This window comes from Marmota monax, unplaced genomic scaffold, assembly GCF_021218885.2.
Source record: "Marmota monax isolate L192 unplaced genomic scaffold, Marmota_monax_Labrador192_F-V1.1 WCK01_AAM20220418_F8-fsc00002, whole genome shotgun sequence".
In the NCBI taxonomy this organism is placed as follows: Eukaryota; Metazoa; Chordata; class Mammalia; order Rodentia; family Sciuridae; genus Marmota; species Marmota monax.
Window position 1 is genome coordinate 32,936,842 of NW_026693571.1, and position 144,179 is coordinate 33,081,020.

Genomic DNA, 144,179 nt, shown 5'->3' on the forward strand with positions numbered 1-144,179 from the left:
CTGAAAACACAGGTGAACTGAGCCTGACAGATGACTAACTAGTGGCTCTAGACCTTAAAAAAATCCAAAACTAAGGTCCTAACTCTGCTCTAAAACTATTCTACTCTGGCAATGATCCATCTCAATTAATTCACTGAGAACTTGCACAAGTCATTTTAAGCAACCTGTGTATCGACTTTCTCATCTGTAAAAAGGACATGTTGATAGTCTCTATCTCACGGGGCTGTGTTGAGGATTAAATGCATTGTGAATGGTAAAGTGCTTAGAATAATGCCAGACACAATAATGCTTTCCTGAAATATTATGTGTTTAAATAATTGCTGAGACCCAAACCATTACAGTCAGCCTTTCCTCCATCCCTTCTCTTACACATCATCCCTAATCTACCAGGAAATCTTTTTCCTTTGACATTCAAAATATGTATCTGAATCTGACCTCACTTTACCACTTCTATCATGACCTTCCTGGATCAAGACTCTATAATGTCAATCTGAATTAACGTGATGGCTCAAAGATGCTTTCCTTACTTTTACTCTTGTCTATCCACAATCTTTTCCTAAAATAATAAATAAAAGTGATCCTTTCTGATCCCTTTTAGACTACGTCTACTCCTTAGCCAAAAACTCTCCAGTGGTTCCCCATTTCCCTAAGGGCAAAAGTCAAAATTCTTACAACGACCTTGTTTTAGTTAGCTTTGCTTTTCTGCTATGACCAAAAGATATGACAAGAACAATTTTAGAAGAGAAAAAGTTTATCTTGAGACTCACAGTTTCAGAGGTCTCAGTCCATGGACAGCCAACTCTATCCTCAGAGCCTGAGGTGAGGCAGAACATCATGGTGCAAGAGTGTGGCAGAGGAAAGCAGGTCTGGACATGGCCACCAGGAAGCAGAGAAACAGAGCTCCACTCAATAAGGATAAAATATACGCCCCTAAACATACCTCCAGGTACTTACCTTCTCTGGCTATACCCTACCTCCCTATGGTTAGCATCCAGTTAATCCCTATCAGGGGATTAATGCACTGATTAGGATAAGGTTCTCATAACCCAATCATTTCACCTCTATACTCTCATGCATTGTCTCCCATATGAGTTTTTAGGGGACACCTAATATCTAAACTGTAACAGACTTAACAAAACCTGGACTCAACTCTGAGCTCTCCTCTGACATCATCTATGATATTCCTTCACTCAAGCTAGTGTGGTTCTCCTACCCTTTCTGGAATGAATGGGTGAGGGTGTATCATAGGATCGTTACAACAAGAATATACAAGAAAACAAGAACAGGCATGGGGAAAGCCACGAGGACAGGGGTGGAGGTTATGGTGTAAGTAATAAAGATCAAAAAGTAAGAGTCAAGAGACAGCGGGAACAGTTTAGGAATTTTGTTCAAATTATAACAGGTAAGAACAAGATCTGTACCCAGCCTTTTGGAAATAGTCCTAGTATGAATAAGACAATAAAACAGCTCCAACAAGAGCCCTACAGAGAATCTGGCAACCTTTAGCAACCTTCAGTCCTAGGGATGTGCCAAATGTGGTCTGGCTTTGTTGCAGAGGTATTCAGTGGTAGGAAGCTTGAGAATGTTTACATAGAAAAAAGGTTATTTCCAAATTTGGTGGTATGTGAAAGCGCCTCTATTAATAATATAGATCTGCTTCTCTTCTAGAAAAACAATGAGATGGCTTAAGATAATTGAAAATTTCTTAGGAACAGCTGGGATGTGGTTAGGACAAAGAGCAAAACTGTGGCAGCTAAGAAAAGTGGGAGCATTAACCTTGATTTGGCTCATGGATAGCCTTCGTTTTCACTCAGAGACAGAGAAGGCAGGGACCAAGAGCAGACATATAGAGTGTCATTTTTAAAATATAGCCTTGCGCTAGGGGTGGAGCTCAGTAGTAGAGCACTTGCCTAGCATGTGTGAAGTCCTAGGTTTGACCCTCAGCATTGGGAAAAAAAAGAGTATAGGGATAGAAATGCAAAACAAAGAAGCAGATAATAAAAAATGAAACAAAACCCAAAACAAGTATGTTGATCACTCAGTTTAAAACATTGGACTAAAAAATCCCATAAAAATTCCACGACAATCTATGGGGTGGAATCCCAACTATTCATTCTGTAGCCTGTCTCATCTCCTGCCTCTTCCTTTTTTTCTGGTACTGATCTCAGTTTATTGACCCTGTTCCAGTCTGTACATGTACCTGTCCAGTTTTGTTTCTCATCTGCTCATTGTTTCCTTCCTGTTCCTAAGATTCAATACTCCATTTAGGATTACTTGGCAGTGGCTCTTCTACTCACTACATCTGCTTTGCTTAGGTCCATGTGCTTTAGGTTCTGGTTGACAAAGTTGACTCTAAGATTATAATCTTCCCTTTTCCCATCCACTGGCCCCTGTGTAACATGTATCTGCCTCATCCTGGTTTCTTCTAGATCACATCCTTGGGTTAGTTCAGGTTACTCTCAGAGATCTACAGAGTATTCTGTGCAAGCATCTCATGATGTGATAGAAAATGCTGTCATAACATATCCAGTCACCAAATAAAATATCCTGTTGTGCTGAAAAGGCCAAACCTTAGTCTTACTATGAAAATTTGTTCTACTTGAGATTTAAAACCAACTCCACTTAGAACTAAATTCCATGAATTTAGAACCAATTATTGACCCTCGATGAATCAGTTCTAAAACATCTCAATAAAGGTGATAAAAAGTTTGGTGATGGATAATTTCTACTATGTGTGTCTGTTGCTTCCCTGCAGAATGCCAGTGTAGCCCCTGTACAGCTGTTGAAAGAGCAGAAGCTAAGAATATAGCAACTGCAACTGTCTCCAGAGAAAATCCCTTGGGTGACAGGAGCTGCCTCATCCAGTGTTGATTGGTAAACTACTTTGTTTTTCCCTCATTAGTCCACCTGGATAAGATTTGAAGTCCCAATTTTTGTGCATGGTAAAACTGGAGGAAAAGATACTTCCTTCCACAAAATCACCATACATGGTTCTGGGAGAAGGGCTCCTAGTCTGTGGCTTTGTGCTTTTGAGTGGTACCAAATAAAATTATTCTCCCTCCAACCTTTCAATAACATCTACCTTGTGACTTTGCATTTTTAGTCAATTCAAGCATTAAAATGTTTCTCCCCCTCTGATTAAAGCATTATTTCCAGATGGGAGCTCTGATACATTTTCTTAGACAAGCTGTCAAACCTATGCTTCATCAAGTATGCCTTCCTCCAGTAATGACTTGCATCTTTTTTGAGTAACATATCTGCAGACTTGTGAAGTACAGGTAGGAGGTAATATGTTAGTTCCTCTCATCAAACTGCATTGATGTGAGGCTCTAGAGAGGCATTGGATTCTGTTTCCATGGCAACTGCTTCACTGCTCAAGGGGAAAACAGGACAGCAATTGAAGTCTGTGTTAATGGCAGCTCTAAAAATAATCAGTAATGTGTTGAAATCAAGTGAAAGACCTAGGAAGCAATAGGTAAAAATTATAACCATGCAAGGTGGGATTGAACAATAAGGTATTGTACAAATATTATTACAAGTATACTATGCTTCAGGAATTACAGGAATGGTTGGTGACAAATATATTTTCAAAGAGAATCAAGTATTCTTCTATTTTTTCATTCATTCAGATGACTGTTGAATATGGATTACATGCCATATTGTAATGAAGAAGGACCTGAGAATGTAGAGCTGAGTCAGTACTGTCTCAGTCTTCCAGAATCTCATGGTTTATTGGTGCACTATGCGAGAAAATCCACCGTGATTACTATAGACATTTTGTTTGCCTATCCAAGAGACATTCTAGCCATTCTCCATTGTTTAGCAAGTAGGAAACTAAGGATTTGTGTGGGATTGATCACACAGTAAGCTCCAGGGATGCTTAAAAATCATTTATAGCAGGTAAGTCGTATAGCAGTGAGAATGTAGACCAAGGTACAAACCTGGATGACACTCTTATCTGTAGAACTGACTTTGGCACAAAGCTCATAAACCTTTGGGGCTTGTGAAATATTTATCATCTCCTTTGCCTGAACATGAAAGAAGGAGACTACAGTGTCTGCTGCTTCAGGAAGTCACTGTGTGATCAAGATGTAAATCAGTCTAGGGATGAAGCCAGAACTTGGACAAGGGCAAAGCCAAGAAAATCACAGAAAAACATAGCAAGACTTAACTGCATGGAAACTTACTGTGCTTCTGGATGGTCTTGTGACATTAAACCAGTAAAATTGCTTTTGGTGGAGACTTGAGTTGAGATTCGGATGTTTTCTGTTGCCTGAAACAAGCAAAACAAAAAACTTTCAACTAATAACCTTAGAATAGCTTCCTGTGTTGTGAAACTGAGAATTCAGCTTAGCTGTCTAGCATAGCTCCTGATTGTCCAACTCTATATAATTGTCAGGCTGCTGGTAAAATGGGCCTCTTTTAATCCAAGCTCTTTGCATAAGTAGATTTATTATGAATCTAAGAAAGGTTAAGTCCAAATGCTCCTTGGTCACTCTGCATCTTTTGGTTTGGTGTGGGAGTAGCAGCTATAGTTGCAAAGTAGCTTCTGGGCTGTGCCAGCTTAAAGGTCAGTCTTAAAGGTGCAGTGGTGTCCCTAGGTTGTGAGTTGAGTGAGAGTGTATCTTTAGCACTATTTCTATATTTGACTGACCTCCAGTAACAGGTCCTGGTATACCCAACTGAGTATTTGTGCCTCGTCTTTAACCCCAAAAAGAAGGATATGAAATCCTCCTTGCTCTCCTCTTTGGGAACTAATAACAAGGTCTCATAACTAATATAACATCACAAATCCCAAACCTAAAAGAGTGAAGAAAATAGGTGAAACCTTGATGAGCTGGAGGAGCCATTTATGTGTGTTGTGTGTGTGTATATGTGTGTGTGTGTGTGTGTGTGTGTGTGTATGTTGGGTATAAGCATACTGAGTTATATTATAGAGCTACAATTTTCTGGGGGCTTAATCTCTGACAAAAAAGTCACCTGGTTGAGAAACTGGAGGAATTTAGAAGAAGCAAAATTCTATAATTAGTTGTGAAAGTGAAAGGAAAATTTCTAAACCTCAAAAAATAGTAAAAAAACAGATTTCAATAAGCTATATTAAAGACTAGATTATTTTTCTATCCTCTTTAGAGGTATTAAAAATCATTGCCATATTAAGAACTTATCAAAGAATATCTGCCAAAAAATATAGGATAGATATTAGCTGTATCAGGGAGTTATTTGATAATATTAATAACAATAATTTTAAAAGTTTTTGAATTGATGTTGTTCATAGCATTTGTCAACTTCTAAAAATGTGTAATTGATTTTTATGTCTTTTCTAGTATTCATTTTAAGATACAATTTTGTATTCTTTTAAATTTAAATATAATCTCCTAACTTGTGTAACTGTCAGACCCACAAAATCTGAATATGCCCCTTGTTTGTATGATTAGGTTATCTTTAGTCTTCTTCAGATGAGTAGGTTTGAACTAAAACTTCTCTTTCTAGCATTTTCCTGCAGTCTTTAGGAAGTAGGAACATGGTCAAGTACTTGCACATGTTTTCTTTCAAAACCATCTGCCTTGTTAGGTACATGGTATGACTCCTAAAATGCAATAGGCAATGTTTTTACCCACAGCTTTATTACTGTATGCATTAGTTTCCTGGAGCTGCTATAACAACTTACCACAAGGTAAGCAGCTAACAACATTCTGTCACGTTTCAGATGTCAAAAATCAAGGTGTCAGCAAGACTATGCTCCTGATGAAGGCTCTAGGAAAGAATCCTTACTTGCCTCTTCATAGATTTTGGTGGCTCTAGCAATCCTTTGCATTCCTTGGCTTTTAGTTGCACTACTTTGATTTTACATTGCCTTCTTTCTTGTGTCTCTGTACGGTCTCTTTTCATAAGGATATCAGTCATTGGATTTTGGACCATTCCAATCCAGTATGACCTTAATTTGCAAAGGCCCTCTTTGCTAATATGGTCACATTCTGAGATTCCAGGTGGACAAGAGTTTTTAGGAGACATTATTTAAACCAATACAGTACATAACAGGGATGTTAAATACCCAGACGGAGATGGAGGATTCTCACTGTTCCTATTCCATCTTGGACTCAGCCAGTTCCACATAGTAGGGCCTACACTCCACCGGGTTTCAGTTTTAAGTACAAATCTTTGCATCAGATGAAAATTTCTGAATTTCAAGGGATTGAAACTCAATTTGAGCTTATCAGGCAAAAGTGTATATTTATAGGCTTACCTTAAGAGTGGAAAAGGCAGGGAAGATGGAACATAGAACTAAGGCCTTTAATCTGTGTCATTTATTCTCTTCCTTTTCCTTTACTTATTTTTGAAAACTGGCTTCAATTTCCTAAACTGGCTGAGACAATGGCCATTATCAGTTTCTGGCTTCATGATTAGAAACTCATGGCTTCATGACTAGAGAGTGAACATTTTGAACTTAAGGCCATAATGAGAAGCCTAATATTACAAGCTTGAATGAGGTTCCCAACCCTGGACCAATGGTTGAATAAGAGTGAGGTCTATGGTTTTTGTCATAGCTGAGTCATATCATCTTTCTCACATCCAGGGGTGCAGTGACATCTGTTTCCAAAATAAAGGAGGAAAAGTGTTAGGTCAACAAAAGTTAGACGGCTGCTATCAATAAATTACAGTTCCTTTCTCCATTCTCTCCTTAGTCCTTCCTCTTTCAGAGCATAGGGACTGGATTAGAAATTGCATGGATCTCAAAACAAGTAATTGTTAAAGCTAACAAAAAGTGAAAGAACGGTGGTTTTGCAGTGCTCAAAAGCCTTTTGTAAACAAAAACAACAAAAAAAACAAAACAAAACTGAAAAAGCTGAATAAGACAAACATTGTCACTTGAAAGTTGAGTGACCTACATTTTAATCCTTGTTATATCTCTAAAATTATGTGATCTTGAACAAGTGACTCACCTAATACTACTTTTTCTCACTGTCAACATGTTAGGCAATATATAAAAGTCAGCAGGAAAGCTTTAAAAACAGTTTAGGAAAATCTCTCTTTGAAATGGTAGAATGATCTATATCATCTGATAATGATTCTGACATAATAAAATCAAATGAGAGAAAATTTTGAAGTGAAAAGGTCATTTAATTTGAATTCAAGGTTTCTGATTCTGGCTGTGCCTGGTCTGACTTTCCTTAGGTAATTTACCTGTATAACTCTCAAGCTGTTCCCTCTATAAAAATCACTGAATTTTATTAGTTCATTTCCCAGAACTCATCCAGTTCTAAGATCTTTTTTTTTTTAAACTACAATTATACCTCAATTGTTCAAATTTTATTTTGTTTCCATTTTACAAAATGTTTGCTTGTGGCATTTTTTGAACATGAAATATTCTTGGCCATTTTCTTTTCAAATATTATTGTTGTTCCACTTTTTCCTCTCCTTTCTTTCTGTGTCACATATAGATCTTTTCACCATGTATGATGTCTCTAATGCTCCTTTCTCTTAACATACTCTTAACTGTTCATGTGTCAATTTGGTCGTTTTTCTTTTGGGCAACTTTTCAGATTACAATTCTTGTTCTAGCCGTATCTATTTTGGTTTTTAGAAAGTTAAAAATATGAGGTGTTTAGTGGTAGTGTTCTTTGTAGTTAATCTTACATTGACTTTGATGATTGTCTTGCATCATTGATATCTTTTAATGTTGGAAAATTTTTTGTCATTGTCTTTTCAAATGTTTCTGCCATATTGTTTTTCTTGTTTCTTTTGGACATCTAATCACACATACCATTGATCTTTCAACTATATCCAGTGCTTTTCTGCAACAACCAGTTCTATTTTTTTCTCACACTGAGTGCTATTTATTTTTATCTTTGATATTTAACTTTTATATTTTCTAGGTCTTGTTTCTGATATCACAAACCTTGTATTCTGCTTTGTCAACTCTGCCGAATTTTTAATTTCAGATTTTAAACAATTTTTCAGATTTAGAATGTCCATTTGATGATGTTTCACAAGTTCAATATTCTGTTGAAATTCTTTCACTCCTCATTTTTTGTCCATACTTTCATAATTTTTATATATTAAACACATTATTTTAAAGTCTGAGTTACCTGAGCATCTCTAGCTCTCTGTTTAAGCTATTATTTCTATTTTATAGAATGTGAAAACTAAGAAATTTCATGAAAAATTAAATCCTTTGTAGAATACATAGTATAGTTTAAAATCTTGAAAAAGAACTCCTATTTCAACCACCATATCTCACATATAGTCAATGAGCATTATTTCTCATTTTTGTTGAAGAAAATTACCTGTATTAAATGTACTGAAAAGAAACATCATTAAGCACCATTAAATGAAGAATAACTCTAAATCTCTTCAATCTATTTGCATTCATTAACTAGCACTCTAGGGTAAAAATAATTATGGCTTTTGTTATGGCTTTATATTCCTTTAAAATACTGACTAAAGTAAATTTCCAATTTGGGGACAGATAAGAACTAATGCCATTTAGTTTTAACAGGATTTTAATCATAAAGCTAAAGACATAAATGACATTATCACTTAAAAGTTACTACACTTTACTTCCTGTTCACCATTGAATCAGACTCTCTTACATTAATTCCAACAGAAAATCTAAGAAATTCTTGGATCCACTTCCAAAACATATTAGGTAATACCCTGAAAAGTCAGAATAATGGCAGAAGAACATCTTATTTTAACTTTTGAGATAATAACACAAAAATATTCTTTTTGCTAAGTAGATCATTACTACTTTTAACTGTGGCATACTATAATATTTGAAAATTAAAACAAGCAAGAGAAAACCATAATACGCTCGAAATAAGACTGTATTGAATTTTCACAGGCACAGTTTCAAGCAAGACTAATTAACCCTCATTATTCACTGGGACTACTTCATGTAGGGCAGCTTACAAATAAGGAAGACTTTACAAACAGCTCTCACTTCAATAGGTCTTAAGATAAACATTCTATTTTTTCAATAGTTATATGGGTACCACAAAGATACATCTTATCACTACTACTTGAAATTTCTTGCTGTTCTTCATGATTTCTTCAACTTTTTTTTTAATAGTGGATACACAATTTTCTAAAAAGTCTGAATATTCTCAGTATAGCTCATCTCTCTTTTTTTTTTTACTATTACTTTAACTACAAAATAATTTATTACAACACAGCTTCAGCACGAGAGACATATGTACAAGCATAGCACTCCTGACTACCCTACTGAAGGACCCTTATTTCCCCTTTGCCTTGCGGACCTCTTCTGTCAAATCTTTCAGATATTGGATCTCCTTGGCCAGAGAATCTGCCTTCTCTTTCAGAGCCTCATTCTTCTTTTCTAGCTCTTTACACTTACCAGTAAGAGTTTCCTGTTCTGCCCTCTTCTTCTGGTGGTACCTGGTGGCTACTGTCTTGTTTTGCTCCATTTTTTTCAACTTTTTATCCATCTTCTTACCTTTTACTTTTGCTATAACCATTTTATCTCCAGGAAGGTCATAAGCTTTGGGGCAGTTAGACCCACAAGGGCTACCTGGAGATGGCAGGCTGACATTAGCAGAGCCTCTGGAGGTGGAAGGGCTATGCTGAGGAGAGCCCAGGTAGGATTCTGGGTTCATACAGATGCCACTAATATTATCTGAGGGGGCATCTTCCTCCTTGATACATTGAGGGATCATAGTACCATAAGCAGCAGAGTCAGGCTTCCTCTCTCCTTCAGAAATTTCCACTTTGCTGCCTAGCTCTAAGCTAAAGGAATGATCTTGAGTAGAAGAAAGAACCCCAGGGGGAAGGGAAAGAGGTTGAAAGAATGTGAAAGGGGCAACCTGGTCTGTTTTTGTTAAACTTTCTGGGAGGTGGCCAATTAGGTTCACTATCTGGGGTGGGGGGCGTTCCATATTAGTCTCTTGGAGTAGAGGGGCAAAGAGATCACTGAGCTTCCTGAGCAATGAGGTGTTGGCGGGAGACTTGATGTCCCCCTTTGACCAGTCAGGTTTGGGGGCTCAAGAAAGCCTAGGTCTCCTAGATGACTACCTGGAGGTGACCAAGCACTTCAAACCTCATGGATTCTCCGGTGACAAGGTGAGCTCCTCCGAATGGCTGGCTGTGGATGGGTTGCTCAATGCCTTAGTACTGCTCATCTCTACATAAAAATTGGAGTTCTCCACAAATTAATAATATGCTTGGCAATCATCCTTTCCTTTCTAGTGTACAATCAAGTAAAGTTGTGCAAGTCAGAAGGGGGGGGGATGTTTTCATATTTCACATAACTTTAAAAAAGTTTATTTCATAGAACTGTAGGGGTGCCAGCAAGATAACTTTTGAATGATACTTTCAGTTGATCACTGGCGTCCCACCACCTCTGCCACATCCTGGGAGATGTCAGCAACTTTCACAGGCAGCACAAAAATGAGAGTCTTTCAATAGAGGTGGCCTATGGTGCTGATAAATGGCAGGATCCCGGGAGTCCAGTAGCTCAGTGCTGGAAGTTGGCCTGGAAGTCAAGGTGCATGCACAGGAACAGGAAGTGATGCAACAGGAAGTGACACAAATCTCTGTGGAGGCTGATGCACAAGATTCATGTGCAGGCTGAAGGGCAGTATGCTGACCTCCTGGAAGACATGGCAGATGACACATTGGTGTTTATTTTATTTATTTATTTTTTAATTTAAAATATCTTTTCCTTTCTGTTTATTTTGGTTATTTGCTTTTGTTATTTTAAGCTTGTTTTATAATCAGTTTTCAGATAAAAACTCTGATATTCCCACAAAAAAATGTTAATTTTTGTTTTTTAGTAATAAAGGGTTTCAGTGGATGACCTGATCCAGTCAAGACTTGATTTTTAAGCTTTGTTATGTCTGACCTATTTCATTTTTGCTAATTATAGGATGTGATCATTTCTAGGACATGTCTTTTCCCAAGTCTCTGGGTTTAGCAAGTCTTCTCCACCTTGATTTCTATTCTTGAATTTCCCCAGTGTCCTTCAGCTGCGGAAATCATGGCATTAGCGTTTTCTGTCTGCTGTTTTCTATATATTTCTTAGAGGCTTGCTTTGTCATAGCTCAGATGTTGATTAACAATTTGAGGGTAAGCTGAGTGCAGAGATTTGGGTGCTTTCCCATATTCCTTTCACTTCAACAGTTTGTTCCTTAAATCTCAGCTCTGTTAGAATCCTTAACTCCAGTCCCTTTCCTTAGATGTATGGGACTGCTGCTTTCTTCTTGGGTTTTCCTCACTTTCACTACAATTTGGAAAATGCCCTGAGGAAAATTCCAAGGTCAAGGTTAATACATCTTGTATGCTTTCCTTTCTCAAGGATTCTAGCTGCTCAGTGTTACTTGGCACAAGTCTCTAATGCCTTCAGAGGATTGTTTATATGTTTTTCCAACTTTTAAAGTTATTTTTGGTAGAAGAGTTAATTCAGTATATGTTACACTCATGGATCCAGAACCCAGCATTTTATTCACTGAATTTTAATTTCAAAAGTTACTTTTATCATTTCTAAATGTTATTTTTACTGAAGGAAGACAAAGTGAACATGCGAAGAGAATTAAAAAAGGACTTGGTACATGTTGCAAGCATCCTTTGTCTTCCTTTAAATATTGTATATGTGCATCTATAGTCGAATTCTGTTTCTCTTTTTCTTTGTACAGTTTTTTATAGTAATTTTTATGTTCATCTCATATAAACTGATGCCAATTTGTGGAAGTTTTAAATTTGAGAATCATTTTTAGGAACTTGCAAATGATTTATTAGATGCATTTTTCCTTATTCATTATGAGTCTAGGCTTAAAATAACAGAGCTTTTGAGAATTTCAAGACTGGCACACTGAAGCAAAATTTATACATTTTAATTTTGAATTGTTTTCTCCATGGTAAACTTGAAAAGTAATAAAAATGTTTAATAACCTTAGATTCACCAAGTTTCTCCCTTATAAGCTGTACCTACAGAAATTCCAAGCCCATCTTATTAAACATTTTTGTTTATTTTATAAAACATGGATTTTAGAAGGAAAGCTGTTAGCTCAAGTTCAACCAAATTTAAAGATTTTTTTTCTCCCCCCGCTTTTTTTTTTTGTACCAGGAATTGAACCCAGGAGTGTTTAACCACTGAGCCAAGTCCCCAGACACCCCCTTCTTTTTTTGCATTTTATTTAAAAACAGGTCCTCTCTAAGTTGCCTAGGGTGGCTTTGAACTCATAATCCTCCTGCCTCAGTATCCTGAGCTGCTGGGATTACATGCATGCCCCCCATGTCTGACTAGGATTTTTTTTTCCTTTTTGAGGAAAAGGAGAATGTCTTTTTCCCCCTAAGATCCAGTGAGCAATATGTGAAAATAAGCTTTGGTTCATTTAAAACTTATGACAGATTGATGAATGAATTATTTATCAACTAAAGTGAATTATCTACACAACTGTTTAAACCATTCCAGTACTGTCCCTTGGTAGATGACAAATTGGTTATGATTAAAATTATTGTATTTGAGGCTGTATATAGGTATGATATACTGAATTATAATTAAATAAAAGGAATTGAGACCTGAAATGGGATGTTTCTGTGAGGTATGGGCTCATTCTAAGGGTGGTAGATGGGGGAGAAGTTGGGGAATAAAATAGAGTAGAAAGTGTTAGCAGAAAGAGACCACAAATCCCTTGACTGCTAGGCCATTGTTTATCTCTTTTACTGCTATATCCAAAGTAACTTGACAGTCTATCACACAGTAGTTGCTCCAAAAATATTTTTAAAATACTTTTTTAGCTGTAGATGGACACAATACCTTTATTTTATTTATTTTTATGTGGTTCTGAGGGTTAAACCCAGTGCCTCATACATGTGAGAGGAGCACTCTACCATTGAGCTACAACTCCAGTCCCACTCCAAAAATATTTGAACTGAAAATATTAAAGATGGACTTCAAGACATAACAACAAATACCTCTGTCTGTGATAGACTGCCACATGTTTCTCCATAATAGGAAGAGATACTTCTAGGAGAACTGGCTAACTAAAAAGATCTAATAATTGGTTGACCTCTCCCCTTATCAATGGACTTGAACAACTGTCGATCTCTTATTTTTGGGTCATAATAAATGAATATTTATGAATCCTATTTTCCCTTCACAGTGTTCTTTCTGATAATAACAAAGTTAACTTCTTTTCTGTATGATGAGGGCTTTCAAGTATTCATGAATTTCATGTATTCATAATAAGGGCTTTTATATATTAATTTATACAACATTCATATAAACCCTATGAGATAGGTGCTACTTAAGAATAGTAAAGAATAGTAAAATTAGTATTAATCAATCTAATTTACTACTGTTGTACTAAATATTTTTTGTTTTGGTAATATTGTCAGAGGCCTAGGTAAGTGTGTATAATCAGCCTGAAGAAGTCAAACCACCCCAGAGGAAATTGTCTAATTTCTGATCTACACTTAATATCTTTTTAAACAAATTCCCTGGCTTTCCCTTACATTGCCAAGGATCCACTTTACTATAGTTTCATGTACATTACCATATACCAGTTCTAAATTTCAAAAGCAAATAACCAAAGATTTGCATTCAAATTAGCATGCAAGATACACTTCTGATTATCTTTTAAGTCTTTTAAGTATAAAAGAAGATGGTGAAGCAAATTCTGGATAATTTGCTGCACAAGTAATTTAGTAAGTTGACAACTATTTCATGAACCTGAAATTGTGTGCCGATCAATTAGTTTTATCTGTCAATGCCTTCTTGTGGTTTCCTTATAGAGTACTTAGGTATCAGCAGCATCTTTGCAAGAAAATGAGGACAAGTGAATGAGCAATTTCTTACAGACTATCAAACACTGCAGAAAGTGTTTGATATGTAATGAGTAATTTAATTATTAGAATCACTCTGTGAACTACATATAATCCTAATTTTTCAGATGAGAAAACTGAGCAGAACGTAGCATATTGTGACAAGCACCAAGCTAAGATTTTTTTTGTTTACAGATTCTCAATTGAATTGAATTGAATGCAAATTTTTGGTCATAAAGACTACATTGTCTGGCTATTTCTATGTGGTAAGCAATTAGTGCCAAAATAAAACAAGGAGTTGCCTCTGAGCTGGTGATTACCTTAGTCACGAATGGCTTCATTCCCTAAAGAACTGAAATCCAATGTGCATTCTTTACTAAAGCATTGGTCATTTCCTGTGGAAAACTAATTGGGGTGTGTTCTATTTAGAAAAATGATATATTCATTCTTACAAAAATATTTAATTTTCTTCTGTTGTACTCTTTTGTATATTTTCTTCTTTTTCATTTTAGAACCTACTCTAGGCTTCTAACCAAAAGCTTTTAGGCTTATAATTTTTGGCTATGCTACAGGCTTCATGACCATGGGAACCTGATGACTGCCCTTTGGAAAACAGTGTGATTTTACTATAAAAGGCATCTTTATGGATGCATAACTGGTGATGGCCTGTAGAGGTTTGATTTCTTCTGGCAGTTTTCCTGAGGTAGTTCTTCCACCCAGCCACAGTGCGCCAGGTTTTTATTCCACAAGCTGTGAATTGTAGTCTATCTTAAATTTCTTCTTTCCCAAGTATCTATACACCATGAACTTGTTCTGAGAAAGGGGCTTGAGTCTGTAGGGCTGGGTATGTGAGGGTGGGTGGCTGGACAGAGTATGTGATATTGACACATTGCATTTTTGTCAATCCAATGGCTGAAATGTCAGCAAAGAAACGAAACTCTCACAAAGAGGGTTAGGTTTAGAACAACAATAGATAAATTGCACATGCGACTTTAAATCTTCTTCTTCTTCTTCTTTTTTTTTACTTTTTCTATCCTTCCTCTTTTGGCATCTTCCTGTTTTCCTTTTGGCTGGCCCCATTCTTCTTGGGTTTTCTCATTTAGGTAGTTGTTTTCACACTTTTGATCACCTGTAGGGCTTGAGACAATACAGGTTATGGAGTGTTTCCTCCAGAGTTTCTAATTTAGTAGATCCGAGGTGGTGATGGAAGATTTGCACATTTTACAAATATCTAGGTGCTTGGACCCAAAGCATCAGCACTACTGATGCCTTGAGAACCACTGGTCTAGGGATTAGGCTTTATCTCTTAAAATTTTCATTCATTCATTCAGTATTTATTGGGATACTACTGAGCTAAGCAGTGCCTTAGACATTGAATACCTTTCATGGAACCCACCTTTAGTGATTGGCATTTAATAAAATTTTAATAAATGTTAAATGTCTTTTCCATCTATATTTCCCCAAATCTGACTAGCTTATGGATTCCAAGCACTGTTTAGCAGGAATGATTCAAATTGTGCTGACTCTTTCTCTTGCATGAAATGAGACCTCTAGCATCTCAATGAAACATTCAATTTTATCTCAGGGATGCCAGAGCTTGTCACTCATGTGTTTATAACCCTAGTTCTAGTTCCCATGCATAAGCCTCCCTCACGGCATGTTTTCTGTCAGTGCACCTACTTCAGGGCAACTTACTACTGAACCTGCTGTTGCTGCTGCTGCCTTCTGTGGGACCATGACTTTCATGTTAGAGTGCTACCCAGCATGCTCCCAAAGTAGCAAACATAGCAGTGCCTGGTTAGCGATGGAGGGAATAAGATGCTGCCAGACACTGCATTCCATTTCCTCACCTGAAAATAAAAGTATGCTGCTGTTTCCTCGGTATCTCACAGAATAATATATGAAAGTATCTTTCTCACTGTCTTTCTATATTTTGTGGTACTTGAACCTGTTAGTTCTGGGTAGGTGGGAATGGGTGGTTGGAATGGGTATGTGATATTAACCCATTCTCTCTTTTCTAACCAGTTTCCCTGTTGATTCATAAAATATGTGCGTGGTTAACATACTCCCAAAAGTTATCTGATATGCCATGTAGTTTGAATCATACAGGGTGACACAAAGGAGTCTCAAAACTACTATACACAAATGAATAAAAGATACAAACTTCTCTCTACCTTCTTCTCTTCACTTTTATGGTATTTATTTATAACTCCAAGGTATTTCTAATGTGCCAGATTTAAGCTGGTACAACCAGGGGTCTGTTTTAGTAAGTTTTTTCACTTCTGTGACTAAAAGGACTCAACCAGAACAACAGAGGAGGTAAGTTTATTTAGGGACTCATGATTTCAGAGGTCTCAGTTCATAAGTGGCTAGCTCTCTTCCTTGGGGCTCAAGATGAGGAAGGACATCATGGTGGAAGAGTGTGGCAAAGGGAAGCAGCTGACATGATGATCAGACAGCAGAGAGAGAAATTTCCACTTGTCAGATACAAATGTATACCCCAAAGCCATGACCCCAATGTCCCATCTCCTCCAGCCACACCCCACCTGCCTTCAGTTACCACTCAGTTAATCCCACCAGGGGATTAATTCACTGATTGGGTTAAGTCTTTCACAGCTCAATCACTTCTCCTCTGAACCTTCTTGCATTGTCTCACATATGAACTTCTGGGGGACACCTCACATCTAAACCATAACAGGGGCCTCCTTTCCTTGAAATGTAACACTACAGCTTATTTTGTTTTGTATAAACTGTACCTTAAGTGAGGAGAAAAGAGAGAATTTGCTGCTTGGTGCTAGTAAAGATCCCAAGGACTGAGACAGATTTGTCTACTACAATACAAAGGCACAAAACACTGCTGTATGTGTTATTCTCTCTAGACCAAAAATGACCAGGGACCAGCATGTCCTCTGTGTGCAGCTTGGTGGCAAGAATGGCAGGCAGGGGATTGAGGACTCAGTGCCCTCTTCTGCCCACTTGCTTAGTTGTCTAGATTGTTTGGGGGCGCTGAGTGGAAGCTCAGGCCAACCACCAATCTACCTATTTTACTTTTAACTCTGTGATGGCTGTATGAATTATTCTTAGAACTATGAGAAAATGCTAATAATTCTCATGTGAATAAATTGTGTAATTATTAAGAGATGATTAATAACCTTAAAATACTTGTCATTTCAAATATAAGTCAAATTGTTTGTTACACTTTCTGTCTATTTATTGTTTTACCCTCTGTTCAGTTTCTGGTCATGTGGCAGAATCATCCTAGCACACATTTTTAAGGAAATTGAACAGACATTCCTAGGGAGATGAGGCTAACTGGTTTATTGCAGGAGATTTCCATACTGGTAAAAGACAAGGAGCCTCAGTATTCTTTTAACCGGGTTTAAGAGTAGAGAGGAAAGAGCACCCACACAAGCAAATGCAGGCTCTCATCCCCTGGAGTCATTCCTACTTGTTGCTTTCTTGGTCACATATCAGAGATTAAGCTATGGCCCTCAGTGTTGCTTCATGGATTTATAGTTCTGAAATAGGTGAACTTCTAAAGTGCTTCTCCTACTGCAAATGTATGTATAGATCAACAGGAAAGATGTCCTTAGGGTGAGCAATCATGAGTCATATGAATATGCACATATTTTAATAAAACAATGCTATATGAATTCTTTTACATACAGTTTAAATACATAAACCAGGGAGTATTATTTGAAGCATTGAAAACTCCTTGGTATCATTTAAACACCTTTATGACAAAAGATTATTAGGAGAAGGGCTTTTCAGTGGCAGGACAGGGCAGTTTGGTGCTATCCAGGCCATATGTTAGAATGGATAGTAGAAGTATTAGCAAATTTCATATGGCACACAGGACAGAGGTTATATTAGGCTAAAGCTGGGATTATTGTTCTAGAAAGGGGTGTGGGTTTAGAGGTCAGTAGGGTGGTGAACTAGGGTCAGGGACACAGTGGAAGTTTCTGATCAGCATAGAACCAGGTTTCCATCTGCAGGTTTGTAATATGCATAACAAGCATGGTCCACAACAACAGGGGAAAACTTAGTACTCAGCTTTCCAACAATTGGAGAACTTATATATTTTTCTCACTTTCTGAATGGCTTTCAGCAGGTGGGCAAAGTTGAGCCACACAGCAAGTGATACAGTGGGTGGGGAATATGAAGGCTTACTGTCTACTAGTCTAGGACTTTTCCCAGGCTGAAGGCAAAACAGCCTTTACCACACTTGGGTCTTAAAATTGGAAGTCTTGAAAGATTTACAGATTTCATTGCCAGTGAAACCTAAGACTTATCATTTTACTGTAAAAAGAGGCTAATTCACTTTGGGAACAAGCTATTTTAGCTCTTAGAATAGTGAACCATCACCCTGAACATTGTAAGTTTTTAAAACTATGAATTCCTGGGGTCCACTCAGATCAATTTAATTTGAATCTCTGGGAAAGTATGTGGCCTAGGCAACCATATATTTTAAAAGTTTTCAGTGATTTTATCGTTCTTTATCTCTAAAATTTAATTTTAAAACAATCAAACTAATATGGAATATCCATTGCAAATAAAAGATGTAGAAGACTTTACTCTCTTCTCCTCTTATAAACATGAATACAATTCACAGAGTATAAATAATATAATATGAATACTGGTTTATTCACCAAATCTTTAAATTTTATTGAATGACAAGATATATATGAAAATATGCAAATGTGAAGAAATAGCCTATTACCACAACCCCCAGTCCTCACTCATATTGCTTCTTTGTGACTATTCATTCCTTCCTCTTAAGATGTATTAGAAACTCCCCAGGTAAGTATAATGAGCTGTACCCTTGTCTTATTATATTTATTTATTTATTTTTGTATGGGGGATTGAACCCAGGGGCACTTAGCCACTGAGCCACATCCCTAGCCCTTTTCATTTTTGATTTTGAGACAGATGTGTTAAGTTGCTTAGGGTCTTGCTAAGTTAATTGTCTACTTTTTGACCTTTTTTTTTTGTAGATGATTTTTATGGAAAGTTAAACTAATAATTTCACCTCTGAACATTCCTCTATTAGTACAGGAGCTTTTGGGAGACACCTCATATCTAAAACATAATATGGGTATACATATATGTATATGCCTATAACAATGACTGAAGAACCTAGAAGAAATCTAAGTGTAACTAGAAAAGTCAGGGAACCTGCCTGAGATTGCATCCAAGGGTACTAAAAGAGCTACTAGGGACTGGGGACTTAGCTCAGTAGCACAGCATTTGGTAATCACTTGTGAGGCTTTGGGTTCAATTCCCAGTAACACACACTCCAGATCAGGTTTGGGCAGTGGGAGGAGTGATAAAATTGGATAAATTCCATTCTTGTTCTCAATTCTACCAAAATACCTTGGTGTAGGGAGAGTCTTTGAGAAGTTCGATAAGGTGTGTGGATTGTGGGGGAGATAAACACTTTGCTGACTATTCCAAATGACCACTCCCTTGCCATTATCTTATTTTAATCATTACGAGAAATCCATGGGCTGAGTGCTATTATTCTTCTTCCCTTAAAGATATGGAGACAAAAGCTCAGACACATATAATTACATATCCCAGGGCACCACCTATAGCAAGTGAAGGAGGAAGGAGAACGTGAAGCTGGGCTTTCTCCTCTGCAGCCCATTTTCCAATCATCATATGCTTTAGCCTCCTCTGTAAGAGGAGTCAATGTATTTCTTTTTTTCTAATAGAGACATTTCTGAGGGGATTCAATCCAATTTACCAACTCAGACAAATCTACCTGCTTTCTAGTCATTTCTCTACTTAAAAAGTTGCTTTAAAAATAGTTGGAGGAGACTTCTGCTTATCATCATCTGGACTTTACCAAAGACTTTTTATTTTTTATCTTTTGTGGCAGTAGGAGTGGAACCAGGACCCCCACCTACCAGGTAAGTGCTTCACCACTGTGCTATAACCCCAGCCCCCCCTTTTTTAGTTATAGATGGAAACAATGTCTTTATTTTATATTTATGTGGTGCTGAGGATTGAACCTAGTGCCTCACACATGCTAGGCGAGCGCTCTCTCTCTGAGCCACAATTCCAGCCCAACCCCCAGCCCTTTTAATTTTAAAAGATTCAGGTCATTTCTTCTTCTAAATATGTGAAAATTATAAGCTAGTTATGAGAAGCAGCTGTACCATGGTTTCTTTTCAAGAAATTCATATTTACTCTCTAGAAAATAATTCTGTGCTTATGGAAGTGTGTGCTTTAAAAGTTTGGGCTCATACGGAAAATGGCTCTGATACCTGCCTTCTCTTGAAGTTAGTAAAAACCTCCAGGTACTTCTAGGCTACTGTCAATATTGGAATTGTTCTTTCCCTTTTCAGTAGGAGAAATTTTAAAAAGGAAAAAGGTCTGAGTTTAAAAAAGCTGAAATAACAGTCCTGTTATAATTTGTGGGGTTTTTTTTTAACCACTTTGACATTTTCTCTTTCCTTCTCTACCTATTCCAATTCCTAGCACTTCTTCTTCTTCTTCTTTATTTTTTCATTGTAAAATATAGAACTTTTAAGACCTTACACCATGCTGTAATCTTTTTCTCACTTTACTTCCCAGTGTCACAACCTTTATTTTAGTTTTCCTTTGTGCCTTTTTGACTTCTGATTCCCTTTGCCATACAAGCAAATAGAATAAGCCAAAGTGAGAGCCCAAGGTCATCAGCTCCCCCGCCTTTGTACCAAGACATGCAAACAACCTAGGCCAATCCCTAACCTGTTTTTTTAAAAAAGCCTCCAATCAGAGAGGCCCCATGACTGCTTTTTGTGAACTGCTGCACCGTGTAACTGCTCACTATAAATGTCTCTCCCTATCTCTGCACTCTTATCTCACTGTTCTATTTCTCTCTCATTCATAGTAACCCTTTCTTAGCTTTTCTGATCTTCTAGACCTTCTCTTCCCTGAACTGGGAGACAAGTGCTATTCTGCAAATGGCCAGGATGGTGAGGTAAGTGCTAGGTCCTGGAACACTGGTGCTCCACTCTCCAGATACGTGGGATGGACAGAGGGGCAACGGCATTCTTCATTTTACAAGGTATTTATTCAGTATGGGCTGCTCCACCAAACTAAACAAACACTCCAGATACTTTTTAACCTCACAAGACTGACATTTCTGAGTCTGTTTGCAAACAGGACACTAGAGGGCTCCCAGAGGTTAAAAATAAGCGGAAAGTTGTTTGAATGAAAACTGATTCTGTACGGCATTTTTTTTTTTAGAATATAAAATTAAAGTTTATTTTTTCAAATCTTCTTTACCAAATCCCTGGATGTCTGAAAACGTCAGTAGCTAGTTTACAAGTATCCATTTTGCTTTGCCATCGGTGATTTTTGAGGGAGTTTTAAAGCTGAGCTGAAATGTTTGAACTGTGGAACACTCTTGACCATGAAATATGTTCTACTTACATGCCTCAGCCTTTAGAAGTTCTTTGCATTAGAGTCAGGGATTACATTCTTCCTGGAGCCAAGCTTGAGTCCAGCTGTGTAAGTAAGATTGCTTACGAGTTTCTTCTTTTCTAATAATGTGAAGAGATTGTACTAGAGATTCTTTTGTTTTCTTTCAGCTGACTTTGGTGGAAAGAAAATAAATGAAAAGTAGTTGGATTTGTGTCTGGTGTGTTTGTGTGTGACTGAATAAATGTAAGTGCTCCCGTGCTGTATAGACATTTATGGCTTTATATTATAGTAACATTTAAAATAAGATAATGGAACACATTGTGAAGAAAAATCTGTATAACATTAGATTAAGATAATATGTTCCTGAGTTTGAATGTTAATACTTTGTGCTCCTGCCTAATTAGTTAATGCATGATTTTTGAAAATAATGTAGGATAGCTATAAAATTTTAAAAGCCATCTGTCTTAAGTTATTTCTGCTGTGCAAAAAGGAAAAGCCCAGGTTGGTCAAATTTTACTGCTTTGCTTCAGAATCAAATTAAAAAACTCTAGCTACAAGTCATAAAATATACTTGGATTTTTCGTGGTTTGTTTTCACAGCTTTAAACTGAATATAAACCTACACATCTATTTTGCTTTCATTTTTTAAACTTTACGTATTTAGTGGTAAAACTTATGGAAGGAAAGGGTTACTTTTTTCTTTCCTCTTGTAGAGGAACTGAAACGGTTTGAGATGTGACTCAGTTAACTCTGTTTCCATTCATTCCCAGAATCAACTCTCATTTCTCCTTGGGGAGGTTGATAGAAGTTTAAAAGATTTGTTGTGGCGAGTGTCAAAAACATTCTCAGCTCTATCACCAAGACTTCCCTTCCACTTCAACCCACTGGAGACCACTTAGATAACCAACCGGACACGACAGCTGAATTCAGGAAACCATGCATCGTATCAGCAGGAGCCAACTGCAGACCTTAAACTCTGTTCAACATGTGGATACAGCAGAGAAATGACCTGTCCAGACAAGCCAGGGCAACTCATAAACTGGTTCATCTGCTCCTTGTGCGTCCCGAGGGCGCGGAAACTCTGGAGCAGCCGGCGTCCCAGGACCCGGAGGAACCTTCTGCTGGGCACTGCCTGTGCCATCTACCTGGGCTTTCTGGTTAGCCAGGTGGGGCGGGCCTCAATCCAGCACGGACAAGCAGCCGACAAGAGGCCACCTCGCAGCCGCGACTCTGCAGAGGCATCCTTTCCTGAGATCCCCCTGGATGGCACCCTGGCTCCTCCTGAGTCCCAGGGCAATGGGACCACCTTGCAGCCTAATGTGGTGTACATTACCCTACGCTCCAAGCGCAGCAAGCCTGCTAATATCCGTGGCACTGTGAAACCCAAGCGCAGGAAGAAATATGCAGTTGCATCTGGTATCCCTGGTCAGGAAGCATTGGTTGGACCATCCTTTCAGACACAGGACGCTGCAAGGGCAGCTGATGCTGAAGTGCTTGGGTATGCTCAGGGAGGAAACCTGGCCAAGATTGGAGAACCATCCTGGAGGCTGGTGCGGGGCCCTGGAGTCCGAGCTGGGGTCTTAGACTTCCAGTTGCCCAAGGCCCAAGAGAGCAACATCAGGATCTACAGCGAGAGCGCCCCCTCGTGGCTGAGCAGAGAAGACATCCGCAGAATGCGCCTGTTGGCAGATGGTGCGGTGGCGGGAGTCCAGCCTGTGTCCTCAAGGAGTGGTGCCCGCCTGCTGGTGCTGGAAGGGAGCACAGCTGGCTCACTGCCTCAATGTGGCCCTAGCCCCTGTGGCTTGCTCAAGCAGCCATTAGACTTGAGTGAGGTGTTTGCCTTCCACCTGGATAGGATCTTGGGGCTCAACAGGACCCTGCCATCTGTGAGCAGGAAATCAGAGTTCATCCGAGGTAACAGATTCACATGTTTCGTTATTTGCAGCTGTTGGGGATTCGGGTTCCTTTTCCCTTTTCCCTTACTTTTTTTTTTTTTAATGATTTCTCTCCACCCACGTTTCACATTTGGACAGCAGCAGCAGCAACAGCATGTCTTTCCATACGCTTGGCATTCATTATTTTCCCAGCCTGGGAGGATATGAGAGTTCCAGAGAAATGCTGTGCTGGACATGCAAGAGTAAGCCCACACTGTGTAATCTTTGGTCTCCATTTCCCTGCTGCACTTCCCAGTGGCTTATTAAATCTAATTAAAGCCAATGGCAATTTGCATGATGAGGAGAGGAAGCCAGGGTGGAGCGGTGGAGGCACAAAACTTGCTGACAGTCAGGCATGTTATTATAAGATACTGTGAAAGTAGAATTTTTTTTCCTTTGGAAGTTTTTAAAAGTAAGAAGGAAATGAGTTATCTTTCTTCAGTAGACAGAATCTTTTCAAGAGGTCCAGAGCCGGACCATGTTAGACTCAATGGCTTGATTTTTTTTCTCCAATGGATTTAAACACTTTTATTTAACAAATAAAGAAAAAGAAGCAAAGACATTTGATGTTGTTCAGCATGGATACTAACTAGCCATTGGTTTCTTCAAGCTTCATGATGTGGTTTATTGAGTCTGATTTACCAGATTATCTCTACCTGGGAGACACATGTTTTGATACATTATAGGATAGGTAGCCGATTAACTACAGTTGTAGATGAAAGTATTGATCTGTGGTCATGCCACACCACATAAAGGATATTCTCTGAATGTTGAGGTTATTCCACGATTTGAATCCAAAATACAGCAAATCAGTGGCTTGTGTTTGAATGCAGAATCATCTCAGAAGTTCTACCTGTGAATCCAGGTTGACCTAAGAGGCTGAGAAGGGCCCCAAAGAGATTGTAAACTTGAAGGATGCTCCCTTTCTTCCTGTTAGCATCACCTTTAGCTTTTCAGGAAGGTTCCCAGGGAGCTTGGAATGGAACAAATTAAAGTTATTGGGGGTAGCTGAAAACCAAACCACTATTCCTTTGGCTTTGGGATTATAATTTAGTTTTAGAATGGATATTTCTTGACGTACTAATGATTTGCTTACTGGCCTTCCTTACACTGCTTCATGGCTAAATGTTCAGGATTTACAGGTACATTTTGATATCTCAAGTTCATAAAGTGGTTTCCATAATTATGTCAATGTTGTTCATATCAAATATTTAATTTAATGTTGGTAAAAGCTAAATTTTGTTGAGTGCACCATTTACTATGCTCTATGCAAATTGATTCATGTAATTCATACAATCATGGATCCCTATAATTCTCATAATGATTCTATGAGGTAAGTGTTCTTGTTATTCCGCTTTATTGAAAAGAAAATTGAGACTTATTCAGGCAAAATAGTTGGCCTTAATTTACACACCTAGTACAGGCTTCACTGCAATTCAAACAAGGTCAACAAACTTCAGAACATAACCTCTTAACCAGTAGACTTAGGTGATTGTATAATTTGTTTATCAGAGAAAACATTTGGCATTTGGTTTTTAGGGATTGGCTAACTTCACCTAGTATTATATTCTTCAGCTCCATTCATTTACCTGCAAATGCCATGATTTTATTATCTTTTAATGCTGAATAGTATTATATTGTGTATATATACCACATATTTTTATCCATTCATCTACTGAAGGGGATCTAGGTTGGTTCCACAGTTTAGGTGTTGTGAATTGTGCTGCTATAAACATTGATGTGGCTGTGTCCCTGTAGTATGCTGTTTTAAGTCCTTTGGGTATAGACCGAGGAGTGAGATAGCTGGGTCAAATGGTGGTTCTATTCCAACTTTTCCAAGGAATCTTCATACTGCTTTCCATATTGGCTGCACCAATTTGCAGTTCCACCAGCAATATGAGGGTGCCTTTTCCCCCACATCCTCACCAACATTTATTGTTATTTGTATTCTTTATAGCTACCATTCTGATTGGAGTGAGATGAAATCTTAGAGTATTTTGGTTTGTATTTCTCTAATTGCTAGAGATGTTGAACATTTCTTTCATATACTTGTTGATTTTTTATTGATTTTATTTTTTAAATACACGACAGCAGAATGCATTACAATTCTTATTAAACATATAGAGTACAATTTTTCATATCTTTGTATATAAAGTATGTTCACACCAATTCATGCCTTTATACATGTACTTTGGGTTTTTTGCGTTACAATTCCTTTTATACATCTATACCACCATTTTTCATATTGCTGTTTGTATATAAAGTATGTAGACACCCAATTTGAGTGTTCATACATGAACTTTGGATAATGATGTCCATCACATTCCACCATCCTTGCTAATCCCCTGCCCCCTCCCTTTGCCTCCCACTCCTCTTCCCTATCTAGAATTCATCTAATCCTCCCATCCTCCCCCTCCATACCCCATTATGAGTCAGTCACCTTATATCAGAGAAAACATTCAGCATTTGTTTTTTTGGGATTGGCTAACTTCACTTAGAATTATCTTCTCCAGTGCCATCCATTTACCTGCAAATGCCATGATTTTATTCTCTTTTATTGCTGAGTAAAATTCCATTGTGTATATAGGCAACTTTTCTTTTATCCATTCATCCACTGAAGGGCATCTAGGTTGACTCCACAGTTTAGCTATTGTGAATTGTGCTGCTATAAATATAATGTGGCTGTGCCCCTGTAGTATCTTGTTTTTAAGTCCTTTGGGTATAGTCTGAGGAGAGGGATAGCTGGGTCAAATGGTGGTTCATTCCCAGATTTACAAGGAATCTCCATACTGCTTTCCGTATTGGCTGCACCAATTTGCAGTCCCACCAGCTATATGAGTGTACCTTTTTCCCCACACATCTTCTCCAACACTTATTGTTGTTTGTCTTCATAATACCTGCCATTCTGACTGGAGTGAGATGACATCTTAGAGTACTTTTGATTTGCATTTCTCTGTTGCTAGAGATAATGAGCATTTTTTCATATATTTGTTGATTGATTGTATATTATCTTCTGAGAAATGTCTGTTCAGGTCCTTGGCCCATTTATTGATTGGATTATTTGTTTTTTCAATGTTTAACTTTTTGAGTTCTTTATATACCCTAGAGATTTCTATCTGATGTGTGCGGGGTAAATATTTGCTCCCAGGATGCAGGCTCTCTGTTCACCTCACAGATTGTTTCTTTTGCTGAGAAGAAACTTTTTAGTTTGATTCCATCCCATTTATTGATTCTTGGTTTTAATTCTTGTGCTATAGGAGCCTTATTAAGGAAGTTGGGGCCTAATCCCACATGATGAAGATTAGGGCCTACTTTTCTTCTGTTAGACTCAGAGTCTCTGGTTTAATTCCTATGTCCTTGATCTATTTTAAGTTAAGTTTTGTGCATGGTGAGAGATAGAGGTTTAATTTCATTTTGTTGCATGTGGATTTCCAGTTTTCCCAACACCATTTGTTGAAGATGCTATCCTTTCTCCAGTGCATGGTTTTGGCACCTTTGTCAAACATAAGATAATTTTAATTTTGTGGGTTAGTCTCTGTGTCCTTCATTCTGTACCATTGGTCTACCAGTCTGTTTCAGTGCCAATACCATGTTGTTTATTTAACTGTTGTTCTGTAGTGTAGTTTAAAATCTGGTATAGTGATGCCACCTGCTTCACTCTTCCTGCAAAGGATTGTTTTAGCTATTCTGAGTGTCTTATTTTTCCAGATGAATTTCACTCTTGCTTTTACTATTTCAATGAGTAATGCCATTGGGATTTTGATTGGAATTGCATTAAATCTGTGTAGTGCTTTTGGTAGTATGGTCATTTTGATAATATTAATTCTGCCTATTCAAGAGCAGAATCTTTCCATTTCTAAGGTCTTCTTTGATTTCTCTCTTTAGAGTTCTGTAGTTTTCATTGTATAGATCTTTTACCTCTTTCATTAAGTTGATTCCCAAGTATCTTATTTTGTTTTGAGGTTATTGTGAATGGGGTCATTTTCCTTTTTGCCTTCTCAGAAGATTTGTCACTGATATACAGAAATTTTGATTGATTGTATATCTTCTTCTGAGAAGTGTCTGTTCAGTTCCTTAGCCCATTTATTGATTGGGTTATTTTTTTTTTTTGGTGTTTATCTTTTTGAGTTCTTTATATACCCTAGAGATTAGAGCTCTGTCTGATTTGTGAGTGGTGAAAATTTGCTCCCAAAATGTAAGCTCTCTATTCACCTCATGTATTGTTTCTTTTGCTGAACAGAAGCTTTTTAGTTTGAATCCATTCCATTTATTGATTCTTGATTTTTATCTTGTGCTAAAGGAGTCTTATTAAGGAAGTTGGTGCCTAATTTGACACGATGGAGATTTGGGCCTACTTTTTCTTCTAATAGGTGCAGTGTCTCTGGTTTAATTCCTAGGTCTTTGATCCACTTTGAATTGAATTTTGTGCATGGTGAGAGATAGGGGTTTAATTTCATTTTTTTTGCATATGGATTTCCAGTTTTCCCAGCACCATTGTTGAAGAGGCTGTCTTTTCTCCAATGCATGTTTTGGTGCCTTTGCTTAATATAAGATAACTGTAATTACATGGGTTAGTCTCTGTGTCCTCTGTTCTGTACCATTGGTCTACCAGTGTATTTTGGTGACAATACCATGCTGTTTTTGTTACTATTGCTCTTTAGTATAGTTTAAGGTCTGATATTGTGATGCCACCTGCTTCACTCTTCTTGCTAAGGATTGCTTTAGCTATTCTGTGTCTCTTACTTTTCCAGATGAATTTCATGATTGATTTTTCTATTTCTATGAGGAATGTCATTGGGATTTTGATTGGAATGGCATTAAATCTGTATGGTGCTTATGGTACTATGGTCATTTTGATAATATTAAATCTGGTTATCCAAGAGCAAGGGGGATCTTTCTATCTTCTAATGTCTTCTTTAATTTCTTTGTTTAGTGTTCTGTATTTTTAGTTGTAGAGGTTTTTTGTTAGGTTGATTCCCAAGTATTTTATTGTTTTTGAGGCTATTGTAAATGGTGTAGTTTTCCTTGTTTCCCTTTCAGAGGATTTGTCACTGAGGATATACAGAAATGCCATTGCTCTATGGGTATTGATTTCATATTCTAGTTCTTTACTGAATTCATTTCTTAATCTAGAAGTTTTCTGGTGAAATTTTTTGGATCTTCTAGGTATAGAATTATATTATTGGCAAATAGTGCTAACTTGAATTGGTCTGTCTAATTGCTCTAGCCAGTGTTTCAAGAACTATGTTTAATAGAAGAGGTGAAAGAGGACATTCCTTCTTGTTCTAGTTTTTAGAGGGCATGATTTCAATTTTTCTCCATTTAGAATGATGGTGGCCTGGGGTTTAGCATCGATAGCTTTAACCATGTTGAGATATGTTCCTATTATTCCTAGTTTTTCTAGTGTTTTGAACATGAAGAGGTGCTGTATTTTGTTGAATGCTTTTTCTGCATCTATTGAGATGATCATGTGATTCTCATCTTTAAGTCTGTTGATGTGATGAATTACATTTTTTGATTTCCATATATTAAATGAACCTTGCATCCCTGGGAAGAACCAGCTTATGGTGCACTATCGTTTTGATATGTTTTTGTATCTGATTTGCCAGAATTTTGTTGAGAATTTTTGCATCTATGTTCATTAGAGGTATTGGTCTGAAGTTTTCATGTGTCTTTGCATGGTTTTGGAATCAGGGTGATACTGGCCTCATAGAATGAGTTTAGAAGTGCTTCTCTTTTTCTATTTCACAAAATAATTTGAGGAGTATTGGTATTAGTTCTTCACTAAAGGTCTTGTAGAACTCAGCTATGTATCCATCTGGGCCAGGGCTTTTCTTGGTTGGTAGGCTTCTGATGGCATCTTCTATTTCATTGCTTGAAATTTATCTGTTTAAATTGTGATTATCATCTTGATTCAATTTGGGCAAATCATATGACTCTAGGAATTTTTTGATGTCTTCAATATTTTCTATTTTATTGGAATATAAGTTTTCAAAATAATTTCTAATTATCTTCTGTATTTTTGTAGTGTCTGCTGTGATATTTCCTTTTTTATCAATTATGTTAGTAATTTGAGTTTTCTCTTTCCTTCTCTTCATTAGCATGGCTAAGGCCTGCCAATTTTATTTATCTTTTTCAAAGAACCAAGTTTTTTTTTATCAATTTTTTTCTTTTGATTCAATTTCATTGATTCAGCTCTGATTTTAATTATTTCCTGTCTTCTATTAATTTTGGTGTTGGTTTATTCTTCTTTTTCTTGGGTTGAGATGTAATGTTAGGTAATTTATTTGTTGACTTTTTCTTCTTTTAAGGAATGAGCTCCATGCAATGAACTTTCCTCTTAGTACTGCCTGAGATTTTGATATGTTATCAGTGTTCTCATTTACCTCTAAGAATTTTGTAATCTTTTGCAACCCATTGTTCATTCAGTAGAACATTATTGAGTCTCCAGGTGTTGGAGTACCTTCTATTTTTAATTTTTATTTTATCATTGATTTCTAATTTCATTCCATTATGACCTGATAGAATGCAGGGTAGTATCTCTACATTTTTATATTTTCTAAGAGTTGCTTTGTGGTATAATATATAATCTATTTTAGAGAATGATCCATGTGCTGCTGAGAAGAAGGTATATTCATTCATTGAAGGATGAAATATTCTATATATGTCAGTTACATCTAAGTTATTGATTGTATGTTGAGTTCTAGGTTGTATATTGAGTCTCTTTGTTCAGCTTTTGTTTGGATGATCTATCCATTAGTGAAAGAGATGTGTTAAAGTCACCCAGAATTATTTTGTTGTGTTCTATTTGATTCTTGAACTTGAGAAGAGTTTGTTTGATGAATGTAGATGCTCCATTGTTTGGGGAATATATATTTATAATTGTTATGTCTTGTTGGTGTATGGTTCCCTTGAGCAGTATGTAGTGTCCTTCTTTATCCCTTTTGATTAACTTTAGCTTGAAGTCTACTTTATTTGGTATGAGGATGGAAAACCCTCCTTGCTTCAGCAATCCAAGTAAATGCTGTGATTTTTCCCAACCTTTCACCTTCAATCTGTGGATGTCTTTTCCTATGAGATGAGTCTCTTGGAGGCAGCATTTTGTTGGGTCTTTTTTTTTTTTTAAATCCAATATGCTGGTCTATGTCTTTTGATTGGTGAGTTTAGGCCATTAACATTTAGGGTTATTATTGAGACATGATTTGTATTCCCAGCCATTTTTGTTTATTTTTGGTATTTAACATGACTTGGTTTCTCCTCTGATTAGGTTTTTCTTTAGTGCAGTCCCTCCCTCTGCTGATTTTCATCATTGTTTTTCATTTCCTCTTCATGGAATATTTTGCAGAGGATGTTCGGTAGTGTAGGCTTTCTAGTTGTAACTTCTTTTAACTTTGTTTATCATGAAGGTTTTTATTTCTTCATCAAATCTAAAGCTTAATTTTGATAGATTTAAGATTCTTGGTTTGCATTTATTTTCTTTAAGAGCTTGGTATATGTTGTTCCATGATATCCTGGCTTTGGGGGTCTGAGTTGAAAAATCTGCTGAGATACAAATTGGTCTCCCCCTATATGTGATTTGATTCTTCTGTATTGCATCCTTTAAGATTCTAACCTTATTCTGTATGCTAGGTATTTTCATTATAATATGCCTAGGCATAGATCTGTTGTAATTTTGTACATGGTGTCTTGTAAGCCTCATTTGATTTTCCAATTCATTTTTAATGTTTGGGAAATTTTCTGATATTATCTCATGAAGAGATTGTGCATTCTTTGGTTTGAAACTTGTGCCTTCCTCTATCTCAATAACTCTTAGATTTTGTCTTTTAATGCTGTACCATAATTCTTGGATGTTCTGTTCATAGTTTTTTACTATCTTCACTGTGTGGTCAACTTTATTTTCCAGATTGTATTCTTTGTCTTCATTATCTGACATTCTTTCTTCCAAGTGATCTAGTCTGTTGGTAATGCTTTCTGTTGAGTTTTTTTTTTTTTAATTTGGTTTATTGTTTCTCTTATTTCAAGGAATTCTGATTTTATTTTTGGAGTGTGTATCTCTTTCTTGAAGTAATCTATTGCTACCTGTATTTGCTCTCTTATTTCTTTGTTGGAGTGATCAATTTTTGCCTGTATTTGTTCATTTAGGTCATTCTTTGATTCAGAGATCATTTTAATTATGAACATTCTGAACTCCTTTCCTGACATTTCATCATCTTCACTGTCCATAGGTTCTGTTATTATAGTGTCCTGGTTTATTTGGGGCATTTTCCTCCTTTGTTTTTTCATGTTGCTTATGTGTCTTCCTTTCTTGCAGTGTGTATCTGAGATATAGTTTCTACCCTGTAATCTTGTAGTTATCCATGCAGATTATCTGTACCACACCTTGATGCTGGGCTTCCAGACCCTGCAGGTGTCCCATGATGGATGTGACTGTAACTGAAGGTGGTGGTGGCAATAGGGGAGGTAACATGAGATAGCAGTGGAGGTGTCCCAAGATGGATGCAACATCTTTCAGAGATGGGGTTAAAAGGGTAGGAATTACACTGGTTTTGGGATGCAGCTCCAAGATGCAGTTGCTTCTAGGCCCAGTCTGTTGTCCAAAGGTAGAGGATATTATGTGGGAAAGTCTATGGCAATGTCTGCAGTGGCCTAAGATGGAAGTGGGTTAGGCCTAGGCTCCCAGGTTTGGGAGTGGTGATGAACCTGGACCTACCCTGGGTCTGGGTCACACACAGGTAGGCAGAGACAGATCTGGGCTGGGCCTGAGCTCCAGCAGGTGTCTACTGGTCAGAAAAGGTGGTCCTGTGCCGGAGCCTGAGCTCCAGCAGGTGTATGACTGTGATGGGATGGACCTGGGCTTGCCATTCATTTTTATATTATAAAATTTTCAAAGAAGAAAAAGTGAACTTTTGGATATATCTCAAGGCTAGATAAACTGATATATCCTTTGAGCTTCCTGAGGACCCATTTCTTGGATGGAAATTGGGAGAATAAAGTAGTAGCTAGGAGCCTGACTCTGGACTTGGATTGCCTGGACTTGCATTTTACAGCTGTATTACCTGGAAATGTCAGTTTCTCTCTTTGCCTCAGTTTCCTCAGCTTGACAAAACTGCCTACCCTGTGAGGTTGTTATTTAGCTCAGACATGGACAACACTTGGTTCTTGGCACAGAGTTAACCTTCAATAACTCTTGGTTAGGGTTGTTACTATACTAAGCACAAAAAGGACCAAGTTAATTAAATTTCTCACATAGCCTTCAAACCTCAAAGACTATTTCTTTATGTTAAAAAAAAGACTGAAGCCTTTGTTTCTTGACTGCTTAATTAAGATTTTTGTTACCAATATTCCTTTTAGATTTCAGATATTTAATTCTGTGCTCTTAATTTCCAGCATCTTAGAGAATAAAAATTCAATTTGAAGAAGGGGTTTATAAATGGAGTGTTCCTCTTTCCATTCATAAAGTAATGGAAATGATGGAAATAAATCAATAAAGTCACAGTGATGTGACTCAATTTGAGTTAAATCTCCAAGATTACACGTCAAACAATATCAGACCTTCCTTTGTTTTCTTTTTGGCATCTTCTCCCATTTAGTTATTTAGAGTCATGAACTCAGGCCAGTTTCCTCAAGAACCTATGATGATTTACAGACAGTTTTAAACACTCTGCACAATATAATTCTATTCATTTAGACTGCTACTGTTAGGCAAAGTACACAAATAGACCATTTCTGGTCACTATGTAGACAATCATAGGTTCTCAGTACCTCTCTCTACCCACTTTTTCCTGGACTCTTCTTGATTTGTGTCTTTTTTTCTCCTAATTTGCATGAAAGTATGATTTTTTTCCAGAGCCCTCCTACTTTTCTCTTAGTCCAAGCTTAGCTTCACGTAAGCCTCTCTGTCCACCCAAACAGGAGATCAATCTTATCTATCACCTATTTGTGGCTCATTCTGTATCATCATATTGCATAATACACATTTTTATCATAATTGCTTGTTTAATCATCTTTTCCTTACCACTAGTCTCCAGGTACAGAGATATTACCTGTATTCTTTATTGTTGTAATTCTGGATCCTCATGGAGAATCTGGTACATAGTAGGTGAGATATATATATATATATATATATATATATATATATATATATATATATATATATTTTTTTTTTTTTTGGGGGGGGGGTTACCAGGGATTGAACTCAGGGACACTCAACCAGAGCCACACACCAGCCCTGGGTTTGAACTTGCAATCTTTCTGTCTCAGCCTCCCTAACTTCTGGGATTACAGGTGTGTGCCACCGTGACAGGTTCAATAAATATTTCAAAGAAATGCAGAAATGGATTCCAGCTCCCAATACTCAGAACAAGTACTATCATTTTTAGTCTGAAATCCAGGCTGGGATTTCTCCTAGAAGACTCATTAAAATCATTCAACATTGTGGAGGTAATGACAAATGTCCTTGGCTGCCTCCTTATAATGCTATGGTCTGTTGGCATTGTACTGTAGTATAGTTTGATAATGGGCTTTCTGTAGAAGGAACAGTAGGATTTAATTTAGTATATATTTATTTGATGATCTGGCTTGATGTAAAAGTATATCTTTTCATATCAGGGAGAACAGGGAGCCAGCAAATTCTATAAGTAACATGGACTAAATGTTGTTTCTGTTCTTTGGCTTTTAATGTTTATGAAAATCAATTCATGACCATTACAAAAAAGGTAGCTGGTCTAAATTGCAAAATGAACATTAACTGTTTGAGATACCTCAGTTTATCTTTCCAAAATCCTATGCAGTAGACATGTAAAATCATGTCATTTAGAGATAAGAGAATGGCAAGCAGACTGCTCACATTCACACAATAAGTTCAAATTCTTGAGTCCACCAAACACTCATTTTCTAAGTTCCAAGTCTTTCCTCTTTTTTTTTTTAAATCAATTTTCTTCTCACAAAACATCTTTTAAGGGGCCATGGAGTGTGTCTTCTTTCTCCATGATCACAGCCTGTTTGTATATCTGGTTATTAATATAGTGATCCAGATAACTAATAATGATGTACAGACATAGAATATGGGCACCTCTCTTCTCAAGGAGACAACAACCTTGGTCATAACTGAGAACTACTGAATGCTATTATGTACAGGCACCATTCTATTCTAAGATCTTTGTTTCTGTTATCTTGTTAAATCTTCATAAAATTCTGGAAGGTGTACCTAGGTATCCTAGAGCCTGGAGGCTCTATGACAGGCATTTTGTGGAAATAGAAATTGAGGCCTGGAAGAATTAGGCACCTTGCTCAAGATCTTACAAATTGCCTGGATATTAAAGGGATGTATGTGATATAAATGGAGATATGGGAGAGAATCAAATGCTACGATCTGAGTGTCTGGTTTGACCTCTGCTTCTCAGGTTAAACTTTTCTCCATTGATTCAGTCTAAATGTACAAATAGACCAAGAATCCCTATTTCAGATGCTTCCTTACTTATCTTGGGTTATGACTTGATAAGTTTTGGAAGTTGAAAATGCACTTTATGTACCTAATGTTTTAGTCAGCTTTTTTTTTTTTCTGTCACCAAAAGACCTGACAAAAACAACTTTAGAGGAGGAAAAGTTTTTTTGTGGGGGCTCATGGTTTTAGAAGTCTTAGTCCATAGATGGTCAACTCCATTCCTTGGGGCCTGAGGTAAGGCAGAATGTCATGGAGGAAGGGTGTGACAGAGGAAAGCAGCTAGGATCATGGCACCAGGAAGCAGAGAGAGCTCCTCTCACCATAGACAAAATATATATTCCAAAGGCACACCCTAAGGGGCCCACCTCCTCCAGTCATCTCCTCCCTGTTTTGCAGTTACCACCCAGTTAATCCCTATTAACAGATTATTTCACTGATTGGCTTAAGACTTTCATAACCTAATAATTTCACTGATAAACTTTCTTTCATTTTCTCATACATGAGCTTTTGGGGGACACCTTATATCTAAACCATAACACCTAACTTACTGAATAGTGTAGCTTAGCCTATCTGATCTTAAAAATGATCAGGCAGCCCACATGAGCGTAGATGGGCAAAATCATCTAACACAAAGCCTGTTTTATAATACAGGCTTAGGTACACACAGAGATGGGCATTTTGTGTGCATTATGGGATATGGAAATCAACACACAGTATGCAGAAATGCTAGCAATGCAGAACACTGTGGAGTATCTGCTGTCTGTCTTGGTGATTGTGTGGCAGAATGGGGTTCATTGCCACTGACCAGAATCACAGTGGAATATACATGATGTATCATCATCCCAGGGAAAGATCAACATTCAAAATTCAAAGCACACTCTTACTGAAATTTGTAAGTTGGATCATGGTAAGTTGGAACTGTCAGTATACAGTCCATCTTCAGGGTTTTTATTTTCTTAATTGATAAAACTGATATAGGTGATCCAGTTATCACAGTGTCTCTAGCTAAGGTTAGTCTGGGGCAAGTTCTTGGTTTTATGATGATGAATTCTAGATGATTCTTCTGGATATACAAATAGACATTTGAAATTGGTGGTCTAACCAGTTTCATACTGTGTACCAGATCATTTTCTAACAGGTGTTACTCCAAAGATATCCTGGAAAAGAAATGTATACTTGGGGAAGGACAAGGTTGTAATTAGGTAGGGAGTGACAGCAGTGTACCACAGTATGAAAGCCAGCAATCACTGGTGCAGATTCTCAAGCTCTGTGTATCTGTAAGGCACATGCAAAACTGAAATAAAGCATCAAGTGTCCTTTGTTTAAAAACAATTCCATATTTTTTTGCAATTGGATTCAATTGTGAATCTATAAAGAATATAGTGTTATGCATCAGATAGTGACTATACTATATTTGATGTCTTTTGTCTATTATGCTCTAATAAATCTGTATAGCAGATGTTACTATTATTTTAAATACTGGAATGCTAAGGCTCAACAAAACCATGAAAATATCCCCATAACCTAGCTAACCAGCAGAGGAATGGCAATTTGTATCCTACTCTTTCATATACTAACATCTCAACCTATTGCTTCTATTAGCCCACACCATTTCTTAAATATAATGTGGTGTAATTATGGGATACTGACAAAAATGGCCACATTTTAGCATGGTGGATTTTGATTTTACCAGTATGCCAAGATTTATTTTTAATTTCTTTTTTCAACTCAACAATATAACTTTGCTAATTTTCTTACTCAAGGGACTCTGAACACTGCTACAAGTAATTTTTTTTTAATGCAAGCCAATGCTCCAATACTTAACAGATTTATTTGTTTACCATAAACAACCATATGTATGCAAATGTGACTGAATATATCAGTTTGTTTTCTGCCTTTCTGTACTTGTACGAGTCTCAAATCATTGCAAAAGCCACCAGACATTGTGTGGTGCTGATACATTTGGATAATCTTTTTGAACAAAATAGATGAAAGTATTTGTTTAGGAGAAGACAAAGCAGACTATGTCCATGTAAAAGTCAAGAGCATGAGAAAAGAAAATCCAGTACCCTTCTGTGATCCTTGATTTAGTATCTTTGCCAAAGCTTCCTTTATCGTTTTCATAGTCACAGTAATGTGAATGAATCTCGGGGGACACCATTTGGGTAGCATTTAAGCATTGTACTATTTTTCATGCCCAGCATGGAAGATGCATTATGTATGCTTTATTTTTAGGAGACTGCTTTATTGCCACAGAACTGTCATACTGAATTAAGGTAGCCTAGTTCCAGGAATTCTGTATGGCAGGCTGCTTTGATGACAAACTACAGGCACCCCACAAACTTCCATTTAAATTCATTGTAGATCCCAAGTTGCTCACTGTTTTCCAAGTTGCATTGCCTCTTCTTATTATAGAGTAGGAAAAAGACACTGTGTATTTTTCACCGTTTTTTCAAGTCCATTTGAGCAGCATTGTGAATTCTGGATGGAGCAGTTGCCAAGGCCGAGGGATGGGATGGCAGCTTGGCAGTTTATAGTTTCTGTCTTTCAGGTAAGGAGAGAGTCCAAAAGGGAGCAGGGAATTTTGAGAATAACTCAGATGCCCCTACTACTTAGAAACATGCTGGCTTCCAAATCTTAGAAATCTTTGATGCATCTGCAAACTTTCTTAAAATATTTGTTTGGGGGTATAAAAACATGCTTAATTTTGAAAATTGGGATTGAAAGCATATTGTATTCTTTATCAGAGAGGCCCCAAGGCTATTTCTTTAGCAATAAAATTGAGCTGGTCTGCTTAATACTTGCATTCATCAGTGAACAAAAGTCTACTGAGCATCCATTCTCAGCAGCCTCTGCCACAGTGAAATCTTGTTTGCTCACTACATACCTTTATGGACAAACTGCGGGAGCCAAGCAACCTTCTCTGCTGTGCTTCTGGAATTTGTCCCTTGATCTCACTCATGGCTGGGAGAGAAGGGGCAATGAATGGTTGTCACAGTACCCACAGTGTAGAGAATGTTTGTGCCTTAACTCCACACAATCTGTTTTTTTTTTTCTATACATCACATTTATCTTTATTACTTTAACATATATTTATTGAGCACCTGCTATGTCTCAGACACTCTTCTAGTCACCAGGATTGCATAAATGAACAGAATAGTCAAGAATCCCCACCCTCATGGAATTGACGGTAATGGGTGCTTAGTGAGTTCAATGGCCTGAGGGGAATCTTACTGTCACTGATTTCAGAATTTACTCAGTACATCTTGAGCTCAAGGACATGACCTCTATCAAAGAGGACTGACTCTGCTGCAGATCTGGCTTAGTCTAAAGACCAGGAGACTGCTTTATTGCCACAGAACTGTCATACTGTACAGTAGGACTTCCTTTCTAAGTTAATGGGCAAATATTACAATTTTAATCCAATTCAGTTGCAATCAGTTCAGGAATAATGGCATTTACTTTTATGTGTTAGTAGAAACCACTGTAGTTTCTAATTTGTATAGTTATGTAGTTAAAGGTGTGAACTGGCAATGTAGGCTCCCTGAGTTTGAATCCTGATTCTCTCACTTCTGCTTTGTGACCAGAAGCAAGTTACTTAACTTTGTACTTTTGTTTTCTTCATTGGTATAATAGGGATGGTGATAATAACCTTACTTAGATGTGTTGTGAGAATTGAGTTAGTATGTATAAAATATTTGTAACAGGGCCTAACACATATTCATAAGAGTTACCTTTTATTTTCATTCAGTTTGAAGCTGATTTAGCTCTTTGTGATATGTTTCTTTAGATTTTATTAGTTTATTTATCTAAATTGATGTTTACTTGCACTAAATAAATGGGCACCAAAATGTTTTATTTAAACAAAGTTCTTGGAATAATGAATAGCAACCTCTCAGTTGTTGAGTGCTAAGCACTTTACATTCATTATCTCATTTAATTTCACAACAGTCCCATACATCAGATATTCTTGTATAGATTTCTGGTAGGAAACCTGAGGCTTGAAAATTTACATATGTCCTCCAAAGGCTCACAGGTAGTGCACAGTGGGGCTGCGCTACAGACCTGAGTTGGGAGGAGTCAGTAGTCTTACTCTTTCTCACTGTGCCTTACTACCTCCCATTGTCCCTCACATCCAAGAATTGTGCCTGTGGCCTTTCCCTGTTAATCAGACACCCAGATTACAACCTGCTTTCCCTCATTTCTGTAGTCTAATTCCTGAATATGTCTCTGATGTCTTTAACTCTTTTCTGTCTCATGATAGTGACCTTGGGTCAGGAGGTGAGAGGCAGGAGGGATGCTCCCACCACTTTGATTTTCCTTGTTCTAAGTCTTATAGAATTATGGATACATAGGAATGAATAGTTGAGCACAAGATGGACTGAATGAGGACACGGAAACATCTCTACATTCCTGGATAAGTTTTTCAATTTTTTCCTCTAATCCTTCTCAATTTATTTACAGTAAGACCATTGAAATCACAGATTTCCAGGATGTCACAACAACAAAATTTTTATTCTGGGTCAACTGGTCATTGCCAAGAACATTGTGGGGTTCTGAAAATTTTATTCATTCATTTATCAAATATTTTGAATGTTCACTCTGGTTTAGATATTGCTCAGGACTTAGAGATGCAAAGATGACTAAGCAGTGGTGTCTGTTTTTACAAGGCTCCCAGCTTGGAAGACAAGAGACAGCTAAGCAAACCCACCATCCTAGAAGGGTATGATAAACTCCTCAATGGAGATATTTTTAGGAAGGCCTGCATGCCCAGAGAGCAAGCAAGCTAATTTAACCTAGATTGTATAAATAGAGTTTTGGAAGGGGTAATTGGCTCTTAAACATCAATGTGGGTGGAGCATGAGAGGTGACAGTGTAGGCAGAGGAGAGAGAATAGATTGGAAAACTTGTGAAGGAAGCATGTGTTCAAAACTGCAAATATTTCTGAAAAACTGGAAATTGAGGTTTGTGGGGATGAAGTGAGATAAATCTATGGTAAGTAGAGAGTGAGTTATGTTTTATCTTTATGTAAGGAGCACGAACTTCATCTTGCAGATGATGAGGAATCACTGGAGGGTTTGAAGAGGGGAGTGATGTAATTGGGCTTTGCATTGTAGAAGGTTGCTCTGGTCAGGAATTCATGGCTCCTTGAACTACAGTAATACGTACTAAATCCTGAAGGAATAAATCATTCTAATATACCCATGACTTTGTCTGCAAAGATTGCTTGTTTCTGTATTCTGGCATAGTCATCACATCGTCACCACCCGAAGTCAAATTTGATTCCTGTTTTTTATTTTAAATGGAACATTGAGACCAGAAGAGTCTGGAAGTTTCCATTTATATAGCAGAAGTCTTTTGTAGCGGATGTCCAGGTCAGGCCTAGAAAGTAGAAGTTCTGCCCATTAGTCAAAAGTTCAGAACAAAGAAGGATACTCTTGTTCAGGCGTGGTGGTGCAAGCCTGTAATCCCAGTGAGCTGGGGAGGCTGACACAGGAGAATTGCAAGTTCAAAGCCAAAGGAGAATCGCAAGTTCAATGCCAGCCTCAGCAAAGGCAAGGTACTAAGCAACTAAATGAGACCCTGTCTCTAAATAAAATACAAAATAGGGGTGGCTCAGTAGTCGAGTGCCCCTGAATTCAATCCCTGGTACTAAAATAAACAAATAAGTAAATAAATAGAAGGGCACTCTGTTTTTAAGGTAGAGCTGATGGTTTAAGCATTTCACTGTTTCACTGGGTTGTCAAAAGAGCCTGCCCAGGTGGATTTAAAAGATACTTTTGTTTCATCTTGGGGAAATTAGTGCCTTTGTGGAGACCAGTAATAATACCAGAAATAGAATCAATGACTTGTGACTCCTTTCTTAACTCTACTCACCCCAAACCAACTCTCAGTTCTCTTTCAGCAAATGTTCTTCCCCTTATGAACCCTGGCGTCTGACCACATCTTGAGACACGGCATTTCTGGATCTCTTGGTTTAAACACAAGAGCTCCATCTTTAGTTCTTCACATGTTTCCTTCAAAACATTTGTTCACCTGGTGGACATCTGTGTGTACCTGTCTATTCCTACTCAACTCAAAGGCTTTGAACTTGACTGAGAGTAGGACCTTATAAGGCCACATTTTTAACACAGCTGTCTGAATTTTTTCTATCCCAAACCTGAGAATCAAGCAGGCCCAGATAGGTAGCAAGGAATGCTTGTAGATCCTTATAAGTCTATAATACCTAATGAATAAATGAATAATACCTAATAAATAAATGAATTAACAACAATACATAAAATACTGAGAATATATAAAATTTTATCTAATTTTCAAACTCACTCCTCATATACCTTGCATTAGTCTTCTGCTCTCCCTCATACTTACTAATTTGCTTGTGTTCACCAACCTCATGCCAAGAGATCTTACTCTGCTTTTTCATACTTCAGTCTAATACTTCTTTAATTGCCAAAATCCTATCATGGTAAATGTTTTAGTTAGATTTTTTTTTTTTTTTTTTTTTTTTTTTTTTGCCACAGTGACTGAAAGACCTAATAAGAATAATAAAGAGGAGAAAAAGCTTACTTTGGCTCAGGTTTTAGAGTTCAGTCCATAGATGTTTGACTCCATAGCTCTGGGCCTGCCATGAGGCCATGAACAGAAGGTTATGGTGAAGGAGAGCACCTAAAGATGGGGCTACAGGAAGCAGAAAGAGAGAGCTCCCCTCACCAGGGACAAAATATATACTCCCAAGGCATGCCCTAGTGACCTATTTCCTGTAGACACACCCTTCTTGTCTGCAGTTATCATCTTGTTAATCCATGTCAGTGGATTAATCTACTAATGAGGTTACAGCTATTGTAATCTAATCATTTTTTACCTCTGAAATTTCTTGCATTGTTTCAAAAATGAGCTTTTGGGGGACATAACATATTCAAACCATAATATAATAAACATAGTAGAAAAGGAGAGCTGATATTACTTAAGGGATCCCTTAACACTTAGATGCCTGCCACAGTATCGTGAGGGTTGATTCAATGTTAATAATTGTCTTTTCCAAAAGGAGACCTGTAGCATGAAAAATTTCCCTCAAAGCATTGTTGATAGTTGTGATGGAGCCCAACAGAATTTGTTTCCTATAGCAAAGATGCTCCTCATTTTGTCTAGTCTTTGTTTTCTTTAATGAGTTTTAGAAAGTTGTTTTCAAAGAAGGTGAACCATCTGAGCTGGAACGTCACTTCCTTTATATCTTGGTCAGGGGAAGTCTTGGAAATTGGTCCATACAATAAAAAGGACTTTTGATTTCAGAACTTGGTAAATTTTTACTTATTTTTGCAAAGTAACAAATACTGACAGACATTTAGCCCTCTGCCCAACATGCTTAGCATTCACTTATAGTGCAACAAAACCAGTCAGCCAATGTTCAAAGTGAAGGGCATTTAATAAATTTAGACAAAGAAGATTGTGCAAAGCCTTTATTTTTGGTTAATTTTCATGTTCATCTTTTCAGAAGGATGTCTTCTTTGTGCTTTTGAATAAAAACATGACTTGAGAGAACATCAAAATTCAAGGGAAATATTCAGATATCGGATAAAAGTTTTACTGGCAAGTCTCATTTTTTAAGACAGCTGTGTAACCTTTAATTCACATGAACACTCACATATCTTTTAAAACCTGCTTTCTCACCAAACTGACAGTTAGAATTTTATCTCTTCACTGTTAAAATTTCTCCAGAGAGTACAGTACTGCATCATTTTGACAAACCTGAATGTGAAGAGATGAATGGTCCGCATCCCCCAAACACTTCAGGGCAAGTTGCTTTAACCAGATACCTGTTTTCAGAGGTGATTTTTCTGTCATCAGTTTAAATCTATCAAAGTTCATTTAATTCTTTTAAAAGCCATATTTCATATAAAGTGGAGTTCTCTTCATAGTAGTGAGTACTTCTCTGTGATCCTGAGCCATTCTAACTACTACTATTCCCTGCAAGGGCTGCACATACTCACATGTAGCAAGAATACCTGGGAAGGAATGTCTGCACATTGCTGTTCTCCCCATGTTCTTCATATGCTTTGGAAATCCCTTTCCTGAGGTGCACAGATTCCTGCCAGGCCAGGAAAGAATGTCTTTATGTGGTAGTCAGCATTCAAAATATTTTGCTGAGGGGACATGGATGGTTATAGAGAAAAACCACAGGATATTAATTGAAAAGCAATTATTCTTTCAGTTGAACATCAGCTTTGGCAGTTTGAGAACAATTTTTAATTGCTAGTACAAAAACTGTACCACTCAAAGAATCTAATGAGGGCTGGATGTGTAGCTTAGAAATAGAATGCTTGCCTATGTGCATAAGGCCCTGGGTTTGATCTCCAGCACCCACTTTTCCCCCCAAAGAAATTTGCTGTTCTAAAGTAGAGAAATGGTAAAGGAACCACAGTAAACTCACATTTAGTAGGGAATGTAGGCTAAAGATGGCCTAGTCCTTATTTTTATTTTATGAATTAAGAGTGGTTTCTGTAATTTTAAATGATTGAAACATATCAAGAAAGTAATATTACTATTACACTTGAAAACCATATGAACTTTCAGTTTCAGTGTTCATAATAAAATTTTATAAGATAATTCCAAGTGGTATTTTTTCTTTGCATGTATTTTGTTTCTTTTCCTTGGTAGAAATGTACACTCCATGAAAGCAAAAATGTATTGACATTTATCTTATTTATGTGTTTAAATCCGGGTTCTAGAACACTAATGGAGAAAATGCTCAAGAAGCAATAAAGATCAGTTGAAGACTGATGCATTATGTGACTGTATAATGTATGTATGTGGTAATAACCACCACAGAATATATCTGGGGATGCATTTATGTTAGGCACCAGGTTAAAAGCTTTATGTATTCTTTTTTATGTTTTTCTTCTTATTTGATACATAAAACATAAAAAATATACATATTAATAATAACCATGTAGTGTTTTGATATATTTGTACATGGCATAATGTTCAAATCAGGTAAAATGTATCTATCATATCTGTCATTGCACAGCTGGTTGACTATAGGTAACAATTATATACTTCAACAAGTTAGAAGAAAGAATTCTGAATGTTTCCACCATGAAGAAATGAAAAAAGTTAGAGGAGAGGATTTTAAATGCATGAACTCATTTAATTTCAACAAGTCAGTTATCAGCCCCATTTTACAAAAGAAAGGAGCAAGGGTTAGAGGGATTATATAACTCATCTGATGTGACAAATCTAAGTGACCATAATTCAAAAAGTCTGTTGGTTTCCAGAATTTGAGCTCCAATCATAAGCTATTCCTTTTTCTTAAATTTCTAAAAGCTTTTTACATATTCAGGTGAAAAAGAAAGGGATAGGAAAATACTGGAGGTAAATATACACATAACAGAACCAATTACTGGGTTGTAGATAGTTTTGGTTTTCTTAGCTGTACATTTTTATGTTTTTCCACATTTCCTAAAATGAGGGTATTTATGTTTAGTTACTTTTACAATAAAAACTGGATATTTCTAAAGGGAGAAAGAGCCAAGGCTTAAACTGTTTATGCAGAGCATTTCCTGTTCAGCTGAGGGTCTTGTGTGAATTGCTAAGGAAACTCTGTGGTCCTGTTTGTCCTGTGTATTGATCTGTGTTGTTGAAGTTCAGTATTGGGTTTCAATTCCTTTTGAGTACTTCCAAGCCCCTAGAATAGAAAGTACTTTTTGAGTATAACTTTGGCGGAAAGACACTGATGGAGCTTCTTGGTGTTTATTTATTTATCTATCAGTGCTGGGGATCACAGTAGGGTTAGAGAAGCATTTATTTTTTCATTTCTAAACTGTATAAAGAATGAGAAGCCTTATTGAAGTCATCATAAACAAGAAAGACCATCATGGGGCACACTGAATAAATACTTTAGGCTTCAAACCAGTAGTGTCATTCCCAAGGCCCTGTTTTAGCCAAATAAAGTCACAGAGATGGAGTTGAGAGGGCAGGGCTCTACCACTGTGTCCCAGCCCCCACCCTCACTCACTGGTTCTCATCTTCAGATACCCCAAGCACAAGTCTTGGAAAGCTGAGTTGTATTTTCTATTCATATTTAGTTACAGTGATACAGACCTGTCTGCAACCACACGCTGGGCTGATTTCACCTGGAATTTATTCTTTCTCCCTTTTCACTGGCACAGTATTTGAGGTCCATGTATTTAACATGATTTTATATAAGAAAACAATTAGGTCCCAGAAGCTCTGAATCACTTAATAAGGTACAAAGACATAGAAAGGAGAAAAAGAATCTTATAAGTGAAATTCCCTAGTGATGGCTCATGTTTCTTTCTCTGTTTTCTCTTAATTGTGTGTCAGTGACTGTTGGCATATTTTGTGCAATTCAAGGGATGTTTCACATGCCCTGGCCTCAATTGCAAAGTGAAGGGAGAGCAAACTTCCTTTTAAATAAAGCTGGAATGTAGGTGATTAGAACGATTAAGTGAATGCAATTAAAATTATGGAGGGTAGTATGGCACCTAATGCAAGAATGGTTAGTGAACAAGACTGTTTCTTGTAGATAAGAATGTCAGAATAAGGCCAAAAGGTGGTGAATTAAAAGTTTCCAGCAAACAATGAATGAAGTTATAGGTTGAGAACATCTGAGGCTATTTAAAAGGGCTTTTAAAAATTCCTGGGGCATGTCTGGACATTCCAGCCACAATTTCAGACACCTCCCTTGTTCAGACCTGTTAAGTATGCTTTTTCAGTTCTTTGTAACTCAGTTTTTTTTTCTTCCAAGAGCATCACACTGATTTTTGAGTTATAAGCAGAGCTGTTCAACTCCATCTCTTTGTGACTTTATTTAGCAGAAATGGGGCCTTGGGAATGATGTTATTGGCTTTAAGACTGAAGTGTTTGTTCAGTCTGCCCCATCATAGTCTTTCTTGTTTATGATGACTTCACTGGGGCTTATCATTCTTTATACAGTTTAGCCGTGAAAGAGATTGCATCTCTTCTATGAGGAGTGAGTGAGCCTGACACAATTTGACACATTTGAGAAAAAATCGTGTGTGGTTATATACATGAAGAAATGACATTTTAAAAAATATACTTTATGAGATTATGTGTGGATAAATGATCCATTACCCAGAGCACCGTCGGGCTACACTATTTCTATCAGAAAAGAAAAGAAATAAATAAATAAACCTCTTGCTTCTTTTTTTTTTTTCCTTCTCTGGAGATTATAGTGATTGGTGTGGACCATACAATTTCATTTGGAAATTTTTGACTTCTAAAAATTCTTTTTCTTCCTGACATCATAATGTGGCCTCAGAAAAATCAGACAGTTGTTATTACAAATAGAGAACAGCTCCACTCAGACATTGAATAGACAATTATAAATGTCTGGATTCTTTCCTTTTCTGTGGTGGCTGCTTTTAGATGTGGAATAAAACCACATTAGCCAGAGGACGTTGTTATTGGTGGTTAGTGACCTATTCCTGCCACATCTATAAAATATCTTGTTTAAAAAAATTTTTTTTCGTTGTCTAACAATAATTTTCCACTTTGTAAGATTTGTAACAGGAAGCATCATTGCGGTATAAAAATATTGAAATTTTAGAAGACAAAGGGACCATAAAATATGATGAATCAATCTCTTGCATTGGCCAGGTGAGAGAGTGAGGCAGTGTGAGTGAATATCCTGCCCTAAGGGCAACCACAGGGTCAATAACAGGATTCTGAAAGTTTATTTGTCCATCTGATTCCACAGATGGCCGTCCATGTCCTATCACTCTCTGGGACTCATCTTTATCTCCAGCAAGTAATGATACCCATTCTTCAGTCAAGCTCACCTGGGGAACTTATCAGCAGTTGCTGAAACAGAAATGCTGGCTGAATGGCCGGATACCCAAACCTGAATGGGGCTGCACTGAAATCCATCACCATGAGTGGTCTAAGATGGCGCTCTTTGATTTTTTGCTACAGGTAAGTTTATCAAGCCAGCAATTGGTTATCTAAGACTGACACTTAGTTATATAAGCCTGACCCTAAGAAATTTTCAGTGCCTGGAGATTTTATGAAGCCAGAGCTTAAGTTCTATAATGCTGTATTTGGCGAGTGTAGTATGCCCATTATGAAATCTTACATTCTTTTGGGACCTAATCATAAATGTGCTTTGGTCTTTTCATGAGTTTGTGAAGAGGCAATTTACTGATCATCCTGCAATAGTCGTGCTCATCATAGCTACAATTTATAAGACTATAGGGAGTAGTCTTATCCATTTGGAAGGTGAGTAAACTGATGTTTGGTGCCATTCATTACCTCATCCAAGTTCTCTCAAGTACAGAAAGCTAGAGCTGGGATTCCCTGGGACCTGTTGGTGGTATCAGTTTATCTGCTTTCCATCATCCCACACTGTGTTTCAGCAGCCATCTAGCTTACAACCACCAATTCCCTTATTTTCTTTTCAGTATTATTTTTTGGAAATATTTTATTAGTATTTGACATTGGAAAATGATAAATGTTGACCATCTATGTAACTGGGTGACTCTTCACATATAATATGTTACTTGTAACTATTCTCTGTTTCAATGAAGATTTCATGACTCTCTCTCTACTCCCTCATTTTGATTACTGTCTTTCCATTCTCCCAGTTTTTAAAAACTGGTTTTTCTGTTGTTGTTCTGTTAATGAGTATCTCTGGAAATTTAGGACTGTAGGACATTTGCAAAACATTCTCCTTCTGATAGTTCCGTGTGTGTGTGTGTGTGTGTGTAAAAGGAAGGGATACAGAGGCCAAAACTTAGGAGAAAGCTAGCATAGTGTAGAGTCTAGGAAATAGGAACTGTGATGAAGGAGAGAAGGACCTCTGGAGTCAGTGTTGCAGAGTGACCCATGAGAAGTGAGCTGGGAAGCAGGTGAGGAGGCAGCCAGTGGTCACCAAATACTTCCCCCTTTAAGATCAATTGGAGACCAGGTGTGAGGCTTAGACTGGTTTTAAATATTTCACATGAATTATCTCATTTTTCTATTTTATTAACATATTAGCTCTGTGATCCAGTATCTTCTCTCCATTTACATGTAGAGAAACTGAGGCATAAGTTATTATCAAGAACTATGAAGAGTGGGGTTTTACTTGGTTTGCAGGTTAACAGCCTACCATAGCCTACCACAATTTAATAGATAGTATCCTGTGTTGGAAATGCATGATTTATTACTCATGACACAGTGAGTGGTATGTGCCTTATGCTTTCCTTGCTCTTCTAGTTCCATGGGGGTGATGCAGAATGGTTGTGGTGAATGTTTCATATAACGTGTTTGTGTCAGTGATGAGGAATCTGAAGCAGAAATGCCACAGAGAGAAATACCTTTCAGTAGTTACCTAACTTGTTCTGTGTTATATAACCAGGAATTTCCTAAATAAGATCTCAGCAAGTCTAGATAACTCTAGATTATGTATTCTTCACCTTCATTGCATAATAATTACTAAATTATCCTTGGGTTAATGAAACAAATTGGTATGATAAAATATAATAACAATAAAATGTGGTACAAATGAAGAGACTGAGGGTTAAGAAGGTAAACAAACTTACTTTGAGGTCAGATATTTGGGGAAGAAGTTAGCATAAATGTTACAGTTCCTGAAAATGATGACTGGAGGTATAAAGGAGAAGAAGTCTATGAATCAAGTAGCAAAGTCTATGGAAAGTAATGGCCTTGAAGTTTGAAACTGATGAACTAACCTATAATGAATAGATAGCAAACTCTGGTTGAAATACTTTAATGACATATGTTTTTATTCTGGGACCCTCAATTAAATCTACCCTACTGCCTTCATAATTCTCCTTTCTATCAGAGGAAATTATTACTAAACCAATAAAATATATTTATGCAATATTTACTATGCATAATAAGGGCCAGGGGTGTAGAACACCAAAGTCGAATATGATGATTATTCTCTCTACCACACTCCAGGTTTTTAAAAAAAGTATTTAGTTGGGAAAATATAATATATCAAACAAATGATAGCTCCATTTAAGAATGATTGGCTGAATATAAGTTTTAATTGTCCTGAGGTCAAAAGGGGAAGAATACTTTGCCATCAAATAGCTAGTGAAGGAAGAGGAATTAGAGTAGGATCATAGGGCTCTCATAGATAGAATAGGGAAAGCAAGAGGGAGAATATAGGATTGGTGATGCCCATTTAGTATTTAAGACATTCTATATATAACATTTGAAGTGGAGAGTTGCTTTAGGGAGCAACAGTGCTTCCTGCCTCAAAAGCTTATGATGGAACATGAAGGAAGAGACCTATTTTCACAAGATGGGTGTTTACCTGGTCATTCTTCTGTTCATTACACGGCCTGTGCAGGAATAAATTCCAGGTAATCTCATGGATGGATATGGGCATGTGAAATCACTATGATGAACTTTTAACAAAGAAAAATATTTCAAATCCCTTGAAATAATACTTTTAATAATCTAATATTCATAGAAAGTTTGCTATGTGCCAGGCACTCTCATAGGCACTTAGATTCTAAACACTAAAATGATAACATATATGATCCTTCTATCCACCCTATGATATTAGTACTATCATTGTTAATATTGTAAAGTTGTAGAACCTGAGGCAAAAAAGAAATAGGTAATCTGATCAGGGTTACACAAGTAATATGCAGTAGTGGTAGAACTTTGGCTTAAGAAACAAACTCCCTTGTGCATGTATGAATATGTAAAAATGAATCCTACTATTATGTGTAATTATAATGCACCAGTAAAAAAAAATTAAAAGAAAAACTAAAACAAAACAAGAATCAAGCTCCCAAGCAATGCTGCCCTCTGTTCATTACATGGGGGAATAATAACTTCATAACTGAATTTTCCAAGTCAAAAAATTTGGAATCATATAGGTAGTCCTGTAATACCCCCTCATCTATTTGGTGACCAAAATCTTGATATCTCTTACCTCCACCTTCTTTTGTTGTGGGGCAGGTCACTCAGAAAACACACCAAGTCCCAGTCTTTATTTAGCCTGCCAGCTGGTGACTGCCCCCTACAGGACCCATAACTGTCTCTGCAAGGAATGGCCCAGAGCCTGAGCATTTTAGGATATTTACAGGCAAAAACCACACCTGGGTTGATGTAGCTGCAAGCAAACAGGTACAGAAACTGAATTGGGCAGTTAGCGAGACAATACAGTGGGTACATTGGTATTTCCCATGGGACTTTCCAGGTTGGCATAGCAGCAAGCAAGCAGAAGAGAAGTGGGTTAAAATGACCCTAGTTCAGTACAAGTTAGAGAATGATTACTAACATCTAGACAATCAATCTCTGACAAGGTACATTGCCCGAGAAAAATGGAAACCAAAGAGAACAATTTTACATTGTATAAGAATTGCTATTTTGTGTTGCCAAGTATGTTATGCTAGGTAACTATTAAGGGATACAGAGGTGGGGCTTTCCCAAGGGAGAAACATTTCTTACATGATATGGAGTCTCAGGGTAAAATGGAGTCTGTTTGGTCATTGCCCATATAGCCTGGCCCATAAAACTTTTAGGAATAGATATGCTCCTGTCTTATTTTATGTGTTGCCCTTTCTTACCTGGATGACTCCCTACAATTCACTCAAACTGGGAGCATTTTCTAATTCCATGAGTAAGGTATGAAAGTGCCTGTTTCCTTCTTTTTTTTTTTGCCAACTCAGGGAAGTGGAAGGAAAATTAATGTTTTTGTTAATCTTATGGACCAGGGGTTTGAGGCTTGTTTATAAACTTTTAGTTTTTCATGTTGAGTGAGATTGAGAATATCATTTTTCAAATACGTATTTTGTTTTCAGTGAACTGTTTGTTCAAACCATTGCCATTTTTATTTCATTTTGTAACTTTTTCTTATTGTTTAACAAAAAGGTTTTATATCTTATGAAAATCAGCCTTGATCAGTCCTATAGGTCTGCAGTAGTCTGCTTTTTGTCACTATAACAAATACTTGAAAAAAATCAACTTATGAAGAGATAAAGTTGATTTTGGCTGTTTTACAGATTCCAGTCTACGACTGATGGGCCCTGTTGCGTTGGGCCTTTAGTGAGGCAGCACATTATGAGAGAAATGAGTGGTAGAACTTGTCTCATGGCTAAGAAGTTAAAGAGAAAGAGGAAGAGCCTGGGATACCATAATCCCTTTGGGTTCACATACCCAGTGACTTGAAGACCTCCCACTAGGCCCCACTTTTTAAAGGTTCTACCATCTCCAAGTAGCACTACCCTGGGGACCAAGACTTTAAAAATATGGGCCTTTAGCTGGTATTCCAGATCCAAACTCTAGTGATTCCCCAGAATAATTTTTCTTAATTTGTTGTTTATCTTTTGACTCATAGATTTTACTCCAAGGTGTTGCACTATTATATAAGATCACATCTTATTTGTATTTGTTTTGCCTCTGTATTTAGCATTATAAAATGTTCATAGAAATATACTAATTGAAAAACTTTATTGGACAAATGAGTGCATCAACAAATAGGTCATTTTTCATGGTTTCATGGTACATAGTTATTATTTTTTTACAAAATACTCCTGTCTCATCACTGACACTGAAAAATTTTATTTGAATGTCAAAATATATGCTTTTTTCAATGATATTCAGGAATGTATTGGATGGATTTTGTGAACAATCTTAGACAAATTATCCCCAAAGCAAAGTAAAATCACTTCCTCTGTGATACTCGCAAGGGCTGGGGAATACAGAACCCAGTTGTTACTTTTCTGTATACAGCATTCTTTTTGTTTCACCCAATTAATGAATCTACATTCACAAAGGCTATGCATGCCATTTACTGGCTCTGTAAAATGTGAGAGACAAGTAGTCTTTTATTCTTGAAGCTTGGGGGGTATAAACTGCATAGACTAAAATTCTCCACTGTTAGGAAGACAAACAGAAGGATTCTAGAGAATGTTTGAATTTCTAAGATTTGGTCAAATTTCTCAAGATTATATAAATTGACAGGAACAAATTTGAGATGAAGACGATTGTATTTTGATCTAAGGGACGTTGTAGTATGATAGTTAATGTAGACTCTGGAGCTGGTCTATAAGTTTGAATCCTGAGTCTGTGCTAGTAATTCCTTACTTGAGAAGTTGCTGTAACTTCCTTCTGCCTTGGTTTCCTCATCTGTAAAAATAGGATGGTTATAATGCATATATACAAGGTTATTGGGAGGATTAAATACTTTTTTACACATAAAGCATTTAGAATAATGCTTGGTATATAAGGTTGCAAATAAATTTTAACATTTCTTAAACAAATTGGTCATCCAGAATTAAGAGTAGCAGTAAATAAAAATTAAATAAACTATTACTTTTATTTTTTAGATTGCAAGTCATTCCCAAATAATTTTATTTTTTAATTCTCTTATGGTTTTTTATACCTATGGTAGGTCTCAGTTCATTAAGGTTTAATTATATTTGACTAGTCTGTCTTCTCCAGTAAGCTGTGAATTTCTCAAAGGTAAGACCCTGTCTTACATTATATTTTCCAAGAATACATCATTATTCAATGAGAAATTAATGGCTGTTCACAGAGAGGATGAACAAAACCATATCCTGGAAAATACTTGCTTCTACCATCAGCAAAGAGAATTACATAGTTCTTTTCACTTGAATTTAATAAACTCTTTTAGGTTCTTATTTGTTCTAGATACTGAGCAGTTTTACTTTTGGTGATAAAAATATGAATGAGACCATCTCTCTGCCTTCAAGAGTTATATAATCTAGGTATAAGAAACAAATAATGATACACTATATCAAGCACCATTATTAAGTCTAAAATTTTGCAGAAAGAAATAAGGTGTTGTCAATTCTTGTGGCATTAGAGGTAAGAGAATGTGAACTGAGAATATGACACTTTGACACTTAGCGTGAAAATGAAAGAACACATGGAAATTATGTGAGTCCAAGGGACAGGAAAAGAGTTTAAGAGAGAGGGATCCTAGCAAAGAGCTAAAAGTGTGAAAAAGTTCATTGAATGGGAAAAAATGATGTTTACAGAAACTTCCTGTTTCCTAAAGGTAGTTTTGTCTCAGATGGTTGTGAGTAATAAACTTATGTTCATATATTCAGCAAGAAACCACAATATGAACTGGTATGCCTTGTCCCTTAGAGTGGTCTCTTTTCTGTTACCTCTACCTTTCTTTTAACATGGCTTGTAAAGATTATTTCCTGAATCTAATGAATTTGATTAAGGTGTGTTAATCTTTGACCTCTTCCCTTCTCCTTTGATCCTATGGGTTATTTTTTCCATTTAATACTACGATAAAAATAAAAATTAAGATTTCAACCAGCTCTTTTTTAAATATGAGGAAACTTATTATTTTTTTCCTAAAAGGATATTTGTTTCTTCAGGAACATTCTATATGTTAGTTAAAGAAAAATTCTGATTATGGCCTTCTTGGTACATTATGAAATTCTCCCAAGCAACCCTCCCTTTCTCCCTTCTGCTCCATGATAAGAGTCTCACTTCTAGCTTTCAGAAGCCAGTGAAGAAAAACACAGGCAGGGGCTCTGTCAGCAAGAGGCATACTGCTTCAGAGTCTTGGACATTGGGATTTCAAATAGTTGGGTCAGTCTTATTGTTTCACAGAACTAGAATATTGCCAATCGAAATGACCTCCAGCTATGTACTTATTGATCGATCCAAGCAAGAAACTGCTATCATTGCTCATTTATTTCCCAGTGAACAATGAGAGATGAGGTAGTCAGATAATTTCTTGGCTCCGAGTAGCCAAGAGATTCTGGATTTAGCTTTGGCAATATTGGTCAGCATGATGAAATGGCTGGGATCTGATGAGCAAAGATTGCTGAGGATCAGAGGGTTTAGAGAATGAAATATTTCTACTTTTTACATTTTTGTTGAGGTATCTTCCCAATTTCTTTGTGTGGAGAGAATCAGAGAATCTGAGTGGTTTGCTTGGTTACAGGGAGTTTCTTACTAAGGTAAAGGATCTGGGGACGGTATGATTCTAGGCATCACAAATGATAAACTTAAAACTTTGCAGGTGTGGCCATGCTAAGCACTGAAATGTATTTTAATTGTTATAGAATTTTCATTGTACACAACAAACTTTGTCCTTTGTCATAAGTGAAATTGAAAATCATTTCAATATTGATGATGCTAGTTAATAAGATCATGTTATTTCATCTAAAAAGGCCTAAGAATACCTTTAAAATTATGACACCATCATTTCATTCTTCTGAGTATTGCTTACAGTAACTGAGCAAATTGGCCAAAAACTTTGATATTTATTCTTATGAGACAAGGAAACAGATTATTGCAGAGAAAAGGGTGTAAATGAAAGGGCTACAACATGCCAAGAAATTGTTGTTATTAGAGAAGGATTTGAACTATTTTAATTTTAAATCCAATATTTGTCTTACTTTTTTATTTAATTATATTTTATTACAGTAAGTTTAATATATAATACTTCATTTTTAAATGAGTCATCGCTTTTGAGTAAAAAGCCACAAAAGTTATAATTTCTATGCATGTATAGCTAAACAATTTCCTTTAAATAGCATTTGGTCATTTCAGCTGCTTCAAATTGATGTCTGGAAGCAAATCTGTCACCTCATCCCCTAATGATTTGCCCTCTTGACTTACCTATTTCTATTCATGACATTTCTATTTTTAAATTTGCCAGGTATGAAAATTAGAGTCACCTTTTAATCTTCCTTTGCTTAGTGCCTCATAGTCAAGTAGCAGCAAACTTTGACAGTTCCTCATAATCACCCTTGTCATATTTTCCTTTTCATTCTTATTAATGCTACTGGAATTAATAAGACTTTCATCAATATAGTCAGAATGTTGTAGGAGACTCATAATGGATCTCCTTGGCTGTAGTCTTCCTCATTTGCCATTTAATGTGCAAATCATTCTCAATTGATCTTTCCTTCTTCCCTTTTAATCACATTGCCTTTGTCAAAACAGAATCTCCAAAGACTTCCATTTGTTTGGAAAATAATGCATTAAAATTATTATAGAAGCTTAGTGATAGAGCATATGGTTAGCATGTGCAAGGCCCTGGGTTCAATCCCCAACACCACCCCCCCAAAAAAAGTGGAAAAATTAAACATAACAAGATATTATGATGAGCTCTAATGTACCTATCATCCAATTGCAACAATCATCAGCTCATTACCAATCTTGTTTCATCTCTACCCTGTCTAATTCCTGTGCCCATGTTAATTTGGAGCAAGTCATTGACATCAGGTTATTTTATTTGAAAATATTTCAATATGTATCACTAGAGGATGAAACATATGAGTACATTATTACACATAAGCACATTATAATACCCCAAAGAAAATGTAGCAACAATTCCAGTCAAATATGTATTTAGTGGTCAGATTCTTAATTATTTTATAAATGCTATATATTTCAGTTTACCTGAATCAGAATCAAATTAAGCCTACCCCTGTGATTGGCTGGTCTGTCTTTTAGCTTATGGAATACACTTCTCTTACTTTCCCCCAATTCCATTAACTTATTGAAGAAACTAGACTTTTGTTTAATGGAGGTCACACTCCGGATTTTGCTGGTTGCACTTCTTTGGTGACTTTGTTTTATTCTCATGTATTATATTCCATTATTTTTTCCATGTACTATATTCCAATATTTTTTCCATGTACTATATTTTTGTCTTTATTCCATGCACATTGGTGTTAAATTTAGAGACTTGATAAGATTTGCCTTTATTTTGTCAAACCTTCATAATAGATAGTGCTGCATTCTTTTATTAGGACACAGTTAATATCCAGTTAATCATTTTCATGATATTAACAGTGACAGACACTCACAGTGATCCATCAGTTCGGCAGGCATTGGAAAATGGTGAGCCTCATTCTATCCTACTTCTTCACTATTAGTTCATTTATTATTTTTCTTTGAAGACAAATTTTCCCTAATCTCCTGTTTGATTATCCAGTAGAACTGTTTATACAGAAAAAAGACAATTACTTTTAAGAAATGCTATAACCTGACCTTTTAACTTCCTTTCCATCTTGTCACCATTCCTTTGCACTGTGTGTGTGTGTGTGTGTGTGTGTGTGTATTGTAGAGCATGGTCTATCTGCTGTCACATTCCTGGCGTATTCTCCACTGCAGAACTACTCCTGCAAAGCTTTCTGGGACTCACTTAACTGGATTAAGTACCCTTCTTCTTCTGGACATCTCATATAATTTTAAAATAAGTTTATATTGTATTTAATTTATAGAGAAGTGACAGAATATTGCACATGTAAAACAGATATGAGTTCAAATTCCAGCTTGTTTAATAGTAGAGAGTTCATAATTTTTCTGAACTTTAATTTATTATTATTATTATTATCATTATTTATTTATTTTTTTGGTGCTGCAGATTGAACCCAGGGCCTTATTAATACTAAACTACACTTTACCACTAAGCTACAATCTATTCTTCTAGTGGGAGAATAATTCTATCTTCTTTACATATTTATTATGAAAATAATATAAAGTAATGCACACAAAGTACTTATAATGCCTGGAAGATATCAAGAACTCAACCAGCATATCTACAACCGCTCCATGTATAAAGATTTGAATTGCATATACGTATTTATATGTATATATAACTATCATAGCTATGATTTTCTGAGTCTTCAAATATGGAAAGCCCCTTAATAGTAGGGATTATATTGGTATTTCTTTGAATTTTCTACAGTGTAGGGATGCCTATTACAGCATCTGGTGCTGCAAGAATCCACAAGACCACATAAGATCAGTTTCCTTGGACCTGTCATTCAGGTCAGATTGGGACAGAGACTGTCATTTTTATATAGACAAAGGAACTGCAGAGTACTTCCTTAAGTATTTATTAACTGTGGGGTTCTCAGCCTACAGAATTTGCAAACTCATTTGAGATTTTATTCCTAGATTCTGTTCCAAGGTTTCTATTCCTTTTATTCAGTCATAAAAAATACCAAAGCATAAAGAGTAACAAAACAAATACCATATTTCTCCTATCCAGAATTATTCTGTCAATGTTTTTTTCATTCTTGCATTCAGAGATATAATAATAAGTTGAAGTTCCCTTTGACTCATGTCACCCTCTGCTCTTCTCCTGCATTTTCTCCCCACAAGTCATCCCTCTAATGAAATCAGTACACATCTTTCCAGTCAATTTAAAGATCATTTTGCATGCATGTATGCATGGATCCATGCATAATAAGTGGATATATGTGTGTATTTTAAAAATTTACCTACTGTAAAGGCAATTGACTATGTATTTTTCTTCAACTTGCTGCTCCTAGGAAAATCTTAGTCTAGCCAATATCTAGTTTGGTTATGGCAGAAATAAGGGTGTGGTAGGAGGTAGATAATAGAGAAAATCTATTCCTGAGAACATATGTCTATAAGGCAGCAGCCAAGAAATATTCTCCAGACTATAACCAGAGTCTTAATGTGACAGATACTACAGATTATATATTTCTTACTTTTGGACATTTTAACATCATATAAAAAGCTTTGTTTGGCTTTGTAGGTGTTTAATTTGAGTAGTTTGCTTTATAATTATTTGTTCTATTTTTTTTCTGTTGGCATAGTTCAGCACTTCTTATTTTACTTTATAAACAAAACCAGGAATTATGGACATACAGGGAATTGTTTAAGGGATTCAATTAAATTAAACACATCTGAATGGAGGGATTTCTATGTTCTATCTGGACAATTTCCACTTAGTCTGTGGGACTGTGTCATTATTTGAGATTTTGTAACTTGTCCTTTGAATCTGACAAAATGTCATTTTCATGCCTGGGAACCAGTGTTTCTCAGTGTGGTTCCTTCCCAGCTGTTTTCTTTATTGATCTGCACATCTAATTCCACTTTAAGTGTCTACAGAACACATTCTGTTTCCACATGGGAATTCCTTTGGATTTAACCTTTCAAACAGCATCTGATCTAGGAATTCTGAAACATCTCCCTTTGCAGAAGTTGACCTGTTTCCTTCTGAGTGTTAGGCCTTCTCAAAACCTTGGGGAGATTAGGAAACCAACATTAGAATTATATGGGTCTATACTTCAAAAGGCAAATGGTTTCCCTTTTTTATGGGCCTTAATGGAATCTTCTTCTCTGGTGCTCAAATTCCCTTCCAAAATATCACAGTTTGGGAAAGTAAATACAAAGGCATTGACCTATGAATCTCCCTTTTGGGCTTTGACATTATTTTTCTAGTTGAGACATGACATTTGGGGACCATGTTCTCTCATTTCACAGATTTTAGCTATTTATTTGAGTTTTCATGCCGGGAACTTCGAAGAGAAAAGGTGGTTTAGCCCCACTGAGCTATGTTTGACATAGAGACATAGCTTGCTAGCTAACTGGTCTCTGCAATCAAAATGTACTTCTCTGGAGCCCAGCATACTTTCTTTTAAAAGCTGCCCGTGAATCAATGCATGTCTCTCTTGTTAAGGAGCACACAATTCTTCAGGTATTGGCTTCCAACATGGAATCCTTTAGAACGTTGTGCATTCCTTTTTAAAAACATTTTCCTAAAATTTTTAATTGACACATAAGACATGTTCGTACATTTTTGGATATACAGTGTGATATTTCAAAAAAATATGTAATGACCAAGTAAGGTATATGGAATATCCATTGACCTTGAACATTTATCATTTGCTTCTACTAGCTATTTTGAAATGTATGATTAATTGTTGTCAACCATAGTTAAACCCTACTGTGGTAGAGAACATTATAAGTTGTTCCTCCTATGAGTCTTTACACCCTGTACCTATTAATCATCTTCTCTCCATTTTTCCTTCCCCCCCAATACTTCCTAGCTTCTGGTAAATATTAATCTACTCTCAACTTCTATGACATTAACTCTTTGACCTCCAGATATGAGTGAGACCAAATGGTGTTTTTCTTTCCATGCCTGACTTATTTCACTTACTATAACATCCTCCAGCTCTATCCATATTGTGAAAAAATGGAAAATGACAGAATTTAATTTTATATGGTTGGATAATGTTCCATTATGAATGTGCACCACATTTTCCTTATCTATTCATCCATCAGACACCTCAGTTTGTTTCACACTTGGCTATTGTGAATAGTGAGGTAATAAACATGGGAGTGCAGATATCTCTTTGACATACTGATATTATTTCCTTTGGACATATACCCACTGGTGGGATTATTAGATCATATTGTTGTAAAAATTAATATATTTTTTCACTTACTGTTTACATTCATTTTCAGAGATTATTGGCATTGATTGTTCTAAAGCCTCATCTATATAAAAAGTAGACTAGGAAACTGGTCGACCTTGGTCTTTGCTCTTGTCTCTGTCAAAGGAATAAATAAAGTGGGATAATATAACATAATAAATCAAAGTGCAGCACATATTATTTAACTATATATTATTTTTGTTTATTTCCACTCTTCCACAAATATTTTAGGCGGATCAGTGCATAGTTAGTACATATTAGTCAGTAAGTCTAAATACATATATCTGTTGGAGAGATCACAGATTTGAGAATGCCTGTGGGATTCTATGTGTTACAACCATTTGAGATTCAAAAATTGTTTAATACATTACTTAAACTAGCTTTGAAACTGGCTTTCTCACTACCTGTGCCATTAAACCATAGACTGAAACCAACCATGGGCTGAAACCAACTTTACTGGTATGTTACAGGGAAACAGGAGTTTAGTGCATTGGCCCTCTAAGTACATCTGCAAGGAAGCAAATTAAATGATGGGAAAAACTGACTTGATAGTGTTTCCACAGGAATACCTGGGAGGGCACACAGATATTCCTTAGTTTTTTTTTCATTCTCTCTTTTCTACTTCTATATATATTTGGCTACTTTTTAAAAAAATTATGGTTCATTATTGGCTAATGAAGAAGTAGACTCAGAGTGTGAAGAGTTAACTGAGAGTTCACCCAGTGCAAAAGTGGGATAAGGATTCTGTTAGTCTCATTCTCTTCCCAATCACATTTATATTGTTTATGGACACAATTTACTAAGAGATATATGAACTTTAAGGAATCATTACTGTTGCATGGGCAAATTGAATGGGACTGTTTGTAGCAGTGTGTGTGTGTGTGTGTGTGTGTGTGTGTGTGTGTGTGTTTGCCTTTTTTAGGATTCCATGAAGTCAAAATTATTTTCATAATAATACTGAAAGCCTTTTTTTTCTGTTTCCATTGTACTGATAGTTGCACTAGTGGGTAAATCTGTTGATGTTTTAGCATGAATTAAGACAGACACTAAACTACTACTAGTCATTACAGTCTTGTTTACCACTCTACTCACAGGGAAAAAACACATTAGCTAAATGCCAGATTCACTTAGGAGTGTCCTTTGTGAACAATAAAAAACATTAATATCACTAATGGTAAACATAAGTATATATCATTTTAATATCCACAGTGATGAGAGGAATGTATGAAGCATATGTATTGCATCTCTCAGTGCAATGTTTGTATTGAAAAAAAGCACTCATGTGATTATTGGAATTTAGAGCTTATATTCCATTGTAACTTGAAATAAAAATTTTGTTTCTCTTAAATTTTCTTTGGAAAGTATACCAATTTCCTCTGGAATATGTTAATTATGATGAAATGTAATTTTTTAAAAATATTTTTTTAAAATTCTGTTTATTCTTAACATGCCAAATAACCCCCATAAATAAATTCTCTTTAGGAGTCCTTAATGATTTTAAAAGTGTCCTGAAGTCAAGAGTTATAAACCACTGCCCTCGGTTGACTTTTTATGAATAGGATCCCCTTTGTCTGTACAGTAAGTTCTTTGTTACTTCAAAGGTATTACATTTCTGTGATTTTAAGATTCTGCAATTTTAAGATTTTTGAGATTTGTTTTATTTTATTTTTTACAAGAGACTGTACAGGGGGAAGCATGGCTTATGGCCTAATTAGACACCTTTTAGTAGTTAGCTATTTGAACTATGTGAGTGAGCTCCCAATAAGTGAGCCAAATAAAGCCAGTATTCATTCTTTCATTTTCTTTTTTTTTTAATATACGTACTAAGTTTGTTAGTTAGTTCAAATACCTACTAAGTTTGTTCACTTTGCGAAATATGATGCTGGTCACTGGAGAGGAAACATAGAGAACCATAATTGGAGGCATTAGTCTGTAATCTCCATGAAAGCAAGAACACGGTCTTGTCTACCCAGGGAGGCAGCAGGGTAGGTCACCCGGATGTCTGTAAACATTGGTCCTCATTGGTCACTTGTTTCTTCCTCTAGGCAGGCTGCTTACCCTCTTTGAACTTTTTCTTCATTTGAGATATGGTTAAAAAAAAAGATACATGCCAGTTTAGATTATTTTGATGATTAGAGGCTTTATATTATGAAGTACATCAGCATTTTTCTGGAATGTCTTAGCAGGTTACCTAAAGGACTTTATTTTATAGCAACCTGTTAATTCAAGGAACATATAAACAAGTACATCTGAGAATGGGAAATTCTATATGATATGTAAAATAATTTTTGAAAAAAGTTTAAAATTTATTTTTAATGACCAAAAACTAATCAGTGTCAGAATTAATTTGTTTATTAAGAGAACTGAGTTCCATGAAAATGCATGCATTTAAATAGTTATTAGATTTGTTATATTAGATTTTGTTAACTATAAACAGAGTTGCATTTTGCTATAATCATTCAGTTTGTCTTAACTTTTGTTAATTTCCTTTTAATAAAATCCCTATTATAGGAGAAAATAAAATTGATGAAAATTCCATATAAAACCTATGTAAAAAACTGGTATGTTTTTTAACTCACAGTAATGTCAATTTTTTTTGACTCACAGTAAGTTAAACAAAATGTAAGTTTTCATGGATAATTTCCTTTCAGATATAAATGAACATGATTTTTAGCTTAATTATAAACTTATTTAATGACAAGTTAAAAATAATGTTTCACTATATTGAAAGGAAACATTTTATTATGATAAGCTTGTTTCATTCCCATTTAATATTTATTTGTATAGTATAAATTCATTATAAAATTAGAATTTCATAAAATGTAAAAATTATTGTTTTAGTCTGCACACTCTTAAAATCTTTACAGGAAGGTGGATGTGCCTTTGGCAAGAGGTTATTTTCATGCAGTTCTGTTTGTTCAAATTTTAGAACATGAACTTTCCTTCCTTAAAAATAGATTGCCACTTGCTTAGTGATTCTATCTAGAGTCTGTGGTATAGTGATGCTTGACTGCTGGTACTTATCCAGATGAGGTGTGGTGTATGGGTTTAAGTACTGTGTCCACAAACCAGATCCCCAGATCCAAATATATCGTAGCATTAAAAATATTTGTACTTATCCACAAAGAAATACCACTGTGACTTAACTTGTGATTCAGTAATATGAAAAAAAGTAGAGATTCTTCCTTGAATTGGTACATATTGATATTTATTTTTAAATGTGGAATCTAGAGATAGAGCAGCACAATGATTGCTGTTTACAGAAGCAGAGGACGGGGAGCCTGTGGTTTTTGCTAGATGTATATGTGGGAAGTAGATTATTTTTACTTTTCTCTTTGTTCATCAACTGCTCTGCCAGTCACATTTGCATGGTTACTACTGTAACAAGCACCCGTTGTCATGGCAGCACGGAACAAAAATGATATCCATTGTTTCATGAGGTGAGCATTCCCAAGTGATCCAGGTGTAGGCGGATCTGTGGGCTTTTGCTCTGTGTAGCTCACAGAGTGGCTACATCTGTATTGACAAGTACAGGGGACTGTGGGACTTGTGCAAGGTTGCTCTTCCCTATGACCTGGTGTACTTTATACATTCATTAGACTACCAGGATTCAGCTCCAATTCCATCAGTAACCTTGTAACCATACACTGATGTACATCCAGAAAAACTCATGTACAAGGATTTTCCACTATGAGTGATTAGCTGATAAACAAACCTATGTGGTTTTGCATCTCCACATGCCTTAGGTGGTGCTGAAGAGAGGATCGTGTTTTTGATTTTTGGCTTTGTCTTTTTTTTTTTTTTACTTTAAACAAATTTTTATTACACAAAGGTTGTCACATAATTGGATATTTCTCTACTTTGTACACGATTATTCTCCACAGAAAGGCTGCTTCTGAACTTCTCATCTGGTGATGGCAAGCACTAAAATCCTGATTTTAGCAGAATAGTAGTAGAAATGCCTCAATGATTTAAGTTGAAAGCAGTACATTGGTACATGGCTCTTGCACCCAGTATCAGGAATGTACAAATGTCTTTATTCAAAAATAAAAAATAAATTATTTGTAGGCATGGACAATGACAGCAGTAAACCATTATATACTGTCAACTGAAACCAGTAACTGATGGTGATAGTGATTTTCTTAAACATCAACCAGCCTTTTCTTCAGTCATTCTCTTCAACTGACTTCTCTGAAGTTATTGGTGAGGAACCCTGCCTTGAGCTTCCTGTCACAGTTCATTAATAATGGTAAAGCACTATTCTGAGAATTAGAACATGCCACCTCCCATACCACCTCCCATTCCACCCATTCCACCCATTGCAGGGTCCTTTTCTTCTTTAGGAATTTCTGTGACTACGACTTCTGCTGTAGTTAACAGAGAAGCAACTCCAGCAGCATCCAATAAGGCAGTTCTTACAACCTTTGTTGGATCAATGATTCCTTTTTCTACCATATTCACAAAATCTCCAAGCATAGCATCATAGCCAACTTCTGAGGAACTCTGCAGAATTTTCTCCACTATTAAAGAGCCTTCAACACCTGCATTCTTAGCAATAGTCATTGCAGGAATTTTGAGTGTTCTTTTAATGATTTCTATACCAATTTTCTGATCTTCATTAGCTGGAGTTAGTGAGTCCAAGGCTGGAATGCACCGAAGCAGAGCACAGCCCCCACCCAGAACAATGCCTTCTTCAACGGCAGCTCTCGTAGCATTAAGGGCATCTGTAACTCTGTCTTTCTTTTCATTCACTTCGACATCACTTGTCCCACCAACCTTGAGCACAGCTACTCCATCTGAAAGTTTTGCCAGTCGTTCATTCAGTTTTTCCTTTTCATATTCACTATTTGTCGTTTCTAATTGCTCTGTAATTTCTTGAATACGCTTTTCAATTTGAGCTTTATCACCTTTTCCTTTCAAAAGCATGGCATCATCTTTGGTGACAATGACCTCTCCAACTTTTCCTAAATCATGAGGCTGAACATCTTCAATATTTAGGGTCAAACCCTCCTCACCAAACACCGCACCACCAGTAGCAATAGCCATATCTTTAAGTTGGTTCTTTCTGTTGTCACCAAAACCTGGAGCTTTAACTGCCACAACCTGAAGACCAACTTTCAGCCTATTCAAAACAAGTGTACTTAGAACTTCTCCATCAACATCTTCAGCAATTATGACCAACGGTTTACGGTGAGCATTGGCAATTTCAAGAGCAGGTACAATGGACTGGACGCTAGAAATTTTCTTTTCACTCAACAGAACATAAGCATCCTGGAATTCACATTTCTGACCTTTTGATGTATTAATAAAGTACAGAGAGATATAACCTCTATCAAACTTCATGCCTTCAATAATTTCTAATTCATCCTCAAGTGTTTTTCCATCCTTTACTGTAATCACACCCTTTCTTCCAACCTTTTTCATTGCATCAGAAATAATGTTGCCAATTTCTTTGTCTCCATTTGCAGAAATGGTAGCAACCTGAGCAATTTCTTCAGGAGTTGTCACAGGTTTAGACTGCTTCTTGAGTTCAGCAATTACAGCATCAGCAGCTAACATCACACCTCTCCTGATTTCCACAGGATTAGCACCCTTGCTAATCTTCTCGAAGCCTTCTTTGGCAATAGAGCGTGCCAGTACAGTAGCAGTGGTGGTGCCATCCCCGGCCTCTTCATTTGTATTATTGGCAACATCTTGAACAAGTTTAGCTCTAATATTTTTGTATTTATCCTTTAAATCAATTGACTTTGCAACAGTCACACCATCTTTTGTTACTTTGGGACTTCCCCAACTCTGTTCAATAATTACCGTTCTTCCCTTTGGCCCCATTGTAACAGCTACAGCGTCGGCTAAAAGGTCTACACCTTGAAGCATTAAGGCTCGGGCATCTGCACCAAATTTTACATCTTTGGCATAAGCCCGAGTGAGATGAGGAGCCAGTGCCCTAGACACTGGTCTCATCTGGCGAAGGACTGTGGGTAGTCGAAGCATTTCTGCCGGACGTCGGCAGGGAGTGCACGCGGCAAGGCAGACCGTCTGCGGCGAGTGAGGGGGGCTTTGTCTTTTTGAAATAATTAAGATAACTGTTGAAAAAGTAACTGTTTTCTGCGTGTGTTCTTAAAACCAAATGAGATATCAATGAGGTAACTTGGATTCAAAGGAGTTTTCCAGAAAACTGCTAATTAGAGAGAAGAATTTCCTTTTGTTATTTCTGTTACACCTGCTTGTTGTGTTTTTATCAGATGCCTTTTCATGCAAGGCATTATGTTGGACTCTCCTCAAGATATGAGAATTCATAATATATGGTTGGTGAAATTAAACCCACACAAAAAAGCTAACTAAGTGATAAGCATAGGCAGTTCCATTGATTACCCTGTTTATTTATTTTTAACTGTTTTTTGCTCCATTTGCTGGAATCTACTTTAAAAAAAATCTATGCCTTAGATGGGCACGGTGGTGCATGCCTGTAATCCCAGATGCTTGGGAGGCTGAGGCAGGAGGATCATGATTTCAAAGCCAGCCTCAGCAAAAACGAGACACTAAGGAACTCAGTGAGACCCTGTCTTTAAATAAAATACAAAATAGAGGTGGGGATGTGGCTCAGTGGTTGGGTGCCCCTGAGTTCTATCCCTGATGTGCCCCCAAAAACAAACAAAAAATCTATGCCTTGATATACCACCATCATTTTGTTAGTCTGACCCTTCCCCATAAAAGATGGTGCTTTGGAAAAACTTTGTAGATAGGCAAAGATAATGTGACTTCCAACTTTCACTAGATTTTATTCAGTAAAATACACATTTATTGAATGCTTAGTATATGCTAGGTTTTGGATGAATTGTTAGATTCTACCAATTACATATTTTATCAAGTACTTAAATTTTTAAAAGTACAACTTTCTTTCTGAAGGTGTAATTTTTTTTTCAGGTAAATGTTTAACATATTTTATAATGAATTTTACTTTTTCTATTTCCTCGTTTTTTAACTGATGCATTATAGTTGTACATATTGATGGGATTGTTAGATACTCATATATGCACAATATAACAATATAACTTGGCCAATATGACTCCCCAACATTTCTCCTCTTCTCCCTGTCTCCCACCCCTTCGTCCCTTTCCCTACTGGTCTCCCTTTGATTTTTAGAAGATCCATCCCCACCTTTGTTTTCCTTTTTCCTCTCTAGCTTTTGCCTATGAGAGAAAACATGCCACCCTTAACCTTCTGAGTTTAACTTATTTTGCTTAACCAGCCCTCTCGTTCCATCTGTTTTCCTGCAACTGCCATAATTTCATTTTTCTTTATGACTGAATATTTTCCATTTTGTGTATATATACCAGATTTTCATTATCTATTCATCCATTGATGGACACCTAGGCTGATTCCATAGTTTGTTGGGAATTGTGCTCTGAAGGTGCAGTTTTTAACAGTAAAAACAAATTGGGAAAAGAAATGTGTAGAATCTTAATATACGGACTTAGCAAACTGGAAATACACTTACTTACGTAAACCTCCAGGTATATACACTCACTCAGACCTTAAGGAGGCACAGGAAAACACAGGCACAAAAAATATGCAGGTTTATCTAATTTTAACCAACATAATGAAAAAACGTTTTGATAATGGAAATTTGCTGTTAACAAGAACATCCTCATTTTGTTCTATCTTCATCTTCCAAGTATGTTTTGCTTTAGTTTTCATTTTTTTAAAAATTTTCACCCGACTCCCACTCTCTTGCCTTCTCCTTTTCTTCCAGTTCTACAGGAGAAAATGAGAAAACTTGCAGATATAACTATAGTTAAATTTTTCTTATGGGCACAATGCTCACAATCATCTTTTGCTCTGCCTGCCTGCCTCCACGTTCCCTTACTCCTGGCACCATTAATCTTGTGCTGTACAAAGTGTGATCCAGGGATGCATGCCACTTCACACCAGTCCAGGATAAGATAAATACTCATATTGCAAGTAAGCATTCAGAAACTTCAATACCAATTTGGTAGAACAATTTTTGTTGACGGAGTCTATTTTTTTTTAGTGTTTTGTATTGTTGAACATTTTATTTCTCTATTTTTTTTTTTTGTACTAGGGATTGAACTCAGGGACACTCTACCACTGAGGCACATCAACAGCCCTATTTTGAATATTATTTAGAGACAGGGTCTCAGTGAGTTGCTTAGCTCCTTGCTTTTTGCTGAGGCTGGCTTTGCACTTGTGATTCTCCTGTCTTGGTCTCCTGAGCCCTGGGATTATAGACTTGCACCACTGCACCTGGCCTCATTGCTCTAATTTTTACTGATTAATTTGTTAAAACAAATTAATAGTCCCATGGAGAAGCATCGGTCTAACATACTGTGTCTACAGATTTCTTACCTTTATGCTTTTACCTGTTTTCTACCTAATACTTAATACTCAACTGTAAACCTGTCCTTCCTGAGTTTTTCCTTGAACGCCCACACTGAAGTTCTTTGTGTTTCTACTAAACCCCATACAACCATATTTACTGAATGTAGTATAATTTAACATTCAGTACAAATGTACTTGCTTTTTTGGCAGTATTGCCTGGGAGACTCCAACTGAGAGATATAGTCGGGATAGATAAATGCATGGACCTCAAAGTCATGTTCATCTGGGTTTGAATCCTGTGTTCTGTCCTTTAAGAGTTGAGAGTCTTGGGGAAGTCAGCTAGCCTATTTGCACCTTAGTTTCCTTGTTTATCAAATGGGGCTATCTGTAGAACCTATTTCTTAAGGTTACAATGAAAATTAAAAGAAACAATACATGTGATGCTTTAAGTATATGGTTTCTGTGCATACTTAGCACTTGATATATGGCCACTATATTTTCCATTATTAATATTAATGGCACAGTTAGTATATTTTCTTTTCATTTGAGCAGTTTTTAATTGAAAGTTGTATATAAGATGCATTTATTCATACTCATCTCAATGATTTCTTCCTTATATCTGTTCTTTCCCTTTCCTATTTGGTGAGATTTGGCTTTCCATTCAAGGATCTTCTTGCATCTTTGTCCAGTTTTAGCCTGGTGACAACCACCTTGCTGGGATGAATGAATACATGGATGGCTGTACCATTAACCTTTTCCCACTACACCTATTCAATATTCATGCCATATTTCTTCCTGTAAACCTGGACTACTTGCCAATCTACTGACCTTTATAGTGTCCTCCAACAACATAAATTTTACCATCCTTTCAGATGGGCAGGGATGAAGCCTTGTACTTCTGCTTCAGCTCTTTAGACAAGGGGGAAGATCTATCTTCCTGCAAGTGTTAGGAGGTGTATTGAAATGTCTCCGTTGGCTCTTGCTTTTTTCATAAGTCACAAAGCCATTGAACTTTATTTTGGTTGTTGCTATTTTGGTGATGGCCACAAAGGGAAGAGCTAATATATTTTATTACCTTTATTCAGGCATTGCCTGAAGTTAGTTGTTTAATCACATTGTCTTGAGGAAAAAGAAGCTATAAAGAAACTAACCCAATTACTTGATTGACTGATTTTTGAAAACACAGCTAGAATAGATGGTGTGCATATAGTTTGAAAGATATAGTTTCTGCAGATTTCTAATGGGTCTTGTTGAGCCAACTCCTTAGAGCATGGGTGCCCTCATTTAGGCACTACAAGAAAATCATGAATCACTTATAAGACACTTTTTTCCTATAGGCAAAACTGGGACTACCAAAGGAAAATTGGATTAAGAAAAATAAATTTCAGAAGGAAATATATCTAAAAATATTCCACTGGGCTCCTCCACCCCAATTGGCTGAAACACCTGGATTTTTATAAGTATAATTTTAGCTAGAGAAACACTGAAAAGATACATTTTACTAAAAGAGAAAAGAATGATTTTTCTGGAAAAATCATGTGGAAGAGCAATTTTGCAAAAATATTTATTTGTTTTAAAGAATAAGATGTAAATTCAAGTACTGCCATGCTGGTGACTAAAATTCACAATTGCTTAAGTGACAAAATTTATACTCAAATTTCCTTCTTTGTAGGATAATTAACAGATAACAGAGGCACAAAGATACGAACTACAGTGCTTACTCTTGTAATAATTAAATGAAATGATTGTTTTAATGTGTGCACTAAACAAGTATATTAAAACCATATTATGGATTCATAGCTATGTAGGATGTGCTTTATTAGGCTTTAAAAAATAGGTAAGCCATCTTAAATGGAAGCAGGGATATGTTCACTATATAGCTAAAACAACTGCCAACCAAAATGGTACTGAATTTAAGGAAGTGATTATAGTTTTGTGGTGAATTCATTTCTGGTGTATTGAATAGGAATTCAGAGGAAGACTATTAAAAATTCTAAGAAGAGTTAACATGATTTAAGAGGCAGACAAGCCCCTTGCTAGACCATGGCAATTATATAAAGACAGAATTTAGTACAGTTGGAGGATAAGATAAACAAAGTAAGATTATTTGAGACCTCACAGTCTTATTCTATATCTCTCCACTGTGCACAAGCGCGCGCGCACGCGCACACACACACACACACACACTCAACATGTGAGCATTAACATTTTGTAGAAGAGAAGTTGAGCTGAACACACAAATTCATTTTTAATGATAATGTCTGTTAGACATAAATGTCACAACAGTTGGTCAGACAAATGGTAAAATCATCACAGACTGTTGAGTGATTCAAAAGTAGATCACAGAAAGAACTTTACAATGTACTGTAGGAAACAATGTAATGTTGGTGAAGCAAAACAAACAAACAACAACAAAAAAAACCTGACATCAGTCTTTTCCACTGCTAACTTTTAATATTTTCATGTAGTTCAAAGTTAGAAATTTACAGCATTTATAAAATTATTAAAGGTTAGGACCTAAATGCTAAAGCTATTGTTTAACATCAATATATTTACTATACATGGCTTTTGCTAGTTTGGGCCTGAAATACTCCATAAAGACCCATGTGTTGAAGGGTTGGTCCTCAGCTTGGTACTTTTGGAAAGTGGTGAAACCTTTAGGAGATGGGCCCTAGTGGTGGGAATTTAGGTCATTGGGGTTGTGCCATTGAAGGGGATATTAGGACTCAGTTACTTCTTCTTTCTCTCTTTTGCTTCCTGGCCCTGAGGAGAGTGGTTTTGCTTTACCACATTCTCTTGCTATAATATACCACCACAGGCTCAAAGCAGTAGGTTCAACAGACAGTGGACTAAAACCTCTAAAACTATGAACCAAAATAAACCTTTTATTTTTATAAATTGATTATTCCTGGTATTTGTCATAGTGATGAAAAATAGACTAACACAGCTTTTTTGTAGAAACAATACAAATTAGCTATGTGTCCTAGTCCTTTCTCCACCACCATTAAATCAACAATAAAGGAGATTAGGGTTCAGAGCTGTTGTAAAAAATTTGGCAGATTTTGTCCTTAAGAGTTAAATTCTAAACCCATACATTTAATGTAATAGATCTTGTTGTTTTGATCAAAATTTTAAAAGATTTTTCTTCATTTACAGATGTCAAATATAATTGAACATAAACATATGGTGATGGAAAAATTTTATAAAGATTCTTTGGTAATGATTATTAATGTTTATTTAAAAAGGCAGAATTGGGTAAGAAGCTGCTTTTAGAAAAGTTATTTTTTTATGTTCTCCCTGACCTTAAATAGTTGTCAATCAGATGCAGTGTCTTTTATAATTTGATTTCTCTTTTATTGAAAAGCCATGGTACTACATGAAATGAATGAATCATTTGAGGATAAGAGGCTAAATAAATTTTCCTAATAGTTTTAAATTTATGCTTTTGTTTTTCATTCCATATGCTCTTCTAACCTATAGTGATTTGCTTGGGAAACCCTGGCTCACCCTGTGTAGGCTCATGTCAAACAAATGCACTTTAATCAATGGTGGTGACTTATTGTTCCCTGGAGTGGTTATTTAATTTTGCAAACTTCAAAAACTGGGTAAATGACCTTTCTCTGTTTTCTAGATGTAAATGAATTTTTTATCAAAGCCATCCTTTGAGAACAGTAACTGTGACCTTTTGGTTAGGTTTATGGCCCTATAGATGAGCTGCTTGGAAACAATCTCTTATTACTTCTAAACAAGCAATGTACCCTCTTAAGCTGTCCAAATGCTCATTTGCTCATTGACCACGGCTGCCATATATGATAAGCTTTACTTAAGCTTTGTAGAAAATTGGGCTATAATAGCTTCTCTTCCAGTCCCTGCTCTTCAAAGCATGAAATTTGATACAAAATTTATTTACATTCAGAAAACAGAGAGGAAGGTGATTTGCCCCATTTTTGCAGTTTGCTGTCGTAGCAAGAGAAAGGTAAATGACCACTTCATTTTCTTTGAAAAGTATGAAGGTGAGGAGGTGCTGGCCATAGGGAACTTTGGCCTTGTTGTCCTGTCCACTGATGAGCTGTAGTAGATGTTCAATCATTGTTCATTGAGTTTTAATGTAAGATCATTCCAAAGTAGGCTAAATTTTGGCACTCTATTTCTGTGTCACTTTCTAAGTAGCTGGCCTCCCACAGGAACCAGCCCCATGGGAGCTGCAAAAACACAGAAAGAGGAGAGAAGCATGGGAATTAAATATCCAAAGAATAAAAGTGTCAGTGTCTGTGTCTAGACATCTTTCGAATTATGAGCACAGATAGAATCTTTGGTCTCAAACATTCAACAGAATGTGCTAGGGGAAAATTGTGGAATTTTGGAAACAAACAGATCTGTGCCTATAGCCTAACTCTGTTACTTACTAATATTCTACCCTGGGCAGGTTACTTAACCTCTCTGAGGTTCAGTTATTCTTATAAGATGGATGTATTGCCTTTTATTTTGGAATCTTGTTATCTATGGGTGCTTCAACAATATCAGAGTTTCAATTTTTTTTTCCAGATTTGCTTTAGTCAGACTTCCAATACTATAACAAATACCTGAAGCTTATAAGAGAAAACGTTTATTTGTACTCACAGGTTTAGTGAGTTTTAGTCCATGGCCAGTTGGTCTTTTGCTTTTTGGGTTATGGTAAAGCAGTACATCATGGATATTACATGGCGAGGAAGGGTCTGGAGTCCCAATATCCCATTTAAGGGTCCACCCTTATTGATCTAAGACCTCCACTAGGCCCTTCTCCTAAAGGTTCTACCTCCTCCCAATAGTGCCATGCTGGGGACTAAGTCATTGACACATGAGTCTTTGAGGCCACTCAGAGTCCAAACTACAGCAGGTGTCTCCTAGATGCTTGCATCAGGGCTGGAAGGTATACAACATTTTCATTAATCTTCCTACCAACTATGCAATTCAGATTGTACCATTTCCTTTATACAACAATTAAATGGAGAGATAGTATATAGAGGAATCTGTACAAGATTGTGGAGCTAAGTGTGAGAGCAGAGAATTGACTTTAAATTTACTTAATTTGTAGGTTTATTTTACCCTGATTCATAAAGATTTATTTTTCTTTTCATTCCCCAAATGGAATTACACAGTTTTCTAATTAATCTGTTTATCCTCTTCTGAAAGGTGGCAGTTCCTAAAACTCAAAGTATTTTAATGGTTTTTATTATTGCTCACTTATTCAGAATCTACCACCACATAGGCAATGGTTTTAGTTTTCATTATTGGGCCTAAGATCTTTCCAATAGGTTTCTTCTAAATTATTTCAGATTAGCTACTGAAATACTGAAGTCCAATGCAATACACTTTTAGGTCAGTGAGATTTTGAATAATCCTACCTGAGGAAGAAAGCAAGATGTTACCTCCTGGATAAGTAAAAGTACAACAGTGTCTTGTCTTTTCTGAACAGAGTGAAAATCCTGCTGGCCATAAGTCTACATGTGATGTCAGTGGGAACTTTGAATACTCAGGGTGGAGATGCCTAACTTGGATGATCTGACTCTGGAGCTATTAGCAGAAGCTGGAAATGCTTACAGCCATGGATGAGTCAGATGGCTGTGAACCCTGGACTTATTCTGACAGTTGAATTTAATTGAAGGATTCTGGCAAGTCAGCTATTCAGACAGCACCAGCTCTATGGAAATCTTCTGACTTTCCCAAGTTTTATTTTATTTCTTACTCAGCTTCTTGGATTTTGTTTCTGTTTTCCATTTTCAGATTTATAATCGCTTAGATACAAATTGTTGTGGATTCAGACCACGCAAGGAAGATGCCTGTGTACAGAATGGATTGAGGCCAAATTGTGATGACCAAAATTCTGCGACTCTAGCACACATTATCCAGCGAAAGCATGACCCAAGGCATTTAGTCTTTATAGACAATAAGGGTTTCTTCGACAGAAGTGAAGATAACTTAAACTTCAAATTGTTAGAAGGCATCAAAGAGTAAGTTTGGTGTGGGAATAACATCCTCTGGATATGGCATTTATGTTAAGTAAGTGGTAAGGTTATGAGAAAACTCACACCATATGTCTGATAGCTTTAACCCTTGAAAGGAACTGTGAATGTGAATCTGGGAGTGGTGATGTGGAGAAAGGACGGATGTCTAGAGTGCATTGGGGCATCAATTAACAACCTGCACGGTTGTGTTGCTTGGTCCTCATTATGAAAATCCACATGGGTTAAGTTGGGAGACTGTAGGATGCCTGGAATAAGAAATGGCCAAGGAGGAATAAGCAGGTGGCAGAGGCTGTGTTATTAGGGCATGGAACAGGACATGGTGGGAACTAACAGATATGCAGATATTGCCATGGCAGGATGTCTAGATTCATAATAAACTCAAGTGAGTTTTATGAAGGCTGTGTAAAATTAAAGCCAATCTGGTGTGTAAGGTACAATATCCAAGGGACAGCTGGATATTTAAGTTTAGGTAGGAAGCTTTTTTGGGGGTGGGGGGAGTTGGTACCAGGGATTAAACCCAGGGGTGCTTAACCACTGAGCAACATCCCCAGTCCTTTTTATTTTTGATTTTGAGACAGGGTCTTGCTAAGTTGCTCAGGGCCTTGCTAAATTGCTAATGCTGGCTTTGATCGGGTAGGACAGTTTTGGGGACACTTGAAAATCCTTTAAATAGACAAAGATTTTGGAGGAAAGTGTTTGACATCTAAAAGGGAGGGCTGATGAGAACCCGATAAGGGAACAAGTATAGCTATACTCAGGAATGACCAAGAATTTAGGGGAGACCTCAAAAATCTGGTGACATTTGGCAGGACTTAGAAAGAATGCAGGGTAGAGTGGGGACATATGTGGAACTAGAGAAAATGAATTCTGCTTTGCAGAAGTTAAAGTTAAAATACAATAGGAAGGTGGATATAAGCAACGCATATAATACACACGTGTGAAAATGTCACAATAAAACCCATTATTTTCTACAATTATTATGCACTATTCATTGTAAGTAACAACATGATGGGCGCTTATGGAATACTTGATCTTACATTTATTTGAAAACAAGGAATTGACACACTTAATAGTGGCAGGAACCAGCTATAAAGTTTGAGCTATTCAACCCTAGCATGGAAACTGACTATATTTCAAGGTGATGAGAGATTTCAAAGAGAACCATCTTCTCTTTGCTTCCTACCTTGGTCTAAAATCAGATTAACTAGGACACTGAGGTAAGTTGGAGACTTACAAATACAATGATACTTTAATACAATAGTAATTCTGTAAAGTTATGTGACTGCTGGAAAGCATACCAGCAAGTCTAAAATTGAGTTAAGCCTGTCAAAGTGGCACATGACTGAATCCCAGCTATTCTAGATGCGGAGGCAGGAGGATATTAAGTTTGAGGCCAGCCTGGGTCACAGTGAGATATCACCTAAAAAAAAAAAAAAAGAATATAGTTGAAGTTAAAACTCAGTTCTTCCAAATCCAAGCCCAATATTTTTTTCTTGTAATAATATGTGGTGTTCATGCTTGGTTACTATTACTTTTCTCAATAAAGGTTAAATGGAGCTCACTGATAGAGAGCTTGCCTACCATACATGAGGCCCTGGGTTCAATCACCAGCACTGCAGAAAACAAAAGCCGAAATAAAACAAAACAAAAACACCTAAAATTTCTTGTTTGTAATACTCTGAAGCATATTTTGATTATTCTTCCTGAACTCTAATACTTAGGTAATGTGGATTTTATATACTTTAAAGATTAAAAGATTTTATGTACTTTAAAGTTTAAAAAGTGAGTTTTGTGAGACCAATTTCATGAGGTTTTGCCATGTTACCTATCCTATTGACTATTGATACTTGTTCTTCAAATTATTTTATTTTTTATTTTATTTTTTTTGCACCAGGATATGAACTCAGGGGCACTTAACCATGGAACCATATTCTCAGCCTTTTAAAAATTTTATATTTTGAAACAGGGTCTTGCTAATTTGTCTAGGACCTCCCTAAGTTGCTGAGGCTGACTTTGAACTTGCGATCCTCTTGCCTCAGCATCCTGAGCTTCTGGGATCACAGGCATGGGACACCTTGCCCAGCTTCATGTTCTGTTTTTGTATTGAAGGTAGAATATATGACAGATTCTATTTTTTGAGTGTCTAAACTAAGGAAATTTTATGTATAGGAAAATTTACATTCCTAAGACATCACTTACTTAATTGATATTACAGGACCTAAAATTTCTTCTCAGAATTAAAAGTTCTTGCAGAATACACTCCATCCACTTTAAACATTCATGTAGATATAATAGTCTAATTTGTTTTTTTCACAGAAAATTTAACTTCAAGTGTATTGTGAGGAGCATTGGGTTTAAAGCTAAATCTTTGAAATATAATTCATGCATTGAGAAGTTAAATGAAGACTTCACTAATTCCAGATTTATGCATTGAATATTCCTGTTAATCAGTGTAATGCAAAGACCAGTGATATTTTTGTTTTCCTTTATGAAGAGGATTAGTCACTAAAGAGACTTATGGTTTTAACAGTTTCATCTCATATATTCTGCCACAACTAAATTAGTTGAAGGACTATAGAATTTATAAATGGATTATTAATACTTCATAGAGTAAAAAGGCTACTCAATTAATATTGTAGTCCACTAGATCATATAATAAATGTCTCAGGAAACTCAGAGCATCTTGTAAGCATTGTTTCATTCATTCCACATGTCTCAGAATTATTAAGCATGCTTAGCTCTGGGGCCTTTGGTTTTCAGGTAGGATTAGAATGGCTAGAGCCCGTAGGTCCCTTGCATCCATACTTCCCATGTGCCATTCCTCCTGTGACTCATCAAAAAGAGGTGGCCAGGCATGGTGGTATATGCCTGAAATCCCAGCACCTGAGGCAGGAGTATCGCCAATTCAAAGTCAGCCCCAGCAACTTAGTAAGAAAAGGAAAGGGCTGAGGATGTGGCTCAGTGGTTAAGTGCCCTGAGTTCAATCTCTGATATTAAAAAAAAAAAAAAAATGGAAGAGGTCCTTAGAAGGTCTGAAATTTCTGGCAGTGTGTACTCTTTAAGCGAGTAAGTATTCTTGCTATAGTTTTAAAGGTACAACTAAATTTATTTAAAAATTACTATTAACCCTAATATTTTATAATACTTTTGTCAACATTTTAGTGAAAGCTGGGAAAGACCAAATGGGATTTTGTACCCTCTTAAGGTAATGCAACAAAGACCCTACCAAGCTGGCCTTAGGTTTACCCAGAGAGATGTCTTATGCAGTGACTTGGCTCTAAAACTTGTGTCACTAAATTTATTTGAAAAACATTTGTGCAAGTCAGCTTTCCATGACGGTAGTAAATACCAGAGATAATCAATTTATTAAAATGAAAATTTTCTTTTGGTGTATAGTTTTGTAGCTTTCAATCGATAACCAATTGGCTCTGTAGTTTTGGGTCTGTGGTAGCCCAGTATGTCATGGTGGGAGTGCATGGAAGAGTAGTCCCATCTACCTCATGGCTAAGAATCTGAAGAGAGAGGAAAAGGAAGCGGGCAGGACCCCACTATCTCCTTCAAGGTAGCAATCTAAAACCTCCCACTAGGCCCACCTTTTAAAGGTTTTACTATCTCCCAATAGTACTACCCTGAGGACCAAGCTCTTAACATATGGGTCTCTTAGGGGACATTCTAGATCAAAACTGTGTCCAACTTTAACACTCCACTAAATATAATGCTCCCAGTAATCCCAAATGTATGTAGTAAAATGAGAAAATTTCCTCTCTCAGTTGTATAACTTCTACTCTTTGAGAACACTTTACTGAAACTGTCAGCACTTTGCTTCTCACATTTTCATACATAAAATCTCACCTTGTCACTTGTGAGGATGCTGATGAAATGGAGCTCAAGACTGAAGAAAGTATTTTTGCTTGTCTCAAGGAAACCTAATTCTGTGCCACTCTTTGCCTACATAAAATGACCTTAAATAAGACATTAGTATGTCAGGTTCTCAATGGGTAAGGAAATTCAGTTCATTCTAAACACATGCTTCTACTATATTATTATTAAGAGAAGTGTCATCTTGGCAGTGACAAAAATGTTTTGGTTCTAAAGGTATCATTTAATTACGTGATCTATGGGGGATAAATGAATGGCAGGGCAATTGGGAAAGGACTCATATTTCTAAGCAATTACTAAGGATGAAATATCACGTTGTCTTTTCAGGTTTCCAGAATCTGCAGTTTCTGTTCTGAAGAGCCAGCATTTACGGCAGAAACTCCTTCAGTCTCTGTTTCTTGATAAGGTTTACTGGGAAAGTCAAGGTGGTAGACAAGGAATCGAAAAGCTTATTGATGTAATAGAACAGAGAGCCAAAATTCTTATCACTTACATCAATGCACATGGGGTCAAAGTGCTACCTATGAATGAATGACATAAGGGTCTTCTGTCTACAGTGCTGGATATGTTTATGCATTTTTGTTTGTTTTGAAATCAAGTACATCAACCTCAAGTCCTCCTAGGAATGAAACAGTATATCTGAATATAAAAACCTAAAATTAATTTAACCTTAGCACTATATGCAGATTTTAAATGGTTTAAAAATGCATACAGCTCAAAAATATTCATTTATATTTTTGTCTAACATGGCATGTGTGTCTCAACATCTGGCTATGGAAGAGTTCTAATTATTATTCCAACTAATTTGTAAAAGCATTTGTCATGTCACTTAACAGAGCAGTATAAACCAGAGATACTGACTCCTTTAATAAAATATATTTTATGCCATTTGACTTATCTGACCAACTACGAATGGGAATGGTTCTTGAGGTTATTCTGTCTCCGATAGATGACAATCCTGGCACTGCCCAGAGGCAATTCTACATTGGGAAATTGAGGCACATGATCTGTGAAAGCAGAGGAGGCTCTAAATGTATTCTAAATAGAATGATGGATGAATTCCAAAACCACCGGTATATTTTCTATAGCATCTAAATAATCAGCCATCTTTGAACAGTAAGAATAACATTCTATTGATTTTTTTTAAAAACTTACTTTGTTGTCAGTATGGAAACATCCATATCTGACAGTGTTATATGTTGGTTAGCTTTGCTTTCTCAGTTTTGACCCAATTTATGTTTAGTGTTTTAGAAATTAAACAATTCTAAAGTCTGATGTTACCTATTTGAAAATACACTTAGTATTTTTTCAATGAATACTTTAAAAACCTTTGTCATTTTACCAAGGATATAATTTCTGTATATTTTATTAATAATAATGATTTTGTTCTATTATAATTAATCTGATTATAATTAATCTGATTTAATTATATTTAATCTGATTTAATTGATGTTGCCCAGATAGTGACAATAGGTCTAAATACAGAGTGAGTTTAAATTTATTGTCTATTTTATTTCAATATGAGAAGTACAAGCAAAATAAATTAAAACTTTACTCTGATCAGTTCTTCTCAATGAGAACACATAACCACAACTAAAACAATGAATTTGGACAATATTAACCCTCAAATAATTACCCCAAACTTCCTCTGTGAACTCTGTAATGAGTTTGGAAGGACTTTGACATAATTGTATCCATCTGTTGGGTCTTCATGTTCCTGGAAGTTACCCAAGATCATCTTGTATCATAGGTACTCATAAAGAGGCTTTAAATCTAGAACAAATCATCATTTCCCTCCCACTCTCCCCATCCTGCTCCTTACGTAAAAATTGATTTACTGACTGGGATATAGTTCAGTGGTACAGCCCTTGCCTTGGGTTCTATCCCACAATGTCAAAAACAAACAAACAAAATCAGAAAACAAAGCCAAAAAAAAGCAAATAAAACTAATACTAAAAGTTGGTTTATGGGGTTTTTCTTTCCCCAAATATTTCAATATACAAATTATGAATGTTTACAATTAATTCTATTGTCTCTTTTCTCAGTTCTGTTATTCTAACATACAGGACGTTTTCTGTATTCTCATCAAGGATAACTCAATATCATTGTGAATTAAAACCATTAAAGATATTAGATTATAGGCTGGATTTTAAAAGAAGAGCATATGTATAGATTTTAATTTATAAAAATCTATAGAGTAAATTATCAAAATAGGATGTTAAGCACAAAGAGAAGATGGACTAAGGAGAGAGGGATCATTTGATTACCAATTTATAACTTGTTTAGGCTCATCTTCAAGTAGTACACTTAGCATCCTTATTTGCTGTATCTGTCCTCTGAAAGTTGATCTCGGATAATTCTTCTCTGATTTTCCCCATACAGCAGAGGGAGTACCTCTCTCTGTTCCCACAAATTCATAGTACTTGTTGGTCCATTGAGTTCTTACTCTGTCTGTTCTGACCCTGCTGTCTATAAATCTTCTCTCATAAATCATTCTCTTAATAGAAGAATTAGCCTAACACAAGTTTGGAGACATTGATGTGAAATAACTTTTTTTTTTCAAGTTGTCTTATACCTAGTCTTATCAAAGTGAAATATCTGCAAATAGGGTTTTTAAACATATAATTTACCATCTTAACCTAAATTTGTGATATTGATGGTATGAATTCCAAGCTCCTTAGAAGCTATCTTTAATGTGGTCTCAAGCTACACTGCTGCTTTCCTCCCATATGTGAACCTGACTGTATTTGCCTTTAGTTATTCCAAAATATCTAATACAAAATGAAAGGTCCAAGAACACATTTATTTTAGCAACATTAGAATTTTAACAGTGTATTGTGCTTTATAATCAGTGAATAATTCATGATGTATTATTTTTGAATAATGGATAGCTAAAGGCTAAGCTGTTAATTCTAATAGGTAACTTTCTTCTTTTCTCTAATTGAAACAATGAGAACACTTTGTGCATTTCAGATGCACGCAGATTATGCTGTAATCTGGTCCTCATAAGCAATTATGTGGTTTATTTATAACACTATAACAAATTTAAAATAGAATAATTTACCATGGAAGACATGCAAAAACTTACTCTGTATGACATTTCTTTAAACTGATGATAAGAAAGTAAATATGTAGCTTAAAAATCTGTAATAAAACATTAGATAGTAAAGATGTGTGCTATTTTTTGGTAAGTGGGTTCATTTTCTTTTCTGTAGATGGGTTAATTTTCAAAAGCTGAATATAGAAGAATCTTTGTTACCTTTACTCATGAATAAAGAAATGATTGAACAATCAAGACCTGTACTGAATAATATTTGTGTGTGGATATATTTGATATCATCATTAATGATCATTATACTTTCTCTTGGTGTGTGTGTGTGTGTGTGTGTGTGTGTGTATACTGAGGCATAATATGGCAAAGTGACTTTCCCCAATTTATACAGTGCTGGAAATGACATAGAAAGTTAGAACACCAAAACTTTCTCAGAGATTTCATTATCTACCAAGACAAAAAAAAATTCTAACTTCAAGCATAAGGGTATTACAAATACACACTCATAAGTAGTGATAAATTTAGGCTATATTTTTGGGAACCTGCTGAGTTTGAAATAAATAAGGAAGCTACCCATTCTTTGAAACTTGTGAAAATCATATTGCCCAGTTGACTGAACATCTCCCACGTGTTATGCTCTGTGCTAGACAGTACAGATGTTCAAATGAACCAGGAAAGTTTTAATACAGTAACCATCAGATAAGACCTGTAATTAGGTTTTAAGTTACACTCTTAGTGGCAAAAGTATAGGAAAGCAATTCTTTTGAGGAATGTCCAGGAATAGAAATTGATTAAGTCAGGTTTTAGTCACTGTTGGCAGACTGCATAGCTCTGGGTCCAAGGTAAGGAAGAATATCATGGTGGAAGGGCATGGTAGAGGAAAGCAATTCAGAACATGACAACAAAATGCAGAGAGAGAGAGAGGTGGAAGCCTCCACGACCCCAACTTTATAACTTTGCATTCCTATAGAACCAAGACTACATGGTTGATATTAAGAGCTGTCATCATATTGAGCTATATCCAAGTCTCCTGGGACTATGACTCAACAGCCTCTAAGTACCTGGGCAACCAAGAACAGTGAAATAACTTCCTGGGTCCCTGTGTAGGGTGTTCAAATTCTTAAAGGAATTTTTACTTTTATACTCTTGAGCCTGAGATGGATAAGGTCTTGCCAATTCCTCAGGTGCCTTCAAGCCATCTTTCCTATTGTTTCTTGGTAAAGTACTTAGCATTTTTATTGACTGTAATTTCTTCAACAACCATAGCTATTTAGCTCCAGTTTCACTTGCATTTTTTTCTGATCAAACTTTAAGTTTTTCAAATCCTTCTACTCTGCTTTTTTGCTCCTGATTATCACAGTAAACTTGACTAGGAGCTGCCAGCAATATACATGTCATGGTCTGAACGCTGTACTGCCCTGAAATTTCCTCTGCCAGGTCAATTAGTTCATCACCTTTAAATTCAGTAACACAGAAAGTCTCAGGACATGGGAAAAAATGTAGACAAATTCTTTACTAGAATGAAACATAAATGGCCTTTAGTCCAATTTCCAACAGATTCCTCTTTCTCATCTGAAACTTCATGAGCCCAGTCTTTACTATCCACAGTCCTACCAGCATTGGCATTCAGGTTTTTGAACCCCCACTTGAATCACACATTAAGCTTTTCTTATAACAATCTAAAGCTTTTACAGCTTACATCTCTAAACTTGTCACAATTCGTATCTCCACAAATCAGGTCCCAAGGTTTTTGAACCACATGGTCATGTTAGTCATAGCAATGGTCCCACTCCTGGTACCAATTTCTGTTTTAGTCTGTTTCTCATTACTGAGACCAAGAGATATGACAAGAACAATTTAGAGGTGGATAAGTTTATTTTGTCTTGTGGTTTCAGAGGTTCAGTGCATGGTCAGTTGATTCCACAGTTCTGGGCCTAAGGTGAGGAAGTACATCAAGGTGGAAGGGTGTGGAGGAGGAAAGCAACTCAGAACTTAGTAATGAGGAAGCAGATTGAGAGAAAGAGATAGCTCTGTTTACCAAGGATAAAATATTAACCCCCCTGTGACCTACTTCTTCCAGTCAAACCCTACCTGCCTTGGGTTACCACCCAGTTAATTAATATCAGTGGATTAATCCATCAATTAAGTTGTACCTTTCATAATCTGATCATTTCACCTCAAAATTCTTGCATTATCTCACATTTGAGATTTGTGGGGACACCTCATATCTAAACCACAACAGAAATTATAAGACTAGAGGGTTTTTTTTTCTTTTGTACTCAGATTAGGAGTTTCACTGTATCTGTAGTCTATTTTTGACTACTAGTATTCAAAATGATAATTCCAAGTCATTTTGTGGCTGAAAAAATTGACCTAATCACTTTAATATCTTGTGTGCATCTCTGTGTTCCAGTATGGTAGTAATGGGAGACAAAAGTAGATATTTGTAATGAATACCATGATTAGTCAAAAATGAGTTAACTTAAGTTCTGTGTTGTACCAGTGGCACTAAACTTTTTATGAACTCTGATTCACTTTGAGAAGCTGGTTAAAAGTATAGCCTGTCTATATAATTCTCCATATAATTTCAAGGATTCCTCAGATTTGTGGATACCCATTTATGGAAATCTTTCTTCCAGGATCTTTGGTTTCCCAGGTTAAGCATGCTTGCTTTCCAGTGTAGTTAAGAGGATGGGAAATTTCATTATGCAATCTAGAAAAATTTTTGCTTATTATATTTTGTTTTTATACCAAGCTGGAAACTTAAGTTTGGGCAAATAATATTTAATTAAAATACTTTATTCACCAGTAGAATTTGAAGGATCATTCACTTTAGTGATACTTAAACATTTGCAGCCCATGCTATTAGTGCCCAAACTACTAACATTTATTCAATATGGAATCCTTTCAAATTTATTTTTGATTAATGCTTTAAGTTATTAAAAAATTATCAGCTGACTTATTTGCCCTGATTTATATATTGGTTTAGAGTGTGGGAGAAGTTAATGTATAGTATTAAAAGAAGTTACTTCATTTACTGCTTGGAGTTTACTGAATATTACCATAAAGTTCCCACTTTTTATAAAACAATTTCCTAAATAAATACATGAACTTTTGCCAATGGTTTACTACCTTGACATTTATGCAAAGAAGTATATGTAACCCTTTCTTACTGTGGCCTTTTAAAAAAAAAAACCTTTACTCTTAAAGGAGTTGAGTGTCTATACTCATTTCACCTTTTGCCCCCTTTCCCATTTACACACAGCTGTCTTATGTCAAAATATGGCATCTTCCCTACTTTTTAAGCTCTTTAGTCTCCTGGGATAGGGCCCTGCTGTAAGAAAAGTCTGATTCAGAGTTGTTGGCAGACTTTTGTTTCAGAAACTAAAAATGCACATGGTCATTGAATGAAGTCACATAAATTCTTTCTTGCAACACCATTGCATGTGGTTACATTAGTATAACTCTTTTTTTCTTTATGGAAGGACACCTTTTTACCCTAATGGTTTAAACATGTATTTAGTTTGTGGATAAAAATATGTACAATTATGGGCACATTAAGAAATCCCTATGTATCTTCTTGCTAAAAAAGTAATCTGTATATCTTAACAGCACTTGTCAAGATTTTCTAAAGCTTTTGTGACAGAGCTAAAAAATAAAGAAAACCTCCCTTGTCAGTGGCTGTAATCACATACTGCAGAATAGCTAGCTGTGCTATATTTCAAAAGGCAAAATGGGCTTCAGAGACTAGGACCAGTCACTAAATGAGACTGAAACAGCTGTGATTTTGTTGAATGTGCCAATGACACCAGACATTACTTCGTTTATAAAGTACCCTATGTTATTGGCTCAACTTCTGTTTAGGGGAATAAGAGATTATGTTCTGTATCCTCAGTTTGGGCCCCCAGGACTATTAAAAATTGAGGTCAATGCTTTTTTTTTTTTGAAACTTGATAGTACTTTATAAAAACTAGATCATGATCCAGATATCCTTTCTAACTCTGTGAGAATATGTTCTGATTAAGCTTGCAAATTTAGTTTTTTAAGAGAACAATGGAATAATTTATAGTTTCTCTTAGATGGATTCAATAGTCCTGTGTTTGAATCAGGTAACAAATCACCCTTAAAGTATAAGACATTCCCAAGAGTTTTGATGACTATTGTGACAATGCTTATTTGTAGCTAGTAGTGTGTCATTTCTTTGTCTTACTGTATCATTTCCTTTGTCAGTTGCAACACCAAAATTATTATCTCAAATACAGGAAATGTATAGTATTAATTCATGGAGGAGGAATATGACAGCATCCAAAGTGACAAATTCATATTAAAGACAAAATTCCTAATTAAACCTTTAGCACAGACTTTCTCAATATCATCAGTAGAGATATTTTGGACCAGATAATTCTTTGTCATGGGAAGTTCTTGTGCATTGCAGGATGATTAGTGGCATCTCTGCCATTTATCCATTAGATGCCAGTAGCCACAACCTGTCTAGATGTGACAAATGAAACGGTCTCTAGACCACGCAGAATATCACCCGGAAGGCAAAATCATCCCCCAGTGAGAACTCAGTGTGGTAGTTTATATATGAGGTGTCCTCCAAAAGCACATGTGTGAGGCAATGCAAGAGAGTTCAGAGATGGAATGAATGGGTTATAAGAGTCTCAACCCAATTACAGTGCCTTAATCCACTGGTATGGACTAACTGGAGGTAGCTGTACACAGGTACGGTGTGACTAGAGGAGATATGTTGCTGGGTGTATGCTTTGGGGACATATATTTTTGCCCTGGTGAATGAACACTCTCTCTGTTTCATGATTGCCATGTTCTAAGATGCTTTCCTCCTCCACATTCTTCTGCCATGATGTTCTGCCTCACCTGGAGCCCAGAGAAATGGTGTTGGCTGTCTGTTGACAGAGAACTCTGAAACCATGACTCCCAAATAAACTTTGCCTCCTCTAACCTTGTTCTTGTAAGTTCTTGTGGTCATAGAAGGAAAAAAAAATTAAAAAAAAAAACACAAAAAAACCCCAAACCTAATTAAAACACCTGGCCCATTGAGTCCCTCATAAAAGGCTAACTTTTTGCTTTCTTTCTTTCCCCTTACATTTAGTTTGTGCAGATTTTCTCTGTTATATTCCTTTCATTAGGATTTATTGTCACATTGAGGGACAGCAGCAAAAGCCCTGGGAAACCTGATGGTTTAAGAAAATGGATTATTGAGAAAGGTCAACTAAGGAGCATTTTGGACTCTGAAATAAGATTTTTAGGTGAGAAATAAATCTGGGAGCACATAATAAAATAAATGACAGAGGGTAAAATTTTGGAATAGATTATAGTTGCTGATAAGAATGCTTGAAAATCTGTGCTTTATCATCCTCTGTCCCAGGGCCCAGCATCTGCCTTTTTTGAGAATATGCCTTAAACATAAAAAAGCTATACTTTCGTCAGGGTCTCAACAACCTCGTGGAAACCTCTTATGAAAAAGGATCAAAGAAGTGGAGGGTATTCCTCTACTATCCAGAGAGTAAGAGAGCAGTAAAATATAGCAAAATAGAATTGTTCTGCCATGATATAGTTAACAGCTGATGGGCGCTGCAGAATCACACTAATTAATGAAAAGGAAGGATGGATGAGTAGTCATAACAGGTTTTAGTCTGTTTTCTGTCACTGTAATGAAATACGTAGGCAATTAACTTACAAAGAGAAAAAGTTTGTTTTGGCTCCTAGTTATGAAGGTTCCAGTTCAAGATTGAGTGGTCCCATAACTTTGGGCCTCAGGCAAGGGAGACTCATCATGGTGGCAGTATGTGTCAGAGAAGAACTACTTATACCCTGAGAGAATAAGAGGAAGAGACAATGAAGAAAAGATTGGGGTCTCACAAACCTCCCCAAGGGCATGTAACTTAAGAGGTCCCATTAAGCCCCATCTTCTCAAGGTTTCATCACCTCATTTCATCAATGGCACCATTCTAGGGACCAAGTCTTTAATACATGGTCCTTTGGAAGGACACTTATCCAAACTATAACAGTAAGTTAAATAATTCTGCAGTAACAAAATGAAATCACATCTCAGTGTCTTAAAAAAACAAAGTAGATATCTCATGGTACATGCTCATCATAGGTTAACAGGAAAGATTTGTTCTTTTGTGAACACCCAGCTATCCAAGCCTATGGAACAGCCTGGCTGTTTGTATCTCTGTGCCTGAACTCAAATACAGTCTGAAGGCACTTCCACCCACTAGACAGAAGTAGCCTTGAAAGAAGCAAAATAAACTAGAAATATCTTGTGCATAACATTAGTAATTATAGCATAAGGTGGAAGTTACAGGTGGTGTCTCAGATTATATTTGAGAGAAATGTAACTTAAACTCGTGTTTTCCCTATAGATTTTTTCTTGCAGGAGTCCTCTACCCTCACTTCTGTCAAGGCTTCCAGGCCATAGTTGATAGGGTCAGTGATACCCATGTGACTTAAGCTGGGCAAATCAGGTTTTTATTCATCCTTGTTTCCTGTTATGATTGAATGAATCAAAATTGGGCAGCTGACTTGGAAGTGGACCTATGGAATATGTCACTCAGAATTTTAGAACTGGAAGATAAGAAAAATAAACTAGAACTGAAGACTAAATTAATAATATGCAAAATTCCCATGGTCTAAGCCTTGTTTTTTTCTCTATGTGAGTTTGTGGAAGTTAATTGTCGAGATGGAGTGAAAGAAGAAATATAGAAACAGAAAACCATGGAGGATATGTTGAGAAAGACAGATATACCATGTGGCTTTTGATTTCTTTGTACAGTTGAATTGGAAGTGTTTTCCAATTCTTAGTTTCCAGAAATAACTAAGTCCTCTTTCACAATTCACCTTTTTTGCATCAAATTTATCTAGGTTGATTGTTTTTCTTATATTTGCAGTGAATATAAAAATCTATCACTAGTTCCCAAAGCAGTTACATTTTTTTTAAATTTCCTTCCATGACAAATAGAGAAGTTTGTGCTCTTAAATTTTCTCCTCCCACTTCCCCTTCTACATAATCATTATCATTCTTCCATTGTTAGTATTCTTAATATTGACCTTTTGTTTTTCACTTTGCCTTAGGTATTTTAATTTTATTGGAAGAGGTTTCCTGCCTACAATCAATTATAGCTTCTTCATTCCTAAATATTTTGTTTTTCTTCATTTATCTCATTGTTGACTGACTTTGTTGTCAAGTGATTTTTACAAACATACTAATGAGTACCATAATTACTGAGCCTTGCTCATTTGGGAATAGCATTTGGTTATCTTTATGTATGTAAACCATAGTTTAGCTGGTACAAAGTTTGGAGTCCATATTTTTATTCTTTAGCCATTGTAGCACTGTCATCTGGCATAGAACATTTCAGATAAAGATTTCAGAGTTTGGGGTTGGTGGTGTAGCTTAATGGAAGAGTGTTTACCTGGCATGCATGAAGCCCTGGGCCAGTTCCTAACACTGACACACACATGTGTGCTCACACACACTCACAATTTTCAGAGGTCATCCTCATTTCCTCCACTCTAACATTTCACATGATTTGCTTTTCCAATTTTGACCCTCATTGAATTCTTTCTTTATTTTCAAATTTTAACAAATTCAAAAGACATGTCTTAAAATTGGTAATTTAGCATTTAATTTACCATACTTATGTTTACCTTAGTTAAGAAATATTATATAATATATAGTTGAACATATTCGGCTCTATTTTTTTCTATTTTCAGAAGAAGAGAAATTTATCATGTATGTATAGAATCTGCCTCCAAATAAATTGTGTTTTCCTTATTTACTTACTTTTCTATATTTTTTTCTTTACAACCTCTACTGTTTTCTCAAATATCATTTTTATATTTCTGACTCTATTTCCTCAGCATCTATTCTACTTCTTATTCTAATTAAATTTAGTTTCTCTAAGTATTTTCCTGTATTTAAGGTTTCTTTTTGTTCTCCTCACTCAGCTTTCATTTTTCAATGCTTTTTAAACTTTTTTTTAGAGCTTCATAGTTATACATCACAGTTGGGTTCATCCCATCAAACACATGCATGCATGAAAATCAATTTCATTTCATGATTTCCCCCTTTTCCTTTTTTATTGATTTTCATTTCTTTTTAAAACCAGGTTTTCAGAGGATTTTTCAAAATTTATTTGAGACTATAAGGAATAACTTAAAATTATTCCTGAAATTATGAAAATTGAATTTAAATTAACAAAATTAAAAACTAAGTTCCTCAGTCACTCTAACAACATTTCACATGTTCAGTCTCCACGTTTGATGGCTGTCTTGTCTTGTCACAGAGTACAGACACAGAACGTCTTTATGTGGTAGAAAAGTCTCTTGGCCAACTCTTGCTCTGGAGCTCAGAATCCCTGCATTTTTGTGTTGGAGAAGAGTGTGCAATTTCAGGACATATCTGCAGTTACTGTTTCCTTGTTTTCTTTTTCTTTCTTCCTACTTGCTAGGTAGCATACCTGGGTTAGAGTTTGTTTTCAGAATTATAGGGGAGAATATCTCTGCAGATCCCCAACTGTGATGTATAACTATTCTCAATCAGCCTTCTTCCCATGCTCCTGTATGCTGCAGAACTGGATTCCTACTGTTCCTAGCTCCATCCATTGTTAGCCTCTGGTCAGTGAAGGACATTTCGTAAGTACTTAGAACCCTATCCCTTATTTTCAAAGAAATCTACTCAGGGCTTTAGTGTATGGGGAATATGAATATACTTTTTTGTCTACCTGCAGTTAGCAGAAATTTTATTATAATTAGCCGATATTCTCTTAATGTATTTTGCTGGCAGCCATTTTGTAGTGTAATAAGTACATCATTCTTTCCCATAGTTTTGTCCTTGTATTCATTTCAATGATTTCTTCCAAATGATGTTACACTCCTTTTTCCTGTCATATTTTATTGAGTTGCTATTATGAATTCTTCAGGAAGCCAGGCAGGTGATAAATGTAGTGTTGGAGTCAATTGGAGTGTGTGTTGTGAAAAATGGGTAGGAAAGACATGGGGAAGTATTTTATGAAGGCTAAAAGTTACTTAGCCATGAAATTAATCAAGAAATGAGGTAGGATTTGTCTAATTTTGAAGTGTTTTTCGTGTAATTGTGTATCATTGCCTATTTTATGATTCAGAAGAAATTTACTAAATTCTAAGAAAAATATTACTAGAGGAGGCATATTCTTGAAATATTATGTAAAACAGACTGTTTCAGGTTTTAGATATATTTTCTTCAGTTGTGGCTAAGTCTCTAAAAAGCATATCTTAAGGAGGTAACCTGAGAACAAATCACTGAGAAAGTTTAAGAAGGACCTACACACACACAAACACACAAACACACACTCACACACATACACACACACATACATACACACCAAATTCAAATGAGGAGTTATATTGTTTTTCCTTTTTTAAAAAAAATAATAAATAAGTTAATATCTTTCCACAGTTGAGTATAAACCAAATTACTTACTGTTACTGAAATTGGAGATCTGAATTCAGGTTGAGATGCCCCACAGCCTCAGAAAAGATTCTGAAAAGATTTCTACCTCAGGATTGTATGGCCCAAGTAGCTCTCATCTAACTCAAAAGAGTTACTTGCTAATTGATTTCTCTAGGGCTTTATCACTTCATTTGTGTAACAAATGTTCACTGAGTGCCAACTATGTGTCAGGATTGCTTTAGGTCCTGTGGTTTGTCAGGGAGCAAGCAGTAAGAGAATTTATCTTTAGCCACTTCTTTTCTTCAGGTTAATGTCTGTATATCTGTGGGATAACAGAAATCAGGAGCATTTGCCAAAAATCATGCAAACATAAGACCAAGTTTATTATAAAGAGTTCCCTCACCATTCTTTAAATATTCTTGTTTTAAACAAGAAACATTAATTTTTAGACATCTTTATGTATAAAATCAAAATTTCTCGAGCAGTATAAAATATCTATAGTGGCTCTGGCCAACACATTTTATTATCAGGAATTGTGTGTTTTGTACAGTTTTACATTCTGGTCTTCTTCCCATTTTATCTTTGGTAAGAAAAACTACCCTATAAATCATGATAAAGACTACAGAAAGAAAGAGTTTGGATTTTTGCCAATCTTGGTAGCAAACTTTCAAATCAAGGAAATGTTCTCAAAAACAATATTTAAATAGCAAAATGTTCTTCCCTGAATGAAATGGATGACATTTTTTGAAGAGGAAGACTAATGGAAACTAGAGAACAAAGTTCAGGAAGCCATCCTCTTTGAGCTGGCGTCCCTTTCTGGCAACATAATCCCCTTCAAGGGCCTTCACATCCCAGATCTCTTTCTCCATTACTCGCAATCCTCTTTTCTTTCCACTTCATTTTTAAGTGCATTGCAAAACTGCTACTTCCATTTTATTTTTTTTCTAGAAGCTTCTTTAATGCAATTTTTAACTACTTTTTGAAGCAACTTTTTGACAATGTCTTATATTTCATTTCTGTAAAATTGCTTGCTTTTTTCCCCCCTTTTCAATAAACGCGGTGTTTTCTTCTCTTTACTGGAACACTGAGAGATATAGCCTTTAATAGTTTGACCATTCTCATGTTCCCCACTTCCCTTCATATTCTGGCAAAACTTTCATCCTGTATTAGTGCTGTCAAGCAAAGGTATAACTTTGTTTTTACTTCTGAGGCAAATGACAGCCATGCCCTTTCTGAAAACCTCCACTATCTTTCAACCCTGTAAGAGTTTCTTATATAAACATTGGATGTCGTTTAATCAAGAGAGAGAGAGAGAGAGAGAGAGAGAGAGAGAGAAGAGAAAATAATAGAAACCTGGACATAATTGGAAACCTAGTTATTTGGGCTCATCTGGCATATATTTTTTATTCACATTCTAAAAATGATTGCATATGCGATCTAGACAGTTGTGGCATGGAAAAAAGTGGTATACATCCTACCTTAATAACATCAGATACTCATATCAGGGAGGCATAGTATGATGCATGATGCATTCCAAAAATATTATTTACTTTAAAAAATATTTATAAATTATAGCTTTATATATTTATGGGTTACAAGGTGATGTTGTGGTTTTTAAATACTATACTGAATGATCCTATTAGGTCAACTAACCTATCAATCACCTCAAACTTTAATCTTCACAATTACTGTCTGAGAAATTTAAAAAAAATGGAAGCACGGAGAAGTTAATAATTTGCCTGAAAACAAACAGCCAGAAAGTGACCAAACTGATTTGAAGTCAGATCCAAATCTGCTTGACTTCATCCCTTATGCTTATGATGATGAGTATACGTAAGTTTCCCAAGTGCTTTCTCTATCCCATCACACTGGCTTCCCTGAAAGAATTTGTGTTTCTTACACATTGTAAGATAAAATGAAGCCAGGTGTTTCAGTGAAAAAATAGACATCTGATAGAGTCATCTGCAATGTGTCACACGTTTGGCTCTACTCAAGTATGTGAGATGATGATCTTCAAGGTTCCTCAATACCAATACCCGATATTTAAAAGGATTATCATATTAGGCCATGTATTTGGGCTTCATGATTCATAGGAGATGAAAAGAGTTTCAATTCTCAATTGCAATCCCAATCCATTTGTCATGATGCTGAGTTACGCAGAACTAGGGCGCATGTAAAATAAATACCTCTTTCTGTTCCAAGCGTCAATGAGCATTTTTCTTGATGCATTTGGATTCCTCGGGTAAGAAAATCACAATGTAAAGCCATTCTTTACATTTGATGTTGTGAGTTTGAACAAAGGGCTGTGGGACTGCTATGGTGTGAAAGCTGGCAAAGTTCACAGAACAAAGGCAGGCAAAGCCCCCTTAAAATCACAGCATTCCACTTCATTTTACTTCGTGTTGTTATATTGAAAGTTGAATTTGCTAGTTTGCAAGTAGATATAATGGCCAGTAGAGCTTTGGTCAACTGATTAGTTAGTGTGTTTTAAAGCAAGCTATTGGCCAAAACAAAGAACAGATTTAAACTCATAAAACATCAGCTCTGTAAAGGGAAAGAATTCTCACTTTCATATATATAATTATTCTCATGATCAAAAAAGTGATACTTTATAAAATTTGATATTGCTGCTTTGATTGGAATTTTTACTTTTTACTTTTTGGTATTGTCTTTGTTACAAGTTGTAGGAGTGACACCACCCTTAAAAATAGCATTTCTTTCTCAATACACATTCAGCCACCAATATCTATTTGCATTCTTATTTAAAATTTCAGAAATTTTATATTAAAAAATTTAGGGAAGATTTGGAGGAAAAAATACATAGATCTCCTTTTGTAGGCAAGCAGAATTTTTAAAGAATACTGGGATTCCCATACAAACATTGCATTATGAGCAGAAAGTAGTATGAAAGCTTAATGTTGACAGGCTTTCTGTGTTTACTTTGTGACACACAGAGCAATATGAAACCCATGTCTGCAATCCAGTTCTGTGTGGGGAGAGAAGATTCTTTTTCAGAATACTATGTTCATTTCTACAAAGCCACTTTACAGGCAGTAATTTTTGGAAGAGAAAGCTCCATATATTCTGTCTGACCAGACATGTCCTTGTATAGTAATTGATTTATTCTTATTAATGTTCTTTCCAATGTCATCCAAAAAAGATTTGACACACCTGGTTTCCAGCTAGAAGTAGCAAAACATTTAAGCTATAAAAATGTTAATGATGATCACTGAAAACCTAAATTCTGGACAATGGAAAGAAAAGAAACTAAGAAATAAAATGATTATTCTGAAGAAATTTGGTACTGGATATAGGAACTCATAAAACATACGGGAAAAAAATTGAGCAAGTCACTCTGGACTAGAACAATAAATATGATGAACATCTCGGGAGAAAATGTCTCCCATATTTCAGTTACACAAAAGTTTCACCAATTTTAACATTTTTTTTGGATATAGAGCAAAATTATATTACGTATTTATATAATGACATATAAATTTTACTGCATTATATAATATATACTATTAAACATGCAAATTTTGTGTTTATATATTAAATATACTTATATATGCCTAATATATATATTTAAGTGAATATGTATATAAAATGTATATAATATATATGTATATGTATTTATATGTCTACATTTTAACATATATTAATTATTTAGTTATTGCATGTAGCTTATTCCATATTATATGTTTAATTCTTTCCACCTAAAACTTAAAGTCCTTATAAATTCAATTTAATATTGAAACTTTTTGGCTATTGATTACTTATATTAAATTTATGGAGGCTATTAGCCAATTTTTTCAACAAATATTTACTGAACATCTGCCATATTTCAGTCCCCCCAAAACAGATATAGTTCTTGATTTTTTGAAGTGTCCACTTGAGTTAGAATATGTACAATCAAATAGAAAATTACAGCTGAGTATCATGAGATAACAAGGAGGAATGCTACACATGGGAAAGATGGCATATTTAAATTGAGCATTGAAGCCTGAGAAGTAATTGCCCTGAGACATGGAGGAAGAGCATTGTAGGAAGAGGAAATGGCTGAGGGAGAGTCCTGGGGAAGGAAAACGTTTCCATGTCTTTCAAAAAACATAAGAAGGCTGATTTTTGAAAGCATCATGAGTGAAAGAGTGTCACAAAAGGTAGTTTAAGGAATTGGGGGACCCAGGTCATGACACCCTGCTAAGGAATTTGAATTTTGCTAAACATTCAATGAAAGGACTACTCTGAGAGCTGTGTTGAGAATGATCTGGTGATGGATGAGATTGGAAAGAGGGGAGACAGCCTAGAAGACCATTCAGTGAGAGATGACAGACTAGGATAGAGGAAGTAGAGTGGATAAATGGGGTGATACTTAGTGGGTATTATCAATCAGTCTGGACTATCAAGAATTCAAGAGTGACCACCAAATTTCTGACTTGAACAACTGTTTCATAACGGTGCCATTCAGTGAGATGGGAAAGAGGAGGTGAAAAATGGGTTTGTGACACTGAACATCTGCCATCACATGACAATACACATTCAAATGGATATGTCAAAAATAAATGAGCAGTGTACGTTGGGCAGCATCTCTCAGCCTTGCACTATTAACATTTTGATAAAAGATAAGTCTTTGAGCTGGATGCTGGTCACAGGCCTTGTAGGATATTTACCTACCCACTAGGACAAACCAAAATAGCTCCAGACATTGCTAAATAACCTCCGAAGAGTACAACTACCACCCGTTGAGAACCACTGGTTCAGGACTATAATTCAGGAGTTGAAGATACATGAAATTTTAAACCCATGGAAGTAGAAAAATCAACTCATGGAGTTTGATTTACTTTAAATGATGTGCTAAATAAATGCAGAATTGCTTCATCTTTAAAATACTTGATAATATATAATAATACTAAAAATTTAATAGAGAGCAAAGTAAAGAAAGATAATCCCTAGACAAATAGAATAATAATGTTTTTAAAAAGGAGCGGAGTCTAAATTAATAAGCATGGAGCAGACACTGCTGTACCTTTGATAGAGGAGATGGAGAGGTAACTACACATAGAAATATGGGGCTTGAATTTCAATATCTATACTGCATAAGGCAAATATTCAGAAGTCTTCATGAAAAAAAATTCTTCAATAAAGACTGAACCATAGAAATTTGAAGCTTCAATGACAGGGAGCATTAAATATCTGCCCTTTCATGCAGAGTTTTTAATTTATTAATTTATTTTATTTTAAAATTTTTCTTAATTTTTATATTTGTTTTTATACTCCCTCTATTACCTTCCCACTTACTTCTTTCCCCCAAATCACTTTCTCTCTTTTCTCCTGCTGCAACTTCTTTAGATTCCTCTTTCATGCTTCCTAAGATCTAATAACTCTAATCCTCACCTCCTACCTCATTAACATCTCATCCTAAACCCCATCCCCAGTTCTCTCTTTGTCCACATCAGACACTGTAGACCCTTTTGCAACCTACTGTTTATATGGTAGATAATAATTAAATTCACCATTTCTATATATTGTGACAAAACTGTAAATGTCTTAATAGGAGCTATTTGGCTTAAGGGTGTGTATTGTTTGTATTGGGCTCTTTTAATATTGATCTCCCCCTTATTAGAAACCTGCAGGGACACTATAAGCCTATAGGGTAAAAAATGTAACACCTTGGATCCGCAGTGCTAGAAGGGAAGACACATGAACAATATGAAAATACAGGAAAGAAAATGCCCCAAACAAACCAAGATACTACATTATTAGAATCCATGGCCAGCACAGCACGAGAAATTCCAGAGAAGGAGTTCAGGATGTACATAATTAAGGTGTTCTGTGAATTAAAGGATGATATAAGAGAGCAAATACAGGCAGTAAAAGATCATTTTGATTAAGCGCTACATAAGCAAATATAGGAAGCAAAAGATTACTTCAATAAAAAAATAGAGGTTCAGAAAACAAACAAACAGAAATCCTTGAAATGAAAGAAATACTAAACCAAATTAAAAACTCAATAGAAAGCACCACCAACAGATTAGATCACTTGGAAGACAAACTTCAGAAAATGAAGACAATATATGTAAATATACATAATCTTGAAAATAAAGTTGACCACAAGTGAAGATGTAAGAAAATACGAGCAGAACATTCAAGAATTATGGGATAACATGAAAAGACAAAATTTAAGAGTTAGTGAGATAGAGGAAGGCATAGAGTTCCAATCCAAAGGAATGAATAATCTACTCAAAAAAATAATATCAGAAAATTTCTCAATCCTGGAGAATGAATTGGAAAATAAAATAAAAGAGGCTTACAAGTCCAATTGTACAAAATCACAACACATCTACAGTAAGGCACATTATAATGAAAATGCCTAGCATACAGATTATGGAGAGAATTTTAAAAACCACAAGAGAAAGGAATCAGATCACATACAGAGGGAAACCAATTAGGATCTCTACAGATTTCTCAATTCAGACCCTGAAATGTAGAAGATCCTGGAACAAAATATACCAAGTTCTGGAAGAAAATGGTGCCAACCAAGAATTATATACAGTAAAATTAAGTATTAGATTTGATGACAAAATAAAAACCTTCGGGGCTGGGATGTGGCTCAAGTGATAGCGTGCTGGCCTGGCATGTGTGTGGCCCGGGTTCGATCCTCAGCACCACATACAAAGATGTTGTGTCCGCAGAAAAACTAAAAAAAAAAAAAAAAATTAAAAAAATTCTCTCTCTCTCTCTCTCTTTAAAAAAATGAAAATAAAAACCTTCCATGATAAACAAAAGTTAAAAGAATTTATAATTAAAAAGCCTGCAATACAGAACATCCAGGGCAAAATATTTCATGAGGAGGAAATGAAAAACAACAAAGAAAATCAGCAAAGGGAGTTATTACAATAAAGGAAAAACCAATCAAAGGAGAAACCAAGTCAAGTGAAATACCAAAAATAAACCAAAATGGCAGAGAATACAAATCATGTCTCAATAATAACCCCGAATGTTATACAGCCTAACCCCATCAATCAAAAGACATAGACTGGCAGATGGGATTTAAAAACAAACAAACGAAAAACACCCAACAATATGCTGCCTTCAAGAGACTCATCTCTTAGGAAAAGACATCCACAGACCAAAGGTAAAAGGTTGGGAAAAAACACACCACTCACATGGAATGTGGAAACAAACAGGGGTTTCTATCCTCTTATCAAATAAAGTAGACTTCAAGCCAAAGTTAATCAAAAGGGATAAAGAAGGATATTACATACTGCTTCAGGGAACCATACATCAACAAGACATAACAATTATAAATACATATGCCCCAAACAATGGAGCATCTACATTCATCAAACAAACTCTTCTCGAGTTCAAGAGTCAAATAGAACACAACAAAATAATTCTGGGTGACTTTAATACACCTCCTTCACCACTGGATAGATATTCAAAATAAAAGCTAAACGAACCCAATAGTACAATCAATAACATAGATTTAACTGACATATATAGAATATTCACATCAACAAATGAATATACTTTCTTTTCAGAGCACATGGAGGCTTCTCTAAAATAGACCATATATTATACCACAAAGCAACTCTTAGTAAATATAAAAAAGTAGAGATAGTACCCTGTATTCTATCAGATCATAATGGAATGAAATTAGAAATCAATGATAAAATAATAAATAAAATCCACTCCAATTCCTGTAGACTAAATAATATGCTACTGAATGAACGATGGATTGCAGAAGACATCAAGAAGGAGATTAAAAAATCCTTAGAGGTAAATGAGAACACTGATACAACATATCACAATCTCTGGGACACTCTGAAGGAAGCTCTAAGAGGAAAGTTCAATGCATTGAGTTCATTCCTTGAAAGAAGAAAAAGTCAACAAATAAATGACTTAATATTACATCTCAAAGCCCTAGAAAAATAAGGACAAATCAACACCAAAAATCAGCAGAAGATAGGAAATAATTAAAATCAGAGCTGAAATCAATAAAATTGAAACAAAAGAAACAATTGGAAAAATTGACAAAACAAAGAGTTGGTTCTTTGAAAACATAAATAAAATTGATAAACTCTTAGCCATGCTAACAAAGAGAAGCAGAGAGAAAACTTAAGTTACAAAAATATGTGATGAAAAAGGATATATCACGACAGACACTATAAAAATACAGAAGATAATTAGAAATTATTTTGAAAAATTGTACTCCAATAAAATAGAAAATATCAAAGACATCAAAAAATTTCTAGAATCATATGATTTACCCAAACTGAAGCAGGACAATATACATAAGTTAAACAGATCAATTTCAAGCAATGAAATAGAAGGCACTATCAGAAGCCTACCAACCAAGAAAAGGCCAGGCTGGATACACAGCTGAGTTCTATAAGACCTTCAAAGAAGAAGTAATACCAATACTTCCCAAATTATTCCAAGAAAAAGAGGGAACACTTCCAAACTCATTATATGAGATCAATATCACCCTGATTCCAAAACCAGGCAAAGACATATCAAAAAAGAAAACTTCACACCAACATCTCTAATGAACATAGATGCAAAATTTATTAATGAAATTCCAGAAAATCGAACACAAAAAACATATCAAAAAGATTGTGTACTATGATAAAGTAGGGTTTATTCCAGGGATGCAAGGTTGGTTTAACATATGGAAATCAATAAATGTAATTCATCACATAAACAGGCTTAAAGATAAGAATTATATGATCACCTCAATAGATGCAGAAAAAGCATTCAACAAAATACATCACCCCTTCATGTTCAAAACACTAGAAAAACTAGGGATAATAGGAACACATCTCAACACTGTAAAAGCTGTCTATGCTAAGCCCAAGGCCAACATCATTCTAAATGAAGAAAAATTGAAAGCATTCCTTCTAAAAATTGGAACAAGACAGGGATGCCCTCTTTCACCCCTTCTGTTTAACATAGTTCTTAAAACTTAAGCCAGAACAATTAGACAAAAGAAATAAAAGGGATACAGATAGGAAAAGAAGAATATAAGGATTCTGGCTGTGGAGATGTACAGGACAGCATTTCTCTGGTAAGCAAACTCCTGGGGGTAATAGGCACCCTTTTTTCCACACTTGGAATATTCTACAGTTTTCCCCAGGAACTCGTAAGGTAACAAATATATGTACAATGCCTAGCTACTATGGCAATGCCCTGCATGAGGAGGCTGTGTGCAAGTCTTATGAGCCTCAAACTTGATCTCAGGCACTCAGCTCCTGGGAATTCTCTTGTTAGACAACCTCAATGTTTCACAAAGCTCTGCTGAGCCTGAACCTGTCCAATAACAGTAACTTTATACAATGAACTTTCTTGAGGGCTGTACAAAGCTTCTGAAACAGCACATTGCAACTATAGTATGTAACTGAGAAATAAGTGGCATAATGTTGCTAACTCTGTAACCTTCCTAATGACACAGTGAACAATAATGTACTATTTATGTCAGAGACCTAGTATAACCTATTGATATAAATAAGGCTGGCAGCTTGGACAAGGGCTTTCTGCCTTTCTGATATTCTGTCATCCTGCTATTCTGCCACTTTGTCCCACTGAACCTTGCTTCTGGCTCCTTTTGATTTTTTTTACAGAAGAACTTAAACTAGCACTATTTGCTAACAGCATGATTTTATACCTAGAGGATCCAAAAAAATCCACCAGAAAGCTTCTAAAACTAATAAATGAATTTAGCAAAGTAGCAAGATTTAAAACCAACACCCATATATCAAAGACATTTCTGTACATCAGTGACAAATCCTCTAAAAGAGTAACTGAGAAAATTACCGCATTTACAAGAGTCTCAAAAAAAAAATTCAGAAATCAACTTAGTGAAAGAGTTGAAAGATCTCTACAATGCAAACTATAGAACACTAAAGAAAGAAATTAGAAAGGACCTTAGAAGATGGAAAGATCTCCCTTGTTCTTGGATAGGCAGAATTAATATTGTTAAAAAAAACCATACTACCAAAAGCACTGTACAAATTTAATACAATTCCAATCAAAATCCCAATGACATTACTCATATAAATAGAGAAAGCAATCACGAAATTCACTTGGGAAAATGAGAGATCCAGAATAGCTAAAGCAATCCTTATCAAGAAGAGTGAAGCAGGTGGCATCACTATACCAGAATTTAAACTATACTACAGAGCAATACTAACAAAATCAGCATGTTACTGTCACCAAAATAGACGTATAGACTAATGGTACAGAATAGAGAATACAGAGACAAACCCACATAAATACAGTCATCTCATACAAGACAAAGGTGCCAAAAACTTACACTGGAGAAAAGATAGCCTCTTGAACAAATGGTGCTGGGAAAACAGAAAATCCATGTGCAGCCAAATGAAATTAAGCCCTTATTGCTCATCATGCACAAAACTCAACTCAAAGTGGATCAAGGACTGAGGAATTAGACCAGAAACCCTACGCCTAATAGAAGAAAAAGTAGTCCCAAATCTTCATCATGTTGGATTAGGCCCTGACTTCCTTAACAAGACTCCTATAGTGCAAGAAATAAACTCAAGCATCAATAAATGGGATGGATTCAAACTGAAAAGCTTCTTCTCAGGAAAAAAAAAAAAAACAATCAGTGAGGTGAGCAGAGAGCCTATGGAAAATGGGAGCAAATTTTACCACAGGCACATCAGATAGAGCACTAATCTCTAGGATATATAAAAAGCTCAAAAAATATAATACTAAAAAGACAAGTAACCCAATCAATAAATGGGCCAAGGAATTGAACAGACACTTCTCAGAAGTTGACATACAATCAATAACAAATATATGAAAAAATGTTCAACATCTGTAACAAATAGGGAAATGCAAACCAAAACAGAGTAAGATTTCATCTCACTCCCGTCAGAATGGCTGCTACTAAGAATACAAACAACAATAAGTGTTGGCGAGGATGTGAGGAGAAAAAGGCACATTCATACATTGTTGGTGGGATTGCAAATTGGTGCAACCAATCTGGAAAGCATATGGAGATTCCTTGGAAAACTTGGAATGGAACCACCATTTGACCCAGCTATTCCACTCCTTGGTCTATACCCAAAGGACTTAAAAATAACATACTTCAGTGACACAGCAGTGTTTATAGCAGCACAATTCACAATAACTAAATTGTAGAACCAATCTAGATACCCTTCAATAGATGAATGGATAAAAAACACATACACACACACACACACACAAAATGGAATATTCAGCATTAAAAGAGAATAAAATAATGGCATTTGCAGATAAATGGATGAAGCTGGAGAATATCATGCTAACTGAAGCAGCCAATCCTAAAAACTCAAAGGCCAAATATTTTCTCTGATATGTGAATGCTGAAAAATAAAGGGAGTGGAAGGGAGAATGGGAGGAATGGAAGAACTTTGGATAGGGCAAACGGGAGGGGGAAGGGAGGGAGCACGGGGGTAGAAAAGATGGTAGAATGAGATGGACATCATTACCCTAAGTACATATATGAAGACATGAATGGTGTGAATATACTTTGTGTACAACCAGAGAAATGAAAGATTGTGCTATATATGTGTGTTATGAATTGAAATGCATTCGGCTGTCATGTACAACAAATTAGAATAAATAAATAAATTTTAAAAATAAAAAATAAATATAAGCAATGTGAATTTATAATTTTCCTAATGAGCCTTTCTAATCTGGGATTTAATTCTGAAGGATTAATGAATCTTCCAAAGAGACTAACATGCTAATATTGCAGTTTATTCTATGGAAGTTCATCCTATTTGACCAAAAGAAAGCAAAAGTTTGAAAAAAATTCTCTTTTAATTTTTATCTTTCAAAATAGAAACTCCTGGGATGAAGCCTGACTCGGAGGTATGCTCCTATAACCCCAGTTACAAGGGAAGCTGACACAGGAGGATTCTTTGAGCCCAGGAGTTCAAGGTACCTAAGTTCTAACTAGGTGATCCCTACAATCCAAAATGGTAAATTTGGGACAAAAATTACTGTATGAAATTCTTCCTTGTGGAAGATTTCACTGCTTTTAAAAAATGAGCTTGCCCTTTCATCAGGGGTAAGAATGAAGAAGTGAAGCAGTGACTATTTCTTACCTCTATTCCCAGGTTCTGTGTGCTGGTAGCAACCTCTGGTCCCCACTGAGATTGGGTCTGAAACATGGAAACCCTGGAAATGGATCTAGGATTTTTTTTTTTTGTGGTGCTAGGGATTGAACCCAGGGTCTCATGCATGCTAAGCAGATGCTCAACCACCAAGCTACAGTTTTAGTCCATAATCTGGATATTTCAAAACCAAGTTAACATGAGCAGTGTCAGATTCACATAAATAAATAAGCACTTCAAAGTGCTAAAATCACTGTTCATTCACATGCAACAGTTGATCAGGAAGCATTTGTTTATCATTTTTTATGAATCATTACATTTCCAATTGCTTCTACAAAATTACTTTTATTAAAACCAATTAATCACTAGCTAGATTTCAGTTTTTATCCCAGATAACCTTTATATTATGTTCATCTTTTTTCTTTTGCTGAAGATTAACCTATTCCATAAATCCAGATATAAAGGAGAAATATCTAAGCAATTTGTAAAAGTGTAGCTTTTGTGTGCCATTTCCTTTCATATACTTTTGTGCAGATGAAACAAACTTTATCATCCCTTTCAGAGATTTCTTTCCTAACAGCAAACTTATCCCACTTACTTCCAATTCTTTGACATTGGATGAATTTCTCATTACTTGATCTCACCGATCTTGTTCATCTCTCATTTTCTGTATTTTTTCGTCTGTAGTTTACTGGATTTTTTTTTCAGATAGCTCTGACCTTGGAGTGTTTTATATTCCTCTGGATAAGAGTGCAGACAAGCATCTGCTTCTGCCGTTGCTAATGCCAAGGTTATTTGTCAAGAACAGAACACAGGTTTCTCAACATTTTGAAAATAAATGACTCTTAATAAAACATTTCATGGGAATGAGAATATTTTGCAGTTAAGAAATACAGAAAGCATATTCACTCTTTGTGGGTATGAAAGATATTCATAAATTATATATTTTTTTGTTGGATGAGAACAAAATCTTTATCTCTCACCTGTCTGCATTAGATCTTATAAAAATTTCACAATGGTGTCTGAAACAACAATAACATTCATTGTTCAGTTTAGTAGCACAAATGTCTGTAGGAAGTAAGCAACACTTTTTCTTTTCATATGTCTTTATTTTAATGCACTTCCCAAATGCATGCACCTCCAGGGTTACTTATACTTTACCATTGATGTAAGTAACATTGTGTGAGACTTATTTAAGGAGGATAGATAAGGAGGTAACCCTGTCTGGAGGTGAAAAGAAAAAGACAACATGTGCATCAGTTTTAATGCTTAAAACTCCACTTCCCATATTTAAGAGGCATCTATGACCATCTATATGTTTCTCATATAGATGGTGAGATTGAAGGGGCTTGGAGCTCTTGTATCAAATGCTTTGCATGTATGATCCCATTACATCTGCATGAACACACCTGCTAGAAAGGTATTATTTGTATTTTTTTATTTACAAAAAAGTTAAAGAAGGTTTATAAAGGTTAATTTGTTCAAGGTTATATGTTTAATACATTGGAATATCTGACCTTGAATCCAGGAAGTCTAACTGCAGAGCTCTTGCTTTGAATGTTATATTGTTTTGTGTCTCTTGGAAGCTTATGTCAAGCGAAAATAAAGCTTTTTGACAATTTCTAGGAAAAAAAAATGCTACCACATTTTATATTGAAGATAGAAGTCATGGCTCCAAGTTACTATATACAAAATGATTTTTTCAAACTGATTGGTCTAATTATTCTCATCAAAATTCATGTTTAGCAATATCCTTAGGTTTTATTTGGTGTCATAACTAAGTTAAAATGTGATTAACTGTACTGCTTTATCTCTAATGGGACTAAATTTTTCCTTGCCCTTGGTAGTTTCTTAGTCCTTCCTTTCACTGACTACAGACAACTACCTTAATAAATGAACATATTTATCAATGCAAAACTTTGTTTTTTTCTCTGTTTTGAAAAGAAGGAGTTGAGGCAAAATTAATCTCTTTCCTTTTAAAAGTTTATTCCACCAAATACAAAGCAATGTGGTGCTTGAGATTTTGATCATACAGAAAATGGAAATTGGAGACAGGTTGAATGAATTGTAGGGAATAAGGTGTAATTTATATATAAAAAAATCAGTCTGAATTTTTATTGCTCAGTTTCAAGGACATAAATCATTATTTGATTAAGACTATGATTGCTCGGTGTGTAGCTGTCTTTTTTATATTCAAAGCTAGGCATTAGCAGGTGTCCAAGCAAACCCTTCAGTGCTTTTTTGGGCAAATTGAAATGCTGAGAACTAGGAGAGTTGCCTGAAGAAATTTGAATATGAGATGGTTGAGCAGCTGCACAGAATCTGAGAGAGATTTTGGCTTTCACTTATAAGCTTATTTATTAGGTAAAGAGGAAACGTTTCTTGTTTTATAATGTACATTGAGTTCTTTGAATGATATAAAAAGGGGGCATTTTCTCTCCTGGAGACAAAACTGGAAATCCTCTCTTCTGATTAGGGATTGGAAGCAAAAATCAAAACAAAACTGCACCATGTATCTTTTTTTTGTGAGTTATGCAGGCATCATGGTGGATACAGAAATAAGTATAAGTTAGGTACAATGATATGTAAGAAGATCTGAAGCTGTCACTAACTGGGGGTTAACATGGATCATAGTTTCATCCTCCAGGAAGAGTGAGATGATTGGTTTGGTCTATCTCTTCTAATAATCCACTTAGTTAATTTTCGGTATGGTGTTGAGCTCATAGGAGGCCATAGAATAGCTGCAAATTGATTAGCAAATCAGATGTAGGAGTACCTGAGGCCTACTAGCCAATACAAGGGAAAAAGGAATACAGGTCTTATTTAGTTGGTGAATAAAATAAAAATGCTGCTGAGGAAGAGAGGATTCTACATTTCATATATTAATGGCCAATCCTTGAGCTGAACATTTCCATGATTTCTATCAGGGCTTTTATGTGTTAGGTGACGGTCTTCAGAGTAAATCTAAGTCATAGAATTCTAAAAGTATCCAGATAATCAGATCTAAATAGAAACCTAACTTCAATGGTTCTTAACATAATTTATAAATTATTCTACAGCTATAGGGTGGGGTCATGGGTTAAATTCTGTCCCCTTCAAAAAGATAATTCTGTCCCTTTCAAAAGGATGTGTTGAAATACATACTCCTGACACCTGTGAATGTGATACTGAATAAGGTCTGCATAAATTTAATTGATTTAATTTGAGTTATTGAGATGGATCTTAATCCAAAATGACTGGTGTTAAGAAGTGGGAAATTTGGATATAGATACAGACAAATGGGGAAATGATTAAAGATGGAATCAGACACTGGAGTGATCTGTTTTCAAACCAAAGGGTACTGAAGATTGATGACCATCACCAGAAGCTAGGAGAGATACTTAGAAAAAAAATCTCCCGCAGAAACAATCAATACTGCTGACACCTTGATGTCAGACTTCTAGCCTCTAGGACTGTGAAAGAATAAAATTCTATTGTTTTAAGCAACCCAGTTGGTAGTTATTTGTTATGGCAGTCCTAGGAAACTAATGCAAATAGGAAACTTCCTATGAGTCATGTTGTCTCATGTGATGGACCAAAAACATATCTTAGTAATAGAAATGAGCCCAGGTACTTAGCTAAAGCTGAGCATTATGACTGTGAGCTTAATGTTCCCACTGACTGCTAGGAGGGGTGTCCTCTTATCTCCCCTGTATTTAGAAACAGGTCAAAAGTCCCCACAATGTCCATAGCTTATGAAATTTGCAAGACCCTCTGGTTTCTACTCTCATAGTGAAAAATATTATAAGGGTTAATTATTTCAATATTAAAAGATATAAATCATGCCTATGATTTTGTATTCGAGTATATATGTATAGGTGTATCTATGAAGTTAAATAATGACCAATTTCAAGGAGTTTTATTAAGGCTTAGTAGTTTTCCTACCAACTATAAGACATCATACTTCTCTTACACCAATATGTCATGGCAATTATATGATATATCCTCTGCTATGTCTTCCATGTTCACTTTTCCCAATCATACTGGGGGAATTATTGGGAGATCAAATCTATCTAAATTAGTTAAAAAAATGCAAAACGAACAACAACTAATTGGTCGACCAGGTGTATGATTATGAGCTGGCACTGTGTCAGGTACTTGAAAGAACTAAACAATGCTAAGGCATAGTCTCTGTCTTTCAGGTATTGAAAATGGGATAGAAAGCAGGGATCAAGAGTGTTAGACTTGGAGTCTGCTTTACTCATACTCTTTCTAAAATGCTGGATAAATTACTCTCTCTATGCTTTATTTTTTTGATTTATGAATAAGGACAAGGTACAAAGTTTTACTTGAATAAGAATAAGAAATTTTGAAGTCTATTGCATAGTAAATAAAGTCAATAATAACATTGCATATAATAACTAAAAGTAACTTTGAATGTCTTACTATAAAAAATGAAAAATAAGTAAGATCGTGGCAGTATTAGTTAGCATGATTTAATCAGTATACCTTGCATTACAAATATCAAATCATCATATTTTATTCCTTATAATTTATCAAAGTAATATAAATTTTTAAAATAAAACAATGATAGTAACTACCTATTATAACAAAGGAACCATTTATGCTTGTATTAATCAGATCTCTATAGAGAAACAGAACTTATAGAAAATATTTATATATATAGATGTATAGCATAAATATATGTATATATGTGTATATATTAGGAGAGATACAATGATTGTTATAAACTATAGTTTTATATGTATGAATATACTATTTGTTTGTTCATTAACTCATTTTAAGGCATTGGCCTACACTATTATGTCAACTAACAAATCCAAATCTGCAGAATGAGTTGGCAGGCCGAAGACCCAGGAATAGCTAATACTACAATTGGCAGGTGAAGTCGATAGGCAGTTTGTTGTAGAACCAGGAAAAGCCAACACCACAGATAAAGTCCAAAGAAGGTCTACTGTAGCATTCTCTCTTACTTGGGGGAGGCTCTTTCTTTTGTTCTTTTCAGGCCTTCAATGGATTGAATGAGGCCCACTGATTCCATGCAGGACAAACTGGTTTTACTTAAAAGTGTACTCCCTAAATGTTAACATCACCTGCCCCCCAAAAAAAAAATTCCCACAAGAATTCCCAGAGTAATATTTGACAAACCATCTGGGGACTCTGTGACCCAATCAAGTTGACACATGCAATACAAAAAAACATTTCAATATTAAGTGAAATGTTTGACTTAGGGTAATTAATAAATATTGTGTATTATTATGTTACTGGTATGATTACTTATAAAATTGGTTTGAGAAACAGTACAAACCCTTATGAAAAATAATTAGAGGTGACTCTTGGGAGCAGAGGCTAAAAAACTTACTGTACCACTCTGGAATAGATAGACCTTGTTACCTGCTGGTCTTTGTTATTTCAATCTTGGTAAGTGGGAAAGAACTAATATCATGAGCAAGAGAGGAAGGCTTACCAGTGAGTAGTGTAGAGAAAGCAGTCTTTCCAATTCATATTTTGTTTAAAAAAATAACTGGATAGAAAGAAAACCTGGAAAATTTCTTTTCTTAAAACTTTTCATTTGACAGTGGTTTTTAAAAGGATTTCCCTGAATGTAATTCTCATTGTGTAAAAGTAAACAGAACAGTAATATTTAAGCCACCCAATGTCAGCTGTGGTAGGCAGAATAATGACCCCCTAAAGATATCTACATCCTAATCCTTGCATACACTGAACACATTGCCTTACATGGCAAAAGGGACTTTGCAGATGTGATTAAATCAAGGATCTGCAATGGATATAGCATCTTGGATCATCTAAGTGAACAAAATCTGATCACATAGGTGCTTAAAAGCAGAACATTTTTTCCCTACTTTGGTCAGAGGGAGATGTGACTACAGAAAACCATCATGCAAAGATGCTGGAATGGAAGATGGAATAGAGCGGTCATGGGCCAAGGAATGTGGGTGGCTTTTAGAAGCTGGAAGAAGCAAGAAAATGGATTCTCTCCTAAAGCTTCCAGAAAGGAATGCATCTCTGTTGTCACCTTGATTTTCACCCACTGAGACCTGTGTCAGACTTCTGACCTACATAACTATAAATAACAAATCTGTATTGTTCCAAGCCTCTAAATTTGTGGTAATTTGTAACAGCAGCAATAGAAAGCAGCTATTGCACATTATCAAAACGAGGTAAGGAGAGGAAAATTTTCATCTCTTTTCTGCCCTATTTTCTTTTTCTTTTGTTCCTTTAGTTGTGTTTTTAAAGCATGGGAAAAAATATTCTTTTCTGCCTAGGATATAACAACAGACACTGAAAATATCCCCTGTCTGACAAAACTGAAATAGACAAAACAACCCAGCCTATATATATATAAACTGTTTTCAAGACACTGACATAGAAGGATAGTGATCCCTAAAGGAAACAAAGTGAATTTAGTCTTTTCTTAGTTTACAACCCCCAGGTTGCGGTACAGGATGGGGAGCCCAGATAAGGCCCATTGGACTCCTTGGGTTGAGGAATTAGAACTGAGGATCTGGAGAGATTGAAGAGGTTAGAGTCCTCAGGACAGGGTAGAGAGCTGCAGAAGGTTCGACCGCTGGAGATCTGGAGATGGCTCCCTGGAGTGTTTAGACCATGTGTTGTGAAATAATTATCCAAGACTAAGGAAATGGTCATCTTAAAGATTTGAGAGAAGAGTGCCTGACACTCACACAGAGTTGCAAATAGTTCCACCAGTCAGACTGAAAAAAAAAAACTTATAATTTAAGGAAGAATTTGCCTGAGAAATAGAAAATTATTATCCATAGAGGTAGTACAAGAAAAGAAAGACCAAGGTAGCTTACATTATTTTCATGTAATTTAAGTGTATCTCAGAATAAAGCATCAAACAAGGGAATCTGCCCTTAAAGGGGATGGTGGAATCCTGGTCTCTTCTTTTATCTCTTTTGCATCCTGGCCATGAAATGAACAGTTTTTTTCCATCATATGCTCCCACCATGATGTGTGCCTCACCATGGGCCTAAAATCAATGGACCAACCAATCCTGGTTGGAAACCTCTAAAACCACAGGACTTAATAATTAACTTTTGTCTTTGTAAATTTATTATTTCAGGAATTTTGTTGCAGTAAGAGAAAGTGATTAAAATGAAAATATAAAGTCAGCAAGGATATAGAAAATATCTATTTTTAAATTTTTCAATATCTATTTTTCAATTTGACTTATTTGACATTTAAAGAATATTCTATGCAACATCAGAAGACCATGTACATGGAATATTTACCAAGAGAAACCATGTTCTCAGTCATAAAGCTAGTCTCATCATATGTAAATGATCAAGTAAATAAAGTATTTTTCTGATTTAAATTATCATGACTAGAAAGAAAGACAGCTACAATACCCCCAAATATGAAAAAAAACAAAGAACACATATACAAATAAACCATGGATCAAAGAAGAAATCAAAATGGAAATTAGAATGTATTTTGAACTGAATAAAAGTGAAAACAGCAAATATCAAAATGTAAGTGATGTCTTTAAACAGTATTTAAAGACACAGTGTTCTCAGGTCTGCCTGAAGAAGTTTTTAAAAACAGAACAATTTCAGCTCAAAGAAGCTGAATACAAGAATAAAGACCCATGTGAATATCAATGAAATAAAAATCAATGAGAGAGAAATTAAATAACCCCAAAATAAAATCAATAAAAGAGAAATTAAATAACCCCCAAAGAAGATCAACTCTAGCCATACTGACTAGATAATAAAGAGAAGAAAAAGGAGGAGAAGTAGAAGAAGGAGAAGAAGAAGGAGGAGGAGGAGAAGGAGGAGGAGGAGGGAAGAAGAGGAGGAGAAGACAAAAAAAAAAGAAGGATGTTTACAGTTTACACTTACCAGCTTATTCAAAATTGTGGAAAGTTCTGGCCGGTATTTTGCGGAAAAAAATGCAAACTGAAAATAAAGTGAAATTGTCTTTATTTGCAGGTAGGGTTAGTCTATGTAGGAAATTTGATGGAATCTACAAAAATACTTTACTAGAAATAAAACATATGAGGAGAGTGTCGAAAGTAAGTTCAATAATCAAAAAAATTGATTGTATTTTTATGGTAACAATAAATAACCAGAAATTGACATAAGGAGTACCACTTGCAATAGCATCAACACATAAAAAATGCTTAAGCATAAATCTGACAAAAGATATGAAAGATCCATTTACTGATACCTATAAAATGTTGATGAAGAAATTAAAGATTACCTAAATAAATGACAAAATATATCTACAAATGCCAGTTCTCAAATTCACGAACAAATTAAATGTAATTTCTATCAAAATCTCAGTTAGATATGTTTGTAGAAACTGACAATCTGATTTTAAAACTCATAGGAGACAAACAACCTAGAATAGTCAAAATAAGTTTGAGAAAAAAAAAGTTTAGGGTAATATAACCTGTGTTAAATACTTCTCAAGAAAGCACACAAATTGAATAGTGTGGTATTGCCATAAAGAGAGATAAATATATCAATGGAAAAAAGAGAGTCTGGAACCAGACCAACACATAAGTGGACAATGGATTTTTAACAAAGGTGAAATAACAATTCCATGGAGAAAGGATAATCTTTTCAACAGTTAGTGATGGAACAACTGTATATCTCTAATGTGAAAAGCAAAGCAAAACAAAACAACAGTTTGATCTATATTACATCCCATCATATGCAAAATTAACTTAAAAGAAACCTAAACGTCAAGAGTAAAGTGATAATAATTATTGATATAAACACAGCAAAAATCTTTATGATCCTACATTAGTAGAAGAAATCTTAGATAGCCAAAAGCACAGGAGAAAGTTAATAAATTTTATTAATTTTATTAATAAATTGGACTTTGTCATAATTTAAAAATATGTTCTTGAATAGATTGTTTTGAAGAATGAAAGAACTATCAGTATACTGTGAGAAAATAAAAGAACTTACCTACAATATGTAAAGAACTTTCAAAACTCAATAATTATTTAAAAAATTCCAACCCAATAAAAATATTCAAAAGATCTGAAAAGATACTCCACAAAAGAAAATTTACAAGTGGTAAGTAAGCATATGAAAAGATGCTCATTCATTAATGTAGACAAGTGTAGGTTAAGACCACATGACAGATGTTACTCCAGACATTGTAAAAATGACTAGAATTTCAGACTTATCATACCAAGTCTGTGCAAGCATGTGGAGAAAGGAACTGGGATACCCATACATTGATGGTAGGTATGTCAAATGATTTTTCTAACTTGGAAAACAGTTTGGATGAATCTTTAAAAGATAAATAGACAACTACCATATGAGCCAATCTTTCCATTCCTACGCATTAACCCAAGATAATTACTCAAAGATTTGTAATCAGATTTATCTGTGATAACCAGAAGCTGAAAAAAATCCAAATGTCTCCCAATATGTAGAGGGATAAAGTAGTGGTGTTATACCCATACAATGTAATACTACTGAGCAATAAAAAGAAATGAACTGCTGAAAATAATTAAAATGGATGAATTTTAAAATAATTATGCTTAGTGAAAGAAGCCAGACAAAAAAGAAATTATATACTTTATAATTCTGTTTATATGTAAATCTAGAAAATGCATACTAATCTATAGTGGCATGGACCCACATTTACTGGAGCAGGGAAATGGGAGAAGGAAATTACACATTTGTGAATGATGACTATAAACATGATGCTGACCATAGAGATGAGATTTACTATTGTGTACATGTGTCACTCATTATAGCCTGTGAGGAATAAGTGCATAGAAGTGTATACATGGAAATCCCCCCCAAAGTGATGCAAACTAAATGCTTGCAAGTATTAAACATTAATACAGTGTCTGAATTGAATTAGTTTCTATATCAGAGTTTTTTTATTTTCAACTTACTTGCTCACAATTAGAAACTCCATTTTCATTGTTAGTGGTTTTGTTTTGCATCCTCTGCCTTTCATGAGTTTTTTATTGGCATATTTTTTCACTCTTATTCTAACAATAAGTCCTAATTCAGTGGGAGTCTACTTCTTTTGCCATCACCAGATTTCTTTGTTAATAAAAGCAACGGGTACTCTAATGGTCTCCAGATTTAAAGATCAACCCAATTAGTATCTTTAGGATGAAGAAAATTATCACAAAACAGATGAACAGAACAACCCTGCTTTAAACAAACTCTTACTAAGGATGTTTTATATAGTCAATCAGATTTTATATTAAGAAATCTAACACTTGACATGTAATAAATAATAACAGAATTGAACTCACTCTTTCATTAATAAAAATAGTTAGGTACTAGGAGACTCTTGATTGTGTTGAATAGTATATAATAAAGACAGTAAACTATTTCTTAATCCTAGTTCTTAGATTTATTCATTATTTGTGGCCAATGAAAGAACAAAATCATCTACTAAATTCTGTCTGCTAATAGGTAGCACAATTTGGACTCCTGTAAAGATATGCAAAATATTTTAGTCTTCTTAAATTATGCAGAGATGTTAGAGTTGAGTTGGGAGAGAGGTGGATTATGGGAGCAAGGAGAATTATCAAGTGAAACTCAAATAATCCATTCTTCATATTCTGTTTTGCTTTCAAATATGGAAAGGAGATAGAAACTAGAGAAATCCAGAATAAAACAGCATAATTGTAGTAATTCACCCACTTAGGAAGGCCTGTGTTGGTGGCACAAAATAGTGTAGCAATTTCCTTTCCATTAAATGAAAGAGAAGAGAAATGGAAAGAGTAGTACTTAATACAGATTAAGAGTGCCTAGAGTCAAATAGCATTTCATCAGTGCCCTGTAATCAGACCTTTCATTCTTGATGTGTAGTCAAACATAAAAAAAGGAAATGTTCATGTAAATTTAGTTTCATGAACTGTTTTGTAGTTTGTAGGGCATGTCTGCTGAATAATTAAGTGGCACAGCAGTTCTTTTTGGTTGGACTCAATCTCAGCGGCTGACATTAGATGTATGAAGGGAAAGGGGAAGAGTCCACTATTGTTATCAACATCGTGGACACTTGAGGTAATGTGGAAGTGCTATTTTTAGATAGAAACTCATGAATGTTCCAGTATTTGTGGTTGATTGCTTTAGAATATTGTGATTTATCATTTCCTTGTTGCTAATAAAATTTCTTTTCTTTTAGAATTGTTTGTGGCTATTATATTCTAGGCGGTAACCACTATTTCTAGACAGTTTTGTTTATTATGTGGGTGAAGAAACTATAAAAAGTGTTTCCATTTTGGGCTTTCCATGTCACCATGGAAACCATCCCTGAGTTAAGCATTTGTGAGTGATTTTCAGTCTTTGAGGAAACAAACTTTGAGCGAAATAAATACCTTTGTGACCCACATATTTCCTTATGTGTGAAAGTTTCAGAGTATTTCCCTGCCCCCCAAGATTCAGTGTGCATTTTAGTTCATTTTTGTTTCTTCAGTTCCAGATGAGCTTTTCAGTTTTGTTTTAGCTAGCACACTCGTGCTTGGCAAACTCTTTTCTCTCTCAGGCAGTTACATAGTGATGCAGAGTGGCTGTCACAGCCTGTTTCCGAAGTGATCATTCTTGATCTAACATATTATTTGGTGCAGAGAGTTGCAAAGAGACAAACATCCTTTTAGCATCACATCTGGCCAAGGTGCTTGTTTATTTTTAAAACAATTTCTTAGAACCAAATTAATTTTCCTTTCATTTTATGTACTGCAAATTTTAGAAGAGGCTAAACTGGCAGAACATTTTTATTTAAGAAGCATAACCAAAGTATTTGAATAAAGTATCTAAAAATATTAACTTCTTCAATTCCTGCTACTTGTTTTTATTAACAGATTTTTAAACATCTGTGCTTACTATATATACATTTAGAATTTTATACAGGAATATAGGTGGTTCTAATATTTTTGGCAATAGTATAATAATTGCCATGTTCTAGCACTAACCTTAGAATAACTCATTATTTAAATAAAAATCTAAACAATATTCCTGTAGAGCTCTAGCAATACAGACTGCAATAGATGAAAATTTGTGTCAAATACGCCATTCTTAAACTGATAACTGCTCAATGATTCTGAGAAAAAATGTAGGTGACAAATTAATAGTTTATATTTTTAGGAAATGTTTAACTTATTTAAAGAAAAAAGTCACTTTATATTTGGGTTTTCAACAGAATTATTTTTAACCAATGAATATATTGATAATAAGCAAATCTTATACACTTTGAAGCAACTTCAATGGTAACTCCATTTAGCAACTTTTCTCCAATTATTTTTTTGAATTATGTGTTACTAGAAAAGAAAGGAATTGTACTTTTGAATGTTCTATAATTCAGATATTTTTAACAGTTTTACTGAGGTATGATCATAACAATATTCACCTATTTAAATCAGTTTTTTGAAGAGACATCCACACTCCCATGTTCAATGCAGCACTATTCACAATAACCAAGAAATGGTAACAACCTAAATTTCCATGAATACACGAGTGGATAAAAAAAAAATGTGCTCCTTCTTCACAATCAAATATTATTTGGCATAAAAAGAATGCAATTCTATCATGTATGACAATGTGAACAGAACTGGAAATCATGTTAAGTAAAATAGACCAGGCTCAGAAAGAAAAGTATGATATGTTCTCACTCACATAAGAATTCTAAAAAAGCTGATCTCATAGAAGTTGAGGGTAGAATGGTGGTTACCAGAGGCCGAGGAGAGTAGAATGTAGGAAGGGATAGGAAAAAGGTCAATCAACAGGAACTAAATTAGATGGGAGCCAGAAATTCGGGTGTGGTGCTGCACAATAGGGTGACTATACATAATTACAATATACTGTACAGTTAAAAATATAGAAGAAAGGATTTTGAATATGTTCACCCTGAATGACAGACTTTGGAGAAGATGGATGTGTTTATCCTGATTAAAACATTATGTAATGTACACATATATTGAAACATCACATGGGGCCCCATAAATATGTGCAATTTTTAATGTGTTGATTAAAAATGTTAAAAGAAAAATAAAGTGTGCAATGCAGTGGTTTTTTTTTTTTAGTAGATTCGTAGATTGGAGTAACCAAATAATTTCAGAATGATTTCATCACTCCAATAGGAAGCCATATACTCCTTAGCGGTCACTCAAAAGTCTTCCTTACTCCAGATCTAGGGAATTATTAATCTACTTATTGTCTATATAAATGTACCTCTTCTGAAATTTTATATAAAAGGAATCATGCAATAGGTCGTTTTTTGTGACTGTTTTTTTTTCATGTAACATAATGCTTTTAATGTTCTCCATATTGTGTTAGGTATCCACATTCACTTTTTTTAATTGCTTAAAAACATTCCGTTGTGTGAATATGCAATTTTTCACTCTTTTTTATTGCTGAAAAATATTGCATTGTGTGAATATACCCATTTTATTTATTTATTTAATGATTGATACACATTTGAGGTATTATTATTATCATCATTTTTGAAGAATATCACTATGAAAATCTTACAAAAGTTTTTTTTTTTAATTAAATTTAATTTTTTTTTGTTTGTTTGTTACTGGGGATTGAACTCAGAGGCACTCAACCACTGAGCCACATCCCCAGCCCTATTTTGTATTTTATTTAGAGTCAGGGTCTCACTGAATTGCTTAGTGCCTCACTGTTGCTGAGGCTGGCTTTGAACTCACGATCCTCCTATCTCAACCTCCTGAGCCTCTGGTTACATAAATTTTTGTAAGGATATGTTTTCACTTTTCTTGGGTATATGCGTAGCAGTGGAATTGTTGGGTCTTATTGTAACTCAATGTTTATCCTTCTGAGGGACTGCTAAAATGTCTTCCAAAATGGCTACACCATTTTACAACCCTACCAACAATAGATGAGGTTTAAGTTTCTTCACATCCTTAGAAATGCTTGTCATGTCTATTTTTTTTTTGATTATGGCCATCCTAATGGGGGGGAAGGGTTTTGATGTGCACCTTCCTATGGCTCAGGAAGTAGGCATCTTGTCAGTTTATATATCCCTTTGGAGAATGTCTATTCAGAGTCTTGTCCTACTTTTTAATTGGGTTGTCATTTGTGATTAAGTTACAGTTAAAAAACAAAATCTCTTTTAATTTGGTGAGGGTAGCCTCTCCAAAGCTATTTTGTAATTGATAAGGTTTAACTGATTTTAAAAAATGATTTATACCCCTTATGCAGAACATATTCTCCTTAAGTTTAACATACTACATGACTTTATATTAAAGTATCAACAATAATTTTATACTTGATTATTATTATAGCATAACACAATTTCATTAACTCATACTTTAAAAATAATGCTATCTGCTCTGTTCTTTGAAAGACAATGTTTTTTAGGAAGAAATAGGCAGAGAATATTTTAGAAAGCAAAAACTGCTTATTGGCTGAAAAATTATGTGATATTATGAAAATTTTTACAGCACCAAGAAGAACTTGTAGTTAGACAGCGACAGTATTGTTTGAGGAAAGGTCAGTTTTTTGGTGACACTAACTTTTTCCTACTCTGCTTTGGAAACTTTCCCCTGAACATCTGTGTAGGAAGATTAACAATGTCAACACCAGCTCAAAAATTTGAAGTTGGCTGAATGTCATAGTAGGAAATAAAATATTTCTGTATTTTAACATACTGACTATGTAGAAACCTGGAAATACATGCATGATTTTCCACATGGAAACTTCTGTAGAGGGGTAAGGTAAATTAAACTATGTATAAAAATATTAAGAACATCACTTAGAAGAAAGCTTGCAATCTCAGTATATGTTTTAAGACTATTCTCAAAGTGTCTCCAAGAACAATAGTAGTTGTTATTTGAAAAAAAAAGCATTATCATCTTAGCATTTTCTCATTTACACATCTCTTTTGATTTAAATTACTATGTTTAAAAAAATCCATCATCACAGATTAATGTACTTTTTAAAAAAAATCATGTTTAATGGAAACATTTTTTTATAACCTCTAAGTTTTCTGAGAGTAGAGATCTGTGCTACAGATCCTGGAAGTTGTCATAAAATAAGTACTTAATACGTGTATATTGGATACATCAATTAAATGTAAAATGAGTGTTTCATTTTTTTGCCTTAGGAAATCTTTTTAGATATAGCAGAGGACCCTGGAGTCTATGAGAATAACTGATGAAATAAACTCTGAACCCTTACCTATTTATTTTCCTGGCAGACTTGCAGCTTTTGGAGTAGCCATCTGTGAGACTTCAATCATCCAAGCCCTCAGACCCTGTGAATCACAAGGAGACCCCACATGCTTACTAACTTGCAGCTTCTGGGCTGCATTCATATTCAGTCCTTTGGAGTCTCCTTGGGAAAGAAAAGGAGGAGAAAACACATTTGCATTCTTTATCCAACCATTTAAAAAACAAACAAGCACTGATTACCCCAGGAAAGATTGTGGCCCATGGTAAACCATTTGTCCTGTTCGTCATTTCTTCGGGATGCTGAATATTTTTTTTTTTTTAACAAATGCCAAATGAGCCCTTCAGCAAACCTGTGTAACAATGACTGCACAAGTCTACGTGGAGAAATACTAAAAATTGAAAGCATTTGGCTGGCATCTAATCAATTATTTCAACAATTTTCTTCTACTTGGAAGAATGTAAGAAATCTGAGGCATGAGTTGGTATTTTCAGAATCCTAGTTATGATAAGCCTCTTTCAATGTAACTCAATTAGGAAATTAAAATTATGTAGAAAGAAACAAGCATGACCACAGACCTCAATTCATCTCAATCGTGAACAAATAACATTTCTCTCTCCCTAGTGGTACAGAAAGGCTGTGGGTAAGATAATTAAATTTTAAGAAGATTGAGGAAGTAAAATCTGGAAGAGATTTTTGGGTAAGAGAAAGGACCTTAGAGATGTATGTAATCTACTGATTACACAACTGTTCCTATTCTTCAGAAGAGGAAATTTAAAAACATTAAAGCCCATTTCACAAGAACATACACGAGGTACCAGGCAATAAATCTAAAAACAGATTATAGCAACAATGAACTACAGTCTATCTATCAAGGAGAAATAACCATTTACTAAACAGCGACCACAAACATGTGGTTGAAAGAAGGGTTTTGCTCAAACACTGCCCATGTTTCTTGAGACAGAATTATCAGCAAATTTTCAGGGATTTCAAGTCCGTCAGTGATTAGAAACAGAGATTAAGATTGAGGATAAAGGCTTCCCGTTTGTCCACAGCAGCAAGAAGTGATAGATGTTCTGTCAGGGAAAATAAAATGACTCTTTATCCTTGATTGATCAATTTTTAACATCCTGACAAATTGGTTTTGTTTTATATTCTCTCTCTGTCTCTGTCTCCCTGTCTCTCTCTCTCTCTCTCTCTCTCTCACACACACACACACACACACACACACACACTCACACACACAGTGTTATAGTTAACTGAATCATTTGGTAATACTTAATGTTACCATATATGTACCCTAAGAAAAAGAATGTTCTCTTCTAAACCACAGTATAGTTGGTAAATTCAGGAAAGTTAACGCTTTGGTCTAATCTACATTTTATCCCGTTGTGGCTCAGCGACAGTGAGCTAGCCCATGACATAACTCATACTAGTTTCTGATTTATTCTCTCTTTGTCTTTGAAGAAAAACTAATTTTTCCTTAAATAAGCTTGCTTTGTAAAAATCCATGAAACATAACTAAATAAAACACAGAGTCATTTTTGAAGTAAAAATATTTTAGCAAATTTTGAAAATTTTTTTTCTTTCCTGTATCTTGTTTTGTCCCCTTTGTTCCCAACCTTTAGAAAGCCTCATAACATAATCCAACCTTAATTTTCCAAGGACATGATGCTGTTAGCAGTGAGGAATCAAAGAAAGGTTCCGAACTGATAATTACTACTATCAAATCTAAGATTTAGGAAGCAGACTGTGGACAGTTCTGTGAAGAAGATAATAAAAGAGGGAAACAAGAGGTTGGGAGACAAAGTTATAAGGTCATGGTGATTTTTCAGGTAAGGTGTTAAAATATGAATTAAGGTCATGGTAGGAGAGGTAGAAAAGAGAGACAGATTTGTGATCTGAATATGGGTAGTGAATGAGAGGAAGGCGGCAAAGATGCTACTGAGTCTTTTTTTTTTTTTTAGTAGAATTGTTTTTATTCAGGAAACAAACAAACAAACAAACAACAACAACAACAAAAACATTTTCCAGGCACATACAAGAGGGACAGGGGTAGGGGAATGTTTGTCCATGGAGCCTCAGCCTTCAGCCCATGTGGTTTTGGAAGTCATAAAGGGAGTGATAGTGTCCCCCACGCCAAATAAAAATGGTGTAGATGTGGGAAGGAGAGACATGCAAAAGCTGAGGGAGAAGTGAGAGAAAGAGACAGATGAGGTTAATACTGGGAACTGGGAGCTGGTGAGTTTTAGTGAGCCTTGGAAAAGATTGCTGTCATTATCTGAACTAGGAAACAAGGAAGTAGTAATGGTGGTGATGATTGAGGAAAAGATGAATGGTTGGGTTGTGAATCTGATTGGTTTAGGGTATTGATGTCCCATCCATGTGGAGATGTTCAAGGCACAGAATAATAATGTATAACAATATAGGAAAAATACAAAAGTGTTCTTAGGAGTGGTTGTTGAGGTTTGCTTGATAGTTGCATTTGTAATGCATCTTCTCCCCTTTGGACCTACAGGGATGGCTCTACAATGAGCAGGTGTGGCTGCTCAATAATTGTGACTTCATGGTTAAATCAGGAGGTCAAGGTAAAGCACCCTGGTCTTAGTTTTCTATTCAATACACTGGTACAGAATTACTTAAAAATCCAGTTTTTATAAAGGAAATGGCATTTTGTGGTAATGCATCTTGGTGTCTGCAATTGAATTGTTTCATTTTCTCCTTACAAGACCAGAATTATACCTGAGAATATAATATGTGAGATTGAACAAATATCTAACTCCTAGCCCCTGTGGAAACACACATTTTTATGGAAATATGCCAAGCCTCTATTATTACTTAAATTCTTTCCAAGGAGAGTAGATTTTATTTTTCTCTACTTATAGTTTCCTTTTGTACATGGAAAGGAAATGCTTTCTTTGTTTCTAGCAAACAGGCATGGATGGGAAATGGAAACCGTGTTTCACTGGGAGAGAAGACAGCTTTGGTGAGATTCCCCAGTGCCTTAATTTTGCTCCCCTCCCTTCCCTACGGCCACTTTTGGTATCCGAATTTGTTCCGAATTTGCGCCTTATCAATACCTTGCCTACTAGGCCATGACTCTGTAAGGAGAAGCACAACACAGGATGTGGCAGAGGGAAGAAATACCGAATTAGATATGGGATGACAGTCTTCTTTAGATCAATTGATGGAGACACTGTGTGACAGCCTTGGCCTCCTCTCTTTGGCAACAGTGCAGAGGAGGTGCCCTTTGCTCTTTCATTCACCCTGAGATGTGAGGACACCTGAGGACTGATGTCTGGGCTTCACTCCCTTGTTGCTATTTCTTATTCTCACTGTGTAGTCTAACTTGGACTTTATGGATGACAAGCTATGGGCTACCAGCATAGTTCATCATGATTATAACTTTTTTTCATTTTATTAAACTTTTTTTTTACTTTTTAAAAATTTATATATGACAGTGGAATGCATTACAATTCTTATTACACATATAGAGCACAATTTTTCATATATTTGGTTGTCTACAAAGTATATTCACACCAATTCATGTCTTTATACGTGTATTTTGGATAATAATGATCATCTCATTCCACCATAATTTATAACCCTATGCCCCCTCCCTTCCTCTCCAACACCTCTGCCCTATCTAGAATTCATCTATTCCTCCCATGTTCCCTCTCCCTATCCCACTATGAATCAGCCTCCTTATATCAAAGAAAATATTCAGTATTTATTTTGGGGGGATTGGTTGACTTTATTAGCATTATCTTCTCTAATTCCATCCATTTACCTGCAAATGCCATGATTTTATTCTCTTTAATTGCTGAGTAATATTCCACTGTGTATATATGCCACATTTTTTTAATCCATTCATCTACTGAAAGACATCTAGGTTGGTTCCACAGTTTAGCTATTGTGAATTGTACTTCTATGAACATTGATGTGGCTGTGTTCCTGTAGTATGTTGTTTTTAAGTCCTTCAGGTATAGACTGAGGAGAGGGAGAGCTGGGTCAAATGGTGGTTCTAGTCCCAATTTTCCAAGGAATCTCCATACTGCTTTCCATATTGGCTGCACCAATTTGCAGTCCCACTAGCAGTGTATGAGTGTACCTTTCTCCCCACATCCTTACCAGCACTTATTGTTTGTCTTCATAATAGCTATTCTTATTCCATACCAACCATTACATTAACATGGTGCCGGTCAATTATCTTCCTTATTCTCATCTAAAAAGGGCTAATTATTTTCTAGACTTTCATAGGAGAAACATATATTTTAAATGTAAGAAAACCCATCTTTCCAGTGACATGGAGACCTTGATTATATTCATTTGTATGTATATTATTGTGCGTGTTTTCATGTCTTTATTTTTATTAGATTTGCCTATTTTACTTCTTGAATATCCTTTGAACATTCCCACCTCTGGGTCGTCTTTTGTTTCTCCATTATACTTCTTCTCCATAGTTCTCTGTTGTAATTTACCCAACTTTTTCCATCCAGCTACATGTTTCTTAATTTTGAAGATTCAACTGAGACATATTTTGCTTTATACCCTCACACCTTTTTATCATAGATACCTTTTTATTTTATTTTTATTAATATATATTTTAAATTTATACACAATATTTGTACATATTTATAGGAGAGAGTGTGGAATTTTAATTCATGCATGTATTGTGTAATTATCAGATCAAGGTTTATCAGACATATTGCTTTGTGTTAGAAATCTTAAAATTCTATTAGCTATTAAAAATAGTCACTTAATTCTTGTCAACCACATTTATCCTTCTGTGTTATAAAATATTAGAAGTTATTCTTCCTATCCAACTGCACTCTCATACCCATTAACCATCTTCTCTCTTTTCTTTCCTGCCTACATACTTCCCAGATTCTGGTAATCATGTGGTCATATTTTGTGACTCAGAAATTGTCTACTTTTTGCTGTCTATGCTATATATTTGACAACTATACTACTTTGTATTGTAAGTTTTTCTGTTCTGCTGTCCAGGCCTTGAATTTCTAAAATAAATGTTGTCAATAGGGTAATAAGCAAGCTCATGAGCTTTGAAGCTAGACTTAGATTTGAATCTCAACTCATCTGCTTAGCAACTGCAAAATCTGAAAGTTTTAAAAATCTATTTTCAACTTAGTTTCCTCACCAGTAATGTGAGCATAATCACAGTAACATAAGACTGTCACAAAAATTAAATGAAATAATATATGAAAAAGATTTAGATCAATGATTGAAAACGGACCTAATATTCGCCCCAAATCCTTCATTTGAACACATTTTAAAAATAATTTGAAAATTCCATAAGCAAATCAATAAAACTGTGATACAGTATTTGGAAATGAATGACCACATGCCAAAGTGATAACTTGCTTGAAAAGTACTGGGACATTTTTCTACATAAGACTATTCCAAAGTAGAAAAATTTTTCATGGAGGACTAATAATGGCATTAATAAACATCATTCCTTCTTTCAGGATTATCCCAGATCACTCCTAATTCTTAGAAATAAATTCCCAGACAATGGCAAACTGCCTTGCCTTTTCTCAAGACTAAACAAATCAGGTTAATGGGGTGTATGTATTGATGTCATTTGTCTTTGCTCACTAGCCAGTAAGAGCTGCAAATGAATTTAACTTTTTCCACGCTGTGAACTCAAAGCTCTATCTGCTTCAGAGATAAAATTCTCACTAAATGACTTTATAGAGAATTCAGGAAACTGTCTCCTGATCTCTCCAGGTATATGGAGATGAGAACAGCAGATCTCTGCCTTCCAGCTTACTGCCATGGGAAAGCCTCATTATTTTTACCCTAGTTTTTAAGAACCAGGCTCTATTTATCCTGCCCTTAAAATTGTTATTAGATAAATTGCTTTAAAAGTCCTTTCCTTGTCTATGATTTTATCATTTCCACTCCTGGTCTTGATAACTGTGTCTCAGTCCAGTGTTTCTGAATTGCACCACCTCCTCCACACTGGAGGATGACTCGATTTGCTATGTTTAGATGCACATTCATAGAGTGCATTGTGGTGTGCACATCTGAGGAGTATTAATTGTAATGGAGTTTAATAGACTGTACATCCAATAGAAAGGAAAGGACATTTAGGTTCTAATTTAAGATCCATCATTAACTAATTTTCTGATTTTGTATGCATCATTTAGCCCCCCTGGAGCCAATCTCTATCTGCAAAACAGATATATGACTACCTATTTTAACTACTTCAGAGAATTTGAAAGAATAAAACATGTTAATAGTGGTGAAGTCATTTGGAAATATCATGTTATGTAAATACAACTGCTAAATCAATTTTTTTTGCAGTGATCTAGAATAGACAAAAGTCCCCAATAAAATTTACTGAGCCAGATAATTATTCCTATACTTAAAACATCTTTCCAGACAAAATATTAATCTATATATTATCTCAATATATCCTTAACTGGTCAGGTAGTTTCATTTGCCACACAGGGCACAACAAAAACTTTTATAACTGCACAGTTTTGAGAAAAATGATTGCTATTTCTTATGATGAGTGAAAACACAAGGGTGAAGAAATAAAAGTAGAATTAAAATAAGATGCATTCATATCTGTTATGTACCACTAACAATCCTATTACCTAAACAATTTCTGTACACCTCTTATGATTTCAAAAGCTAACACAGAATTAAAAAGACCTCCAGAAGAAAATCCAAAATGCATAAAGCTAACATTGAATTTTTGCTTATTTATTTGCTTTTGTTGTTGTTATTTGCTTCTTTTTTTAAACTTGGTCAATGAGAAATAAAATAAGGCTAGATTTAAGGTTCTTTCTCATTTATAACTTTTTAACAACTTTATCTTTCCCTGAAAAACTTAAATAGGCTACAAGAAACACAAACAAAAACAATGTATAATGTTTCTGCACTTATTGTTAACCTTTAAAAGCATGTTTTTCATTTAATCATGCCTTTAAGAATCAACAATTAAAATCCATTTAACTAATTTTTATGAAATTAAATCTAATTCAGTGACTTATTTAGCAGATATACCTTTAACCATGTCAAAATGTTGCCTTCACTCAACTTCTCTCCAGCTAAGCAAGATGGCAGAGTGGATCTAGGCAGCAACCTTTGACTTCTCTACAGTCTAGAAATGAAGCAGTGAACGAAGAGCTGACTGTTTGTTCTGACTGAGGGATGACAGTGTGAACACTCTAAAACTCAAGATTGGACAGCTTGAGACTTGGAGACTTGGTTACCAGCACAGAAAATAAAAAACACTTAATTTTTTTTTTTTTAACCCAGATGCTAATCAGAGAGGGGTTAGGAGAGAGGTTTACCAAAAAGGGAAAGAAGGAGAGGAACATCCCATAATGTTACTTTCTTTAAAAAAGTTTTGAAGAAGAGCAAAGCACACCAAGTTTAAAACAAAAGAAGGGCAGCACAGATTACACAGTTTAGCAAAAATTGTAGGCTGCACCCTGTGTGGGGTAAGGTTGCCATTTTGAGTCCACAACTGGCCAACCTCACTAAGGGCAATTAAATCAATACAGCTTCTCCCCACCTACAGATTGTAATAGAAAAAGCCGGAGGAATGCCTCTGAAATGGGTTGTCTCAGTAATACATCTAGAAAAAAATTGTAAAGCAATTATTGCTAGTTGAGGGTTACTTAACCATGCCCCCAACAACCCCCCACTTCCTGCCCCAGAATGCTAACCCTAACCAAGCTCTTCACATAGTCTTCACAGGAGCATAGGCAAAGAAGGATCAATAGACATCCTACCTCCGTCATGGGGATTGGTAAAACCTTCAGTAGTCAAGGTGGAGGACTCTGTGCTATAGATTGCCCACAAAGAGTCTGCACACATAGGATCCACAGTTACAGCCAGCCACCAGGTGTTAGGATAACATCTCTGATCAGGAAGAAATGGGTGTGTGGTGTGAACATGGGGAAGTAAAAGAAAGTAAGGAAGTATGTGACCCTGAAGTGAATGCTTAGTTTTAGAGATGAGAGGCTTAAAGAAAAGGATGGATTAAAACCTAAAAATAAACAAAAGAAAGATCCCAGTGCACCGAAGGAAAGAGAAGTCCCCCAACACCCTTCCTGTTTATTCTTCCAATATAATACACACCTGGGCCCACCTTATCATATCCTGGTTGTTACCAACTTTATCCATTTTTCCATTAAAGCCAAACTGGACTTAATGCAGTTGTTGATGGACTGTCTGTATGCCAAGTGTATCCCTTGTGTAACTGATTGGTAATGACTGAAATTGAGAAATTGGGGCAAAAGTATTGAGTGGCTTTAAGGATCGCAAAGAATCCACAATTTGAACAATTATCATGAACACAAAAGGAACCAATGCAGAGGACTGCTTAGTACAAAGAGTAACTCAGAACAAGTGTTACATTGGGGTTACAATTGACTGTGACCCAACTGTGACCTTAAACGAAGAATCTGGAAGATCCCTGGAGTTCCTATCATGTACATTTTTAACTATAGATACAATATTGAGTGTATGCCAGATGATTATGTAACCCTCGGTTCTAATCTTACAAGACAAAGTTCCTCTACTTTCCTTTGACCAACTTTCTCTGTTGCTAGTTCAGTAAACATGCTATAGCATACAGAATAATTCATATAATGTGAATTATTTGCTCTATGATGAGCTGAGTATGTTTAAATATATTCATTTCTTCATGCTTTTTGAAAATGATATTTTGTCTCATTAAAAAGTTTGCTGCATTTTTTACATAAATCAGATGCTAAAAAAAAAGAAAGAAAAAAGAAAAAAAAATAGCACCTCTACAAAGAAGCCAAGCAGAGTGAAGAGAGTACTCAATGATTCACAACCATGAGCCATAACAGCTCAGATGAAGGTGGGCAAATTTTCATTCCACTCCAGTCACAGGAATGGTAGCTTGTTGATTCATGTTAGCCAGGGTAGACATTTCTGCGTTCCAGACCAGCCACAGAGAGCCTGCATTCATAGGCCCCACAGTTTTAGTCAAAAAGCTCTATGACACTATATAGAAGCCCTTGCAGAGGGAAGTGTGTACCCAGTGACAACCCTGGGTGCTTCACCCTGCACTCCCAACATCCAACAGAAACAGCAAGCAGATACTGCACTCTTCAAACTTGCAGACTTGGGCCTCTGGGTTGACAGAAAAGCACTGGCTGGTGAGAAACCAGGAAAACAACCAGAGAAGTAGCTCCTGTGTTCCAGCACCTCTAGGAGGGTCTATACCTGTAAGTGCCAGAGTTATCAGAAAATTGAGTTGCCAACTCAATTTTCATTCAGACACATGGACCCACAGAGGGCAGTTCTTGAGAATAACCCCAATAGCCAGGGGAGGACCCTGTGCAATAGCTGTGGACTTCACTAAGGGGCTTATAGAGAAGCATCCCACAGACCAGTAACCACCCAGTGTACCCAGACACAAGGACACCAACCTGCAACCTGCACTCCAGAGGTGGCAGCAGCGCCTAAATACCCCACAGACCATCCAGTGATACATCAAACATATTAAAATATACCTGTTTTAGAACATCATGCCTCTCATACTCTGAAATATACACAAGAAGCCCACACTGGATTAGACAGTGCAGGATACATGGAGCTTTACTTCAGGAAGGCATACAAGACTGCACCCTGTAACAGATTATTTCCTATGTATATTTCAGAGTATGAGAGGCATTGCAGCCCTCAACCCATTTATATTTCTCCTAATATTTTGAAGCATTGACTGGAATCATTCTATCTTCATTTTACTAACTTGGGTTTACACTTGCTCTTCTCAGTCTTTTTCTTCTTGTATAACCTGCTCTTGCCTTAAGTCTTCCCTTCATCTCTTTTGCTTCTTTTTATCTTTGTTTGTATTATTATTTTTATATTTTTCTATTTATTTTTCCTTTGCCCATTTTTTTCTCTCTCTCCTGCAACCATTACATAGTATAATAGTAACTTTACTTTCTTTAATAATTAATTTCTCAACCTGTTCAAGAATATTACAATTTTATGCCCACATTACAATAACTGATCATTTTCAATAAGAGTTTTCCCTAAGGTTTATTAGTCCATGGCTCTGTTCTGAAGTGATTGTAGTTAATAGGATTTAGCATCTCCTCTCAAAGTGCTGCTGATACTAGATGATACACATGGAGGGGAAATATTGGTATTTGGATATTTACCCAGACTAGGACACTTAAGATAAAGAAGCTCATTAAATATTACCCTTACATAAAAATAAAAGAGATTATCATCCTGCAGATCAGTAGACAAACAATATAAAAAAGCAAGGGAACAAACCACCACAAATAGTCCACAACACTTCAAGAACTGCTTCCATTGACACCACAGTAGAGGACACATCAGTTAAAGAATTTAGAAAGTTCAAGTTAAAATGTTCAATGAACTGAAAGAAGATGTAATAAATTAACCGGGAAAAAAATACAGGCATGAAAGATCATTTCAATAAAAAGATAGGGATTCTGAAAAAGACCCAAACAGAAATCCTAGAAATAAAAGATTCAATAAATAAAATTAAAAATTCAATTGAAAGCACCATCAATATATTAGGCCACATAGAAGACAGATCCTTAGGCCACAAAGATAGAGTATATAACCTTGATAATGAAGTCAACAATAAAGAAAAGATGTTAAGATATCATGACCTGAGTATTCAATAAATATGGAACAACATTAAAAGACCAAATATAAGAACTATTGGTATAGAAAAATGTACCAAAATACAAACTAAAGGAGTGTACAACATTTCCAATGAAAAAATATCAGCAAGTTTTCCAAACCTTAGCAATGAGATGAAAACCCAAATACAAGTGGCATTTAGAACCTCAATAGGCAAGATCAAAAAAGATTCTAAGACACATCATAACTAAAATCCTAACATACAAAATTAGAATAGAATTCTTAAATTTATAAGGGGAAAAAGGCAGGTCACATTTAGAGGTAAGACAATTAAAATTTATGGTTTCTCAGACTAGAGTCTAAAAGCCAGGAGGGTTTGGAAGAATACATACCAAACCCTGAAAGAAAATGAATAACAACCAAGAGTCTATATCCAGCAAAAAATATCCTACAGAATGAAGATGGAATGAAAACCTTCCTTGATAAACAGAAACTAAAAAAATTCATAACCCTAAGCCAGAACTTCAAAATATAGTAAATGAAGTACTTCATACAGAAGAAATGAAAAATAAAAATAAAATCCAACATAGGGATGAATTGCATTAGCAGAATAGTCAATTGAAGGAAAATCAATTATGCACTATGCATTATGAATAAATCAAAATGCAGGACATAAAAATCATTTCCCTGTGGTCACACTGAATACAAATAGTCTAAAGTCTCCAACCAAAATAAATAGATTGGCAGAATGGATTTAAAAATATCCAACTATATGTTGTTTACAAAAGACCCAACATACAGGCAAAGACATCCACAGACTGAAAGTGAAAGAATGGAATCAGTCCAGGTGCCAGTCAACAGATGAATGAATCAAGAAAATGTGCTAAATTTACACAGTAGAATTTTACCACAAAGAAGAATGAAATTATGTCATTTGCTGGTAAATGAATGGAACTGGAGAATATCATGCTAAGTGAAATAAGCCAGACTTAGAAGGTCAAGGATCAATTTTTTTGTTTAATATTTGAAAACTAGAACAAAATAAGTAGACAAAAAAAAAAGGTGAGGGATACCATGAAATTAAAATAGAGATTGGAGTACAAGAAGAGGATAGAGGGGGAGGGAAGAAGAATAGGAAAAGGGAAAAACTGCACAATGAAATCAATCAAATTATGCCATGTACATGTATGAATGTACCATAGTGAATTTCACCTTTATGTATATGTATAAAGCACCAATTAAAAAACAATAAATAAATAGAATGAAGGCCTATAGAAGAGAGAAAGTGGAGTGGGGAAGGGAGAAGGGAAGGAAAAGAGTGAGTACTAGGAACTGCAATGGAATTAATGATATTCCATGCATGTATTATTGGGTCAAAATGACATCCATGGGGGCTGAGGTTGTGGCTCAGTGGTAGAGCATGTGCCTTGCATGCTCAGCACCACATAAAAATAAATAAAGGTATTGTGTCCATCTACAACTAAAAATATTAAAAATGAGATCCACTATTATGTGTAACTATAATGTACAAATAAAAACAAATTATTTTTCTTCACTTTTTTGTCATATATTTATACATCATATTATATTGTTCTAATGAGATTCTATAAAATATTTTCTTTGTGAAATATTCATAAATGATCAGAAAATATAACATAAAATTTAAACAAATTAACCTGCCAATTCTATTATTTACAGCTAATAAGTATCCTATGGGAGTATTTAAATATAGGAGTAAAATGGTAAACCAAAAAATATCAGATGAGTGATTTTGTCCCCATGAATCAAGGGTATACTGGTAACAGCAGACAAACTGGTGAGATTTGGGGCTTAGGAATAATTTTTTTCTTGAAAAATAGATTTACTAAGCAAATAAATATATCAAATTAAGCAAGTTAGGTAAGTGACCACATATTGTATTTGGCTTCTATAAATAAAGTTTTATTGGAACTCACACAGGCCCATTTAATCTCTTATCTGTAATTGATGCAGTAGAGTAGCAGAACTGAATAGTGACAATGACCATGTGTTCTACAATATTTACCCTTTATGGAAAAAGCTTGGTGACTTACGAATCTGATTGCACAGTTAAAAATGAGACAACAAAATAGCTTTCACATCTTCTTTTTGTGTGGAATAAAACTCAATAATAATTTATTTCCTCTTGTCTGGTGAAGTTTTATTTTTTATCAATTTTATCATATTCCAAAAGTGAGAAAAACATCATTTTAACTTATCAACCTAAAAATATGGGAGTATTTCTTTTAAAAAATATTTCCAAAGTTAAGAAATTGTCTCCCTAAATTCTAGCAATGCCATGAAACATCGTTACTAATTATATTATATGTTAGCAAATTGCTTTCTCAATTATTAAGAAAGGAAATAGTTGAATATTTTTATTTTTATTTTTTTTTTTAATTTTTTATTGTTGGTTGTTCAAAACATTACATAGTTCTTGATATATCATATTTCACACTTTGATTCAAGTGGGTTATGAACTCCCATTTTTACCCCGTATACAAATTGCAGAATCACATCAGTTACACATCCATTGATTTACATATTGCCATACTAGTGTCTGTTGTATTCTGCTGCCTTTCCTATCTTCTACTATCCCCCCTCCCCTCCCCTCCCCTCCCCTCTTCTCTCTCTACCCCCTCTACTGTCATTCATTTCTCCCCCTTGTATTATTTTCCCCTTTCCCCTCACTTTCTCTTGTATGAAATTTTGTATAACCCGAGGGTCTCCTTCCATTTCCATGCAATTTCCCTTCTCTCTCCCTTTCCCTCCCACCTCTCATCCCAGTTTAATGTTAATCTTCTTCTCATGCTCTTCCTCCCTGCTCTGTTCTTAGTTACTCTCCTTATATCAAAGAAGACATTTGGCATTTGTTTTTTAGGGATTGGCTAGCTTCACTTAGCATAATCTGCTCTAATGCCATCCATTTCCCTGCAAATTCTATGATTTTGTCATTTTTTAATGCAGAGTAATACTCCATTGTGTATAAATGCCACATTTTTTTAATCCATTCGTCTATTGAAGGGCATCTAGGTTGGTTCCACAGTCTTGCTATTGTGAGCTGTGCTGCTATGAACATCGATGTAGCAGTGTCCCTGTAGCATGCTCTTTTTAGGTCTTTAGGTAATAGACCGAGAAGGGGAATAGCTGGGTCAAATGGTGGTTCCATTCCCAGCTTTCCAAGAAATCTCCATACTGCTTTCCAAATTGGCTGCACCAATTTGCAGTCCCACCAGCAATGTACAAGTGTACCCTTTTCTCCACATCCTCGCCAGCACTTGTTGTTGTTTGACTTCATAATGGAAAGGAGAGGCCCCGCTGGGATGGTGCATTGTGTTTTTAACACATCTATTTGTCTTTTCTGATATATTTCCTAGAGAAGGGTACATAGGATGTTTTCAGCTTTTATGATCAAATTAATGCTACAATAAACACATTCATAGCATTCTTGTATAAATCTGTGCATGAGTGTCTATGTTCAAGTGCAACATTGCTGGAACATCACCTCTGCCAGGTTATATGTCCACCTGACAGTAATGGGATGCCTATTGTTTCATGTACTTGACAATGTTTGTTATCACATATTTTGCATAGGTTTTATAAAGTGATAATTATTTTCAATTGCATTTCCTGATGATTATGGTAACTTAAAACATCTTCTCATGTTTTTTAATTTATAAATTTTCTGTTCCTGTTCACATTTATTGGCTGTTTTAACCAGAGATCCAAATGTTTTTCAAAAATGTAAGATATTTACATTTTTAAAATATATAAATATCTAAAATATGTACTTATATTTTAGATAACATTAGGTTGTTGGTTTTTTTTTCCTGTGCAATTTCTCCCCTAATGTTTCTTTCAAACTTCCTTTGTAGAGTAAACCCTCCCATTTTAATATATGCATATCCACCAATATTTCATCTCATGCTACAGTACCTTTTCATGCCTTCTATTTTTAATTAATCCTAGGATATTACATTTTACATTTTCTTGTGGCTCATTGTATGAAAGTTTCACTTGTATGGGGTGCAAGGAATAGATTCCAGATTTATTTTCTCCATAAATCTCCAGTTTTTGTTTGCATAATTATTTATTTTGTGGCTCCATGTATAAGGCCTCTCCAGCTTGGTCAGTTTGGGGTGTTCTTATTTTTTTCCATTTCCTAATTTTACTTTTTGTAATCAGACCTACCACATAGTTTTATTAGATGACTATGTTGTATGTCTTATTATCCAGCTACAGGATTACATTTTCTTTCTCACTTTAATATCACTAGGTCTGGATATTATTTATACCTATTTTTCTTTTTCTTCATCGGTTGTCTAGGGACTTATCAATTGTACTGAATTTTTAAAAAAGTGTCAGCCTTTATTTCCCTTTTCTTTCTCTCCTCTCCTCTCCTTTCCTTCCTTTGTTTTTGCTTTTGTTTTTGGTGGAATTGGGGATCACACCCAGGGCCTCACACAGGTTAGGTAAGTGCTCTATCACTGAGCTACATCCCCATTTCTTATTTCAGTTTTTAATATATTTGATTTATTTTCTGATACTTACTATTTTTCTTTCATCAATTTCTTTGGAGTTTAATTTATTTTTTGTTTTCCAGTTTCTTAAGGTGAAAGCTTAAACCAAAGATTTGGCACGTTATTCTATTGCAATTTATGTACTTAATGTTTTTATAGCCATTTTGCAATTAATTCTTTGGGCAAACATTTCTCCCAACATTTATTTATCTGAAAAAGTCTTTCACCTTAATTGTCTGATTTTTTTTCCAGGTATACATGACAATAGAGTGTATTTTGACATACATACATGGAGTATAACTCCTTCTAATTTGGATCACATTCTTGTAGTTGTACATGATGTGGAGTTTCACTAGTCATGCATTCATATATACATAGGAAAGTTAGGTCCAATTCATTCTACTGTCCTTCCTACTCCGGTCTGTCCTCCCTTTCCTTCATTTTCCTTTGTCTAATCCAATGAACTTCTATTCCTCTCTGTCCAAACTGTGTGTTAGCATCCACATATCAGACAGAACATTCAACATTTGGACTTTTGAAATTGGCTTATTTCACTTAGCATGATAATCTCCAGTTCCATCCATTTACTGACAAATGCAATCATTTTATTCTTCTTTATGGCTGAGTAATATACCATTTAGTATATATAGCACATTTCCTTTATCCATTCATCTGTTGAAGGGCAACTAGTTTGGTTCCATAACTTAGCCATTGTGAATTGAGCTGCTATGAACATTGATGTGGCTATATCACTGTAGTATGCTGATTTTAACTGCTGTGGGTATATACTGAGGTGTGGGATAACTGGGTCAAATGGTGGTTCTATTCCAAGTTTTCTAATGAATCTGCACACTGCTTTCCAGAGTAGTTACACTGATTTGCACTCCCACCAGTAATATATGAGTGTACATCTTTCCCCCACATCTTTGCCAACGTTTATTTAACTTGTTTTCTTGATAATTGCCATCCTGACTAGAATGAGATAAGATCACAGTATAATTTTAATTTGTATTTTTCTAATTACTAGAGATGTTGAACATTTTTTCATATATTTTTTGACCATTCATGTTTTTTTCTGTGAAGTACCTGTTTGGTTTCTTTGCCCATTTATTGATTGGGTTATTTGTTTTTTAATGTTCAGCTTTTTGAGTTCATTATATAACCTGGAGACTCATGCTCTATCTGAGATGCAAGTGGCAAAGATTTTCTCCCATTTTGTAGGCTCTCTCTTAATGCTCTTGATTTTTCCTTTGTTGTGAAGAAGTTTTTAGTTTGATACCATCCTATTTATTGATTCTTGATTTTACTTCTTGTGCTTTAGGAGTCTTGTTGAGGAATTCAGTTCCTGAGCTGACATGATAAAGATTTGGGCCTACTATTGCTTTAATAGGCATAGGATCTCTGGTCTAATGCATAGGTCCTTGATCCACTTTGGACTTAGTTTTGTGCAGGGTGAGAGATAAGTGTTCAATTTAATTTTACTACATATGGATTTCCAGTTTTCCTAGCACCATTTGTTAAAGAGGGTATCTTTTATCCAGTCTAGTTTATGGTGCCTTTGTTTAGTATGAGATCATTGTATTTATATAGGCTTGTCTCTGTGTCTTCTACTCTGCAAAATTGGTCATCATGTCTGCTTTGGTGCCAATACCAGGCTGTTTTTGTTACTAGATCTCTGTAGTATAATTTAATGTCTAGTATTGTGATGCGATTACTGTTTCACTTTTCTCACTAAGGATTGTTTTATCTATTCTGAGCCTTTTATATTTCCAAATGAATTTCATGACTGCTTTTTCTATTTTTATGAACAATGTCATTGGATGTTTAATAGGAATTGCATTAAATCTGTATAGGGCTTTTGGTAGTATAGCCATTTTACCAATATTAATTCTGCCTAACCAAGAACATGGGAGATATTTCCATCTTCTAAGATCTTCTTCAGTTTCCTTTTCTTAGTGTTCTGTAGTTTTCGTTGTAAAGGTTTTTTCAAATCTTTTGCTCGATTGATTCCCAAGTATTTCATTTTTTTGCCAGTTATTGTGAATGAGATGGTTTTCCTCATTTTTTGTTCAGTCATTTTAATTGTTGAAAGATGTTTTCTCTAGATATAGAATCCTGGTTTGAGAAGGTTTTCCCTCATATTTTTCTTTTATAATTTTAAATATGTCATTAACTGTCCTCTTACATGCTTTGTTTCTGTAGAGAAGGCTACCATAATTTTTGTCTTCATTTCTCTGTGTGGGATGTGTCTTTTTTTCCTTTGACTGTCTTCAAAATTTCCCTCTTTTAGGAGCTTGAGGTGAATATGTCTAGGTGATACGGTGTTTTTTTTTTTTTAAATATGGCTTTGAATAGCAAAGGAGATGAATAGGAGCATAAAGAGAGGGCCTACAGAATGGGAGACAAAAATTTCCAGCTGTTCCTCTAACAGAGGATTGTAAAGATATAAGGTACTAAAACTTTAGCACCAAAGAGAAAAATCAAAACAAAAAATACAGAAGTATAACGACCCAATCAATAAATGGCCAAGGGCTGGGGTTGTGGCTCAGCGGTAGAGAGCTCGCCTAGCATGTGTGAGGCCCTGGGTTCGATCCTCAGCACCATAAATAAATAAATAAATAAAATAAAGATATTGTGCCCAACTAAAACTAAAAAAATAAATATTTATCTAAAAAATAAATGGGCAAAAGAACTAAATAGGTCTTTCTTAAAAGAAGAAATACAAATGACTAACGAATATGTGAAAAGATGTCAAACATGTTTGGAAATCATGGAAATGCAAATCAAAACTATAAGATTTCATCTCACTCTGGTTAGAATGGCAATCATTAAGAATAAAAATAATGCAGGGTGTGGTGGTGCTTGCCTGTAATTTCAGTGGCTCAGGAGGCTGAGGCAGGAGGATGGCAAGTTTAAAGTCAGCCTCAGCAAAAGGGAGGCACTAAGCAACTCAGTGAAACTTGGTTTCTAAGTAAAATACAAAATAGGAATGGGGATGTGGCACAGTGGCAGAGTGCCCCTGAGTTCAATCTCCAGTACACCCCCCCACAAAAAATACAATTAATAATAAATGCTCACCAGGATTTGCAAAAATAGTACATTCATACGTTGTTGGTAGGACCGTAAATTTGTACAACCACTTGGAAAATAGTGTGGAGATTCCTCAAGAGTCCTGAACTGGAAACACCATATGACCCAGCTATGTAATTTCTTGGTATTTAACCCCAAAGAACTAAAATTGGCATACTATAGTGGTATGGACACATCAGTGTTCACCGGAGCACAATTTATGATAGCCACATTATGAAACAAGCCCAAGAGCCAATCAAAAGATGAATGGATTAAGAAAACGTAATACAAACACACACACACACACATACACATGTACACACACACATACGAGTTTTACTCAATCATAAAGAAGGATAAAATTATGGCATTTGCCAGTAAATGAATGGAACTGGAGAGCAAAGTGAAATAAGACAGACTCAGAAAATCAAGGGTTGAATATTTTCTCTCATATGTGAAAGCTAAAGTAAACTAAGTGGGAAAAAGCAGGGTTAGAATCATGAGCATAGAGGGAAGAACAGTGGAGTGAAGGATGGAGATTGAGGGAGGGGAGGAAATGTAGAATGAATCTGACAAAATTACATTGTGTACACGTGTAAATATACCACAGTAAATTCCACCTTTATATGTATAAAGCACTAATAAAATAACAATAAATAAATAGAAGGAAGGCCAATAGAGTGGAGGCAGGGAAATAGGAGAGTGGAGGGGAGGAACAGAGGAAGCTCTGGAGACTGAAATGAAGCAAATTAAATCCCTTGCATGTAGGATTATGTCAAAATGAACCCCCCTATTATGTTAAATGCAATGTATTAATAAAAACATGAAATCTTGCTTTGAATTTTTTTTATCATCTCAAATTACCTTTTTGATGCTTTTCTTTATTCTTGGAAATTATATCTTCAAATATTTCCTCTGTCTTGTGCTCTCTATTCTCCTTCCGGGTTTCTAATTGCAAGTATTTAAATGACTTGAAATTATCCTAGAGCTCTTTGATACTCTGTTCTGTGAATTCTCTCTCTCTCTCTCTCTCTTTTTTTTTTTCTGTTCTGTTCTTTGTCTTTATATTTTGGTGATTTCTGTAAACGTATCTTCAAATTCACTGATTCTCTCCTTGGATAGGACAAGGCTATTGCTAAGCCTGCTGAGGAATTTCTTCAGTAGGTCTTTTCCTTATGCCCCAGAGTTGACAGGTTTCATTTCTCTCCCTAGGTGGTTGCTGCATTTGAGACAAGGAAATGGGCAGGGAAGCTGGAGTTTTGTCTTTGCTGCAGGGACATTACTCCCCTCCTCTGTGGCTTTACTTCAAAGGAGGTTCTCTTATCTTCACTGCCAGTATTTCTATTGAACAGCCATCAAATGTCTATGGAAAAGAGCTTGTGAGCAAATCCATAGATCTCTTGTATTTGGGTCTATTTATGTATCTGTGCTGGCTCTCAAGAAGTTTTCAGTTAGTTGCTAAAGTGATAGTTGATTCCTTCTTACCATCCTGTCTGATGGCTCACTCTTCTTCCTGTATTCTGCCATCAATGAGACAGTTTAGTTATCTTTTCTCTTGTGGGAGCCAGTCTCAAATTGTATTTCCAGATTTCCAGGTAACTTAGTTACTCGGTGACATCCGCTTTTTAATGGTTCAAGAAAATTTACTTTGCACTTTAACTGTTTTTTTTTTTTTTTTGTGTGTGTGTGTGTGTGTGTGATAGAGTGGGAAAAGACTCCTTCTAGCTCTTTAAATCCTAGGTTCAAGAAGAACCCTTTTTATTAATTTCTACTCTGAAATTTAAGATCAATGTGTGTAGTTCCAAAAAGGAATAATTATTGTCATTTCATTTTAATTCTGAATATTTATAAGTTGACAGGAGAGAATTAACATCTGAGTTATTTTGATTTCTTTTCCTGTATTTTTGAACAGTATAAATTTCACTTTCACGTTTGGTAGAAAACACCAGAAAATTATCTCAACATTTGACTTTTGGATAAAATATAATTGTAGTATTCTAGATTAGCAGCACTTATTTACCAATATTGTATACTGTTTCTGGGTTTAATTTTAATATAAGTATTCTGAGAAAATAACCTATTTCAAATAAATTCTAAAAATTGAGTCAAGGGACAAAATGTTATCTGAAGATTTCATTAATTTCTCTTTTATCCTTTTTTATTTCCACAGAAACATTCGAATATTTTTATTTGTACTTTTACTTTTTTGGACAAACTTTTAATCACTTATCTATTTAATTGTATTTATTTTTTGAAATTTTTGAAAATATTATTTAATTTTTTATTGATGCATTATAATTACACATGGTAGTGGTATTCATTTTGCCATGTTTGTACGTGCACATAACATAATTTGATGAATCTCATTCCTCAATATCATTTCTTTTAAATAATCTGAGTTTATGATTTAAAATTTTCCCATAACAAGGTCTCCTGAGTTCAAATGACTTTACTGGAGGATTTTAACATTTAAAGGAAGAAATGATACCAATTATGTAAAAAAAAAATCATGTTGCATTACACACAAACCTACTGAACAATATGAAAAGATAAATAAGATGGTGGAATTTACAAGTTGCTTACAATAATGCACAAAGAACTCCTAAGAAAAGACATAGAATGTCATAGTAATGCATACATGAAAATTTTATGTACAGTTCACAAGAGATGTTGAACAAAAAATATATACTCATCTTTACTCACACCCATCAAATAAAGTTAAAAACTGAATTACATTAAACTACCACTATCCCCTACTGGAATGTCTACTAATAAATAGAATGGCAATGCTAATGGTGCTTAGACTTTAGAAAAAGAAACTCTCATACACTTATGATCATAATGTATTTTGGTTAATCACTTTGGAATACAATTAGATACTTTCTTCTAAATTTGAACACTTGAACAAGTAATTTCCTCATTTATATTCCACAGAAATATGTGTCTATATAACACCAAAAGATGTATACAAGCACTTTTATAGCAGCAATATTCATGACCTCTCTCTACCTGGTGAGCAACCCAGATGTCTACCAGAGAAGAAAAATGAGCTGTGGCATATTTATCCTAAGGAACATGTGACAATGAACATGTGACAAGGAATTATTTTGACAATGAAAAAAATTACAATTGTAGTGTGCACTGACATCAGAGAGCCTCACAAAATTAATGATTAGGAAACAAATCCATGGACACACACAATGTATACCATTTTATTCCATAACTATAATGTGTAACGATAGATAATATTATATTTTGTTTAAAGTCAAAACGAGTGGGAATTAAATGTGGAAGATTAGTGATTGGGAGGCAACATGTAATAAATTTCTCGTGTGTTCATATTATTATGGTTTGTATTCTATGTGGAAACTGTGAAAATTACTTTACATTGTGATAATTAATCAAGTTGTTTGCATATTTGTGCACGTTTCCCATATGTGTATTATGTTCTTCATATATTTTAATTAAAAAGAAGTGGAGTGATTCAAAATAAAACTCTTTGAGGGTTAAGGTACTGTGGATTGTACCATAGTGATTTCAGTTATATCAGTTTTTACAAAATTTTATTCCTATCTTTATAAGTTAGATTTACATATATCAAAAAGCCTCTTCTAATCATATTGCATCCCATAAGTTTTCCTATATGTTGACATGGAACACAACTATTGAACTATCTGGCAAGTGAATACTTCACATTTAATTGAAGGTATTTAAGATCACTAAACTTCATTTGGAATTTTCTTACTCTAAAACAAGTAGTTTCCTTTATTCTTCTATCCCCTAAAAAATAAATATATACATCAGTGAACTTTCTTCTTCTTGTTGTGTTGGCCATGGGTAGTTCCTTCCAAATTGTTGCACATCTATGATCCCACATATGTGAGTGTGGAGTCCACACAACTATTACAAAATAATAATAAGGGAATCTCTTCCAAGACTCAACTTGGATAACCCTGAACACTGATCTATTTTGTCTCATAGGAATGTACCAGTCTACAGAAGATAGAAATCCAAAATAAAAATACTTTTAGCTTCATCCTTTCAAAACTCAGAAAATTTATACATGTAATGGTATTGATATCAACTCTTGCCTCTACAATTCAATTATATAATACATAGTTATTAATTCTTTTGCAGTATTTATTTTCCTCTTTTTAGTAATGCTTTCTCAGTATGTATTAATTAATTAATACATAGCGGTATTAATTAATTAATTCTATGTATTAATTAATTAATTCTATGTACTAGGGATTGAACCCAGGGCTGCTCTGCCACTGAGTCACATCCCAGCATTTTTTGTTTTTCACTTTGACACAGGGCCTCACTGAGCATCCCAGGCTGGCCTTGAACTAATGATTTTCCTGTCTCAGCCTCTTGAGTTGCTGAGGTATAGGCCACCATGCCCAGTTTCTTAGTGTTTTCAATTGGTCATTTTGCATCAGTTCTGTTCAGTGTTTTACTCAGTTTTGCATTGCTGTGACAATATTACCCCCTTTCCTATATCACCAATAATTTCTGATGCTTGCCCATTCATCTTTGTGCCTTGAAATTTATGATGACTGTCTTAAATATATCTATTATAGAAATCTATTGATTATCTGTTCCAAATTGTACCTCTTCTTTCCTAGGTCAATTGCAAAGTGTCATATTAAGATTTCTCTTCATTGCACTATTCTTAATTTTCATTTACTTTATTTCCAAAATTGCTTAGTTAATGTTTCTGAGGAATCTAGGGAGACATGGTAATGGTGCAATATGGTACCCTGAATTGGATCCTGCTATGTGGAGCATTGCCTTCACTCTTAGTGGTTGCTTCCATCTTGAAAATTGTTTCATCAGTTTTTTTTTTTGGTCAGATGTTTTCAGAGGTTCAATCCACAGATGGCCAAAGCTCTGGGCTGGAGATAAGGCAGAACATCATGGTGGATGGGCATGGTGGAGGAAAGAGGCTGAAGACATTTTGTCTTTTTAAAATTTTGAGATAGGGTCTTGCTAAGTTGCACAGCCTGGCTTGAACTTGCTTTTCTCCTGCCTCACCCTCCTGAGTAATTGATATTATATAGCTGTGTGCCATCACACCTATTTTTGTTGTATTTTAAATAAAAACTTCCTATTTTTATTCTATTTTATTCCTATTTTTATTCTTTTAATTTAATGATTTTTTAATCTACAAGATTCTATTTTTGTAGAGTAACTTCATTTATATGTTATTCTAATGATTGTTTATTTTTTACTAACTTCTTTAGATAAATTCTTTATTTTACTATTTTATAACTTTCTTCTGAGCAATGCTTGTATTGTATTGCATGTTTGTTCACAACTTGCGACTCAAGCATGAACTTGCATTTCTTTCACATTATTTCCATATGCCAAATACAGCTTTCACCCTTGTCTCTTACCGAAATAGTAAAATAACCTTAATGTACTCTAATTACTTTGAAGAGATTCTATGTAATGATTAAGTAAAAAATTCATTTTCCTGACATGATAAGTTATCAAATATCTACATGGGGGAATAGTATTCTTTCATATGAAAAAAGGACTTAATTTTATTACAAAGAACAACAATAGCATAGATATAGTTCATTTCATAGTATAGAAATGAACAAACTAAAGTTGGAAATTTGATTCATTACTGTTTTCTTTTGCTTGGCCGGCCTCTTGAATATTTGTAGGCCACGAATAACAACCTGTATTTCAACCAACCATTCAGAAATTAGAAAAAAAAAAAAACAACTGGTGACTTGCTGCTGTGACAGTCTGCATGCACCTACATGCTCCAGGAAGAAGTATCCTGCTATAATTTAATGAGGAACTTCACAGTATTTTATTCACAAAAAGTAATGAAATGGAATGTTGTGGAATTCTAATGGAAATGGGAAAATACACCTTTTTTTGTGATTCATGTTTACTTTTTTCACTTTAGTGATAAACTGAGAATTAGGAAATTGAACAGGATTTTAGGTTTTCCCTCCTCACATATACAGCCTGTTGCCTTGTATTCTAAGTTGGTTATGTACAGGGTTAATATTAGAACCAAAAGCCCTCTGTGGCTAAATGATAACTCTTGTCTTTTGGTTGAAAGTGTTTTGATGTTCCCACATACATTTTAATTGAATGCATGGAAAAACTGTGTTGAGTTATGCACTTCCCACAATTTCTCCATTCCTCGTTTATTCTATGTGTTATGGTTTAGATGAGTTGCCTCCCAAAAGCTCATGTGTGAGAAATGCAAGAAAGTTTAAAGTTATCACAATTGGGTTGTGATAGCCTTAACCTAGTCAGTGCATTAATGCCTTGACAGGGATGGTAACTAGGTGGTAACTGTAATCAGGTAAGGGGTGACTGGAGCAGGTAGGTTATATGACTTTGAGTTATGTCCCTGGTGAGTGGAGCTCTTTCTGCTTCCTGATTGTCATGCCCTGAAATATTTTTTTCTGCCACACCCTTCTGCCATGATGTGCTGACTCACCTAGGACTGAGACCTCTGAAACCATGAGCCCCTTTAAACTTTCCCTCCTCTAAAATTGTTCTTGTCAGGTCTTTTGGTCACAACAGCAAAAAAAGCTGACCAAAACACCAGAAGCTGGATAGTAATAACAAGAACAGTTAATGTCCTGAGTACTTATATGCTGGTGTTAGGATATGATTTACATTTAGAACCTACTTAATCCTTTCAAAAAACCCATGAGGTAAGTACTATTCTTGTGGTAAGCAGTAAAATGGCTTCCCAACAATGTCTAGTTCTTCGCATCTAAAACCTGTGGAGAGGCAAGGGGATTAAAGTTTTGAATGGGATTAAGAATTGTAATCAGTTCCTAAATACAGAGCTAATCCTGGAATATGTAGGTAGCCCCAATGTAATCACAAGGGTTCTTTAAATGTGGAGAAGGGAAGCAGAAAGACAGAGTCAGGGAGAACTAAAAATACTGTACTTCCCTGAAAATGGAAGAAGAGGTGCAAACTAAAGAATTCAGGTGGCCTCTAAAAGTTGATAAAAAGCAAGGTAAACTGGAGTCAGTTCTAGTGAGGTAGAGCTTGGAGCACTTTCCGGGGACCCTTCTATAAAGGAACTGTTCTCATTCATGAAGCCTGTACCACCATCATGACCTAATCATCTCCAAAATGCCTCACCTCCAGTACCATCACATTAGGGGTCAAGATTCCAGCATATGAATTTTACACAGGGAAAGACAATTGTTAATTGATCTCTTATCAGAAATAATGGAGGCCAGAAGGCAATGTGGAATGACATATTTAAAATAAAAAGAGAGAGAGAGAGACAGTATGTAATCAGTGCATGCTAGCTATATGCAGGAATGGAAATATCATACTGAACCCCATTAATATGGACAATTAAAATACATGTTAATAAAATTCATTTTTAAACATTGAATAAAAATTAAGTCAAATCAGAATTGAAGCATTTCTTGTGGAGAAAGCATAGAAAGACAGAGCTTCCTTTTCTTTTATAGATGGCAATCTTTTCCCTTTAGTTTGGTGTTTAGTCTACTCTTAGAGTAATTATTACTTTACAGCCAAAGACATAAATAAGTTGAAAGAAAAAAGATGGAATAGGTTATACCATTCAGTTACTACAAGGAAGCTTCAGGAGCTATGAAAAGAAATAGTACTAGAGATACTGTTTTTCCTATTGATAAAATGTCCAATATGTCAGGAAGACATAGCAATTATAAATGTAAGTGCTAAAACAGAATCATTAAATAAGTTTGGCCCTAACTTATAGAAATGTAAGAAAACAAACTCAACAATTATGGGTGTCAATTTCAGTGCTCCTTTCTCAGTAATTGACAAGGCACTAAAATTAAAAGCAATAAGCTAACCCTAACCCTAATTAGAATAAGATAAAACACATGCTTGCATAATTATCAAAATGAATTCTACTGTCATGTACAACTAAAAAGAACCAATTAAAAAATAGCAATAAGGATACAAAAGAGTTGAAAAACATTAAATTCCAACTTGTTCTGGCATAGAAAAAGTCTTTTCATTCAACAATAGCAGAATCCACATTCTTCCAGTGCACATGAATCATTCTCTAGGATAAACTCTACACTAGGACATAAAACAAGTTTCAATATCTTGAAGTGGATTGAAATTGTGCTGAGGATATCCTCCTACCACAAGGGTTTAAGTTGGAAATAAACAACTGAAAGAAGTCAGTGCTTAGAGGTAAATTTATAACGTTAAGTACTTACAGTTGAAAGGAAGAAGGATCAAAAATCAATAATCTCAGCTTCCACCTTAAGAAGCTAGGAAAATAACAGCACAAAATCCAATAACAAAAAGGAAGATGGAAATAACAAAATTAGGGTAGAAATCAAAGAAATACAAACGAGGGAAAACATTAGTGAAAAATCAACGACGTGAAAAGTTGATTCTTAAGAAAAACCAACACAGTTGGTAGATATTGAGCCAGACTGAGAATAAAAGAGGTAGGAATAGAAAGTAGAACAGGAAAAGGACAGTTGACTGTTAGGATGTTAATCCAGACTTCCTCTCTCCTGAAAACAGACTGTAGGAGGTGGAACCACCAAGATAAATTTGTAAGTCCAAAAATGGAGGCCCCTGGTATCTCACGAGATGTTCCTCAGATACTTTTGCCATCATAACATGGAAGGAGTAGAATGGAGATGGTTTCATACGGTATTGGTGAAAGAGAGGGCCTGGAGACACCCACAGTCTCTTGCAATAGAGCTTTAGGAGAACATCCACAAAGAGTTTTAGGAGGACATTCATATTCATTATTTACACCCTCAAGAAAAGTTTAGAACATAGCAAAAACAAAAAACAAAACAAAAAAACAGTTAGCAAGAGGATTGCTGTAATTCGTCTGTGCAGTGTCCTTCAAAGGCCCATGTGTGGAAGGAATGGTCCTCAGCTTTGAACTATCCTGAGGCTGTGGAAAGTTTAAGAGTTGGGTCCTACTGGGAAGTCTTTAGGTCACTGGAGATATGCCCTTGAAGGGGGTTGTGTGTCCCTCATCTCCTCCTCTCTCTCTTTTATTCCCAACCATGAGGAAAGTGATTTGGTTACACTAAGTCTTCCTCCATGATGTGCTGCTGCGTAGCAGGCCCAGAGAAATGAGGCCAATTGATCATTTCTGGATCATAGTTGGAACCTCCAAAAATA

General features: G+C 35.5%; 3 protein-coding genes and 2 pseudogenes across 5 annotated transcripts; 2 read left to right on the plus strand and 3 right to left on the minus strand.

Moving 5' to 3' along the window:
* Nucleotides 1-9,233: 9,233 nt before the first annotated feature.
* On the minus strand, nt 9,234-15,525 carry LOC124102716 (cyclic AMP-dependent transcription factor ATF-4-like). The gene is made up of 2 exons (XM_046459157.1): nt 15,475-15,525; nt 9,234-9,974 (listed from the first exon to the last, which is right to left on the minus strand). Exons 1-2 carry the CDS (start codon nt 15,523-15,525, stop codon nt 9,234-9,236), a joined length of 792 nt encoding a protein of 263 aa, XP_046315113.1.
* Nucleotides 15,526-20,573: 5,048 nt separating this feature from the next.
* Gask1b (golgi associated kinase 1B) lies at nt 20,574-80,287 on the plus strand. Of its 3 annotated transcripts, none has more exons than XM_046459003.2 (5): nt 20,574-20,833; nt 21,962-23,105; nt 46,306-46,520; nt 72,872-73,098; nt 77,320-80,287. In XM_046459003.2, exons 2-5 carry the CDS (start codon nt 22,196-22,198, stop codon nt 77,525-77,527), a joined length of 1,560 nt encoding a protein of 519 aa, XP_046314959.1. In that variant the 5' UTR covers nt 20,574-20,833; nt 21,962-22,195; the 3' UTR covers nt 77,528-80,287. The 3 variants fall into 3 exon arrangements, with proteins under 3 accessions (XP_046314959.1, XP_046314962.1, XP_046314960.1); XM_046459006.2 differs by having other exon boundaries at nt 20,574-20,746; XM_046459004.2 differs by lacking the exon at nt 20,574-20,833 and adding an exon at nt 21,057-21,279.
* LOC124102576 (60 kDa heat shock protein, mitochondrial-like) lies at nt 62,585-64,815 on the minus strand. The gene has a single exon (XM_046459002.2). It carries the CDS (start codon nt 64,757-64,759, stop codon nt 63,038-63,040), a length of 1,722 nt encoding a protein of 573 aa, XP_046314958.1. The 5' UTR covers nt 64,760-64,815; the 3' UTR covers nt 62,585-63,037.
* LOC124102670 (ribosomal protein uL24-like) lies at nt 67,664-71,198 on the minus strand (annotated as a pseudogene).
* Nucleotides 80,288-124,716: 44,429 nt separating the features above from the next.
* On the plus strand, nt 124,717-125,355 carry LOC124102717 (rRNA-processing protein FCF1 homolog; annotated as a pseudogene).
* The last annotated feature ends 18,824 nt before the right edge of the window (nt 125,356-144,179 follow it).

Coding starts and splice junctions, on each gene's coding strand:
- LOC124102576 (XM_046459002.2), bottom strand. CDS start 64,759: ATGCTTCGACTACCCACAGTCCTTCGCCAGATGAGACCAGTGTCTAGG.
- Gask1b (XM_046459003.2), top strand. CDS start 22,196: ATGACCTGTCCAGACAAGCCAGGGCAACTCATAAACTGGTTCATCTGC. Junction 46,521..72,871: donor TCTTTGATTTTTTGCTACAG/GTAAGTTTATCA, acceptor TTCCATTTTCAG/ATTTATAATCGCTTAGATAC. Junction 73,099..77,319: donor TTGTTAGAAGGCATCAAAGA/GTAAGTTTGGTG, acceptor TTGTCTTTTCAG/GTTTCCAGAATCTGCAGTTT.
- LOC124102716 (XM_046459157.1), bottom strand. CDS start 15,525: ATGAAAGTCATGGTCCCACAGAAGGCAGCAGCAGCAACAGCAGGTTCA. Junction 9,975..15,474: donor CAGCAACAGCAGGTTCAGTA/GTAAGTTGCCCT, acceptor GACTGGTCAAAG/GGGGACATCAAGTCTCCCGC.